Source organism: Apodemus sylvaticus, chromosome 10, assembly GCF_947179515.1.
Source record: "Apodemus sylvaticus chromosome 10, mApoSyl1.1, whole genome shotgun sequence".
NCBI classification, from domain to species: Eukaryota; Metazoa; Chordata; class Mammalia; order Rodentia; family Muridae; genus Apodemus; species Apodemus sylvaticus.
The window spans coordinates 94,782,286-94,921,117 of record NC_067481.1 but is presented as its reverse complement, the minus strand read 5'-3'; the positions used below and the strand labels follow the sequence as shown (position 1 = coordinate 94,921,117).

The 138,832-nt window shown below is 48.6% G+C and overlaps 7 protein-coding genes and 1 long non-coding RNA gene across 12 annotated transcripts; 5 read left to right on the top strand and 3 right to left on the bottom strand.

Moving 5' to 3' along the window:
* The first annotated feature begins 14,023 nt into the window (after positions 1-14,023).
* On the top strand, positions 14,024-22,858 carry Pgap6 (post-GPI attachment to proteins 6). Of its 2 annotated transcripts, none has more exons than XM_052195474.1 (13): positions 14,024-14,291; positions 17,132-17,306; positions 17,413-17,614; positions 17,810-17,937; positions 18,132-18,400; positions 18,502-18,821; positions 19,255-19,345; positions 19,426-19,549; positions 19,790-19,926; positions 20,628-20,806; positions 20,882-21,028; positions 22,030-22,146; positions 22,457-22,858. In XM_052195474.1, the coding sequence occupies exons 1-13, from the start codon at positions 14,174-14,176 to the stop codon at positions 22,751-22,753; spliced, it is 2,304 nt and encodes a 767-aa protein (XP_052051434.1). In that variant the 5' UTR covers positions 14,024-14,173; the 3' UTR covers positions 22,754-22,858. The 2 variants fall into 2 exon arrangements, with proteins under 2 accessions (XP_052051434.1, XP_052051433.1); XM_052195473.1 differs by having other exon boundaries at positions 17,413-17,620.
* Positions 22,859-23,995: 1,137 nt separating this feature from the next.
* On the top strand, positions 23,996-26,816 carry Mrpl28 (mitochondrial ribosomal protein L28). Its single transcript, XM_052196842.1, has 5 exons — positions 23,996-24,343; positions 25,051-25,203; positions 25,613-25,747; positions 25,838-25,924; positions 26,467-26,816. The coding sequence occupies exons 1-5, from the start codon at positions 24,056-24,058 to the stop codon at positions 26,575-26,577; spliced, it is 774 nt and encodes a 257-aa protein (XP_052052802.1). The 5' UTR covers positions 23,996-24,055; the 3' UTR covers positions 26,578-26,816.
* A 2,072-nt stretch (positions 26,817-28,888) lies between these two features.
* LOC127695284 (uncharacterized) lies at positions 28,889-35,469 on the top strand. Its single transcript, XR_007979934.1, has 3 exons — positions 28,889-31,470; positions 31,721-31,905; positions 32,076-35,469. It is a non-coding gene; the product is annotated as an uncharacterized LOC127695284 (long non-coding RNA).
* Positions 35,470-38,479: 3,010 nt separating this feature from the next.
* Positions 38,480-89,965, top strand: Axin1 (axin 1). 2 transcript variants are annotated; one of them, XM_052194832.1, is made up of 11 exons: positions 38,480-38,861; positions 42,377-43,335; positions 70,068-70,208; positions 79,687-79,783; positions 80,053-80,190; positions 82,785-83,302; positions 83,655-83,825; positions 84,856-85,101; positions 87,025-87,132; positions 88,336-88,503; positions 89,098-89,965. In XM_052194832.1, the coding sequence occupies exons 2-11, from the start codon at positions 42,443-42,445 to the stop codon at positions 89,222-89,224; spliced, it is 2,607 nt and encodes an 868-aa protein (XP_052050792.1). In that variant the 5' UTR covers positions 38,480-38,861; positions 42,377-42,442; the 3' UTR covers positions 89,225-89,965. The 2 variants fall into 2 exon arrangements, with proteins under 2 accessions (XP_052050792.1, XP_052050791.1); XM_052194831.1 differs by lacking the exon at positions 87,025-87,132 and having other exon boundaries at positions 38,783-38,861.
* A 183-nt stretch (positions 89,966-90,148) lies between these two features.
* On the bottom strand, positions 90,149-93,197 carry Pdia2 (protein disulfide isomerase family A member 2). The gene is made up of 11 exons (XM_052196868.1): positions 92,972-93,197; positions 92,204-92,410; positions 91,967-92,100; positions 91,753-91,890; positions 91,570-91,686; positions 91,307-91,432; positions 91,038-91,235; positions 90,828-90,948; positions 90,566-90,747; positions 90,371-90,478; positions 90,149-90,274 (listed from the first exon to the last, which is right to left on the bottom strand). Exons 1-11 carry the CDS (start codon positions 93,177-93,179, stop codon positions 90,230-90,232), a joined length of 1,584 nt encoding a protein of 527 aa, XP_052052828.1. The 5' UTR covers positions 93,180-93,197; the 3' UTR covers positions 90,149-90,229.
* A 133-nt stretch (positions 93,198-93,330) lies between these two features.
* On the bottom strand, positions 93,331-95,519 carry Arhgdig (Rho GDP dissociation inhibitor gamma). Of its 2 annotated transcripts, none has more exons than XM_052196870.1 (6): positions 95,209-95,519; positions 94,329-94,508; positions 94,153-94,236; positions 93,911-93,969; positions 93,754-93,817; positions 93,331-93,675 (listed from the first exon to the last, which is right to left on the bottom strand). In XM_052196870.1, exons 1-6 carry the CDS (start codon positions 95,279-95,281, stop codon positions 93,476-93,478), a joined length of 660 nt encoding a protein of 219 aa, XP_052052830.1. In that variant the 5' UTR covers positions 95,282-95,519; the 3' UTR covers positions 93,331-93,475. The 2 variants fall into 2 exon arrangements, with proteins under 2 accessions (XP_052052830.1, XP_052052829.1); XM_052196869.1 differs by having other exon boundaries at positions 93,893-93,969; positions 95,209-95,517.
* A 1,568-nt stretch (positions 95,520-97,087) lies between these two features.
* Positions 97,088-105,330, top strand: Rgs11 (regulator of G protein signaling 11). The gene is given in 18 exon segments (XM_052197066.1): positions 97,088-97,156; positions 97,393-97,489; positions 97,623-97,673; positions 97,741-97,847; positions 98,527-98,578; positions 98,681-98,739; positions 99,077-99,153; positions 99,332-99,413; positions 99,973-100,041; positions 101,602-101,631; positions 101,705-101,766; positions 101,861-101,974; positions 102,071-102,186; positions 102,314-102,401; positions 102,476-102,614; positions 104,308-104,390; positions 104,478-104,588; positions 104,981-105,330. Coding segments are annotated over 18 exon segments (1,428 nt in total). The 3' UTR covers positions 105,003-105,330.
* Positions 105,331-106,507: 1,177 nt separating this feature from the next.
* On the bottom strand, positions 106,508-136,862 carry Fam234a (family with sequence similarity 234 member A). Of its 2 annotated transcripts, none has more exons than XM_052196304.1 (13): positions 136,645-136,862; positions 119,660-119,768; positions 113,969-114,268; positions 112,470-112,586; positions 111,978-112,169; positions 111,168-111,298; positions 110,634-110,766; positions 110,270-110,399; positions 109,014-109,154; positions 108,516-108,591; positions 108,186-108,341; positions 107,621-107,723; positions 106,508-107,534 (listed from the first exon to the last, which is right to left on the bottom strand). In XM_052196304.1, the coding sequence occupies exons 3-13, from the start codon at positions 114,234-114,236 to the stop codon at positions 107,323-107,325; spliced, it is 1,659 nt and encodes a 552-aa protein (XP_052052264.1). In that variant the 5' UTR covers positions 114,237-114,268; positions 119,660-119,768; positions 136,645-136,862; the 3' UTR covers positions 106,508-107,322. The 2 variants fall into 2 exon arrangements, with proteins under 2 accessions (XP_052052264.1, XP_052052263.1); XM_052196303.1 differs by having other exon boundaries at positions 136,661-136,862.
* Between the last annotated feature and the right edge of the window lie 1,970 nt (positions 136,863-138,832).

Below are 138,832 nucleotides of genomic sequence, written 5' to 3'. Positions count from 1 at the left end.
AGAGAAAGGCAAAGAGAAGGAGAGAGTAGAGAAACAGAAGCAGCCAGCCATGACCACGTGGAGAGAGAGGGGAGGGGAAGGGGAAAGGGAGGGGAAGGGAAGGGGAAGGGAAGAGCCCAAGAGGGTAAGAGAGAAGCTAAGAGAGTGAGAGACTAAGAGAGGGAGGAGGCACCAAGCACTCCCTTTTATAGTGGGCCAGGCCTACCTGGCTATTGCCAGGTAACGGTGGGGGTGGGGTGGGGCGGAGCTTAGACAGAATCCTAACTGGAAGCATGCAGGAGGGAGGGCTGCTTCTCTGTAGAAGGTCCTGGGTAGTCAGTCACTCCCACGTGCCAGGCTGGGTAACCTGCAGAGAGGCACCAAAGGGAGCCTTCGAGCCACAGTACACGCATGACCTCCTCCCTGCAGCGCTTGGAATGGGGCAAAGACACTTGCACTGGTCTCCTGTTCCAGCACAGATGGACCTTACCCCAGGCTCACCACAGGCCACAATGTTTACTTGAGGTTGTTGGCCTGCATCTTTAATCTTCTGGTTCATTGGTACCCAACATGCAAGACAAGATGGGGTTTTTTTGTTCACTTCGTGGTTAATCTTGTTAGTCGGTGTAATAGGACCACAAGTGATCTAAGAGACAAGCCCACTGATCTGGTCTGTGAGATCACTGCTAGGAAGGATTAACAGACAGGGAAAACCCTCCCTCAGAGTGACAGCATCATAGTTGGGAGTGGGGGGTGGGGAGTGGGAGTGGAGGTGACTGGGGAGCAGCTTGTGGTGGGGGGCAAATATAAAGAGCTCAGAGGCAAGAGCAGGGCTGCTTGCTGGGCCTTTAATCCCAGCACTTGGAAGGCAGAGGCAGGTGGATCTTTGAGTTCAAGGCCAGCCTGGTCTACAGAGCAAGTTTCAAGACAGCCAGGGCTACACAGGGAAACCCTGTCTCAGAAATCCAAAAACAACAACAACAACAACAACAAAAAAAAACCCCAAAAAAATAAAAAACACAAAAAACAAAACAAAACAAAAACCGTCAAATCTAAATTGTTACAAATGGGAAGTGGTGATGCCAAAGTGATAGGGATTAGCTAGATGAACAAAGATGTGCAAATGAGAGCAGTGGTTAACCCAAAGAGAGTAGAAAATGGAGGTGGAGAGTGGGGTGGGATGGGGTGGGGGCTGGTGAGGCTCAGTGACTAAAGCCCTTGCTGCCTGAGGGTGCTCCCTAGGACCTGAGCTCAGTCCTCAGCATCCACATAAAGGTGGAAGGTGACAGCTGACAAGGTTGTCCAGTGGCCTCAAGTCTACTGTGCCATGCACCAAACATGTCCACATCATGTGTGTGCACACATGTGCACACACACCAATAATAATAATAATAATGAATTAACAGAAGGTTACTAGCCAGGCAGTGGTGGCACACGCCTTTAATCCCAGCACTTGGTCTACAGGTGTAGACCGCCAGCCTGGTCTACAGAGTGAGTTCTAGGACAGCCAGGGCTACACAGAGAAATCCTGTCTCAAAACAAAACAAACAAACAAACAAAACAAAAAAACAAAACAAAAACAGAAGGTTACATATGATGAGATACAATTTTAGTCTCAACACTCTGGAGAGACAGATGGATTTCTGCGAGTTTGTGGCCAGTATGGTCTACATAGTTAGTCCCACCCAGGGGCACATAGTGAGACTTTTTGAAAAGTAGGAGAGGGAGAGATGGATAGATAGATAGATAGATAATGGTGTTAATCCTTGCTTAGCATACCAGTCTTTAAGGTTGATTAGAATTTGGCTCAGTGTAGAGTAATCCTCCTGCCTCAGTCTTCTTCTTTTTTTAAAAAAATTTTTTTTATTTATTTAATGTATGCAAGTATACCTTGCTGCCTTCAGACATACCAGAAGAGGGCATCAAATCCCATTACAGATGGTTGTGAGTCACTATGTGGTTGCTGGGAATTGAACTCAGGACCTCTGGAAGCGCAGTCAGTGCTATTAACCACTGAGCCATCTCTCCAGCCCCTGTCTTCTAAGTATGGGGATTGCAGATTTGTTCCGTCATACCCTGAGCTACCCACCACTTAGATGAGTCTAGAGAATGACTGTGGAGGGAAAATCAAGGCAGCCCATCGCTTCATGTTAAAATCCTTTCCCTATGTGACCAGCATCATGGGAGCAGTGGCTTCTCTGGCTCCGGTGCTGAAGCAGAGGCAGAGGCAGACACATGCAGAGTGAGGACTCACTCACAGGCATGGAGGCAGGAGTCCCCGAGCACAGGGAAAACTGCTAACTGCAGTTGTGCTCAGATCACAAGCACTTTTAAATTTGGAATTTGCTGTTATTTCTGTTAGTAAGCAAAACCTGCATACCCAGAAGGATCTTCCCAGAAGTGGGTGCTTTAAAAAAAATTTTTTTTTTAATTTTTAGATTTATTTAATTGATCTAAGTGCTTTGCCTGGACATAGGTCTGTGTACCACATGTGTGACTGGTACCTGAGGAAGTGGTGAGCCTCCACATGCAGGCAAAATACCCATACACATAAAATAAAAACTAAAGAAACAAAGAAAGAAAAGAAAGGGAGCCAGGTAGCAGTGGGGGGCAGCAGCTTCAGTGCATTGAAGCATTCGTTCGAGGCCAGCCTGGTCTACAGAGTGAGTTCCAGGACAGCCAGGGCTACACAGAGAAACCCTGTCTCAAAATAATAAACAAACAAACAAACAAACAAATAAATAAAATGAAGAAATAAAACAACAAAAACAAAACAAGAACAAAATAATGAAGAAAGAACTGCAGTAGGTAGGTATGGTAACATAAGTGTATAGTGCCAACATTCTAAAACTGGAGACAGGAGGATCAGAAGTTCAGTCATCCTTGTCTGTACAGGGAGTTAGGAGGTGGGTGGGAGCTGGGTTAGACCTTGCCTTTTGTTTTCCTTTCCTTTCCCTTTCTCACTCTCTTTCTTTTCCTTCTCTCCCTCCCTCTCTGTCTCTCTGTTTCTCTGTCTCTCTCTGTCTCTGTCTCTCTCTTTCTGAGACAAGGTCTCACTTTGTAGCCCTGGCTGTCCTGGAACTCAACAGAGGGAGGTCTAGATTTGCCTGCCTCAGTCTCCCAAGTGCTGGGACTGAAAGCTCTCACCACCATGCATGGCTACATTTTTTAAAAAGAGTTAGCTGGGTGGTGGTGGTGCATGTCTGTAATCCCAGCACTCTGGGAAGCAGAGGCAGGCGGATTTCTGAGTTCAAGGCCAGCCTGGTCTACAGAGTGAGCTCCAGGACAGCCAGGGCTATACAGAGAAACCCTGCCTCGAAAAAACCAAATCCAAAAAAACAAAACAAAAAACAAACAAAAAAAGAGTTGCAGCAGAGTTAGGGCAGCTCTGTGGTGGTATCTTTGTGTTCAGAAGAAAAAAAAGGGTCTGGAGAGATGGCTCAGTGGCTAGGGTCTGGAGAGATGGCTCAGTGGCTAGGGTCTGGAGAGATAGCTCAGTGGCAAGGGTCTGGAGAGATGGCTCAGTGGCTAGGGTCTGGAGAGATGGCTCAGTGGCCAGGTGTTTGCTGTGCAACCTGGAGTGTAGCTTGTCTTTTGGCTTCTTTGTGGGTTCTTCTTTCTGCCACCCTTCCCCACCCTTTTTCTTCTACCAATCAACCCCCTAACACTAGATAAGAGAGACAAAGGGATAAAAGGGGAAAGGAAAGAGTTCCCTGAATAATGTACAGGGCCAGAACGCAGCTGTAATCTTATCGTTAGACTGCTTCCTGCAGGTTAGGGGCATTGACTTCCTTGGGGCAAGTTTGATCTTCACAGTAATGATATCTAATTTCTTCTTCTTGTGTCTTCTTTTTGCAGGACTACTTAACAAACCATGACCAGTAATAGCCCTCAAACAAACAAGAAAAAACCAACAACCCACATGAACTACCAACAACAACCAACCAACAACCCCTCCTCCCCAGAGCCCTAGCATTTATACATTCTCTGAAAAATCCCCAGAACTCCACATATCACACAATCACAGAAAAATATCTGCAGCTGGCAACAATTTTGCCTCTGCTAGAGCATGAGGCAAACCATTGCCTCTGTGGACAATGTGAGGCAGCCACATATCCCCTACCTGGGATTAAAATGAAAACATATTTTTATAATATTTGTCTTTTTTTTTTTTAAAAGAAACCAGGAGCTTGTCTAGCTCACTTGGTAGAGCATCAAACTTTTAATCTGAGGATCTAGGGTTCAAGTCCCTGTTCAGGTGGAAAAATGTTCCTTTTCCTGGGCAGTGGTGGCACATGTCTTTAGTCCCAGTACTTGGGAGGAAGAGGCAAGTGGATTTCTGCCAGCCTGGTCTACAAAGTGAGTTCCAGGACAGTCAGGGCTATGTAGAGAAACCCTGTCTCAAAAAACCAAAAAGAAAAAGAAAAAGAAAAAAAGAAGAAGCCACAATTCTCACACACAGGAGGACCTGATTTCAGATCCTACCACCCATACACCAGGCCAGTTATTATGTAATCCAATGCTAATGCTCTCCAAAGCCTGCTGGCTACCCACTAGTGGAGAAACAAAGCAGCGGGATCAGTGAGGGACACCCCCCCCAACACACACACACACACACACACACACACACACACACACACACAAGAATAAGACAGAGAGGAGCTAGAGACATGGCTCAGCGGTTAAGAGCACCAGCTGCTTTTCCAGAGTTCCTGAATTCGATTCCCAGCAACCACATGCTAATGATATTGAAGCATTTCTAAAAGGGAAAACCAATCCCCCCACATACACACACAAAATCAACACAAAAAACCCTGGAGCCCATGAGACGGCTCATCAGTTGAAGGGACTTGCCTTGCAAGTCTGACAACCTGGGTTTTGATCCTCTGAATGGAAAATGGAAGGAGAAAATCCACAACCCAGAGTAGTCGGTGCCCTCAAAGACACGCTCACCCCACCCACAGTGCATGTGCATGGACACAGTATGAAGATTTGTAAATTTGTAGCCTGACTTTGGCTACTTTGTGGACTTTTTCTTCTCTGCCCCTCAACCCCCTAATGCAGAGAGATCAGAGAGAAAAGGGATGGAGGAGAAAGGGGGCAACAGACATTATCAGTAGACTGCTTCCTGCTGATTATGGGCACTGAGTTCCTTGGGGCAAGTTTGATCTTCACCACCAAGATATCTAATTTCTTCTTCTTTGCATATGACTACCCTGAGCAACCAACCAACAACCTACCACCACACCCACCCCTCAGGTCCTAGCTTTTATATACCCTGTAAAAAGTCCCCGGAATTCCAAATGTTACACACTCACAGAAACTATCTGCAGCTGGCAGAATCACAGCCCTACCAGAGCACAAGGCAAGTCATGGTCAGCTGCTGTGGACAGTCTGAAACAGCCCCATATCCCACACCTGGGATTGAAACGAAAACATATTCTTTTATAATTCTGTGTTTTTCAAAGAAACCAAAATTCTCACTTCATAAATTGATTTTTTTATTTAGTATATATGTTTGTATCTATGTGTGTGGGTGTGTGTATGTCATTGTTGCATGTATATGTCTGTATCTGTGTGTGTGGGTGTGTGTATGCCATTGTTGCATGTATATGTCTGTATCTGTGTGTGTGGGTGTGTGTGTGTCATTGTTGCATGTATATGTCTGTATCTGTGTATGTGGGTGTGTGTATGCCATTGTTGCATGTATATGTCTGTATCTGTGTGTGTGGGTGTGTGTATGTCATTGTTGCATGTATATGTCTGTATCTGTGTGTGTGGGTGTGTGTGTGTCATTGTTGCATGTATATGTCTGTATCTGTGTATGTGGGTGTGTGTATGTCATTGCAGGTGCCCTGGAAGACCAGAGCAGCTTACTGTCTTTGGAATAGGAGTTACAGACAGCTGTGAACTGCCCAATGCTTTTTCCTTGAGAAAGGTTGTCACTCTGTAGTCCAGGCTGATCCCAAATTCACAGTGTGTGTGTGTGTGTGTGTGTGTACACATGGGAACCAGAGGCTGACATTGTTGACTGCAGTGATTCCTTTTTTTTTTTCAAGACAGGGTTTCTCTGTGTAGCCCTGGCTGTCCTGGAACTCACTCTGTAGACCAGGCTGGCCTCAAACTCAGAAATCCACCTGCCTCTGCCTCCCAAGTGCTGGGATTAAAGGCGTGTGCCACCATTGCCCGGCAAGATTCAGAAATCTTATGCTGGTGAAATAGAACAAGGTTAAAAAGGCCAGTTATTAGAGATTGATTTATTGACTTATTTAATGATTTACCCAAAGCATGCTTGCATGCCCACTTGCTTCTTCATTGCTATTTGAAGAATGCACCGGAGGAGGAGTGGCTGAAACTATGGGTCGCTGCGTTTAACCTGTTGAGTGCCATGTACGCTTCTGCGAGAGAGCTCTAGTTAGCCTGCCCCATCTATGCAATGAGAACGGAAACCGGACTTGGGATGGAGGCCTTTCAGGAGCAGTCCTGGCCTCCATCTGCTTGTGATGTCTGCACATCTGCTCTCTTCCACTCTCATTGGGGTTGGGGTGTTTATTGCAGAAAGATTCCCGCGACACTGACTGTGAACACTGTGTATGCCTAAACATCTGGGCGGCCCTGGTCTCATTCTAACTCATCCTAAAGAGTTGGGGTTCTGGGGAGGGAGAGGGGAGATAGAGAGAATATCTGTCTCCCCTCCTTCCTTCCAGGTCACACAGAATACACCTTGGTGGTCTTGAACATCCCCTGGTCCCTTTGTGGTGCAGGCAGGAGAAAACTGCCTTCACTTCCATCCTTAAAAACCAAAGCCCTATAGCATTTCCTCTTGTTATTTAGTTTAAGCTAAACTACAGAAGCCCTTCTATCCTCCCTCCCTACCTCCCTTCCTTCCTTTCTTTTGATACTGAGGGTTTTGTGCATACAAAGGAGGAACATTATAACTTAGCTCTAGATAGGAATCTTTTGTTGTTAAGCTTTTGAAATTTGTACCCTAAGTCTAAAACTGAAGAGCACATTGTCTGAGAAAACAGATACTGTGCTAGGGAGGGGGTCTGCGGGTTTCTAGTCAGCCTGGAAGTAGGGCAAATTCATGTTTTTCAGCAACTAGATCCTCCCAGTACAGCAATTATTCCTCCAGAAGATCCACAGATAGACCCAAGAGTGTCATAGAAATTCAGAACATGCCAGGTGTATATACCTATCACTGTGTAATGGGGGTGTGCGCCTGGGGTTGGGGGTTTGAGTTGGGAGTCAGTTGTCAGGGGTTCTTCCATGAGGGTCAACTACCCAGGGGTTCAGGCTCTTTACAAGAGGTGAATAAACAATTGGACACCTAAGATTAAAAGGAGCAGAGTTGGCCTGGAGAGATGGCTCAGCGGCTAAGAACACTGGTTGCTCTTCCAGAGGCCTTGAGTTTACTTCCTAACAACCACATGGTGGCTCACAACCATCTCTAATGGAAACCTATGCTCTCTTTTTATGTATCTGAAGAGAGCAATAGTGTACTCATATACGTAAATAAATATTAAAAGAAAAAAAAAGAAAGAAAAGGAGCAGAGACTCAGCAAAAGCAAAAGTAGGTGACTGAAGCAGGCAGCAAGCACTCTTCAGGAGGGGTGTGGTCTCTGGAGTCAAGGGGGTGGAGGTATCAAGGAGGATGACCAGTACCAAGTGCTCTATGGCATTAGCATGCTGTCTCTGCCTCCGACCTCTCCCCTAACTCCCTATTGCCAAGTGACCCTCTCTCACTCACATTAAAGCTAGACTTCTGTCTGAAGGTAAAGGGGCAGTGACTGAGCTGTGTACAGGAATTATGGGTCCTGAGAGGTTGGAGGATAGCAGATGAAAGTCCAGGCTCGTGGTCACAGTAGGTGTCCTGCAGATCCCCGCTTGGTGACTGGAGGGCTTCAGTGTGCTGCAGGATGAGTCAGGCAACACAGTGGGGAGACAAGGACAGAGACTGAGGGCCTCGAACAGTATAACCTGGAGTCCTAGAACAGAAGCCCGCCCACCGTGGTGGCACAGCCATTAATCCTAGCACTCAGAGGCAGAAGCAGGTGGATCTCTGTGAGTTCAAGACCAGCTTGGTCTACAGATTGAGTTCCAGGACAGCCACGGCTGTTACACAGAGGAATCCTGTAAAAAAAAAAAGTAAGTAAATGAACAAATAAGTATAGGGTCAAGTTATTTTTCCTAAACACGAGTTTTACAGTAATTTATAGAAAAGGCTCGTATTTGATATTTCTTAGGCTTCCCACCACGGTAAGGGTAAGGGGCCCCTTCTTTCACTCCTTGACTGTTGCTGAGTTTAGTGGTTAATCTCACTGAGATTCCCGTGTGGTATAATCAGACCCAAGTTGGATTAGACCCCATCAGCCAAACCGAAGGGGCCCAAACATTGTAACCCTAGCACTTAGGAACTGGAGGCAGGAAGATCAAGAATTTCAGGCCAGACGGTGCTACATAATGGGGTTTTTTGTTTGTTTTAGATTATGTATATAGTGTTCTGTGTTTTGCTTGTATGTATGCCTGCCTGCCAGAAGAGGACATCAGATCTTATCATAGGTAGTTATGAGCCACCATGTGGTTACTAGAAATTGAACTCAGGGCATCTGGAAGAGCAGCCAGGGCTCTTAACCACTGAGCGCCATCTCTCCAGCCCCAATCCTCTCTCTCTCTCTCTCTCTCTCTTTCTTTTGTTTGTTCATTTGTTCCTTCCTCCCTTTCTTTCTTGATTTATTTTATGTATGGCTGTTCTGCCTGAATGCAGGTTTGTATATTGTGTGTGTACAGTGCCAGATGAGACCAGAAGAGAGTCAGACCCCTTCGGAGTGGACAGGTTATGAACAGACATATGGTTGCTGAGAATCAAACCAGGACCTCTGAGAGAGCAGTCAGTGCTCTTAACTGCTGAACTGTCTCTCCAGCCCCCGAAATTGTCTTAAAAAGAAAAAGAAACATTTGGAATCCATCTCTTTAAAAAAAAAAAGATTTATTTTGTGTATATGAGTATATATGAGTACATTGTCTTATGAGCACTAGAAGAGGGCATTGGATCCCATTACAGATGCTTATGAGCCACCATGTGGTTGCTGGGAATTGAACTCAGGACCTTTGGAAGAGCAGCCAGTGCTCTTAACCGCTGAGCCATCTCTCACAGCCCTAAGATTTATTTATTTATTATATGTAAGTACACTGTAGCTGTCTTTAGACACCCCACCAAAGGGCATCAGATCTCATTACAGATGTGTGTGAGCCACCATGTGGTTGCTAGGATTTGAACTCAGGCTCTTCAGAAGAGCAGTCAGTGCTCTTGACCACTGAGGGAACCCATCTCTATTATGCATTCTGCTCTCCTGGCTCTTGGGCATTTGCACAGCAGGCAGTTCCAAGGGCTTCCCACCTCAGCTCCTGGAATTTCTACCACACCCAAGTATTAGCACGTTCATTTTCATTTTCAAGGGCTGTTTGAGGCACTTACAAGCTTTTCTTTTTTTTTTTTTTTTGCTTTAAAGTATTGATTCTTTACTTGGCCCCACAATGTAACTTTAAAAAAAAAAGATCTGATACTTTCTACCTTTGCTTTGCTTCATTGGCCTTGAGTTGCATTCTGGTTTGTCACAAAGGCAGGGTCATCACTAAAGAACTCTCTCCCCATTTCTTTCCCCTACATGGTTAAAAGCCAAAGAAATCATTGTCCTAAGCCTGTAGTCTCCTTGGATTTCAGAAACAGCAAGGCTTTGCAGGCAGGATCCACACACCCGTTTCTGGACCCTCTTCCAGGTTGTACAAATTGAGGGGAATTTCTATGTCCTTTCAGGGCCCCCTGCTGAGGATGGGCCTTGCCCCAAGCATGGACAGCTATTTATAATAATGGAAAAGCTGCATTCTGAGTAGATAGTTCTGTTGGAACCAGATCAGGTCCTTTAGGTGAAGATGGTGATTAACAGATCAGACAGCAATTAACGGCTTTTAAAAATGTTTTCATTTTTAATTACATGTGGCTCAAAAGTGCCAGTGGAGGGCAGAAGAAAGGGTCAGATGGAGCCTCCCAAAGTGCTGGGAACTGAAACTGTGTCCTTTCCGAGAGTGGTTCCTAGCCTTAAACACTGAGTCTCTTCCGCCCTGATTAACAACTCATCAGAAGGCATTTCCGGACTGACGCTGAGATAGTGGTGGACCCACCCGTGGAGTAAAACAGCTTTAATATGTGTAACTATTAGCTCCAGTTTGAATTCTTTATCCCTGAAGTTCACATCTGTACCCTGAAAATGATCCCCTCACCTGATCTGATTAAATTGTGTCTGCTTTTCCCTACTCTTCCCCTGCCCCCACTTCTTCTGAATACACAGCCCTGGCTCATCTGGGACCTGCTTTGTAAACCAGGTTGACTTGAACTCACAGAGAACTGCCTGCCTCTGCCTCTTGAGTGCTGGGATTAGGGGGGGGGGGCACCACCATGCCCAGTTTTCATCTTTTAATAAACATGTTATTTCATGTGTATGTGTATTCTGTCTGCGTGCATGTATGTGTTCCGCATGTATGCAGTGCCCAAGGAAGTGTCAAACCCCCTGACACTGGAGTGACAGATGCTGTGAGCTGTGGTGCTAAAAACTTAAGCCTCTGCGAAAGCATGAAGTCCTTTGATGAGTCAGCTCTACAGCCCGATTATCCATCTTTTTAAACTGCTGGAACCAGGGCTTTTGCCCTAAAATTCCGGTTACGAGATGGTTCACAGTCCTGTAGCAAACCATGCACTGTGTGCTGCCAGGCCAACACTATAAAGTACGGTTTTTTGCTTCTTCTGGGTTTTTTTTTTTTTTTTTAATTTTTTTTTTCTTGCATTTGCTGTTCCCTAACCGCAAGAGAAGTGCAATTTCCTGATAGAGTTCATTGCGCAGCTGTTACTCAGCAGAGCCCTTAGACTTTACTCCAGGGCTGGGCGTTTGCCCACAAGCTCTGCAGCCCTCACCTGGGCACCATGGGCAGTTCTGCTGCCTGTTTTCCACCTGTGAAGCATAGCAACGCCCCTTCACAGTGACACACTCAGGGAGGGCTTTGGGAGTGGGCAGAGGGAGGAGAGGGGGCTCTGAGCCCAGGCTGGGTCAGCCAATAGAGCTCACTTCAGCACTGAGTCAGTTGCCCATAATGACTGTGGGAAGCTTCAGCAGGCACGGGGCAGTACACTGAAACCACAACTCAGCAAAGTCCCAAATAACCCCTGTCCCTTTAAATTGAGTGGCTGGAGGCCCCGCAGCTGGGGTTCGGAGGGCTCAGCCCGGATTCCACTGCAACAAAGGGTCTCCTTTGGCTTGGCTGCAGTGCTTCCTTCCTCTGTGAGCAACACCCTTCCCCGCCTGTCGGCTCTGCTCTCCCTCCTACTTTGTAAAACATTCAGGAGACAAAAGCAGGTATGGCCCAGGCTTCTACTAGCCACCTGTCTCCCCTCCCCCAGGGCCCCGCAGGGTGGCCAGATGCCAACTTCTTTTACGGATATTTCGTATTTTTGATACATACACATGAAAATTAATTTTATCTTTCTACGGGGTGGCCAAAGGAGCTCCCCTGGGGCTGGAGTTAGTTGGTTACGAGCCACTTAACGTGGATTCTAGGAACTGTAGTCCCCCAGAAGAGCAGCAAGGGCTCCTAACCCTTAAACCAAACCCCCAGCTTTCCTAACTCGGTAGGCCATTCCCAGCCAGAGCACAGTGCTTGCCTTTTTTGGGGGGAGGGGAGGTGTTGAGAAAGGATTTCTCTGTGTATCCCTGACTGTCCTGGAACTCCCCTGTGTAAATGAGGCTGGCCTTGAACTTAAGAGAGCTGCTGGCTGGAGCCTTTCTTCCTTCCTAGCGCTGAGATAAAGAAGTGCTCTGGCCCACCAACCATTTCTCATGTGACCACAGCCCACCACAGTCACTTTCACCGGTATGATTGATTCTATATCCGTCCCCTAGTGACCTTACAGATCCATCTACTATTAGAACAGAGGGTACAGTCCCACCCTTCAGTGAACACTGGCAGGATAAACAGTGGAAATGCAGTTTGCCTGCAGGCCGGGGCTATTTTTGGAGAGTTCAGAGGCTCCTTGGGGACATTCCTAATCTGGGCCCCATCTCCCTGAAAGATCAAGTTTTTTGATCTTTGTTTGGCAAAATGATAAATATGACCTCACTATTTAACTTTCTCCAACACAGGAGGTGGTCCTGTTCTAATTTGCATAATGTTTTAGGAATCTTGTAGCGTGTAGCGCTTTGACCTTTAGTGTTTTCAGGGTTTTTTTTTTGTTTTTTTTTGGATTTGGTTTTTTGGAAGTAGGGTTTCTCTGTATAGCCCTGGCTGTCCTGGACCTCACTCTGTACACCAGGCTGTCCTCGAACTCAGAAATCCCTGCCTACCTCTGCCTCCCAGAGTGCTGGAGTTACAAGCGTGCACCACCACTGCTTGGTTATTTTTTTTTTTTTTAAGATTTATTTATTATATGTAAGTGCACTGTAGCTGTCTTCAGACACTCCAGAAGAGGGCATCAGATCTCGCTACGGATGGTTGTGGAGCCACCATGTAGTTGTTGGGATTAACTCAGGACCTTTGAAAGAGCAGTCGGTGCTCTTAACCACTGAGATGTCTCCAGCCCCCTTTCAGCTTTTCAAAACAGGATTTCTTCGAATATCTCTGGCTGTCCTAGAACTCAAGAAATGTGTCTATCTTTGCCTCCCAAGTGCTGGGATTAAAGGTGTGTGTGCCAGGACCACCCTGGTCTCTTATCACTTTCCTGAGAAGGCAGGTAATACTGATGTAGGGAGCACTTTACTATCTGTAGGCCAGGCTGGCCTCACTCACGGTAATTTTCTTGTTATAGCTTTGCCAGCACTGGGACTTCAACTGAGATCCACCACAGTCAGCTTTACATGACTGCTCTTTGAATAGGCTGCAACCTGTCCTGGTGTTATTTATAAATTGTTTTTCAAGACAGGGTTTCTCTGTGCAATAGCACTGGCTGTCTTGTACTTTCTTTGTAAACTAGGCTGGCCTGGAACTCACAGAGATCTGCCTGCCTTTGCCTCCCCAAGCGCCAGAATTATAGGCACGGGCCACTGATGCCCGGCTTATTTTGTACGTATATTTTTAATGCATTGTTTTACTTTTTGTTGTTGCATCGAATCCCTCTGAAAAAAGCCTCAAGTTCTCTTTTAGGGCTTTCAGTTTGCAACCATATCTTTAATATGTTTGGAATATATCCCTTTGGTACCAAGAGTAGTTTATCTAACTCTGACATGAAACTCGATTACTCAATTCTCAGAGGTGCAAAGCGCACCTTCCCGTTTCTATTTAGTCTTTTATACTTTAGCGGCAGTTTGTGGTTATGGTGTGAGGGGTTACGGTCTGAGGGAAGCTGGAGGAGGTTTGGTTCTTCAAGGCAAGGTCAGAGCGCACCTTCCGGTGTATATATTGCTGTGCTCTGTATGACGGCCCTCGGGCTCGGACATCCTATAAATCCAGTTCGCATCTACTCTGCACTTCGTTTTGCGTGGCCCCTCTGTTCGGTCCCCGTTTTTTGAGTTCTTTGGCTTCCTGTCTCCAAATGAGTCCCACGTAACGCTTCTATATGCTCCCATTGCCTTCCACATAACTATTTTATCTGTGTGGCCCATAGTGTGCCTCCTCTACGACCATTTGCCTAACTTCCAAAGCATCGCAACCCCAGTCCAGTGTCCTTTCGTGTTCTGTTTGGCCCCGAATTCGCCCAGGTCCCGAGTGATCCCTCTGCTCCGCATCCGGTCTGGTGGCCCCTTTACCCGGTATCCCACCTCGCCCCGAGTCTCCCACGTGACGTCTGTCGCCTGGTACCCCAAAGCGTTCTACAGGACCCTCATCTTTTGCCGCCCGTCCCCACAAGCTGAGCAATCGGCAGTGAATCCGCGTCCCCTTCAAATGCGACTTTCCCGGCCCTCTGCGGTTCGCCTCCACTCTGGCCAAGGTGACGCGGTCCAGCATCCTCAGGGACCTAGACCGCAGGCCGGCTCCCCGCGGGGCGGGGCCTCGGAGGCGGAAGTGCCCAGGGCGCTGGCGGCTGGTCTATCCGAGCCATGGGAGCTCCGGGCAGAGGCAGCGGTGGCGGCCGCAGAGGCGGCGGGGGCTGCCCAGGCGGGGGCGAGCGGCGCGGGACGCGGGCCGGGTAGCACGGGCCGAGCGCCGAGCCATGGGCCGGGTTGGAGCCGGGGGCACAGCGCGGGCGGCAGCGGCCGGGTCCCTGCTGCCGCTGCTGCTGCTCCTGGCTCGGCCTCCGCCTGCCGCCGCCGGCAACAGCAAGGAGAGCGGTGAGCCCGCGGGCCTATAGCGCCATCGGGGGCGCGGGCCGGGGGCAGAGGGCAGGGGGCGGTGGGGGGCGGGGCGGATTGTGACAAGGGGAGCACCGGTGCGCTCACCTGGCGGGCGTTGAAACGAGGTTCAGGTTCTCATCTTGGGTTGCGCCCCCTGCGGGGCATCCGGGTCAGAAACCCCCCCATGCCCGCTTTTCCGTTCCGGGCCCGCCGAGTTCGCTCACTTGGAGCGTACCCTACCGATCCGTCTCTCCTGTGCTGTAGAGGCGCGACTAAGAGTTGGGAGGTAGAGGAACCTATCTCCGAAGAGTAGCTGAACCGTGGGGACCGAAGTGCCATCATCTGGTAGAAGGGTAGAGCTAGAGAAAGTCGGGCAGACCCTGGACTAGGGGATCTAGCCAACATTGTGTTCATATTCCAATCCTAGGAAGGTCACACTTGATTGCTGATTTTGCTTCTCGCCGACTGTGCTGCCAGCTGGCCCTAAAGAAGCTGGCTGACCAGAATGGATGTAACGAAAGGGTACTCCCTTATGGGGAGCTTTCCAACTGCTTTTTGTATTTCTGCTCTCTAAGGGGGAACGGGTTGGACTACGGTTTAAGGAGGCAGTTAGATCTTTGACCCTCTGGGTTCTGCTTGAAGTAGGACAGGGTTAGATAGTTCTGCCTACCCCTAGACACTTAGAAATAGCAAAGATGAGTGTGCTCCCTTGTCCAGTGCCACCGGGAAATTCCCCGGGAGACCTTTGTACTACCTGGTGTTGCTTGGACTTGATGCTGACTCTACATCCTGTTTACACACACACACACACACACACACACCCATTTCTCTGAAATGTTGCTCCTTGGAGCTCTTGTTTCTTCTGGTTTCTGAGCTTGGCACAGCTTGAAATGAAAGACGGTGTTCCCTAAAGACCTGATAAATTGCTCCATACCACTTCCTATTTGCTCCTTTTTCCCTAGCCCTGGGATTAAACCCAAGTGATCACGGATGGCTGCCTAGGTGAGGGACTGGTGTTCTGTGGCCATGGCTGCTTCGACATGTTTTGACGTGTAGGTGGGCAGTATCTCTGACAGTTGCTGGGGTTTGGAAGGTGTGTGGGGCAGAGTACCTTCGCTTAAATTCCCAGTGAAAGTTCAGGACTTTCTTTTCCCCCTCCCTACTCAACCTTATGCCACTGGGGGGAGATGTCTGGGGCAGACAGGGGCTTGTTCAGCTGACCCTCCCCATCCTTTCTAATGTCGCATGGGGCTCACCCTACCATACCAATTGTCCAGGTCCTATATTCAACCAAGTCAGTGTGTTTCATCAAGGAAGTCTGGATGGGTTATTTAGACATGAGAGTTTGGTACTTGCTTTTAAGGCAAGCCTAGCAGGTCTCATCTACGTTTCCAAACATCACAGATGTTAGCACTATTCCAAGTGTCTCTCCCTTCACAAAGGCTCTGTGGGGCCCAAGGGCTTTTCCCTTAGCAGGTTAAGGATGCTGCACACTGTAGGGTGATCTCTCCTACTGGGCTTCCTCAGAGGTTTGGGTATCTGCCTATCCAAGACCCCGCAGTCCCAGGGGGTGGGGAACCTGTTCTACCTCAGCTGGGAGAGCAGTAGTCTGCCTCACAGTTTTTTTCCTGCTCCATGATCATATTACAATGTAGCAGCTCCTGGCATTCAGTCCTCTACCTGCTGAATGGGACCTACAGATACCAGAGAGCTTGGAACTCTCCGAGGGAGCTTCACTCTGCCCTGCCCCCACGCCAGGCTCCTTTGCAGCTCCCTTAGCTTTCTCCAGCAGGCTGCTATCTTTTCTCCAGGTGCCTCTATTTGGAGGAGTCACGTGTCTGGCAAGAAAGCCAGCTGCTCACCTGACTCCCTCTCCTCTCTCCTGGGGGGACCGGGCACCACTTTCACAGTGGGTCGGGTGCCAAATAGTACCGTGTTTCTCTTAGAACACTTTATTACTCATTAACCTCAAAGGGACAAGCAGTCTGCCTTAGCCTGCCCATAGGGATACAGAGATCTAGAGAGGTAAGGGACACCCAAGATCATACAGGCACAAGACCTGAGCTGGCACTGGGTATGGGGTAGGAGTCTGTAAGATGATGCAGGGCCCAAGGCCACTTGATGCTGCAGTCTGGGGGCTTTGGAGAGTTTATCTGCCTGGTCTTTTGTCTTTGTTTCATCATGCATGGGTGTGTGTCCTGAGGGCAGTTGGAGGTCTCACCCATTTGGAGTGGATAGTCCACGTGTCCCCTGGTTCCAGGCTTCTGGACTGTAGTCCCTCATTAGGGAGGGATCTGGCTGTCAGAACAAGTTGGAGAGACAGCCACCTTCTGAACCTAACTCCCTACCTGGGTGTTCTGGGAGGTTCAGAGGAGTTGAGGTGGGAGGAGCCTTTGCTGTGGCCCTGTGTTCTGGGTAGATATTAGCAGGGGTGGGGTCTCCTTCCAGGCTGCCAGCTGCTGCCTTTCAGTCTCTATCTCTTGGCCTGGAGGTACAGGATATAGTGCAAGACCCACCCTGGGAGGGCCCACCTGTAGGCGGTGGTGGCTCTGAGGGCGCTGGCTTCATTGTTGACAAGTTGCTGCAGTGTGAGAAGGCAGAGTGCCCTGCTGTCTAGAGAGAGGAGGCTGAGGCCTAACTAACTGCTCATTTTTAGGAGAAACTAATGCTCACTGCAGGCAACTGACAGGTGCCAGAAGGCATTTTCTACTTTGGCTAAGGTCAAAGTCTGAAGGACAAAGTTGAGGGTGGGTCTAGGACTTGACGGACAAGTACTTCATGGGGCGCCCGTGCTTCCTGTCTGCCCCACCCACCTGATGATTACCTTTTCACTGCAGAGGCTGGACTGGTATCTGAGCACTTCTCACAGGCCCCACAGAAGCTGTCCTTCTACAGCTGGTATGGCAGCACGCGGCTCTTCCACTTCCGCGTGCCCCCGGACACGGTGCTGCTGCGCTGGCTGCTGCACGTGTCCCAGGGAGGTCCCTCGTGCAGCGACGTAGAGATCACAGTGTGGGTATCCAGTGCTCTGTCCCCACATCCTCCCCCCCCCCTCCACCCCGCATCTATGCCTGGCCAGAACCGGGCTCTGACCCCTACTTGACCTGATCTCTTCCAGGCATTTCCGCTCTGGCGCCCCTCCCGTCATCAACCCGCTGGGCACCAGCTTCCCTGACAACACGTGGAGCCACGCCTCCTTCCACATCAGCACTCCGCTGAGCACCATGCTGCTGGGCAACACCTCAGTCAACGTCTCCCACCCAGCCCCCGGGGACTGGTTCCTGGCTGCTCACCTCCCTCCCTCTTCCCAGAAGATCCAGGTGAAGGTGAGGGGCTGACCTCCTGGGATGGAGGCCGAAGCCCTTGATGCGTGGAGGACCCAGCCTCTTGTCCATGTCTGGGCAGGCCTTACTCTCAGCTACCCGACCCTAGATGCACTCTGTTCCCCATCTTCTCCTTTGGCTCACACCCTGCATTCTCTGACCACTGTCACTTCCTGCCTCGTTCTCTCCCAGGGCTTTGTTCCCACCTGTGCCTACATCTTCCAGCCTGAAATGCTGGTAATGAGGGCGGTTGAAGTCTCCATCCTAGAGCCTGATGTTCCCCTCCCACAGACGCTGCTCTCCTACCCCAGCTACCTCAAGTGAGTGGCCAGCAGGGAGGTCAAGTTGGTCCTGTAGCGGCAACCTTTGGGTTTAGGGCGGGTGGGATCATCTCATCTTGCAGGTGAGAGAGCTTAGAGACACGCTGGGAAGAGAGGTTAGACATCTCCCCTAGGCATGGTAGAAGTAAGTACACAGCGTGAGCTAGCAAGTCTGAGTCACCACCTTGCCACAGGATCTTTGTCCCTGAATACACCCAGGAGCTTCGGTTGGAACTGCAGGGCTGTGTGTCCAGTATGAGCCCCGGCTGCCCAGTTCGTCTTACAGCCGGTGCAACCACCCTGCCGAGAAACTTCCAGAGGGTGCTGGCTTGCTCTGGCCTCGCTCCAGCCTGCCATTTGCTACTGTCCTCTCCGCCCTGGGGCCGCTGGTTACAAGTGACAGTTGAGAGCCTGGCTGACCCTCACGTGACAGTGGGCTTCACTGCTAAAGCTGCCTTTACAGGTGGGCTCCATGGGAGGGGAGGAGAGAGGGTGTGCTGGCTCTGTCTACCTCCCCTAAAACTCTGGGTTTTCATCCGGCTGAGCCCCATGTCTTTTTGACAGCATGTAGGCCGTGGAGTGTGACCTTCCATCAACTTATACAAAATGTCCCAAACCAGACTTTTGATACCTCTGTCGTCCAGCCGTCCCAAAGCGCTGCCCACCCGGACCCGGCCAGGAGTAGCAGGGTAGACAGTGGCCCCTTCTGTCTCCTGAACTATCCAGTCCTGAGGGAGGACACAGATGTGGTATCTGTACACTTCCAGCCCCTGAACGGGGCCTTCGTGCTGGTGCATTCGAGCATGCCTTCTGTACTTCAACTCCGCCTTGACACAGGCATGGACAGTGGAGGCTCCTTCATCGTCGTCCTGCGGACTAACAAGGTATCTGCAAGCCCACCGAAGCTGTCTGCAGCTGCTTGTAACCTGGGCCTGGCTCAGGGTAACTTCAGCTCTGAGACTGGGGTGAAGGGGCCTTTCAGGCCATCATGTGCTACCAATAGCATGGGCCAGAAGGGGATATGCCTCTGAGGAGAAAAGACTTTTCCCCTAGCTGAAGCCCTGTCCCTGTCAGAAAGTTAAATAATTATATCTGCAAATAGTCAGGGAAATGGCCGGAACAGGAGGTAGCTGAAGATAATTCAGCTGAAGAAAATTTGGACTATGATGAACTTCGGGCTAGCTGGAGGCTTCCCTCCCCTCAGAAAAGTACCGAGCTTGACCTGACCAGGCTAAAATACAAGGTGGGGAGGCAAGCTGCTCCTTAGATGCCTTTTGAGAGGTGATAATGGCTAACCTGCACTACTTCCCCTTCCAGACAGAGGTCACAAATGGCACCTTGGTGGCAGCTTGTGTGACCGCTGCCTCACCTTTCCTCAGCTTCAACACTTCCCTCAACTGCACCACAGGTATTCTGGGCAGGCAGTTTTGGTGGAGAGACTGACTGGCCCCTCTAGCCACCACTGACAGGCCCTCCCACCCCGTGCAGCCTTCTTCCAGGGCTATCCCATGTCTCTGAGTGCCTCATCTCACATGGCCAACCTCATCATCCCCTATCCGGAGACAGACAACTGGTACCTCTCCTTGCAGCTTGTGTGCCCTGAGAGTTCTGAGTATGTGAATCTGGGCCTGGGCACCATGACATGGGCTGGTAGCACTGAAGAGCGGGGAGCACCCACGAGATAGGAGGGGTTCTCCTTTTCCACCTGCCCCCATCCCCTAACAGCACAAGCAGGGCAAACGGGAATCCCAGCTGTGGAGCCTGGAGGGCGAGGCTCTAGCCTTGGGAGTCCCAGTGGTAGAGCCACCAGCAAGAGCGCTACAGCCAGCCTTCTTAGGCCGCTTCTTTGTAGGGACTGTGAACAGGCCGCGGTTCGCGTGGAGACCATCTTGTATCTGGTGCCCTGTTTGAATGATTGCGGGCCCTACGGCCAGTGTCTCCTGCTCCGCAGATACGGCTATCTGTACGCAGGCTGCAGCTGCAAGGCAGGTGAGGATGAGTTTGCAGAGCAAGGCAGGGCTAACGTTTCCTCCCACTCCACCTCACGCTCCCCGGCCCCCACCCAGTGCAGGCGTGAGGGACATTGATTGGCAGGGGAGGTGTTGCCTCCTGAACGTGCTTGCGCCCTGCCCGTCCTTATCCACCCAGCGCCTACAGTTGTTTGCCTTGCCCACTGCCTGTGCTGTGTCCCACACTTTTTTTGTGACTACATATCGATCCACACTTTTTCACAACAGTGTCTACATATTCACACTTGTTTCTGTCTGTTCCTACATGCCACACTGGCTCCTACGTGTCCACGTATCTCTACATCTGTCCCTACCAACTCATCATACCTGCCCTTACCTACACATACCTGTTGTCCACACAGCTTTCTCCATGCTCATGCCAGCTCACGGCAGGATGTACCTGACCACGCTTGTCTATGTCTACACACCTGACTATGTCTATATCTATACCTGTTTCCCTGTACCAAGTATGCCGTTCCCTCCTTCTCCACTCCTGACCACTCCTGCTGTGGATGCACATACTCGTCCAGACCCCCTATGTCTACTTGCATCTTCCACTTCTGTCCCCACTTGCCCACGCCTGCCCACCCATGTTCTTATACCCGTGGATTCCATTAGGCTTGTCTATACAGCATCCTTCTGGGTTCAGAAGCTCACACCTGGGTATTGTGTGCCGCCCAGGTTGGCGTGGGTGGAGCTGCACCGACAACAGCACAGCCCAGACCGTAGCCCAGCAGAGGGCAGCAGCGCTTCTGCTCACGCTCAGCAACCTCATGTTCCTGGCCCCCATTGCTATATCCCTGCACCGCTCCTTCCTGGTTGAGGCCTCTGTCTACTTTTACACCATGTTCTTCTCCACGGTAGGCTTGGCCCTGACCCTCCAGGGAGCTCGGGGTGGGGAGGTCAGGTCTGATTGCTCATTGTTCACCTCACAGTTCTACCATGCCTGTGACCAGCCTGGGGAGGCAGTGTTGTGCATCCTTAACTATGACACGCTACAGTACTGCGACTTTCTGGGCTCTGGGGCGTCCACCTGGGTGACCATTCTTTGCATGGCCCGTCTGAAGACAATCCTGAAGCAGGTGAGTGGTCTCTGATGCCAGCCTGGCTCCAGGGAAGCAGAGGCCCTCACATACAGTACGCGAAGTGGCAAAGAGGGACAAAACAGAGGGCTGGTCAAATCTCACATGAGAACTTGCCACTCTTGGAGGAAGTCTTAGGAAGCTATGAAAGGAAGGTGTAGCCATCAGAGGACTCCAGGAAAGAAAATGAGGAATCAAGACCCTAAACTCAAAGAGGAGCCAGGCCAGGCCTCCCTGAGAAACCTCAGCCATGCTCCTGGGTTCCTTGTCTGGGTCCAGCTGGACAGCAGAGTTGACTTCTCGGTGCTTTTGAACTATGCCCTCTGTCTACAGGCTGGGTACTACCCATGGGGCACTCTTTATCATCTCAAGAGCGAGCAGAGAAAGTTCTGAGGCATGAGGACCCATCAGGCTGAGTGTCGAGGACATGAACGGTCAGGCTGTGGGCAGATGGAAACTTAGGGTGGGGTCCCCTCCCAGGTTGCATCTAACGCCATCCTGATTAGAGAGCCTGGAAGGATCCTGTAGGCAGGATCGTGCAAGTGTGTACAAGACTGCCCATTAGGAGTGGGCATCACCACTTAGTCCTCAAAATGTCCTTTGGACACAGTAAAGGGACCAGAGGAAGGACACTTCCTTCCAGGGGCCAAGCAGGAATTGGGCAGAATCTGCCAGCAACACTTAAGAGGAGCTGACAGCTGGGCTGTGGTGGCACACGCCTGTAATCCAAGCACTCTGGGAGGCAGAGGCAGATGGATTTCTGAGTTCGAGGCCAGCCAGGGCTATACAGAGAAACCTTGTCTCGGAAAAAAAAACCAAAATCCAAAAAACCAAAAAAAAAAAAAAAAAAGAGGCGCTGACAGAGTCGAGGGCCCAGAATGATGGGAGACTAAGCTGGGTAATCAGCACGCCTGGCCACCAGCACCTGTGTGTCTTGTGCCATCACAGGTGATTCCAGCTACAGGCTCCTGTTACCCCACAAACCACTGTGTCTCTCCTAGGTACTGCTTGTCCTGGGCACGCTCGTCATCGCCATGTCCTTGCAGATGGATCGCAGGGGCATCTGGAACTTGATGGGACCTTGTGTCTTTGCTTTTGTGATCATGGCCTCCATGTGGGTAAGGAACAGGGCATATGTCTCCTGTCCAGACTCAGGGAGAGGAGAGCCAGGCCCTTAATTCCAGTTGTGCTGGGAGGGCTCCAAAACTCCACATCTGTTCAGAGCCAGTAGCAGCTGCCCATAGAGCCTCAGTCTGGCTGTGTGCCTTAGGTCTTGGGCTGACAGCCGCTAGGCATGAGTCCACATGCAGTTCTCTTGCCGATGGGTGGAGATCTAGATAGATCCCGTAGCTCCTGGCTCTGGGCCTCTGGGAACTGTAACTGCACTTGGCCTGCACTGACTGACTCTCATGTGGCTGTCCGCTCTAGATATACCGCTGTGGGCACCGGCGCCAGTGCTACCCTACCTCATGGCAGCGCTGGGTCTTCTACCTCCTGCCTGGCATCTCCATGGCTTCTGTAGGCATCGCCATGTACACTTCAATGATGACCAGTGACAACTACTACTACACTCACAGCATTTGGCATATCCTACTGGCTGGTAGTGCAGCGTTTCTTCTGCCACCACGAGAGGAAAAAGCTGGGTCCTGGGCCTGTTTGCAGAAGTTCCCCTGTCACTACCAGATCTGCAGGAATGATCGGGATGAGTTGTACGCAGTGACATGATAAGGCTGGCTCGTGGGCATCTGAAGACCTCTTCAGCTAGGACAGGAACGAGAGGTGCCCATCTAGCCCCAACCAGGTTTCCATCTGAATAAAATTGTCCTGACACCCTTGGCTTCTTTCTCCAGAGGAGAAGACCCCCTCCACCCCAAAAATCTTTATGGCTGCTGCCAATTCCTCTGTAGGTCACAGCTGTTTCTTCCTGGAGACCACAGGTACCATGTGTGGGCAATCACTGTGCTATGGCTGAAGATGCAGATAAGGGATCCCCGTGGTCCCTTTCCTTTGGGAAGCTGTGACGTGAGGCCCACAGGCAAGGAAGGCTGAGTGCACAGAGGTCACCGTCCCTGACATCGTATGCCCTTGAAGGCCACCCTGCCTTGGCATGGGGATGCCCTGCTGCTGCAGTTGCTATATGACAGAGTCCAAGGTCATCAGGGAGCTGATTAAGACCTGGGGTGCATGTGCTGTCCCTCCCTCATTGTCTGTTGGAGCGGGAGACCTTGGGAAGAGCCTGAGGTAGCAGGCTGCTCAGCTGTGTGAGGTGTGGCTCCAGAAGGCACACAAGGCTGGCCGCTGCTCCCTCCTCACCTAAGGGTCCTAGGCCCCAGGCTGGTGAGCATTCTCTTGGGCTGGTCCTAGGCACTTGGATGAGGCTGACGCCTACTGGATCAGCTGAGGACAGAGGAGTGGGTTCTGGTCTCCTGGGATCACTGAGCTGGCAGGGCCGTGTGCCCTGTCTGTATGGTTCCCACTGTGAGGCCCATCTGCTCTTGAGTACTGGGATTACAGGTGTAGGCTTCTGGGCTCCTTCCCAAGCTACTAACATCCTTTATTTGACCACCAAAGCACACTTTAGCCCCAGAAAGGGGAAACATGTATATACTGTTGGGAGTGGGGGAAGTGGTAAAAAAGTTGCTGTTCTAAGATATGAAGGCATATTTTTATGTAATTGGTGAATTTAATATTCTACAATGATTTTTCAAACCAAATGAGTGTCTTTTTTTTTTTTTTTTTCCTTGCGTCCCTGGAGGGAAAGGGAGGCTGAGCTCAGGGTAGCCTTTCCCAACAGGCCTGCCAAAGCTGCTGGGGAACTCCTGGGCTGCACTTGGCAGACGGTGCCTTGAACCACTGCATTTGCAGTAGATAATTTTTCATGGTCCCTAAAGGAGGCGGAGGGAAAGGGATTGGTTTAGATGGATGGGCGTTCCTGCCAATGGGCAGTGAGTAAAGGCGCACGTTCGTTGACGCTATTCCGGTTCCGGGAGGCGCGGGAGCGCTCTCCCAGAAGTAGAGGGTCGCGCGATGCCGTTGCACAGGTACCCCGTGCACCTGTGGCAGAAGCTGCGGCTGCGGCAGGGCGTCTGTGCGCGCTTGCCCGCCCACTTCTTGCGCTCACTGGAAGAAGAACGGACGCCGACCCCGGTACACTACAAACCTCACGGGGCCAAGTTCAAGATCAACCCCAAGAACGGGCAGCGCGAGCGCGTTGAGGACGTACCCATTCCAATTCACTACCCTCCAATGTCCCAGCAGGGACTGTGGGGTGGAGAGGGCATAATTTTGGGATACAGATACGCCAACAACGACAAGGTGGGTGCGGAGCATTTCGGCGGTTCTGCGTGCTTTGCAGAGCAGGCTCTGCTCTGGCCGCTACAGACTGTCAGCCTGACTGGCACAAGCGTTTTGTTTACAGAGCACGCTAACACGTGAGGCGGCGAGGATTTGGAAAACTCCGATAGAAAAGTCTGTTGCAGTCCTAAAGTGGGGTGGTCCTGGATCAGGTAGCCATCAAAAGTTAGGAGGGAGCGGGGTAGTGATGGAGACAAGAAAGGAAGGATATATTCGAAGCTTGTGCAGAAGGAGGAGGGAGAAATGAAATCTAGTCACCTGCTAGTTTCTATGCGCATTTCTCTAATTCTTGTGACATGACAGAATAGCGTTGCTTCCTTCTACATAAAAATTACAAAGACTGAGATGCTTACAAGAGCAGAGCCTGGGTCTGTCTCTTCTGGTGATGCTCTGCCAAAGTGCTGTGGGAGGAGAGAGTATGTTCCAGGGCGCCATTCACTTGCCAGTGGTTTCAGTTGTGTGAGAATCTGGAACATATACCATTAGAGCTAGTCTGAGAGAATCCAGGTGGGTGGGTCTCCAGAGCCAGCCCAGGAGCCATGACTAGCATCAGTGGTTCTGAGGAGCCTCTGAGGAAGGAAGAGGGCATGGCTCAGCCAGCTCTCAGAAGGGTGCTTTGGGGCCCACTCGGTCTGTAGGGAAACAGCAAGTTTCTCTCGCACACTTAGCTCTCCAAGAGGGTGAAGAAGGTGTGGAAGCCCCAGCTGTTCACTCGGGAGCTTTACAGTGAAATCCTGGACAAGAAATTCACAGTGACCGTGACCATGAGGACCTTGGATCTCATTGATGAGGCCTATGGATTCGACTTCTATATTCTCAAGGCAAGCAGTGGTTAGTGCACTACAAGGTCTTGTCAGATGCAAGGGAAGTGTGGAGTGTACTGCACAGGTGTGGGTAGGGAGTGTGGAGCACCCAGGGTAGCCATTAGGAGCCTTGGCAATACAGTGGGACTGAGTCCTCATTGGTGCAGCCCCCTGAAGCTTTCCGACTCGCCGTGGTCACTCTGGGAGCTGCTGGCCTGACCAGTGATCGTAGGTACCTCTTACCTTTCTCTTGGAATTGCCTTGGGCCCGGTCCGTGCAGGCGTAGATGCTGGCGCTGATCCCACTGCCTGTTCTGTCGTGGTCTAGCTTACGGCTGCCAGCAGCTGAAGAAGACCCCAGGGGGTCAGCTGCTGGGGTGGGGCGGGAGCCTGCTGTAGCACCTGGTCCTATGTACACCTTCTGCCAGACCCCGAAGGAGGACCTGTGCTCCAAGTTTGGCATGGACCTGAAGCGAGGGATGCTGCTGAGGCTGGCTCGCCAGGACCCCCAGCTCCACCCCGATGACCCCGAGCGGAGAGCAGCCATCTACGACAAGTACAGGGTGAGCTGAGCGTTTCCCCCCCACCCTGCTTGCTGCCCAAGGCTCCCGCCTGGCCCCCACACCTCACATAGTCCTCTCCTGCTTGTTCAGGACTTTGTCATCCCAGAGGCCGAGGCCGAGTGGGTTGGCCTGACCCTGGAGGAGGCCTTGGAGAAGCAGAGGCTTCTGGAGGAGAAGGTGAGCGAGCCAGTGCCTGTGTACTGGCCAACGTCAGGCCACTGAGGTTGAGTGCGGGGGAGGCGGGGAGGGGAAGACTAGCATTTAGGGACTGCCTCATTGAAATGCCGCCAACATTTGGTTTCTTCTATTTGGAAGACGTGTAGCGTGCTTCGTCTCCTGACGCCTACCTCTCTCTCCCTGAATGCTCTTGGATCTTTGGCAATAGGCGTTTTCTTAATCACTCAGCATCCCCTGGAACCGTCCAGTTGTGTCCATTTCCCAGAAGAGCCTGTGGTGGCCACCGTTTTCAGGGAAGACAGGGCATGTGAGCTTTGGTGTCCAAAAGAAAACATTTGTGTTCTGGAGGTCAGATTGCCCTCCAGGATGGCAAGCTGTATTTTACACACACACACACACACACACACCCACACACACACACACCCCTGGTCCTTCTGTACCCCGGTTCCTCACCATGTTCAGCCAGAAGCAGCTGGCTACCACCCTCCTTAGGGCGCCATCCCTGGGCTACATCGAGCCTCACCATGACCTCTCCCCTTCAGGACCCTGTACCCCTGTTCAAGGTCTACGTAGAGGAGCTGGTCCAGCGGCTTCAGGAGCAGGCTCTGTCCAGGCCCGCAGTGGTGCAGAAGAGAGCCGGTGACCACGCCTGAGCACTGGGCTCAGCCTCCCCTGTGGGCAGTGGGCGAACCCCACCTGGCATGTGCTGAGCACACAGGTCCTGTAGGGAACTTTTCAGAGAACCCTACTGTGCCAGGACTCGTGGAGGTCTGGAGCGGAGCAGATGCCTGTCCATGTTGGCCGAGTCCTTACGGCGTTAGAGTTCTTGGGCTGGAATGAGCAAAAGTCTGAGCAGTCTGAGCCACAGTAAAGTGTGTTGGTTTGCTTGGAAGTCTGGAGTCCTGTGTGTTCTTGTCCCAGTCATTTCTCTGCCCCAGAAACATAGGTGGACTGTTCGCACTGTCCAGCCATAGCTGCTGGCCCTTCTGAGCTGTGGGCACTGAGGTCCTCTTTGGTGTTTATAGGGCATCAGGACATAGCAAGTTGGATGATATCCAGTGTATACCCTTGCCTGCTCTGGAATGGTTTCCCCGGGCACAGGAACGGAGCCTGAGACGAGGGCCAGGCCTGGGAAGGGTCTCTGCGTATGCCATGAAGAGCTGAAAGGGGGAAGCTTTCTGGGTCCAGAGCTTCTGTCAGCATTCTCCCCTGCAATGATGCAGAAAGCGGGGCACAATGGATGGAAGAGGCCATGACTTCTGTGCCCCCATCTTTAACGGCCTCCATTGCTTGTGGCTGGGGCTACAGCTTGTGCTATGAAGCCAAGCCAATTAGTAACTTTGGGGCCTTTTTTTTGTCCCAAGATCTTGGGGCTCAGAGGCATTACCATTGAAATCCCTTCCTTTCTTTGGGAAGGACAAGGAGGGTCTCTCTAACGATGTGTGGAGGAAGATGAATTGGTAGTAGGAGCTAAGTTCCCAGAACCCCACAGCTGGCTGGTGTCAAAGGAACATTAGGTGTCTGCTTAACTAGGGCCTGGTCACTGACTGGGATCCCTGAAGGGAGACAGTAGGGATGCCTGTGCTCGGCTGTGTCCTGGATGCTAAATCTAAAGCTGGCATGCAGTCCTTCCAGTGTCAGAGGGCCCACCTAGACATATGCAAGGCTTAGGGCTTGTCTTGGGCTCAGAGCCCAAGGGGTGTATGCCAGGTCTTTGTTCTGGCCTCTCTGTCCCTGCATATCACATAATTCTTTTGCTCTGTGTATAATTATTAGGTTAAAATTTTAAGTCACATTTATTTAGTGTATATGTGTGCTTCCATGTGCCGTGGCGCATGTGGAGGTCAGGGGACAACTTGTGGGAGTTGATTCTTTCCTTCTACCATGTGGAAGAATCAAAGTTAGGCCTTGCTCAGCCATCTCACTGAGTGTAATTTAATGTTTTTTGTTTGTTTTTTTTTTTTAACCTAAAGTAAACACTACTTGGCCAGCTAGTGTGTTGGTAAACCCAAAAGGCTTTCCCTAACTTTTTAAATCATCGTCAGTATGGTTCCCACATCACTGGCTTTAAATTTGAGTCCAGATTTAAACCAGTGTCCTCCAGCCAGGGCTAGGTCCTTGTTGGGATGTGGAATAGAATGTCCCCGCTGTCTGGCTTGGTTCAGCTAGCGCCCTGCCTGATTATCCATTTCTTTTACTGCCAAGGCCTGGATCAAGTAGGACCTATGTAGAGTTTTTGTTATTGTTGCTTATTCTTTTTGTAGAGGAGATCTCCATTATGTAGCCCAGGCTGGCCTTGAACACCAGACCTTCATGTCCCATATACACACACACACACACACACACACACACACACACACACACACACACTGCCATCCCACTCCCAGGCTTGGCTAGGTCCTGTACAATATCTTGTGTCAGTTTTCTAGGGCCTCAAGAGACAGTGGCTATCTTGAGGGATATAACCAGAACAGGGCAAGGGCTACACTTAATTAAGATCTTAAATATTTTTTTTTTGATTTGTTTTTTTCGAGACAGGGTTTCTCTGTGTAGCCCTGGCTGTCCTAGATCTCACTCTGTAGACCAGGCTGGCCTCAAACTCAGAAATCAGAAATCTGCCTGTCTCTGCCTACCAGAGTGCTGGGATTACAGGCGTGCGCCACCACCACCCGGCTTAATTAAGATCTTTAAAGCTCTGATCTTGATCTCCAGTAACAGGTACTGAATGTGGCCTGAATAGGTCACTGCTAGTCACCTCTGCTGAGGTCTAAGGTTTTTTTTCCCTATAGAAGGCCAGGCAGACATCTGGCCCTAGCCTTGATTCCCAGAATAGCCCCACTCTAGTGGGATGTAACATTTTTTTCATTACATTCTCTCTCTCTTTTTTTTTTTTTTTTTTGGTTTTGGTTTTGGTTTTGGTTTTTGATTTTTTTTCAAGACTGGGTTTCTCTGTATAGCCCTGGCTGTCCTGGAACTCACTCTGTAGACCAGGTTGGCCTCGAACTCAGAAATCCACCTGCCTCTGACTCCCAGAGTGCTGGGATTACAGGTGTGTGCCACCACCGCCGGGCAATTTTTTTGTTTGTTTGTTTTTGTTTTTGTTTTTTGAGACAGGCCTCACTTTAGCCCAACTGAAGGCCTCAAGCCTTTTGAGTTCTGGAATTATAGGTGTGAGTCATGCCCAGCTTCACCAACATCCTTAGGTCAGAAAACTGTGATGCTCGATAGTAAATGTTTAGCTTATCTTTTTTTTTTTTTTTGGTTTTTGTTTTTTTGAGACAGGGTTTCTCTGTATAGCCCTGGCTGTCTTGGAACTCACTCTGTAGTTGGCCTCGAACTCAGAAATCCTCCTGTCTCTGCCTTCCAGAGTGCTGGGATTACAGGTGACATGCACTACCACCACCCAGCTGTTTAGCTTATCTCTTACCCTAGTAAAATGACTCAGGTCAGAGGCAGGTCCTAAACCATCTATACCCTGTGCTGTGCTGCTTTCTGGGGTGTGGTGAGGGAGAGTCCCGGCTCTCACCAGTGGAGTCACTGACGTAACACAGTGTCCCTGCTCACACATGCACACACATAGGTGCTGAGGCCAACCACACGCAGACTAGGGGCTGAGATGCCAGCTCTGGGAACCTGTCTGTTTTCCTGCCTGCCATGAGTTCTCCACTCCAGCGGCCTTAGCCACTCTCCCTGGTTCTTTGTGTGCCCAGGAACCAACCTGTCCATGTGCTCTGTTTCAGGGCCTGCACTGGAGGTACGTACTAAGACTAACCGTCAAAGTATGTTTTTGTGACAACAGTCTGAGGTCAGCCTTAATGTCAAAAGGACTGCGGCTGGTTGTGAGGAGGGCCAATAGGAGGCTGTGTCATTGCAGCTGTGATTCCTCACTGCTGCTATTCCTGTTCGCTGGGGGTGGGCAGTGTAGGCCCAAGAGACTGCAAATCCATCGTTCTAGTTAAAAATGAGACCAGGGCCAGAAAGAGCCTTCGCTGTTCAAAGGTGAGATGACTTAAGGTGGCCTGTGAGCCCAGCCTGGAGCTCTGTACCTGACTTGTTTTGAGAGAGTGACATTCATGTTGATCCCCATGGTGGCCTCTAGGGTGGCAGGGGAGTGCAGATGGGCCCTGGGGATTTGCTTGAGCACCTTTGACCTTGTTCTGTGTCCTGTCAGCACTCTGGGACCCAGGAAACCACTGGAGGCCCACTCACTTCACCCCTGCCTCTGCATGGCATCTACCTGCCTTGGTCTGTGCTACCACCAAGGTCTCCTGACAACTGGAACCCATCCTGCAAACACAGGTCCAGCTCTTTGGCACCCAGGCCTTCTCCTGTCTATTCTGAGCCATCCCAAGCTGGATCCCTGGGCCCGAAGAGCTCAGCCAGCAGGAGGAACTCCACATCACCCCATCTTACCCCAACCTACCTAAACTGACATTGCGCTGTAGAATGGACCCTTTCCCACAACCAACTGGCCCAGGCACCCATTCCTACCCATACCCTGCCGGTGGATGAGATTCATCTACTGGTGGCCTCCAGTATGGTAAGGAGACCCTTAAAATTCCAGATGCTGACCTGTCAGCTCAGGAGGCACCAGGCCTGACCAGTGTGAAGCAGTTGAGCTGTGAGCTAGGCCGGGGATGGTCCCTGAGTCACCCATCCAAGCTCGGCGCCCCTAAGACCAGCCCTGCTTGTTCTCACCCTGCTTCTTTGGATGTAAGAATCCTGGGACCAATCCTGGCCCTTTGGTCCCTTTCTCTTGGCAGGACCCTCTTTGTTGGCCACTTAAGTTTCTGGGGCCTGGCAGGCTCTGGCTTTCTCTAAGGAGCTCCTGGAAGACCCGGAGGAGACGCAGTTCAGCAGATGTGGTCTGGGCTTTTACCTAGGAGGTGGGATGCAGTCTGGCAGTTCCCAGAGGCCTTTGCAGGACTCTAGGCCAGGCAGTGCTGCTCTGAATGTCCTAGAACTGGGATGTTGGTTGCTTCAAGGTGCTCTGGGTCTGTAACCAGGATGGGCAGTCCATGGAGATATGCTGCATCATATTCTTGCCGAATAGCTCTGTTCTGGGGGTATCCTGGAATGTCTCATTAGGGACTAATATTAGTTGGCTCTGTGGGTACATGTTCTCAGGGCCCTGTACCCTGAGAAGGGTTCCAGAGTCTTTCCAGGTCCGGCACCCAGGTCCATAGAGAGCAGGGCCATACTTAGGGCCTTGGGAAGCTCTTGGTGGCGGGTGTGTGTGTTCAGCAGGCAATGCCATTATGATAAGAGTTTGGAGTGCTTTGTGAATAGAGACAACGTTGACAAACTTCCATCTGAGGTAGGTGGAAATCTTGGCTCTCCCCACCCGGGGCTGGGGTGGGGTTTCTCCCCCCTGTTGCCCTCCATTCCCATTTCTCACTGGTGTTTCACCAGCATGGGCCTGGCCTTGAGCCCCTGGGGCAAGCCTGACCTGAAGTCCTTTTCTCAGTAGGGGCTTCACAGAGCATTGTTTCTTCTTCAGCCAGGGAATCAAGCAGGACATGGAACAGCACAGGAGAGACCATAAGGTAGACAGAGACCCTTACACGTGGCACATGTATGAAACACATAACAAAAATGCTTAATAGCTAGTGTGGGGACAGTTACCATATAGTCAATCCCAGTCGTCCCTCTGAAGGGACACTGGCATGGGGCCACTGGCAGCACTGCCTGCTCCCTCCGCAAATAGGAGTGGCTTGGGGGGTGGCGGTGTCTAAAGGGGCTGGTTGCCATGGCTACCATAGGGTTCTGAGGCCCGTCATCTGGTCCCTGCCTCAGCCAATAGGCGGCAGGAGCCCGAGCTGCAGCCTAGAGTCACGCTTCTGCCTCCCAGCCACACAGTGGCCAAGAGCAGGGACCGGCTTCCTAGAGTGGCTGAAAGTGCTCGGACGGACAGCCAAGCCCATCATGGCGGACAGCGGGACAGTGGGTCGCGATCAGGCACTTGGAGCCAGGCAGGTGAGGTAAGCCAGGCGGGTGGACAGACGGATGGAAGAATGGGTGGACAGGTGTATGTAGGTGGTCCTTGTCGCCCATTGTTCTTGTGGTTGTAGCCCTGCCCTCAGCCCACCCCACCCTCAGCACACACACACACTCTCCCACCGAACCTTCACTTTGGATTCTCACCCCACAGGGTCCATGGAAGGGTCAAGGGAGGAGACAAAAGAAAGTCTATGAGCAGAATGGAGCCACACCACACCACCACGGGCCCGAAAACCGCCTTGGTTGGTCTCTCACATCAGGTTCCATACAGAGGCAGCTTCAAAGACCCCCGCCTAGCCCAGGCCCTTCGTGTCCTGACCACCGTGCCAGGGCTCCGCGGCAATCCGCCTTAAATCGGCATGGTTTAAGGAGCATGTGGGTTTTTTGTTTTTTTGTTTTCAATAAGGGGGAAAAAAGCAACAGAAAAAAAATGTCCACCTATAACAGGGGCGTGGGGGGGTGCAGCCAGCCCAGATAGATCAGAAGCGCCAAATCCCATTACTCGGGACTTCAGAGCACAGCCCTGCACAGGCAGCTGCGATTAAGAGCTTGTCAATGGAGTCCCCTTTGGAGATCAAAGGGGCATGCGAGAGAGAGAGAGAGAGAGAGAGAGAGAGAGAGAGAGAGAGAGAGAGAGAGAGAGAGCACACACGCGTGCACAGCGTACGTGCACATGTGTGTGTCTGTGTGTGTCAGAGCACATGCTGCGGGGTGACAGCGGAGGAACCATGTGCCATAGTACAGATGAGCCGTGTGTATCACCTGCCTCCTGTGGCCACCCTCCATGTTGCTTCTGTCCTTGCTGCCATGTATGACATGCGTGGATGCATCAGGCCAGGCTGGGCAAAAGAGAGGCCTGGTCCCTAATGCATCCTCTGGCTAGACCTAGTCCCCATTTCTGGGCCTCCACCTTTTACTTGGGTCCTGTCCCTTCCCCAAAGTCTACCTGAGGGAGTCTGTAGGAGCTGCTGGGAAGGCGTGCTGGGCCACGGCAGTGGTGACTGTGAGGATGTGCTGTATCTGGGGCTGGATACAGCCAGGTCCTGCTGCCCATGGGCCATGAGCTCTCAGCTGGCCTGGTAAATGCATCCTGGGGGTTGAAAGCTGCTGTCGATGTGATTGGTAGGTTGTTAGGTAAACTCTGAGAAGCAAATCTTTTAATCCACTGTGGCTAATCCAGTGCACTTTTGTTTGCCAAGACAGATTCTGCGGAAACAAAGGGGCCGGAGGGACCCCAGCATACATAATCACATACTTAGAACTTGGCCGCCGCTGCCCACAGGGTTCCTAGGCAGCAGAGAGAGACATCTCAGGACAGCGGTGGAGAGGGTGGGAGATAGAAGGAGGAGCATATGAGAGGGCTGAAGGTGTGCTGGCTACTACCCATCCTAGGTGATAGCTTTTCACCTGTCTGGATATCCCCTGGCCACCTGCCAGACAGGTGGCTGATGGGTACTTTGCAAGTTGGTGGGGGCCAACTCAGCAGAGCCAGATAGAAGGAAAACTAATACCCACTAACACGGGTGTGAGAGTGCCCGGAGCACGGGCTTACGAAGATGTAACGAGAAGCTGGGAAGGATGGCAAATGACATGGGAAGGGTGGGAACAGAAGGAGTGAGGTGGCAGTGGGCAGAAGGAGGGCTGGTGTACCCCGACAGGAAGAGGAAGTGGTCTGGGGTGGTGTAGCCAAGTATGAAAGAACACCTGCAGAGTCTCTTTCAGGCCTGGCACACTCACAAGGGAGAATATACTGCCGACCCCGGACAAATGGTGCTGAGGTTAGGGAGGCCAGTTGGCTCCTTCCTCTACCAGACATACACCAAGGCATGGCAGTAGAATTTATTCTGCTACTCAAGTCTCGTCCGTGCAAGTTGTGCATGGACCACTGAGTGATCCTCACTTTGCCAAAGAGGACACTCAAGACACAGCAAGTATTTGAGTCTCCAGAGTAGCTGGCGCCATTCCCTTGTGTTCCCGAGGTTTCCTAGTTGGGGTGGAGGTAGGGGTAATTGGGCTTGGTAGCAGGCTATCCTTCCCCGACAGCTTACTGGGCTGAGGGTATCAAAAAGAGCTAACTTGACCTCACATCCTCCATACCTACCTGCTGACGATGATCAACTTGCCTGTTACTTTGGTATCTTCATTCTCCTTCCTGCTCCAGACGGATGACTCCCCTTAAGACAGTAGGGAGTCGGACCTCAGTAGGAAGGTGTGAGGTGTACTCTGGGAAGGGTTTATTTCTTAGGGTCCACTCAAGGGGGAAGAGCTGGCCCAGCACTGCCTTCATGCCTGTTTGCACTGCTTTCCTGCCTTACTGGCTCTGGACTCCTTTAGGCTGGCAGGGAAATGGTGTGCTGGACAGAGGAGGACATGGCTGTGAGGACCTCTGGAGTCTAACCCAGGGGAGAAGCATGCTGCCACCTGATTGGGCCTGGAACACATAATAGTCCAAAGGGCACAAACGGTGGCCACAGTGTCCATCTCCGAAGTGACCGTGCTAGTAAGGCAGAATAACTCCTTCTCTACTCCACTGTGGATGGACACCTCTTACCTGGGAGGGAAAGGCAGACACTCGGCCATCACAGCATTTTGAAGCAGGAGCTATCGGAACAGTCCATTGTAATGCTGGCTGGCATATAACCTATTATTTAGAAATCTCAATAATGGTTAACACTGCAGCCACGTTGAACCATATCATTTAGGACAGTCATGCTCCTCCTGTTGGGCGAAATACAAACACCAAGGGTAATAATGCAAGGTGCCAGCTCAGAACACACATCACCAGGGGATACAAGGGGAGGAGAAACTTGGGGCCAGCAGCAAAATGGCTCAGCAGGTGAAAGAGCTTGCGGCTGACAGCCCCAGTTCAATCCCAAGGACACACGTGTAGAAGAAGAGAATCAACCTCCAGAAGTTGTGCTTTGACTTCTACATATAGACCCTGGCTAGCTTGTGCCCAAATACATTAAAAAATAAATAAATTCGGTCATGGGTCTTGCCTGTGCCAGGGTGGCTGCTGGCACAGAGTTAAGGCCTCCTGCCCTACCCTGGAGTGAGCACAGGAGCACCTTAGCTAACACCGCCCACGAGCAGTTAGCACACCTTGCTATTATGTCATTCCTATTCCTTATACACTGATGTCACTGGGAGGTGGCAGCTACTGCAGAATGGTTGAGGCTTCCACTTCGTGGTCATGCTAATATTACAGCAGCATGCTTCTTTTTTTTTTGTTTGATTTTTTTCAAGACAGTTTCTCTGTATAACAGCCCTGGCTCTCCTGGAACTCGCTTTGTAGACCAGGCTAACTTTGAACTCACAGAGATTCGCCTGTCTCTGCCTCCCAAGTGCCGGGGTTAAAGGCACATGTCACCACAACCAGCTCTGCCGCACTTTCATCAAGAATAAAATAGGCCGGGAGAGGTGGTTAACAGCACTGACTGCTCTTCCAGAGGACTCGGGTTCAAATCCCAGCACCCATAAGGCAGCTCACACCTGTCTATAACTCCAAAATTTGATACCTTTACACAGACATACTACATGCAGACAAGACACCAATGCACGTAAAAATAAATAAAAAGCAATAAAGTAAAATTTACGCCGGGCACATTTATTCCTGTATTCCTAGCACTTGGAAAGCTTGGGCCAGCCTGAGCTACACAGTGAGACTCTGTTTTGGAGGAGGTATGGTAACTGCTTCCTTCTAGGGACCTACATGAGCCCTCTTGGATAAGCCTTTACTCTTCCTGCCTTCATAGTCATTGCTTCTGTGATACAAAAATTAGCATCTGTTTTTGCGCCACTGTGCCTTTTCTCACTGCTGGTTCTCCAACTCCTCGTCCTCCTAGGCAGAGGTGCCCCGGCCACCCCACCCCCACTCCTCAACCCCTCAACTCCAATCTTAGGAATGATGGAGTGAGAAGATTCGTGGGGGTGACACATAAGCCAGAGATGGGTTACAGCAGGAAGGTAGCTGGCTGACAGGGCGAGGGAACTGGGCCACTCGAATCCTCTGAGCATTCTGGGTCACATTGGATCCAGGTGACTGCTGTATTCTAGAATGGCAAATAAGACACAAGACCACAGGTCTTCACTCTCTCTACCTGGGATTCAGTCGCATCCCACCACCTCTGCACCGGGTAGAGGGCACAAGGGACAGACAGCTAGAAACCAGCTGAGCTTGAAGCCCCTCTGCCCCTAGAATTGAGGATCAAATTGGTCCTTCTCTTCCTGGGCTGTGGCATGGTCAGTGGCCATTCGTGTCTGTAGCTGGCCTTCTGCCAGGCATTTTCTTGCAGCGTGTCACTGGGCCAGACCCTCTGTAGCATGCGTGCCAGGTGGTGCCAGGTGACTTTCTTTGTGTCACTTTTGAAAGACACTTTATTTAAAAGTATTCCTATGTCAAGCTGGAGAGATGGCTCAGCAGTTAAGAGCACTGACTGCTCTTCCAGAGGTCCTGAGTTCAAATCCCAGCAATTGCATGGTGGCTCACAGCCATCTGTAAAAGGATCTAATGCCCTCCTCTGAGGTGTCTGAAGAGAGAGTGTACTCACATAAAAAGTATTTCTATGTCTATATTGAAGAAAGTAATTTCTGCTCATGAGTTTGGGTTTTTAAAACTCATTGATTTGTGGCAAGAAACTTGAGCAAATGCCATGAAAATTAAGTTAAAGCTGCTAATGGCAATTCTGGGTGGGGCAAAGGGCACTGCATTTGAATTTCAAGGCTCCCGTCTCTTAGAAGCAAGGCTCCCACAAGCTGTCCTTTACCCTCTCCTCACTGCAGAAACTCCCTCAAGGTCTTCATAATTTAGCCCTTTCACCCCCTATTTATAATCCCCCCTACTACACCCCCACAGTCCTCCTTAGTGGGCTGTTGCATTTCCTCCAGGCTTCCTGATTCCCTTCCTGTCCCTGCAGGGCAGGGGTCCTGAGGAGCTGGAGGCCCGAGGGTCCTACTCTGGTCCCAGGGCTTGGGGACACCTACCACCGTGGGCTAGCAGGAGGATGGACGTGGACTTGATCCCGAGAGCCTGGCCTGGCCGCAGCAGCAGCTCTACAGAATCAAGGCAAGCGTCGGGGCCCGGGTTTGGGAGTGGGGAGGAAGCCCAAGGCCAAGGCTATCTCCTGCTCACTCAATGGCCGTGATTGTTTCTTCTACTGATAGGAGGCTGAATGGTCTGGGACAGGGGCTGCTGGGGAGCCTCCAGTGCCCGGAGGCCCCGGGACCTGAGGCTGCATTAGTCTGGACAGATGTGAACTTGAAACCTGTCCTGGGATTTGAGTGGGGCTGTGTTGGCTTAGCAGTGTCTATACCCCAGCCCCAGACCTGAGGCTCAGTGTTGGGGTCTAGGAGGGAATTCGTCAGGCTAGGTCACCCTAGCAGCTACAGTTCAAGTGGTTCCTTCTCTATACATCGCAATCCTGGGCCTCAGTGCTGTGCTAAGTCCTCTCAAGAGGCAGGTGGCAGGGTTAGAATCACTCCAGTTAGATGGCCTGTGACCTCAGTCTGAAGCCAATACTACTGCTTTTGCCTGGGAGCCATGAAGGATAAGGGACCAGGCAACGAGGGAGAACAGTGTCCAGAATAAAACAAGGTAGTGGAATTAGCAGCAGCAGTAAAAAAGCACGTAGGTGGGCAAGTGCAGATGCAGCCAGGATAGGGTGGTATGAAAGGAGGGGTTCTGAAAGAATGTGGGTATCAGGAGTCCTCTGGCCAAGGCGAGGCCTGGGTGGGTGTGTACTAAGCCTAGGTGGCAACCTCTTGTCTGCAAAATGGACTGAGGGGTGTCAGAGGCTGTGCTCTGGGGTCCGGACTTCCCTGGGAGATGACCTTTTTTTGGGGGGGGGGGGTTGTACAGAAACTCACTCTGTAGACCAGGCTGGCCTCGAACAGAAATCTGCCTGCCTCTGCCTCCCAAGTGCAGTAGATGACATTCTTAAGTGCAGTAATTCCTCGTGTTCACGTAATTTCTCCTTGGGATGTGGCTGACCCAGGGTGTGGGCCTGCCAAGTAGAGAGCTGGGCATCTGTGTTCCTGATGCTGTGGCCTCGTGTCCATAAGCCTGTGGTGGGGCAACCTGGAGTTGGCTCGTTATGCTAGCAGACTCAGCAAGAGATGCCTTGGAGACAGTCTATGTGTTATGTGTGTGTTTGTGTGGTGGGCCCTTTCAGTAGCATTTGTGACTAGACATGCGTGGTCTGCCTTCAGTGTACCGGCCTAGGGTTCGGTGATGGCCGTGGTTGTGGTTGAGCGCGCTCAGGGCTGTTTCCCATGCCACCTTTCGGGACGAGCAGTAGTCGCTGCCCCATTGGGCATCCTCCCAGCGGCGTCTTAGTTCACGCCCCGCCTCCAAAACCGCAAGACACTGTTTGGCTCTTGTTTCCTTCCAATCCTGAGTACGCCGCAGCCCTCCTCTCGCTCAAGACCCTGCCCCTTACTCTTCTGGTCCTCAGCCTCCCACCCCGCCCCTTGTTAGAAGCTCCGCCCCACATCGTGGTTCTGCCTCCACGCCAGGACCCAGCCTCCGCAGCAGTCCCGCCCCACACCGCGGCCCCGCCCCCGCACTTCCGGGCGGCGCCGGCGGGGGCGCTCGGGCCTGGGCTTCAGGGCTCTGGGCTCAGGCTCCCGGCTCAGGGAAGCGCTTGCGGCCGTTGCGGCCACTGCCGCCGCCGCCGCCGCAGGAGCCTGCTGGGGTCGGGCTGGAGCCTCCTTCCAGAGAGGGCTGGTGAGAGTGAACGGCCGGTCTTGGTGGCGCTCTGCGGCCTGCCTCGCGCAGCCTCCGGGCCACGGGTCGCCGAGCCGTCGCCGCCGACGCGATGGGGGCCCCCGAGGGCCGCGCCCCCGCCGTGGCCCGCCCGCTGAGCCGCCGCTGAGCGCATGGGCCTCGCCGGGCCGGGAGCCAGGCCCGGGGCCGCGCCTCCACAACCGCCGCGCGCTGGTGAGTAGTGGGAGCCGACGGGCGCGCTCCTGTGGCGCGGAGGCCTGCTGCCCGGGGCTGCGGGAGTAGGCCGCGCTAGGCCGGCGTACGCGGACCCGGAAGAGAGGGGCGCGCGGGTTGCGGGCGGGAGGCGTGTCGGAGCGCGGCCCGCGATGTGCGAGGTTGTGCCCGACTCAGGGAGACCAGGGCTCCAAGGGGACGCTGAGCAGAAGAGGTGGCAGGCTGCGTAGTATGAGTAGATGCGTGGGGACTGCATGGTGTGCTAGACATATGGGGAGAAGGGCTTTGGGGGGCCGATGTGCCAGGGACAGAATTATAGTAGGGCATGGGGAAAGCAAAGGCCAGTGTGAACAGGACAAGAGAGTAAAGAAAACCAAGGATTCTAAGAATGATCTACAGTTGGGTGTGTGCCTGCTAAGTGTGGTGTACTTGCTCTTGGGTCTGGGACGATGTGGGTGAGTTGGTGCTGAGGAACTACTGGTGCTAGACTATGTGTGTGTCCTCCCTTTGCGTCAGCCCCTAACCCCTATGAAAAAGTAAATAAAAGTAGGGACGAGTAAGAACAATCCAAGGAGGGCACTCTATGGTGTGGTTTGGCTTGCCAGATACCTACTTGTCTGGTGTTCATTGCCTTATTTTACGCTCCCCACAAATAAAACAAAATCACTCAAAACCAAAACACAGGAGACACGTTTTTAGTTGGTCTTAAAGAAAAAAGAAAAAAAACTAAGGATTTTTTTTTCAGCTCATCTTGAGGATAACTTGTAAAGAGTTCTCATTACATGTGTACTCCTTCCTTTTACTCTGCCATGTTCCTTTACTCATAACCTGTTTTGGAGAAGATGGAGTCTGACTTTACCTGAGAGACTGGTTTCAATTTTAGAGCTCACTTCAGGGTCGAGAAAGTATATGAAGCACAGGGATTTTGTTTGATTTTTTTCAACAGTATTGACTTGTCTTACATCTTTCAGAGAAATAAAGTGGGTTATATTGTCTGTTAAGACTTTATGTGATGGGGGACTGGACTAGATATGAAATGAGAGCCCTGACCTTTCAAGAGTTTAATCAATGGCTCATTAGTATGCTAGTCATATTATTACTTCCACATTCAACCTAAATCATAAGCTTGGAAGTTATACTTGAGTATAAGCAATATATACAAATACACCCAGGGCTGTGTGTTTTGACAGTGTCAAAGGAAATTTTATATATGATGTCAGATTTGTATATTACCTGTATGGAGTCACTTTATAGGTGTTTGTTGCAGATTTGAGGCTAGATTTGGTGCTATAGGCTTTGGACTTTTCTGAATTATCATAACTGCTTTATGTGTGGTATTTTTGCATGCCTTAAATGTTAAATGTTCTCTGTGGGAGCCCAGGGATTATTGGCAATTGGGCAGTTTCAGTGTTAGTAATCTGTGGGAACGTTCATGTTCAGGGACAGGTGGCCAGGAGTGCAGGCCCCTTTTTCCTGGGATGATATCCTAGATAAGAGCATAGTAGACATGATGGGCTGGTGTGGTGTTCAAATATCTAATGTGCTTACCACATGCAGATAGAACTCCCAGAAAGTGGGAGGTCTATGAGCAGCAGACCACAGTCATAAGCTGTGACCTTAAGAAACAGGCTGGTCCTGCTGAGGCTAAGATTATAGCTTGCCTAAGAAGTCATTAGCTGCAGAAATGTCATAATTGAGACCCATCTTTTATTTGTACATGCCTCTTCCTTGTAGCTATTAGTAATCTAGCCATCAGCATTGTTCGCAGGTGAAGTGTGTATTGTGTAAGAATGAGCAAAAGATGGATTTCGTGGAAGTCAGGGCTCAACACTATAGACTGGTGACCAAGGACAGCCACTCTCTTTTAGGTTGTATATGTGCATCTTGTTGTTTTTTGTTTTGTGTCAGGATCTCTTATACCCCAGACTGCCCTCTAACTCTCATGTAGCCAAGAATAATGAGTTTCTCATCCTTCTGCATCTACCTCCATACAGAGACGGGCAGCATCACTTTCAGTTTTCTGCAGTGCTGGAGATCTGGGGATGAAACCCAGGTCTCAAGCTTTCTAGGCAACACTCTACCATCTGAGCTGCATCCCCAACCCATGACCTTGAACTCTTTTATTTGTTTTATTTTTGAGACAAGGTTTCTCTCTATAGTCCTGCTGTTCTTGTACTCTGACTGCTCTATAGATCAGGTTGGCCTTGAACTCAGAGATCTGCTTCTCTTTACCTCCCAAGTGCTGGGACCATCTACGATCTGGCTGACCCTGAACTTTTGATCAGGTCTTGAATTCTCCCTCATTTTTCCAAGTGCTGAGATTATAGATTTGTGCCAATACACTGGCTTTATTTATTTATTTATTTATTTATTTATTTATTTAGACAGGTTCTCATTTTATAGCTCAGGCTAGCCTTGACTCAGGATGATCCTCTTATCGCCTCAGCCTCCTGAGTGCTGAGATTACAGGCATGAACCATGATGCCTGTCTTTGTTTTTAGGATTTGTTTTGTTCCAGTTATCTGACTCTAACATATGCCTCTCTCTAGCTCACTTTTAGCTGGGAACATTTGGGGCTGTGTTGCTGTCCCTTGGATATATTGAGAGTTGGATATATTCAGAGGCACTGCTGGAGATCTCTAAGAGTAGAGGTGGTACAGTTTTCATTTGTTAGAGCTAACCATATTTCCTGTATGCTTCTTTATTGAAAAAGCATACTTGTATTTGTAACTGATTTTTTTTTGTACCTTTTCTGTCTTTCCAAAGTCACCATATGCTAGCTATCAGAAGGGAATCTCCTTGTAAGAGAGAAATTAGCAGCCAAGTACAGCTTTCTGAATCTCTAAGGTTTTCTGTGTTGATGATGCATAGATGCCTCTGAATGTGCACTGTGTCTTTCCATCACTGGTCCTCAGTGTGGAAGGTAGCCAGCCTGTGATTGCTTGATCTCTTAGCTGTTGAGAGCTGGAAGGACATCTTGCTGTGTGGTTGTTCATGAGGCATGCCGAGTGTGAAAAGTAATAGAATAGACAGGAACTACAGAGACTGTTCAACTTGTCATGTGGCTGTCTACCTGAGGACCTGTAGTGTACTGTGCCTCTTTGTTTCTGAGTGTCACTAGAGCAGGTGAGGTGATTATCTTCATGAATGAGGGACCAGCTCACTGATGCTGCTGACTGAGGATAGAGGCGCATTTCCTCTTTTCTAGCTTTCCTGTCCTGACATTCATTTCTTTAGCCAGGATAGGTGATCTTCAGGCCTTACCATTGAAGGCATCCCTTGCAGGAGAGATGATCCAGGCTTTCACTTAGTGTGAGAGGGCATTCTTGTAAAAGTTTCAGAAATTGCCTTAATGATAGAGCAAAATTTGTGGCCAAATATGTCTCTGCTGGAAGTCTGCACTGAGTCTCTGCTCCAAGTGGGAATGGGAGGGCATCCCTGCGCATCTCAAGAGAACCTCTGGTGTTTCCATGGACCACCTTTCCTAATCCTTGTCCTCTTAATGGTTTTAACAGGAGAGATTGATTCCCTTGGGAGCTGTAAGTACTGAGGTATTAGGGTGCAGCGCTCATTGTTCACTGATGCAGAGTCCCAAAATGAATATCCAGGAGCAGGGTTTTCCCTTGGACCTCGGAGCAAGTTTCACCGAAGATGCCCCCCGGCCCCCAGTGCCTGGAGAAGAGGGAGAACTGGTATCTACTGATTCGAGGCCTGTCAACCACAATTTCTGCTCTGGGAAAGGTACCAGCGTTAAAAGTGAGACCTCAACAGCCACCCCAAGACGTTCAGATCTGGATCTGGGATATGAGCCTGAGGGTAGTGCCTCCCCCACCCCACCATACTTGAGGTGGGCTGAGTCACTGCATTCCTTACTGGATGACCAAGATGGGATCAGCCTGTTCAGGACTTTCCTGAAGCAGGAGGGCTGTGCTGACCTGCTGGACTTCTGGTTTGCCTGCAGTGGCTTCAGGAAACTTGAACCCTGTGACTCAAATGAGGAAAAGAGGCTGAAGCTGGCAAGAGCCATCTACCGAAAGTACATCCTGGATAGCAATGGCATTGTGTCCAGACAAACCAAGCCAGCCACTAAGAGCTTCATAAAGGACTGTGTCATGAAGCAGCAGATCGATCCTGCTATGTTTGACCAGGCACAGACAGAAATCCAGTCCACCATGGAGGAGAATACCTACCCTTCCTTCCTTAAGTCTGACATTTATTTGGAGTACACACGGACAGGCTCAGAGAGTCCGAAGGTCTGCAGTGACCAGAGCTCAGGGTCTGGGACAGGGAAGGGCATGTCTGGATACCTGCCAACTTTGAATGAAGATGAAGAGTGGAAATGTGACCAAGATGCAGATGAGGAGGATGGCCGAGACTCTGTCCCCCCCAGCAGGCTCACCCAGAAGCTGCTATTGGAGACTGCTGCCCCGAGGGCCCCCTCAAGTAGACGGTACAACGAAGGCAGAGAGCTCAGGTGAGTTCGGCACAGGGTGTCCATTTTCTATACACAGCTCGGAGACCTGGCAAAGGAGCAAGGAAAAGGTGTTGGTAACAGGTGGTCTTGTTTTTAACCCCTGCTGGAATCTCTGCTGCTGCTGCTGCTGCTGCTGAATTACAGTTTTATTTCCTACTTAGTTACTTAGGTGTCTTTAGATACCTTCTTATATTTTGTATTGAGAATGCAACAAACAAGACTTTGCCAGGTGTAATCTTGCCTACTTGGGAAACTGAGGCAGGAGAATGGAAAAATTGAGTGTCAGTTTGGGCAACTTGTAGAGATTCAAAATGAAAATGTGTAGAGGTTTGGTAGAGTTCCTGCATAGCATGCAGGAAACTCTGAGTTCTCTCTTTAGTAACACATGTACTGCTAAATATAGGGCTTTGTGAATTATAAGCATATGGCTTGTGAATTATTAGAAGCATGGGAATTCTTAGAAGTTATAATGTTTAAACTTTACCCTTGAGCACCAAATTCATGTCTTCTTGCATAGAAGGACCTTAACCCTTAATAATGAGCGGGAAATACGTTCAAATGCATAGAGAATTATAATTATTTTATTTTTATTTTAGACTCATTTAATTTTTTATGTGTATGAGTGTTTTGTGTGTGTGTATGTATGTATGTATGTATGTGCACCATGTATGTGCCTGCTGCCCACAGAAGTCAGAAGAGGGTGTTAGATCCCCTGAGACTGGAGTTAACAGATGGTTGTGAGCCACCATGTAGGTACTGGGAGTCAACCCAGGCCCTCTAGAAGAGCAACGAGTGCTTTTCTAAGCCATCCCTCCAACTTCCTCCCCCACCTTGCTAATTTTTTTAATCAGTATTTTGTGTTCTTTCTGGAGAATGAGTCAGTAGTGGGACCGTTTCTATGTAGTCAGTTGGAATGTTCAGAAACTCCTGATGGCTATGCTTGGAGTTCCAGAATTGGATCTTTTTCTCCATGGTGTGATCAGCAAAGGATGCTCTGATTGCGTGTTCTGGCATGTGCAGCTTGAAGAGCAGTGTAGCAGTACTCTCCAGAAGTGATCATGGCTTTGAAACTGTTCTCTTCAAGGGTTTCTCTTCACCTTTCTCTATAATGAAAAGTTTACACTGTGTGTGTGTGTGTGTCTCCATCCACCTTATATGGTGGGGTGGGGGAGGCACTGCCCTCAGGCTCATATGTGCTTTGTGTGTGCATGCGTGGTATGAGAACTACTTACAGGAGACAGGTTTTTTTTTTTTTTTTGGATTTGTTTTTTTTTTGAGACACGGTTTCTCTGTATAGCCCTGGCTGTCCTGGAACTCACTCTGTAGACCAGGCTGGCCTCAACTCAGAAATCCACCTGCCTTTGCCTCCCAAGTGCTGGGATTACAGGCATGCACCACCACCGCCTGGCCTATAGGAGACATTGGTTTTTTCGAGACAGGGTTTCTCTGTATAGTTCTGGCTGTCCTGGAACTCACTCTGTGGACCAGACTGGCATCGAACTCAGAAATCCGCCTGCCTCTGCCTCCCAGAGTTCTGGGATTACAGGCGTGCGCCACCACTGCTTGGCTATAGGAGACATTCTTATCCTATGAGTTCTAGGTTTGGTGTCAGAGCCCATCACCTGCTAGGCTGTCTTGTCAGATCAACTTTACTGTTTTTTAAATTCAGTATCGTTGTGGTTACAGGAATCTTGGTTGGCTGGGTTAGTGCTTATCGCACTTGTGAGCAGAGTTTGCATTTTTTGCCTATTACCCTAGAACTTATGATTAAAGACTTAACTTATCATTGTTTCCAAACTAAAAACCATTTCTAGATGTTGAGATAGTCAATGTTTTGAACTAGGATTGAGCTGAGTCTAATGTCTCAGGGATTAAATCAAGTGGGTTCTCAAGAAAGGAGGTTCATTGAACTATAAAGAAAAGCAGTAGTCAGATGTGTTGGAACATCCCTTTAATCCTATTACTCAGCGAAGCAGAGGCAGGCAGATCTCTGAGTTCAAGGCCAGCCTGGCTTACTGAGCTAGTTCCACACAGTGAAATTCTGGGGGATTAGGGGCGCTTTGTACATGGACACGGACGGACCGGGGCTGTTCTTACGTTTACTGTAACCACAAAGAAATAAAAATTGGTCACTTAACAAAGCTACAGAATTAACACATCTTTAATTTAAGAGGCATAATTCAGTATATACTATTTTTATTTATTGTCATTAGCCAAGTGCTGTTTACTTAGCAAGATTTTAAAGGACAATTTGTTTTGTTTTATTTTGGAGACAGGGTCTTATGCATCCCAGGTAGACCTCAAAAATTCCCTCCCACCCCCTTTTTGTCTTGTTTTGTGTTTTGATACAGGGTTTCTTTGTGTAGCCTTAGCTGTCCTAGAACTAAGTGTATAAACCAGGCGGGCCTTGAACTCACAGATATCTGTCTGACTTTGCCTCCAGAGTGCTGAGATCAAAGATGTAGGTAACCACTATCAGGCTGTTTTGATCATTTTGAAAGCAAAGTCTAGAACTTGCTGTGTAGCAAAGGCTGGTCTTGAACTTCTTTCTCTTTTGTTTCTACCTCCCAAACCTTGAGATTTTAGGTATATGCTACCACATCTGACCTCTTTTTTATTGTTTTGTTGCTTTTTGAAATTTTAAGATTTATTTAGCCAGGTTGTGGTAGCACTGGGCAGTGGAAACAGAGGCAGGTGGATATCTCTGAGTACAAGGCCAACCTGGTCTACAGAGTGGGTTCCAGGACAGTCAAGGCTACACAGAAACCCTGTCTTGAAAACTTGGGAAAAAAATTTTTTTTAAAGATTTATTTGTTCATTTGTGGGAGGGGATGGGAGGGACATTGCCTACAAAGCCAAAAGAGGGAATTGGAAACCTTTTTTTTTTTTTTTTGGATTTTTTGGAGCCACCACCGCCCTGCAGAATTGGAAACTTTAGAGATGGAGTTACAGGAAGTTCTATGAGCCACCTTACTTGGGTGCTGGGAACTGAACTTTAGTTATGGGCTCTTAACCCTGGAATCATCTTCCTAGACACTTTTTATTTTACGTCTTCTTTCCTTCCTTCCTCCCTCCCTTTCACAGGGACTCACCTTGTATGCCTGGCCAACCAGAAACTCACTAGGTAGACCAGGTTGGCCTTGAACTCACAAATACCTACTTGGTTCTTCTTCCCCAGTCCTGGGATTAAAGGTGTGTGTCATCACATCCGATCCCCTGTTTTATTCTTGAGATGGGGTCTTAACTCTTTGCTCTCTTTGGTCATGAGCTCAGCAGATCAAGTACTGGGTTATAAGAATGGCTCCATATTAGCTGGGCGGTGGTGGCGCACGCCTGTAATCCCAGCACTCTGGGAGGCAGAGGCAGGCGGATTTCTGAGTTCAAGGCCAGCCTGGTCTACAGAGTGAGTTCCAGGACAGCCAGGGCTACACAGAGAAACCCGTCTCGAAAAAACCAAAATCCAAAAAAAAAAAAAAAAAAGAATGGCTCCATACCCACAGTTGGTCTTTTTTTTTTTTACATTTTATTTATATGTCTCTGTGTTTGTATGTGTGTACATGTAGTACACAGCACATGCGATGGTCAGAGGACAACTTGCAAGTCTTCTCTTCTTCTACCATGTGAATCCTGGGGTTTGAACTCAGATTGTCAGGCTTGGCAGCTAAATTAGCTTTTTACCCATTGATCTATTTCTCCAAGGCCAGAATGTTATAGATGGTGAGTTTTGTTGTTGTTGTTGTTATTTTCATTTTTTAGACTTATCTTATTTTTTGTGTTTGTGTGTGGGCATAAGTGTGTGAATGTGTACTACATATAGAAGGTGTGCTTGGAGGCCAGAAGAGGGTGCTGGATTTCCTGGAACTAGAATACTAATAACTGGTTGTGAGCCTGACGTACCTGCTCTATAGCTCCACAGTTTTAAGAGGTATGAATTAGCCTGGCAATTTGCTGAATGGTTTGTACTGAGGCCCAGGGATGTGACACACTACCTGGCAGACGTGGGTTTTCTTGATAGGTGATCCTGGCCCACAAGTTTGATTTTGGTTGCGTTTCCTGACAAGTCTTAATGATCAGGTCTGAAGTAAGCACTTGGCTGTTGGTTTTAATCCTTAACTTCTGAAATGATCTCTTACATTTATGTTTGCCGCTCTTACCATTCTTGCTAGCTATGTTCTTCCCTGTACCTAGAGTCTTCTGGATCTTTTCCTAATGTCTTTCTGAGACCAACACAGGGGTATACTCCTGGGCAGGCTTGGTCCATTGATATGGAGTAGACTTCAGATGGTGTTGACAGCAAGAGCAGTATAGTGGCTTGGCTGGGTGCCTGCTGCACAGCCCTCACTACTCAGAAAACAGGATCTTGTAGACATGGTAACTAGCCCTTGCTCTCCAGCCTTCTTGCAAGAGGAACTGTTAGGCCTGTCTGTCAGTTTATTGAGTGTTTCTGGTGAGGGTTAAGTAAACAACAATAGTTTTTTTCAAGACAGTTTCTCTGTGTATCCTTGGCAGTTCAGAAACTTGCTCTGTACACTGTTGAAGGCCAGCTTTGACAACCAAAGGATTAAGCCAAGTGGGGTTGGTGCTAATAGCCATTGAGGGCGGGGAGGTGGGATGGGGGGTCAGCCCTGGTAGTGCTGCCATGACAGAAGAACCTAATTATCTGAGGCTGGTAATCTATGTGACTGGCAAGAAACTCTGAATTCTTTAAACTCTAGGGGAATGGCAAGACAGAGAAGAGAAAATACATATACTCATACATATAGACTTAGTGTCTGAAGCAAGCACGCTCCAGTAAGCAGGCTCCAACAGCTTTATGCATATACATTCATACAGACAGACACACATTCCCACCTTGGGTGAATTAGCAAAGCTCTAGCGAACAAGCTCTAACCATTTTACATAGATACATACATAGTAAATCAATAGAGCAAAAGTCTAGTGAACAAGCTCTAACTATTTACACACACACACACACATGTATACATACACACACGTATACACACATTTGATGGATAGAGCAAAATTCTAGTAAGTTCTAACCATTTTGCATATGTACACAGTTGGTCGATAGAGCAAAGCTCTAATGAGCAAGCTCTAACAACTTTTATTTTTTTCTCTTAGTTTTTTTATACCACCCCAGACAAAATTCATTATGTAAAATGAAGAATTACCTCATTAAAAAGCAGATAAAATAAACAGATAAAATGTTATACAAGAGGGAATTACAGCAGGATTGTTGAGAAGTACAAAGCAGTAGTTTTATCTATTTTTCATTCAGTAAGCTCATTATAAGTTCAAAGCAATAGTTTTTTTATGTTATTGATTAACAAAATTTTTACCAAGAAGCAGGTCATCTATCTTAGTCTTTTTTTTTTTTTTTTTTTTAGATTTGATTTTTCCGAGACAGGGTTTCTCTATATAGCCCTGGCTGTCCTGGAGCTCACTCTGTAGACCAGGCTGGCCTCGAACTCAGAAATCTACCTGCCTCTGCCTCTGCCTCTGCCTCCCAGAGTGCTGGGATTACAGGCGTGTGCTACCACCGCCCGGCTCTTAGTCTTATTTTTGAAGTCTAGCTAATCATCTGTTTTCTGATCTTATACTCATAATAGAGTTACCTATTCCTTGTCCATGACCTTATCCTGATGCACACCTGTGGCCTCATCTCAAGACCTAACCTACAATGAATGTTTTCCTTGATCATTAATTCGGTCCAAGCCTAATTTTCTTTCTAGTGCAGTGTATGTGCTTGTAACTCATGAAAATCACTGTACTACTTTTATAACCTAGCTGTAGTCTATGAGGAGGGGCACATTATATTCTTGATTCTAACTTTATTACATCTTTCTGGCAAAATGACTAATACCATCTCCTTAAATTTTCTATCAATTACACTTATCTTCCTAAAACTATTTAAATCAAATCAAGAATACTGTAATATCATTAATTAGTCTAAACAGTATTATAAGAGTTCATCTTGGGGCTGGAGAGATGGCTCAGAGGTTAAGAGTACTGACTGCTCTTCCAGAGGTCCTGAGTTCAATTCCCAGCAACCATATGGTGGCTCACAACCATCTATAATGGGATCTGATGCCCTCTTCTGGCATGCAGGCACATGTGCAGGCAGAACACTGTATATAATAAATAAGTCTTAAAAAAAAAAAAAAGAGTTCATCTTGATGTTGATCTGTAAGAAATTTGCTCAACAGAGTAGGCTAACACCCAGGAAGCAATCATAACTGAGTAGACAGAAAGGGTCTTTCTTCGTCCAGTCACACCGTGTCAGAACTGTGAGGAAGCAGTGGCCCTGGGACAAAGCCCCTGGGGCGGTGACTTTCCAGGGCTCACCCATTGCTCACTTGTCTACTGCTGTTCTTCCTGCCTGTTGTCTGCCAGGAGAGCAGACTGGCCTTGGACTCCTGGAGATCCACTTGCCTCTGCCTCCCAAGTGCTTGGAGGAGATAATGTCTCCATCAACCAGTAAAAAAAAAAAAAAAAGAAAGAAAGAAAGAAACTATAAGAGGAAGCACCCAGTAGGTGCATAGCTATGAAGGTTAACTTTGGGGCATGATTTGAGGGAGTGAGAGGCTCCAGTGAGAACATCTGGTTTCACTTGATATTAGCCAAAAGGCCAGGAAGCTGTGAGAGAACATCTATGTAGATTCAGATGAGGTTCTAATCTGTTGAGCCTGAGTTTGAAGACTCAGGCACAGGATGTCTTAGACTGACTTGATCTATTATGGTACTATCTCTTCATGGCCATGAATAAAATTCATCATTTAGTCTGACTTCCCTGTAGCCCTCTTGTGTACTCTTGCAGTTGCCTTTTGGGCATGGGGCTAAGTCAGAGAGCAAGTTCCTGTTGCTGTGCCTACCATTTTCCAGATGTCGGGCTGGTTCTGTGGAGGGAATTCTTACTACATGACCTCAGAATGAGAAAGCTAGATGTACCTATACTGTCTTGTTTGTTTGTTTATTTATATGAGTATACTGTAGCTGTTTTTCAGACATATCAGAAGAGGGCATCAGATCCCATTACAGATGGTTGTGAGCCATCATTGGTTGCTAGGAATTGAACTCAGGACCTCTGGAAGAGCAACCAAGGTCTTAACCGTTGAGCCATCTTTCCAGCCCCCTCCTAGTCAGTCTTAACATACAGATTTGGATTTTCGGGAAGAAAACTTGAGAGTTCTTGCCCTTGGTGTCTGGCTAGCTCCCTGGCCCTTTTGGAACTTACATTTCTCCCCCATTACCATTATGAAATGTCTGGACAGAAGCCAGTGAGTAGCCCCGGTGTTAAGTTCCCAGGGAACATATACTTTCCCTATGTGACCTACATCCAAAAGGCTTTTTTTTTTTCTAATAATTTATTTAATTTCATGTGCATTGGTGTGAGGTTGTCAGATTCCCTAGAACTAGAGACAGTTATGAACTGTCATGTGGTTGCTGGGAATTGAACCTGGGTCCTCTGGAAGAGCAGCCAGTGCTCATAACCACGAGCCTTCTCTTTAGCACCCAGATCCAAAAGTTGGGTTGTTTGTTTGTTTGTTTGTTTGTTTTTTGGATTTGTTTTTTTTCCGAGACAGGGTTTCTCTGTATAGCCCTGGCTGTCCTGGAACTCACTCTGTAGACCAGGCTGGCCTCTCAGAAATCCGCCTGCCTCTGCCTCCCAGAGTGCTGGGATTACAGGTGTGTGCCACCACCGCTGCCACCACCACCATCATCCAGCAACATTGTCTTATGTAGTCCAGATTGTCCTTAAACCTGTTCTATGGCTTGAGAAATGTAAAAGGTTATTTTTAAGTATATATATATATATATATGTATATATATATGTGTATATATATGTGCACACACACACACACACACAAGTACAGGAACCCACTGAGGCCATAGATATATATTCCTGAGAGAGATGGAATTACAAGCTGTTGAAGTGCCCAACATGGATGCTGAGAATCAAACTTTGGTCTTCTGCAAGAACAGTACATTCTATTAACTGCTAAGCTATCCTTTTCCTCCCTTTCTCCCAATTTTGTATATTATGTGTGCATGCACACATACCGTGGTGTATGTGTATGTCAGAGAACAACTTTGGGGAGTCCATTCTTTCAGCCTTGCATGGTGTCTTAGGGTTTCATTGCTGTGAACAGGTACCATGACCAAGGCAACTCTTTTTTTTTTTTCCCGTTCAAGAATTACTTATTTACTTTATATATGTGAGTATGCTGTCACTATCTTCAGACACATCAGAAGAGGGCATCAGATTCCATTGCAGATGGCTGTGAGCCACCATGTGGTTACTTGGGAATTGAACTCAGGACCTTTGGAAGAGCAGTCAGTACTCTCAACTTCTGAGCCATCTCCCCCACCCCACCCTTTTTTAAAAGATTTATTTATTTGTTTTATGTATATGTGAGTACACTATAGCTATTTTCAGTCACACCAGAAGAGGACATCGGATCCCATTACAGATGATTGTGAGCCACCATGTGGTTGCTGGGAATTGAACTCAGGACCTTGGAAGAGCAGTTGGTATTCTTAACTGCTGAGCCATCTCTCTAGACCTCCTAGGCAACTCTTATAAAGGAAAACATTTAATTGGGGCTGGCTTAAGGTTTCACAGGTTCAGTCCATTATCATGGTGGGAAGCATGGTGGTATACAGGCTGACGTGGTGCTAGAGAACAAGCTGAGAGTTCTCCATCTTAAACTGTAGGCAGGAAAAGGTGATTATCTTCCTGCTGACCGCCAGGAGGAAGGTCTGGTTCTACACTGGGCGGGAGCATAAAGCCTAGGAGACCTCAAAACTCACCCCACAATGACACGCCCTCTCCAACAAGGTTATACCTACTCCAGTAAGGCCATACCTCCTAGTAGTGCCATTCCAGGTGGGTCAAGCATTCAAACACATGAGGCTATGGTGCCAAGCCTATTCAAACCACCACATGTGGATCCCAGGGATTGAACTTAGATTGTCAAGCTTGTTCAACAAGCACTCTTTTTGTTTGTTTGTTTGTTTGTTTGTTTGTTTGTTTGTTTTTCGAGACAGGGTTTCTCTGTGTAGCCCTGGCTGTCCTGGAACTCACTCTGTACACCAGGCTGGCCTCAAACTCAGAAATCTGCCTGCCTCTGCCTCTGCCTCTGCCTCCCAAGTGCTGGGATTACAGGCGCGCACCACCACGCCTGGCTCTCAACAAGCACTCTTACTCACTGAGTCATCTCTGCAGCCCTCAAGAAATATTTTTTGTGACTATGCAGTGAAAAATGCAAAAATTATTTCTGAACTAAGTAAGTAGAACTACCTTTTTCCTTTAAGTTTTTTTGATGTGCTCACACCTTTAATCCCAGCAAAGGCAAAAGAATCTCTGAGTTCAAGGCCAGTCTGGCTTACATAGAGAGCTCCTGTCTGTCTTTTTGTTTCATTTTGTTTTTGGGACAGGGATTCTCTGTATAACGCAGCCCTGACTGTCCTGGAACCAGCTGGAGCTCTGTAGACCATGCTATCCTTGAAGTCTCAGAGATCAGCCTGTCTTGATCTGCCGGTCTAGGAATCCTGAGTGTTGGGATTAAAGGTATGGGTCATCATGCCCTGGATGAGAGAACCTGTTTTAAAAGTAAGAGAAGAAAGTTAGTTAGTTTTGTTTTGGGCTGGTGAGATGACTCAGTAGTTAAAAGAGCCTGCCTCTGAACCCGAGGATCTGAGATCTGAGTTTGATCCCTGGGAACTACTTAGTGAAACAAGGGAAATGACTTTCATAACTTCTTTGACATCTACAAACACGCCATGGCACGCCCCCCAATATACACAAATAAGTTAATAATATGGAAGAGTTAGGTTCATAGCGAATTTAGAAACCTCAGCTTAAGCCTGGTTTATTGGTCCATCCCAGCACTAAAGGGAGTCAGAGGCAGGCAGATCTGCATGAGTTTGAGGGCAGCATGGTCTACAAAGCAAGTTCCAAACCAGACAGGGCTACACAGAAGAATGCTGTATCATTACCAAAAAGAAAAAGAAAGAAAGAAACCCTAGCTTAATAAGTTCACAGGCTTATGTTTTATGAAAATGAATACCTTCCTACTGTGCTTTTTTATAAGTATTCTGCAGAATGAGGATGTTGTGGAGAAGATAATATGCGGGAGGTGCAGAGAGTCTCCCACCAGATGCCTGTGGTGTCAGCCCCTACTTGGGCATTTAGCCTCCTGAACAAAGCTTATGTTTAGATGCTGGTAAAATTCCCATCTGGGTTCTCTCATGATTGCAAAGGTGGGATGGTGGACAATATGTTGAGGGTTCTAACACTAGGTCTTCTTTCCTCTGCCTCAACTTGGTCTTTGCAGCATCCCAGGGGTACTCAGCCACCTACAATCTGTTTAACTGCAGCTCTGGTCCTACCATGTGAGCTAGCTACCATGTGAGTGCAGGGAACTGAACCCAAGTCCTCTGGAAGAATAGGCTGTGCTCTTAACCGCTGAGCCATCTCTCCAGCCCCATTAGAGCAGATCTTAAATATACCATCCCTTCTAGCAATGCTGCAGAGATTTCTTATGAACCCTGATGTACCCACCATAGTATCTGTACATGGTGTCAAACATGGCCTTTCCTGCCATAGTCATGCAAAACTCCACAGTCTGCCGGACTTCCATGGCATCCATGAAACACTGTGGGTAGTGGGTAGGACAGGGAATTGGATCCCAGTCCTGGGCTCCAGGCTGTGTGATGCTGATACCCGGTGCTGGTTTGGTGGGTTTATGAATGGGAAGCGGCTTACAGCCAACATAAGACTGAGTGCTTTATGGTTGTTGTCTCTGTGGACCATACTGCTTTGGCTCTTACAGTAGTGTTTGAAAAAAGCAGGGATTTATATATTTGGCACAGGTTGCTGGCATGTGTACATTTCATTGTGACCTCTTTTGAAATTAAGCTGTACCTGTAGGTCAGATGCCTGTTGACTCTACCTGTGTCCTTGTTTCAGTATGCCAATTGGCCATGAAAATTCAAGTCCGTGCCTTTTGGCTTTGACAATCTTTCTGCAATACAGATTTCATATATTTTCATATATTTATCCTTCAGCTCTTGCTTGTGGCACCATGGGAGTTGGTGAAAAGCAAGTTAGTCTGACACTGACAGTTCTTCCTTCAGCCTCGTCTAGCAAGGTCTGTGCCCGTATTCAGGAAGAAACTAGCTTTGCTTTCCCCACTATATCTCACCAGTGAGAACATACCACGTGAGTCGTATAACCTTAGAGTTATGAATTCCAAAAAGTATGATCTGCAGGAACATTCAGGATGTCTCTTCAATCACTACTGTAGGATGGGCAACCATCTTAACACTAAACATATATAGCCCCTTACCATTTAACCATCTTTCTGTGGAGCTAAACATTTAGTGCTTGAGTTAAAGTCCTAAGTCTTCCCCATCCCTATACTCCAGTCCCAGCCTTCTGTAAGTCATTGATAAGTCTAAAAAGTAAGCTGGGCGGTGGTGGCACATGCCTTTAATCCCAGCACTTAGGAGGCAGAGGTAGGTAGATTTCTGAGTTTGAAGCCAGTCTGGTCTACAGAGTAAGTTCTTAGGACAGCCAAGGCTATACAGAGAAACCCTGTCTCAAAAAAACAAAACAAAACAAAAAACAAAACAAAACAAAACAAAAAAATCTAAAAAGTAAGTGTAGCTCTTATTTGATTGGACAGTGGTCAGCCCTATGCTGTATGTCTCTAGCTGGGTGGTATATCCTCATTCACTGTCAGCCAGGGAAGTTCTGACTATTGTGGGTCTCTTCTGAACTCTATGCCCTTTTAAGTAATATAAATGTTTTCTTTCCTCCCCCTTTTTCCTGTACTTCTCCCCGGTGGTGGTGGTGGTGGTGGTGGTGGTGGTGGTGGTGGTGGTGGTGGTAGAGGTGGTGGAGGTGGTGGTGGTGGCGGTGGAAGGAGGAGGAGGCGGTGGCGGTGGTGGCAGCAGCAGCAGAAACAGCAGCAGCAGTAGTGGTGGTATTGATTTTTCTCCAAATTGTTACTGACTCTAGTCTGCTGGGCACATTTTCTCAGGCAGATGTTGATGGATCAATTCCTCTAGAGCGCTAAGTTCCCCTCTGCTCTCCTTCGTCAGGGCTAGTTCCCCAGGGATACTCTTCTGTACTGCTGGCTGCATGGGCTTTTTCTTTATTTCTCAGGCATACACATGGTGCTTAAACATACATGCAGGCAAAATACCCATATATATGAAATAAAGAATATTGACTTAGGCATGGTGGTTCATAACTTTAATGCTAGTACTTGGGAGGGTGAGGGCTTCCAATTTAAGACCAGTCTAGTTAAACAGCATAAGACCCTATCTCAAAAAGACAAAAATAGGGGGCTGGAGAGGTGGCTCAGCAATTAAGAGGTTCAATTCCTAATACCCACATGGAAGCTCACAATTATCTGTAACTCTTAAAATCTGACACTCTCATACAGACATACATACATGTAGGCAAAACAACAATGCACATAAAAAATAAAAAATAATTTTTGCAAAAGGCAAAAATAAGCAGTGCTTTATAAAAGCCTGTGCTTTATTTATGTATTTATTTGTTTATTTTGTTTGCACATGTATCAGTCCTCTACATTATTTTTGTTTTGTTTTTTGGATTTGGTTTTTTCGAGACAGGGTTTCTCTGTATAGCCCTGGCTATCCTGGAACTCACTCTTAGACCAGGCTGGCCTCGAACTCAGAAATCTGCCTGCCTCTGCCTCCCAGAGTGCTGGGATTACAGGCATGTGCCATCACTGCCCGGCTAGTCCTCCACATTTTATGTATATTCCCCCAGCACTCACCGAACTCTGTGTAGCACTGTTCAACTATTCTGAAACTCATTCTATAGACCAGGCTGACCTTGAACCCAGGTCAGTCTGCCTCTGCCTCCCAGGTTCTGGGTTTAAGAACATGTACCCATACCTCTGGGCTTTTTGAGACAGGTGCTGGGTCTTTATTTAGTCTTGGCTGTCCTGGAACTTGATAAGTAGATCAGACTGGATTTAAACTTACAGAGATCCTCCTACTTCTGCCTCCCAAGTGCTGTGATTAAAGGCATGTGTCAAGAAGCCTGGTCTCTTGAATTTGGCTTGGTACCATGGGCCTGTATGTATCACTTGAATGCAGGAATTCAAACAAAAAGCAGACAAACCTGGCGGTAATCCTAGTGCAGAGACTGAGGGAGAATCATAGGTTTGAGACTATTCTGTATAGTGAGTTCTAAGATTATCTGGGCTACATAGCAAGATGCAGTCTTAAAAAATGAAAACCTCCAAACCAAAAAATAATATAAACTTTAAATAAAAAGATGCATACAGAGCCAGTAAGATGTGTCAGTTGGTGAAGACACTGTCAATCTAAGTTTGATCCTCAGTACCCATATGACTTCTATAAGTTTTCCTCTGACCTCAACTCATTTGCTATGCATAACCTATGCGGCCTCCAAAATGAATGAATGAATGAATGAATGAGCGAATGAATGAAGGCTTGCCATAGTACTGTACACCTTTAATCCCAGAACTTGGGGCTGAGACAGGAGGATCTCTGAGTTTGCGGCTACCCTAACCTACATGGTGAGTTCCATGACGGCAAGGGCTATTAAGAGAGACTCTGTCAAAACAACAACAAAAACAACAACAAAATTCCAAACCCAAAACAACAGAGAAGATTGGGATAGCTTAACTTTTTTTTTTTTAAGATGCATTTGTTGTGTTGGGAGAGATGGCTCAGTGGTTAAGGGCATTGCCTGCTCTTTCAGAGGTCCTGAGTTCATTTCCCAGCAACCACATGGTAGCTCACAACCATCTGTAATGAGATCTGATACCTTCTTCTGGTGTGTCTGAAGACAGCTACAGTGTACTCATATAAATAAAATAAATTTTAGAAAAAGATGCTTATATTTTTTGTTTACAGTTCCAGGACATCTTACTCTCTTTTCTAGTCTTCATGGTCACCAGGCTCACAACTAGTACAAAGCATATATACAGGCAATACACCCATACACATAAAATAAAAACAACAAAACACATTAACATTATGTTGTTGGAAAAATACAAACAGGATATATTATAAATTTATGTAGTGATCACTAGTTCACACCATGCAAAAAGTGCATTAATCAAGTGCATTAATCAGGCTTTTGTAGGTTCTAAACTGAAGGATTTTTTTTTTTTTTTTATTTCTCTGCAGAATCCTTAAAGCCTGTGACACTTAAATTTGCTAGCCTTTCTCTTTGGAAGATAAACAATGATAACAAAGATTAACAGACCTGTTGTTCATTTTGAATCATTAAAACTTTGTTCAAGTCGGCGGTAGTGGCTCACGCCCAGCAGTTGGGAGGCAGAGGCAGGCGGATTTCTGAGTTTGAGCACAGCCAGGGCTACACAGAGAAACCCTGTCTCGAAAAACCAAAAAAAAAAAAAAAAAAAAAAATCCTTTGTTCGACCATGGCTAGACCTTCTTATGTTCTTGTTATGTTGATAAAGCTATGCTGCCAAGCTATTAGCTGGACTGTTTATATTTGGTTCATCTATCAAGAGACTGAATTGAGGTTAAGATAGAAGATATAGTTATGTTGAAGTCCATCAACTCTGAAGATTTCTAAGCATGCTATCATGGTTAGATAAAGCATTTTGGATAAAAGCCTAATAGTTGTTTATTTGAATAATCTTTAGAAAATTCTATTCTGCCAGGCAGTGGTAGCACACTCCTGTAATCCCAGCACTCTGGGAGTCAGAGACAGGCGGATTTCTGAGTTCGAGGTCAGCCTGGTCTACAGAGTGAGTTCCAGGACAGCCAGGGCTATACAGAGAAACCCTGTCTCGAAAAAACCAAAAATCCAAAAAACCAAAAAAAGAAAAAAGAAAAGAAAATTCTATTCTAAAATTCTATAAGAAGGTGCTGATTTTCTGTCCCAAGTATAATTGGGCTCCACTGAATGTTATTTTCAGTGGTACCATCCCACTGCTTCTCTCCCCCCTCCCCCAGTTCTCTTGAAATTGCTTGAAGTCTCTATTCAGACTGGGGTTGGCATGCTCTGTTTTTTCATGGACAGTCTGAAATAAGTCCTCTATGTTTGCATTCCTGTTCCCCAGTGGTCAAATCACTTTTTAAGATTTATTTATTTGGGACTGGAGAGATGGCTCAGCAGTTAAGAGCACTGACTGGTCTTCCAAAGGTCCTGAGTTCAAATCCCGGCAACCACATGGTGGCTTACAACCACCTGTAATGAGATCTGACACCCTTTTCTGGTGTGTGTGTGTTTTTTTAAAAGATTTATTTATTTTACCTATGTGAGTACACTGTCGCTGTCTTCAGACACACCAAAAAAGGGCATCGGATCCTATTACAAATGGCTTCGAGTCACCATTTGGTTGCTGGGAATTGAACTTAGGACCTCTTGAAAAGCAGTTATGCTCTTAACTGTTGAGTCATCTTTCCCACCCCTAGATTTTATTTTTTGATTAAAAAATATTTTATGTGTATGGGTGTTTTGCCTACATACATGCTTGTGCACCATATATATGCCTGGTACCTGCAGAGGCTAGAAGAGAGCATTAGATCCCCTAATTGGAGTTACAGGTGATTGTAGTGGCCGTCTTGATGCTTGAGAATCTAACCCTAGGTTCTCTGAAAAAGCAGCCAGTGCTCTTCATCCTGAGCCATCCCTCTGGCTTAAATTATTTATTTATTTATCTATCTATCTATCTATCTATTTATTTATTTATTTATTTAAAATTGTGTATATATTGGCATGAACACCTGGGGACTTAAGGTGTCAGATCTCTAGAACTGAAGTTACAGGTGGTTTTGAGTCACTTGACATGGGAGTTGGGACTGGACTTAGGACCCCCTGCCAGAGCATCTTTCCAGCCCCTCTTTTTAAAATATAACATAATATAACATATTGTGTGTGTGTGTGTGTGTGTGTATGTGTGTGTGTGTGTGAGACTTGTAGACATTTGGTCTACAAGTCTGTATGGATATTCAGGCTGTGGGTACTTTGTGCCTTTGGATGCCAGAGATCGTCAGATTCCTCTGAAACTGCATTTACAGAATTTAGTTGGAATGTGGATGCTGGGAATTGAAACTAGGTTCTTTGCAAGAACAAGTTCTCTTAACTACTGAGCCATTTTTCCATCCCTTTCATGAATCTTTACCAACTTGAAGTGTGTTATACATTGTGACACTTGAGTAATAGTTTATCCTGAACACATTTCCCAAAGCCTTCTGTGTCTCTAGCTGAAAGAGTTATTCCTTAGTCATCTTGTGAGTCCGAGTACTGTAGTACTAGGTACTGTTGTCTTGGTGCTTGATGGTGTGTATGATATTCAATCTTGTGGTCCTAGGTGCATGGAGTCAGCAGTATGGGTGGTCCTGGATGCTGTGGTCCTGAGATACTGTGTTATGGTGTGCTATGCTCAATGCTATGGTAATACATGGATGGTGTGGTTGAGTGCTATGGTACTACTGGGTGTTGGTATATATGTATATATGAGTAGTATATATGATTCTAATTGCTGTTCTTGTATACAGTTGTCAAATACTTTGTGGGTAGGGTTTAATTGGGTGGCATGTCTCTCAAGTTCATTATGCCTTTATGCTGAAGATAACTAAACTGGTGACCCTTTCTGTGGCTATGACTTCTTTCCCAGGATGGCTTTTATTTGAGACAAGATCTTGCTGTGTATCTCAGATTAGCCTAGGACTGAGGTATGGCCCAGGCTGGCCTCATACTTAACAGAGATCCTCCTGCTTCCACCTCCTGAGTGCTGATATTGGCAGTAACAAATGTCAGCTACCACACTTGGCTTTCCTATTTTAAGGTGTTGGGTATTGAATTTGGAGCCTTATTCATGGTAGGTAGACACTCTACCAGTGAGCTACATGCCTGTCTTACCCTGAGGATATCTTTAAATATGTTCATTGTTGTTAGTGTTCTTTCATGGTAGTGCAGGTTTTTCCCTTTGAGTTTTTTTCCGTGTTTCAATAAGACACTTGTATTTCAGTTATGGGTTCTTTTTGATAATTTCTTCTCTGATGTCATTTTTTGGATACTTTTGTTCCTTTACATCTCCCTGTTTTTTGTTTTTTCGTTGTTTTAGTTTTGAGAGCCTGTGCATTATAGATCCTGGATCTTATGAAATGATGCCTTCCCACTCCTTTTTTTGGGGATGGAGTCTTACTGTGTGGCCCTGCCTAGCTTGAAATTCACTATGTATCCCAGGCTGGCCTTGATCTTGCAGAAGTCTTGAATGTTGGGTTTACTGGCATATATCACCACTCATGGGTCTTAAAACATTTAACATAAGAATTAAGAGGAAAAAGACATGTGGACTAGCTAGTTAGAGAAGGTCAGGCGTGACACCCATGTAGCATGAAGATGATGGTGAAAGGTCATTTGTCATACAAATTCATTATGAGTGAAAATTGCATCCTTCTCAGGAACACAGTGTTCTGTGTAGCAAATTTTCCTACATGAGACATAACTAAATCTTGGCTTGTATGTGGGTGCTTCCCATTCTTGTATAGCTCAGGGTTTCATACCTGACCCTCTTGAGGACCTTTACTCATCATAAGAAAATTGGACCTGACCATGGTGTTACACGCAAGTAATCCCAGCCGTTTGGAGGCAGAAGCAGCCAATCTCTGAGTTTGAGGCCAGTCTTATATATATCAAGTTAAATAAAGTTGATAAATATATCAAGTTTCACGCCAGCCAAGGCTATGAGATCATTTCAATAAACTCAGAAAGGAAGAAAGAAAATTGGTTTCTTAACTCAGATAAATCTATTTCTGCTTCCTGAGTGCTAGAATTAAAGGTATATGTCACCACTGCCTGGCTCTGGCTATCTGTTTTTAAAATGTTTCTTTATTGTGTATATGTACATACACACACTGTATGTATGCTTTCAGTTTTTGGTGTATGTGCAGGTGTACCTGTGGAGACCAGAGCTTGTCAGATCTTTTCTCTCAGATATATTGAGGCAGATCTCTTTCTTGAACCCACTGTTTGCTGATTCTGTTAATGCTCCACTTCCCATGCACTAGGAGTATGGGGACCAGGGTCGGGGCAGGGGTAGATCCCATCCACCTGACATTTACATGCCCTATTAGGTGTGAGGAACAAAGACCCTTTAGTGAAAGCAAGGCAGTTTTAAAGCTTTGCAAAGTTAGATGTCAGTGTCAGCTCAGAGTGGGATTTTTACACCCCTAAACAGAGGTCCCTTCCTCTTTTTTCCTCATTGGCTGAATAGGCAGGAGAGTACATCTATTTTGTTGTTGTTGTTTGCTTTTTTTTGTTTTTTGAAACAGGGTTTCTCTGTGTAGCCCTGCCTGTCCTGGAACTCACTCTGTAGACTAGGCTGGCCTCGAACTCAGAAATCTGCTTCCCACTATTTAAATTTTACTTCATCAGAGAGAGTGTTTATCAGATTTGTGACTTACAGAAGTATTCTGAAACCATTTATAGGAGTCCAGGCTCTCGGGTAAGGACCTTGAAGAAAGTGATAGAAGCTGTGCAGTCACTCAGGTGCAAGCAGAAAAGAAAGGGGTCTCTAGTTTAGGACCACACTTCTTTCATGCTCTGACTAGCGAGTCCCGTGTGTAGTATTGCAGAGTTTTCTCATTTCAAATTCCTCTTTGCATCCATTAGTCCCTAGCTTTCACTTTGATGTTAAGAGACACATGGAAGGACTAGAGAGATGGCTCAGCAGTTAAGAGCACTGACTGCTCTTTTGAAAGTCATGACTTCAAATCCCAGCAACCATATGGTGGCTCACAACCATTTGTAATGAGATCTGACTCCCTTTCCTGGAGTGTCTGAAGACAGCTACGGTGTACTTAACATATAATAAATAAATAAATCTTTTTAAAAAAGAGAGAGAGATATGCAATAGATAGATTTGGTGCAAAAAAGAAAAGGCAAGATAAACAGAGGTGTCTATCTTTCTGCCACCCAGAGACTACATTATATAGTCTGGATTCCTCTAGATTTTTCTTAATACATAGTCTAGTTTTTAGTTCAACAGTGGGATTAAAATCTGTATCATCAGCTAGGCAGTGATGGCGCATGCCTGTAATCCCAGCACTGGGAGGCAGAGGCAGGCGGATCTCTGAGTTCGAGGCCAGCCTGGTGTACAGAATGAATTCCAGGACAGCCAGGGCTACACAGGGAAACCCTGTCTCGAAAAAAAAAACCAAAAAAAAAAAAAAAGGGAAAAAAATTCTGTATCATCAAAAAAAAATCTGTATCATCCACTACTCATATTTTTTGTAGTGTGTGTGTGTGTGCGCGCGCACACACACATATGAATGCGTACATTATATGTATGGCATAAAAGGACAATTTTCAGTAGTTCTCTCCCACCATGTGTGTCCAGTGATCAAACTCGGGTGTTTGGAGTTGGTATTAGGCACTTTTACCATCTAAGCTACCTTGCTTATCCTTTAGCAGTTACTTTAAACATTTGCTGATTGGAATAACACTGGAATGTGTAGAAAGTGGGCTGGAAAGGACATGATGTCAGATATGGCCCTCACTTGTAAACTTTCTATTCTGTAGAGCCATGGTAGAATCACCAGTGCTTGGATCCTGTGGGTCTGTTGTTCTGACTTCAGGATCTTGAATTGGTTGCACATTTATGTTATTTAGCTGTGGCCTATAGCCAACATCACCTTTTTCTCCTTTCAACTCGTGAGGGATGCAAGGCCAAAGGCAGTGTAGTTAGTCTACATTGAGGTTCTTCTGCACTGTATGCTGAACCGTTTCCAAGCATTGAGTACTGTTCACTAAGAGCTCAGACATCCTGCAAAGAATCTATTGTCCTTCCCTTCCTTCCTTTCTTTTTAAATTTTAGATAGGGTCTTTTCATGTAACTCTAGCTGGCTTTGAAGTCACTGTGTAGATCATGCTGGCCTTGGGCTCACAGAGATCATCCTGCCTCTGCCTCTTAAGTGCTAGAATGCCTGGCTGACCATTATCATCTCTGCTTTACAACTAGGAAATAGTGACTTAGTGGTAACAAGAAATTCAGTCAGAATTCAAGGTCACCTCTGGAGGGCAAGTGTGATAACATCATCCTATCTACTACATTTGCAGGGTGGGGGCCATGCACCCCTACCCCTACTCAGTTAGGTGGTTCCTAGCTCAATCAGAAGCTGCAAAGTGGGTCTTCAGTGAATGACAGGCTGCTTCAGATTCCAAGGTCACCTGTACCCGTTCCCAAGGGATCTAACATCTGATTGACTGATGTACTATTGGAGGGTGCTGGTGACTGTGATCCTCACAAGGGAGGAAGAAGCCAGATTCCTGATTTTACATGGAGGAGATGAGGGGATTTTGCTGCCTGCTGATGGGTGTTGTGGATTGCATCTCATAGGATATTTTTACCTTTAGGTGCAGAGGTGAGGTGCTTGTTCTGTAAGTAGCTATAATTACACAGTAGAGGTATGCCCAGAATGATCTTGTTTGTGAGCCAGTGTTTCACATTTTATACAGATGGTAATTTAGAGTGAGATGTTCCCTCTCACCCTTCTAGTATCATCTTCAATGGTTCTTCTGTAGTTCTGAAGCCTTGTGTGAGAAGATAAACTCTTAGAAGAGGAGTTATCTTGAGAAACTAGTCTCTTGTCTCCAAAGGGTATAGCATAGGGACTGTGGAGTGAAAGATACACTGGTGTTACTGTCATAGTGATCTAATGAGATGGATACAGTCAGAACTCAGACATCACCACCTTCCATGGCATTATGACATGGGTAAATAACAGTTGTCATCTATGGGTAGACGGCATGATGGGGTTTCTTTGTAGGTCTGACTGCCCCAGAACTCAATCTGTAGACAGCTTCTGCCTGCCACGTACTGAGATTAAAAACTAAGGCATGTACCAGCACGCCTGGCAACAGCATGCTCTTTTCTGTGAGTGGATATGCATCTGAGCATTGGTGGCATGCTGTCATTCACAAGTGGGCAGTGTTAGGACATTAATGTCTTCTGCTCTTTGATGTCAATTGCCTTCATCTATTTGGGACCATAGATATAGTACCAGAGACTAAGTATTATTTCCTTGTTGTTCTGGGACTACAATTTGTCTGAGTCATTACATGGATGTTAGCAGGTTGGACTCCTGTCACTGCATTTGGGAGGGGACTGAGACTCCATGGGATTAATGGTTCTGAGTCTAGAAGATGAGTGTTCATTACTCTTGTATGTGTGCCTTATATTTGCTGTTTGCTGTTCTCAGGGCAAGATGCAGGCTGGTGTTGAGGGTAGGAATGTAGCTGAGGGTAGTCACTTACCAAAGTCCAGTGTAGATCTAGGTTCAGATAGGAATGATGAGCTTCAGGGACAGGTCTGGAAACAGTGGCCTGCAGGTAGCAGGGCATGGTCAAGTCTACTTGCCTATTCCCTGTTTGGCTTCAAGGCTGGCTTCTGTACTCTAAGACACTGTCCTTACCACTGCTGTCTGAGCTCCAGAGAACATCAAGAGCCAACAACTATTGGATGAATTCATCCAATTTGAGTTGCATCTTTGGGACTTAGGTGGCCAAAGATACTGGACTGGGGTGGTCCTAAGAGTTTGACAGATTTTCTCCTCTAGCCCACAGCCATCTGTTCAGTCCAGGATGTCCCACCTGGCTTAAGTCAGATTTGTCCTGGGGCTGGAGAGATGGCTCAGCGGTTAAGAGCACCGACTACTCTTCCAGAGGTTCTGAGTTCAATTCCCATCAACCACATAATGGCTCACAATCATCTCTAATGGGGTCTGGTTCCTTCTTTTGATATATTTGAAGTGAGCAATGGTGGTATATTCATATGCATAAAATAAATAAATCTTTAAAAAAGTTTTTTTTGTCTCTAGGTACCAGGGCAGGGAGCTGGGACAGTAGGAACAGTAGCCTTAGGAGAGGATACATTTGTTGATTCTTAGCTTATGCCCATTTTGGGTAACAAAGCAGGTAGAGTTTAGGTCAAGGCTACCAGCATAGGGGCTCAAGGCTTCTGAGTCTCAGAAGTAGTTCATCATCTGCTATACCAGATTAAATAAAGTCAGTAGAGCCCCGCCCCTACCTCTGGGTATTAGGTTGCTTTCTCAGGAAACTGAGGCAATCAAGTGATCACTTAGCACTCAAGAAAGAACAAAACCAAAACAAACATCAGCAACAAAACCAGTGCTTCAAGCTGGGCCTGAGTCGTACATACCTCTTAGGAGGCTGAGGCAGAAGAATAAATGTGAGTTTAGAGCTAATTTAGGCTGAATATTGAAGCCTTATCTCAAAACAAAACAGCAAAGCAAGGAGCTGGAGAGATGGCTCAGCTATTAAAAAGAGTATTGGTTACTTTCCTGGAAGACTCTGGTTCAACTCCCTGCATCTACAAGGTAAAATTATGTACACCTCTTCAGTGTCTAAGTCCCTTGGCACCCAGCCACATCCTAGTCCTGCTTGCCTTCAAGGGCTGTGCTGAAAAGGTTGGTTGTATGCTCTGCTTTTTCCTTCTCTTCTCTTCTCTTCTCTTCTCTTCTCTTCTCTTCTCTTCTCTTCTCTTCTCTTCTCTTCTCTCTTAATCTCAATCTCTCTCTCTCTCTCTCTCTCTCTCTGATCTGGGTGGTAATGGTATATACCTTTAATCTTAGCGCTTGGGAGGCAGGGACAAGTTTGAGGACAACCAGGGGCTATATAGAGAAATCCTGCCTCAAAAAAACAAGACAAAAACGTGACAGACAGACAGAGACTGACTGACTCTCTTAGAGTTTTATTGATGTGAAGAGACACCATGACCATGGCAACTCTTAATTGGGGCTGGCTTGCAGTTTCAGAGGTTTAAGTCTGTTATCATGGTGAGAAGCATGGCATTATGTAGGCAGACATGGTGCTAGAGCAGGAACTGAAAATTCTACATCTTGATCCTTAGGCAGCAAGGAGACTTTGTGGGTTTCATACTGAGCTTAGCTTGAGTCTTTAAGACCTCAAAACCCTGCCTTCACAGTGGCACACTTCCTCTAACAAGGTCACATCTCCTAATAATGCCATTCCATATAGCTAAGCATTCAAACACAAAACTATGGAAGCCATTCCTATTCAAGCTAATACACCACCACCACTACCACCACCACCACTACCATCACCACCCCCATAACCCCCTACATACATGGAGGGGCGGGTAGAGACTGAGACTGACTCTTTGTAGTTCTTTAACTCACTATGTAGACTAGGCTGGCCTTGAACTCACCAAGATCCTCCTGTCTCTCTCCTAAGTGCTGTGACTAAAGCATGTGCTTCAGTGCCCAGTTCACCCTGGCTTTTCATGTATGTTGAACTTAGGTGCTCATGCTTGCACAGCAGGTTTTTATAATAGAACTAGCTCCCTAACCCTAGGAACAGTATGTTCATTGACCCAAGATATCCTTGGAAGGATATCCTAGGAAGCCTGAAGAACATTTAGTCACCAAGTAACTTCTAGCTGGAAGAGACAAATGAGCCAGGTATTGAGATGCCATAGCTGTGCCAAATGTGGGTTCGGTTCCCAGCACTCACATCAGTCAGTTCATAATGGCCTGTACCTTCAGTTTCAGGAGATACAGTATCTTTTTCTTGCCTCAGTAGGCACTAAGCATACACATGGTAAAACTGCATGTATGTGTCCACTCTGGGTTGGCCGTAGGTGACCAGAGTACCTCTCACTATAGCCTGAATGCCAGGTGATATTTGATGTTACAAGGGCTGGAAAGAAACATTTGAGTGCTCAGGATACTGTGTCAAGGTATGTTGCTGAGCCAAGGTGGGCAGAGGCTAAGTGCTGGAGCATCACTGTAGCTCAGGCTAAAAACATCCAAGAGCTAGAGTTTGACTTGGTATGAAGTGAGAGATGTAGATCAAAGTTCATTCTTTGGGTCTGTGCATGTCTAGGTGTCATTGGACCATTTATTGAAAAGACTGCCATTTCTCCTTCAGTTTGCTTTTATACTTTTGTCAAGAGTAAGTTGGGCATGTTTATGTGGCTTCTATTAAGTTTTTATTTTGAGCACTTGGAAAAGTGCAGAGAGCTGACTATAGTGATAAACACCTATAACACCCTTGTGACCGCTGCACACTTGTAGGTGGGTCAGGGTACATGGATGGTCAAAAGGAGGCCTATTCCCTTCTAAACAATCTGGGTATCTCTCTTACACAGAGTGCCTGGCAGTCAAGTGCAGTCTATGGCTTACTGCTTAGTGGGAAGGGCTCTAATCCTAGGACCTAAGATCCAAATAAACGAACCTCTCAGCTAGCTCCATTTTTGTTATTTCCTAATTTACTGACTTCAGGTGCAGTGAGTAGTGCTATTGAAGGCCATCAGTGTGTAGCCCTGGCTGGCCTGTAACTCTTACATCAGCAGTTTTCAAGCTCAGTCATAATCCTTCTGGCAAATCTCTGTCTCAAGAAATATTTACATTACAATTCATATAAAAGTAGCAAAATTATAGTTTTGAAGTAGCAGTGGAAATAATTTTATGGCTGAGGGTCATCACAACATGAGGAACTGTATTAAAGAGTCACAGCATTAAGGTTATGAACCATTGCTCTATACAGACCCAGAATTCACCTGTCTTTGCCTCCCAAGTCCTGAGGTTAAAGGGGAATGCACCACCATGCTCAGCTGTCTTTAGAGAAGAGAATCGTCAGGAGGCCCTATGTAGATCAGTGGTTTTCAGCCTTCCTGATACTGTGACCCTTTTAAAAAAAAAAAAAGATTTATTTATTTAAGGTATGTGAGTTCTGTAGCTGCCTTCAGACACCACAGAAAAGGGCATCAGATCCCATTACAGATGGTTGTGAACCACCATGTGGTTGCTGGGAATTGAACTCAGGACCTCTGAAAGCAGTCAGTGCTCTTAACCACTGAACCATCTCTCTCCAGTCCCCCTGTGACAATATGTTCCCTATGTTAAAGTGACTATAACCATAAATTATTTTTGTTGCAACTTAACTGTAATTTCACTACTGTTATGAATCATATCTGATATGCAAGATACCGGATATGTGATCTCTGTGAAAGGGATATTTGACACCCTCCCCCCAAGGGAGGGTCTGGGGTCTGGACCCACAAGTTGAGAACCACTGCTATAGATGTGCAATGCTACAAGGTTGTTCCTCAGCACAGCTTCATAGAATCCAATTCCTGTGTTAAAAGTTAGGTTAGAATGTGGCTAAAAGTAGCATTTAAATTATTAATCATGTAGTAGTTAGTGCTATGACTTGGCCATCCATTGTGGAGTCAGAGGATCAACTAATTTAGTCAATAAAAGGCTTGCCTCACAAGTGTGAGGACCTGAGTTTGACTCCCAGCACCCATGTTAAAAGCCAGATGTAATAACACTGGGGAGATGAAGACAGGATTCTTGGGATTTACTGGGTAGCTATCCTAGCCTTATTGTCAAGTCCTAGGTCCCAATAAGAGACCCTCTCTCAAAATAAGGTGGATAGTCTCCTGAAGAACACTCTCGGGGTTGACGATGGAAGCCTGGGGTAACATATGGATGTAGTCCCAGTATTTGGAGCCAAGGCAGAGGGTTTGTGAGTTGAACCAGCCTGGACTACATAGTGAGACTCTTCTTAGAACACAGCAGAAAATTAATGGAAGCTGGGCACGATAGGTCATGTACTTGGGAAAGCAGAGAGAAGGTCACTGCAAGTCTGTCAACCAGAGCTAAATCTCTGCCTCAGGAATATCTTTTAATTGTTTTCAAGATTAATAGAATATGTTTATGACCTAAATTGAAAAGGCCTGTGTGTGCATAATACAAAAAGTTATAAGGGACCTGGTATGGTGATACAGTCCTGTAATCCCAGTTACTTGGGAAAACTAAGGCAGGATCAACCCTCTCTACCTCCATAGTATTGAGATTAAAGGCAATTTTTTGTTTTTGAGACCAAGTTTCTCTGTGTAGCCCTGGCAAGGAACTCACTATGTAAACTAGGCTGCGCTTAAACTCACAAGAGCCACCTGCCTCTGCCTCCTGAGTTATGGGATTAAAGGCACATGCCACAATGCCCAGCTAATTTTTAGTTTTAATTTGGAAACTGGTAAAGTATTAAAACAACAACAACCATAAAATAAAAGCCCCAAAACACAACAAATCACCTAGGCAAGGGCCAAATGTTATAAAGAAAATGAAGAGAAAAACAAGTATACAAAAGTGCCTGTTATGTTTCCTGTTTTTGGCCAATCTCATGGCAACAACTGGACTCTGCTACTTCTAGTAGTGGGACTTGGACCTTCCTCCCCACGCCAACCCAGCAGCAGGTTTTATTTGTGTATAATGTCCATGGAACATCATGAGGCCTAACACCCTAGGGCCTGAATTAGAGTCCTGGTGTCTCTGGCTGGCTGGTCCAGGAAAACCTATTGAGTTGGGCCAGAAGTAGGTTACTTTGTAGTTGTAACAAGGATAATGGTTTCTTTCTTCTTGTGCTCTTTAGTAGAGAGATGGAGCATTGTGTGCTACCCAAATTATACTCTATGTATACTCTATATGTACCTAAATGCTTTCTAAAAAATAGGAAACATCTAGAAAGAAACATTCCTTTCATCCGTTCCCTTGGAATTGGGAAGGGTGGAATGAGGAGAGGAGGAATGGGATGCAATCTTTCTGCTCTGTCTTTAGATAACTCTAACAGTGTATATTAAAACAGGGGAATACTTACTCTGCTGCTACTCACATGCCTTTCTTATTCACAGGTATGGATCTTGGAGGGAGCCCGTCAACCCCTACTACGTCAACTCTGGTTATGCCCTGGCCCCAGCCACCAGTGCCAATGACAGTGAGCAGCAGAGCCTGTCCAGTGATGCCGACACCCTATCCCTTACGGACAGTAGCGTGTAAGTCCAATGACTGCTTTGTGCTGCATGCAGTATTCTTTGCTTATCTAACAGGCTGGTCCTACTGATTGATTCTCTTAGAGCTTGACTGAGTTGTTCCTAAGGAACAGACATGGAGCTGGCCATGGTAGAATATATTTGTAATCCCAGCACTTGGAAGCTGAAGCCGAATTGCCATGAGTGCCAGGCTAACCTGAGCTATAGAATGAGACTATGTCAAAACAAAAACCCTAAAAAAGATGACAGACTGCCCAGTGGCCGAGGTGTAATTTAGAAGAGGCCTTAGTTCAGTTCCTACCACAACAAAAATTATTTAAAAGTCCTGGTACAGAATTCAACCTAGAGATGAAGTTTGTATTAGCTGACTGTCTTGTAGGCCAAGGCTTCCTGCTGCTTTTAAGAGCAATTGAGTTAGAGTTAGAACTGCATGTAAGAAACTTGAGATTTGTTTTCTCCTAGCTACAGAATGTAGGTTTCAGTGTGAAGACAGAAACAGGGCACAATCAGACTGGCAGTCTTCTCTCCAGGTGGCATGCAAGAGACAGTCCAAGGGGCCTTCAGTCTGCATAAATGGGTTTCTTGCCCATGTTGTTCGGCCCTGGACCCTTTTATGATATGGACTCTTGATATATCTTGAATAGTCTGGAGGCCCTGGGAGCCTGCGTTCTGTGCTCCCTGAGGCCTAAGAACCAAACTATGGAAGCAGGTCTTTGCCTCCACATCCCTGATATTATGGTCACAATTAGGAGCTTGTTTTGTCTAGTGTGGTCACATTCCCAAAAGCCCTTGTGGGGTGGACCTGTCCTATGAACCGCCTCATGCATGAAGGTGACTTTTTGGAATCCTGGTACATATTAAATAAGCTAAATATTGAATGGCATAAAACATTTTGTTGAGTTGACCATCCAGCCTGGAGTTTCCTGAGGTTCTGACTTAAGTCATGTTTGGGCTGAGTTTACCCCCATGCCTGGGGTTTCCTCTAATAAGCAAGCTTTTGCTCATTACCTATGATCAGAGCTAAGTCTTCCGATTACCACTAGATGGCTCTTAATTCATGACTGCATATGGTCCCCAAAAGGATTCTTGGCATAGCTCAGTAGTCCTGCCCTGATTAAAATTTAATTTTTTTAAAAAAATTATTTTGGCCAGGCATAGTAACCCACACCTTTCATCCCAGCACTTGGGAGACTGAGGGAGGTGGATCTCTTCAGTTCAAGGCCAGCTTAGTCTACACAATGAATTCCAGAACAGCTAGAGCGACATAGTAAGATTCTGTCTCAAAATACATACGGACATACATACATACATACATACATACATACATACATACATTTTGTTGTTGTTCTACGTGTATGTATTTGTACTATGTGTGTCTGGTACCCAGAGTGCAGATCAGAATGTCATATCTCCTGGACTTTGTGCTGGGTCCCCTGGAAGAGCTCTTAAACCACAGGGATGACTCCACAGCCCCCTAAATTTTTAAAAAATGTGAGTGTAAAAAAAGAGTACATAGGTGCATGTGTGTGTTATAGCACATGTGAAGGTCAGAGGGCAACTATAGGGAGTTGGTTCTCTGCTATCCCTTGTGGTTTCCAGGGATTGAATTTAGGTCATCAAGCCTATTGTGCTCCAAAGGGCCTCTACCCACTTGCTGACACTAAATCTGGAGGTCCTGATTCAGTAAAACTAGCTGACCCATGAGCACCAGAGACTTTTCAACACTAGGATTATAGGCATATACTACCATACCCAGTTTTGTTTTGTTTTGTTTTGTTTTGTTTTGTTTTGTTTTGTTTTGTTTAAGTAGATCCTGGGATATAAGTACTTCACATCTAAGTCATCTTATCTCCCCAGATAAGTAGATCTAAACCACTGTTAAGTGTATGTGTAGTTATTGGTTTTTGTTTTCATTGATGCAAGTAAACATTTCTTAGAGGAATTAGTAAGTAGCAGAACAGCAGGTCACATAGTCTGGTTATAGGGTCATTTTAGTCCTACATTTTAATCTAGATGCTTCAGTCATTTTTCACAAAAAATTGTGTGGGTCCAGGGGACCCTGCAAAAAGTCCAGGAGATAGGACATTCTGATCTGCACTCCAGGTACCAGACACACATAGTACCAATACATACATGTAGAAAACAACAAAATGTATGTATGTATGTATGTATGTATGTATGTATGTATGTATGTTCGTACATATTTTGAGACAGAATTGCTTACTGTTTAAGCAAATGCAGCAGTATCATGAAGACAAAACTATTAGCAGTTTGCCAAATATAATGTCTTAATTATAAAGAAGGAGAATATCCCCTAAATATTTTAGACAGATCTCATATATTGAATAACATTGATACCAATAGGAGCCAGTTTCTAATTACCCATTATATAAAGTCTTAGGACTAGAAGAAATAGTTTTCAAAGTAGTTACTATAGCTCTGTGTCTTAGTTACGGTTTTACTGCTGTGAACAGACACCATGACCAAGGCAAGTCTTTTTTTTTTTTTTAAAGATTTATTTATTATTATATGCAAGTACACTGTAGCTGTCTTCAGACACTCCAGAAGAGGGTGTCGTTACGGGTGGTTGTGAGCCACCATGTTGTTGCTGGGATTTGAACTCAGCACCTTAACCGCTGAGCCATCTCTCCAGCCCCCAAGGCAAGTCTTATAAAGGACATTTAATTGGGGCTGGCTTCAGGTTCAGAGGTTCAGTCCATTATCAAGGTTGGGAGCATGGCAGCAACTAGGCAGGAGTAGTGCAGGCAGAGCTCTCAGAAGAGTTCTACATCTTCATCTCAAGGCTGCTAGTAGAAGACTGACTTCCAGGTATCTAGGGTGAAGATCATAAGCCCATGCCCACATTGACACACCTATTCCAACAGGGCCACACCTTCTAAGGTGCTACTCCCTGGGCTGAGCATATACAAACCATCACATTCCACTCCTTAGCCCCCATAGGCTTGTTCAGACACATGAGACTGTGGGGGCCATACCTAGACATACCATAATGCAAACAACATACATTTAGTCCAACTTCTAAAGTTCAAAGTCCCTTCTGCGATTCATCCAATTACTTAACTATAATCCCCAAAGCAAGACAAGAAACTAGCTGGGCAAACTTTCAAACTCTGCATCTCCATATCTGATGTCAAAGTGGTCTTTAGATCTCCAATTCCTTTTTCATCTTTGTTGACTGCAACAAACTTCTTTCTCCTAGGCTGGGATCTACTTCCTGTTAGCAGCATTCCTCAATAGATAGCCACACAGCATCTTGAATATCTTGGGGTCTCCAAGGCAACTTAGATGTTACAGCTTCTTGTTTCAATGTCTGGGATCCACACATGATCTTCTGGTCTCCTCCAAAAGGCTGGTGTCACTTCTCCATCTCTGCACTCTGTAGAACTCTTAAGTTCAGGTTGATCCACTCCACTTCTGCTGCTGCTGTTCTTGGTGATCATCCCATAGTACTGGCATCTCAAATATACTGGGGTCTTCCACTGTAACTAGGCTTCACCAATAGCCTCTCATATGCTCTCTTCATGGTGCCTAGCCTCAGATCCTTTGCATGATCCCTTCAGTCCTGGGGCCATCAAGTGCAACTGAGGCTGCACTTTCACCAGTGGCCTTCCATGGCCTCTCACAGTGCCAAGCCTCAGATGCTCTTCATGATCCCTTCATGCCTTTAAAACCAGTACCACCTGGGTGACTCTTACACATTACCAAGCACAGCTGTAGTACGAGGTACAACCTTGGCTACAACATAGCTTCTTTGTGCTCTCAGGAAACACTTCCCAGTGATGCTGGTCTCTTCTTAATCACCACTAATTTCTTAGCTCCAGCTAGCCAGCATCAATTATTCCATTAATGCCTTCTATTCTAGACTCTAAATAAAACCAGAGCCATGTGGTCAAAGCTGCCGAGTTCTGCTGCTTGCCAGGGCTGGAACATGGCCCCCTTGTTGTACATTATCACCAGCTTTCTGTTTTCCAACTGTTTCACTGCCTAAGCTTGGCTGTCCGGGATCTTGCTCTGTAGACTGACTTTGAACTTAAAGATCTGCATGCCTGTCTCCTCTGTACCAGGCTGGCCTTGAGCTCAGAGATCCGCTTGGTTATGTCTCCTGGGATTAAAGGTGTGTACCATCATGCCTACATCTAAACTTAGCTGGGTAGGATCTCACCCCAAAGTCCCACTCCCTTAATCTGCTATTTCTTAGAACATAGGAGTTGACTCCATTTCACTTCCTGGTGCCCCTTTAATACTCAAACCATATAGTTTACATTTTTTCCTTTCTAAGCTTGCTATGCTTGTTCAAAATGCTCTTCATGAGACTTAACCAGAGAACAAAGTCTCTGTTGGGCTTTTTTGAGACTTCCTTTGTCAGTCCAATTAATATTAATTTCTTTGCCTTAGCCTCAGGAAGACTTCAGACAAGGGTAAAAAGTAGCCACATTCTTTACCGAAATACCACAAAAACAGTCTCTATGCCACATACTGAAATACTCCTCTGAAACCTCTTGGGCCAGGTCTGCACAGTTCAAATCATACTTAACAACCAAGTCATTCATATTTCTACTAGGATGGCTCATTAAGATCCACATAAAACATTCCATTGATTTCCAAATCATAACAATACCCCAGTCCCTGGTACCAACTTCTGTCTTAGTTAGGGTTTTACTGCTGTGAACAAACACTATGACCAAGGCAACTCTTATGAGGACATTTAATTGGGGCTGGCTTACAGGTTCAGAGGTTCAGTCCATTATCATCAAGGTGGGAGCATGGCAGCATCCAGGCAGGTGTGGTGCAGGCAGAGCTGAGAGTTCTACATCTTTATCTGAAGGCTGCCTAGTGGAAGACTGACATCCAAGTAGCTAGGATAAGGGTCTTAAGCTCATGTCTACAATGACACTCCTACTCCAAAAGGTTACACCTCATAATATGGGCCAAGCATATACAAACCATCATACTGTATTCTGATTAAATGCTAACTATCCAACCCTAGATGTCAATTCTTTTTAAGTAACATATTTTTAAAGCAACAATAATCATGAAAGTAAGCCTATTACAGAATGATTTTTGCTTTTGATCATTCCTGGGTCTAAAATTTTGCCTGGTTAATAATGAGAGGCCTAATACCTGTTAAATGAGTAAATTCCACACTGGTTTTAATAAGGTATTTGGTACAGGCATTATCTTTAAAAAAAAAAAAAATACAAGCCAGGTGGTGGTGGCACAGGCCTGTAATCCCAGCACTCTGGGAAGCGGAGGCAGGCGGATTTCTGAGTTCAAGGCCAGCCTGGTCTACAGAGTGAGTTCCAGGATAGCCATAGACTATAGAGAGAAACCCTTTCTCGAAAAAACCAAATCCAAAAAACAACAACAACAACAAAATACAGTTTGGCTATAGTCGTATTGATTCATAATTAAGTCATTATTAAAAAGTTTGAGCTGGGTGGTGGTGGTGCACACCTTTAATCCCAGCACTCAGGAATCAGAGGCAAGCAGACCTCTGAGTTTGAAGCCAGCCTAGTCTACCAAATGAGTTCCAGGACAGCCAGGGCTACAGAGAAACCCTGTACGGAAAAAGGAAAACAAAACAAGCAAAATTTTTGAAATATTTGATACTATTTTAGTATGGTATAGTATTTACAAGAAAATAAGGCTAGAGGTTTGAAATTTTGCTGCTGGAACTTCTGTCTTTATTCAAGAACTCTGTAGTAGTTTTCAGGACTCACTCCAGAAGTCAAATTAACATTTCAGCAAACAAGTCACATTGAGAGGTACAGCAGCACCAGGTCTAAAGAGCAGAGCTGAGTGAAGACTCAACCAGCAGAAGGACTTTGGAAGCTCACTTATCCATGACTTGAGGTAGTTCCCCTTGATTCTGTTCCCTCCTATGTCCATATCATCTCCTCTGTCCCATCACAACTGGACCCTTGCCAGGCACTCACCTTCATTTTGCTGTCAGCACATTTGGTAGTTTGAATAGGTATGGCCCACTTTGAGTCCTGTGTTTGAGCGCTTGAATTGGCATTGTTAAGAGGTGCAGCCTTGTTGGAGTAGATGTAGCTTTATTGGAGGAAGTGTGTCATGAAAGCAAGCTTTGAGGTCTCCTATGGTCAAGCTACACCCAGTGTGGCACACAGTCTCCTGCTGCCTATGTAGCAAGGTTTAGAACTCTCAGCTCCTCCAGCAGCATGTCTGCCTGCACACTGCCATCTTCCCGCCATGAGGACAATGGACTGAACCTCTGAACTGTAAGCCAGTGAAATGGTTTTTCTTTATAAGAGTTGCCTTTGTTGTGGTGTCTCTTCACAGTAATGGAAGTCTAAGACACCACACTTACTGAATGTGGATTTCGTAGAGGATGGCCCCCCTTATTTATGTTCCTTTTTTTTTTTTTTTTTTTTTTTTTTGAGATAAGGTCTCTCTTTGTGTGGCCCTGGCTATCCTGGAACTCACTGAGGATGTTCCTGGCTCTGCCTCCTGAGTGCTGGATTACAGACATGTGCCATCATGCCCACTATGTGTCCTTTTTGTGGCTGGTTCTTTTCATCTCCTTGCCCTTTCACATTCTTCCAACACTTTTAAAAATAGATTGTGCCCAACCAGGTTGCCACACAGAGAAACCGTGTCTTAAAACAAAACAAAACAAATAACATTCTATCTTCTGCTGTTCCGAAGCCAGTTTGGCCAGTACCATGTGGCATATAATTGGGGTGTTTCATTTTTCTACTACAATAACCATGTGGTAATAACACAAATATAGCATCTGTCTCTTTGGGTTTTATTATATCTGAGGAATGTCTCACTTTATGTGCCGTCGTGCCCACTGTGTGTCATTTTAGCTTTGTTTCAGTTTTGAACCTTTATACGTTGGCATTTCCAACAACACATCTTTGAAGTTTCTGGAGTTCTCTGTGGCTTCTCACTTAAAAAGTGTTTGTCGCTGGGCGGTGGTGGCGCACGCCTGTAATCCCAGCACTCTGGGAAGAAAAGGCAGGCAGATTTCTGAGTTCAAGGCCAGCCTGGTGTGCCAAGTGACTTCCAGGACAGCCAGAGCTATATAGAGAAACCCTGTCTCGGAAAAAAAGAAAAACAAACAAATCCAAAAAACAAAAAAAATTTTTTTTTTTACCAATCACAGCCTCATCACCCCTTAGAAGAAGACAAGAAGCTGTGTCTGTAACACCTGATTTTCCTCATCCCTGGAACTGATGAAACTTAACCTCCAACATCCTTAAGAAAACATGTTACCCAAATGGAGAAAGTTAAAATTCATGTAAATGTTTTTTGTTTTAGGGTAAGATAGTTTCATGCCAACAAGGCTGGCTTCTGCCTCCCAGGGCCGAGGCTCCAGGTATCTGCAGCTCTACCCAGTTAGTGCAGTGCTGGACTCAGACCCACACCTTCACATGTCCTAGGCAAACATGTGTCAACTGAGCTGTGGCCACACACCCATGCCATTGCTTCATCTTGGATTTTATTGGGAGAATTTGGGATACAAAATTACCACCTGTGTTTGAACAACATCTGAGGAACAAAATGGAAATGCATCTGACCATATCTGCTGGGTAGTTCACAGGTGTCCACATCGGAAGTCACAGTGGGATTACACAACTGCTCAGCAAGGTGGTTCCTAGTATGTCACCCATCCTTAGATGTAGACTTTGAAGACAAGCCTAAGCCCCAAGTGCTGGGGATTTTAAAGTGTTGTTCTAAGTATAGAAGGAACGGGTTTCGGCTGTTGGCTTTAGGCCATCAGCCATCCTGAGTGCCTGGGAAGCCAAGTCAAATGTATTTTAAACTCCCATTCCTCTATCCTCTGTCCCCTTTTTGTTTATAAAAGGAAAAACACTGGAATTTTACTACCCTCTTGCCTGGGCACAACAACTGCCTGGGCATGTTGCTGGGGCAACCCTCCCTTGATTGGGGCTATGTCTTTTACTGCTGCCAAGAGTCATATTGTTGGGGTTCCACTGTCCTTGATGGCTTCCCAGGGCAGGCTACAGACCACATCCCTTGAGTGCCCTACAGAGTCTTTCATTAGTAAGGTAATTTAAAAACACATCCCATGGGGCTGGTGAGATGGCTCAGCAGTTAAGAGCACTGACTGCTCTTCCGAAGGTCAGGAGTTCAAATCCCAGCAACCACATGGTGGCTTACAACCATCTTAATGAGATCTGATGCCCTCTTCGGGTGTGTCTGAAGACAGCTACAGTGTACTTACATATGATAATAAATACATCTTAAAAAAAAAAACAAAAAAAAAAAACAAAACAAAACAAAAAAACACATCCCATTCGGCATGGATTATAATTCCCCTACCTGCTTGTTCTCATGTCACTAAAAGTGTAGAGAGCACCCAACACTTTCTCTCTCTCTCTCTCTCTTTTTTTTTTTGTTAAAGATTTATTTATTATTATATGTAAGTGCACTGTAGCTATCTTTAGACACACAGGAAGAGGACATCAGATCTCATTACTGATGGTTGTGAGCCACTATGTGGGTGCTGGGATTTGAATCAGGACGTTCGGAAGAGCAGTCAGTGCTCTTACTTACTGAGCCATCTCTCCAACCCCGGCCAGCACTTTCATTAGTCAGCCTATCTTTATTATTTCTAGAGCAGCTTCTTTTTTGTTTTTTGTTTTTTGTTTTGTTTTATCGAGACAGGGTTTCTCTGTGTAGCCCTGGCTGTCCTGGAACTCACTCTGTAGACCAGGCTGGCCTCGAACTCAGAAATCTGCCTGCCTCTGCCTCCCAGAGTGCTGGGATTACAGGTGCGCCACCACCGCCCGACTCTAGAGCAGCTTCTAACACCATAGGATGGAGGCTAGGCAGTTTCAAGTTAGATATAGCATTTGTCTTGAAGGAGCGGAAAAACAACTTGACCTTTTAGTGACCTTAGTCCTTGAATTTATAGCTCCCAAAGATTGTTTCTAGTTTGCCTTACGTGTTTGTTTCACTGTTCTAAAAGGCTCACAGTGACCTAGATTCAGGCCCTAGAATCCACGTGATCGAAGTTGTCCCCTGACCTCCACATGTGCTGTGGCACATGTACTTGCTCATATACGTGCTCAAACTATTTGATATGTGTGTGTGTGTGTGTGTGTGTGTAATAAAAATTCTTTTAGTGTAAAAATCATTCTTAGCTACAACGTTTGAGACTTTGTACACTCAGAGATCCATAACAAAAGGACAGCTGATCTTTGTTGAAATGCTCAGTAATAGTAGGTAGAAGAACTTTCCATGGTTGAGTTCTTGGGCTTTGTTATCATATATGTATGTGTGTCATGTAATACATGTAAGTATATCTGTCTCTGTGTATATGTATTTCTGTGTCTACATGTACATGGGATGATACAGTGTGGATATCATTGCTATCAGTAATGACCATGGAATAGTAACTATATGATGTTCTGCTGTATACCTTGTTTTCTGCTTGAGCCAATGGCTATATCTTTTGTCTCTGCAGGGATGGAATCCCCCCATATAGGATCCGTAAGCAGCACCGAAGGGAGATGCAGGAGAGTGTCCAAGTCAATGGGCGGGTACCTCTACCTCACATTCCTGTAAGTAGGAGATACTCAACAGCACCTTATCTTTTTTCCTGGTGCCCAGCTGGTTTCCCCCATGGCACCAATCAGTCAGAGAGGTACCTAGTAGGCATCCTAGCTTTAAAAGCTTTAATAAAAAGCTATAACTGGGGCTGGAAAGATGGCTCAGAGATCTTATTTAAAAAAAAAAAATACGTTCAAGTTTCCCTATCACTTACTAGAAAGCTGCTACTGTGCTGCTCAGTAAAGATGCTGTATCTATTGACTGCCGTATTTGTCCACAGCGCACTTACCGAATGCCAAAGGAGATCCGGGTAGAGCCACAGAAGTTTGCTGAAGAGCTTATTCACCGCCTAGAGGCTGTCCAGCGTACTCGAGAGGCTGAAGAAAAGTTGGAGGAACGGCTGAAGCGTGTACGCATGGTGAGTGGACTGGGTGCTAGGACCATGCTCAAGCCACTGTTTCCTGTGGCTTACAAGTCCTACATTTAGGGAAGCTTCCGTTCTGAGGTATTGTGTTCAGCCTGCTTGTTACTGTGTTCCTCTGGCTGGCCTGCCTGCCTGCCATGTGGAACCTAGCCCTATTCAAACTTGAAACCTACTCCAGGCCCACTCTTTCCCTCTCAGGCTCCCTAGAGGCGGGGTTCGTGGTGGCATGCCAACTATAATCTTCACAGACCAGAAGCTGAGATTAAAAACAGGCAGGGGGCCGGGCGGTGGTGGCGCACGCCTGTAATCCCAGCACTTTGGGAGGCAGAGGCAGGCAGATTTCTGAGTTCGAGGACAGCCAGGGCTATACAGAGAAACCCTGTCTCCAAAAAACAAAAACAAACAAACAAACAAAAAACAGGCAGGGGCTAGAGAGATGGCTTAGCAGTTCAGAGTATTCTCTTGCAGAGAACTAGATTTGGTTCTCAGAACACACATGATGGCTCACAAATATTTGGCACTGTTTTCTGATCTCTGCAGGATCCGGGTACATGCATGGTATACATATATACATGAAGCCACTACATATAAAATAAACCAAAATTTATTGTTAGAAAAATCTCAAATTTTATTTAAAAAATAAAAAACTTTCCAAGGAGTTTATGTGAAAATACTGTAAGATGAATGGTCTCTTCTTTTACATTGCTTTGTCACTGAGACCAGCGGCATTTTCTTGTGTCCCTTTTGGTAACAGGAGAGATGTTTATTAGACTGTTGGGCAGCCTTGCCTGTGTTGGAATGGCTGCCCGCCCCTTAGCCATTGTGTGATGGCTGTTATTGCAGCATCATCCAACCACGCAATGTTGGAGGCTCCAGGGAGACATCATGGTATGGGCCTAATGGAACCTTGAGTGGCACCTTACTGCATAGGGCAGGCACCCATGGTGTGCAGTCAGGCATCTGCTGGGCAGTGAAATTATGCAGACAAAGCCAACTGAAGCCACATGGTTTTAGCATTCGGACAGTGTTTATTCATAAATAAATAAATAATTAATTAAATAAATAAATAAATGGAGAGCTGTATTGATGTGAAACACTGAACCTTTTTCAAGTTCTAAGTCCTAGCTTATTTGCCTATTGTGACCCAAATGACCATCTTCATATATGTAGCAGAGGGTTTCTTCTCTTCTGTGAGGGTGGGCTATGGATGTCCCAGATGACTTCAAAAACAGCCTCCTTAAGGAACCCTGCTTATTCTAGGGCTAGCATACACTTCCTGTTGAGTTCGCCTGGATGGCAAACTCCTAGTCACTTCCCAAAGGGGCTGATGCAGGTTCAAGGCAGAGGTGAACAGATGTTAGTGAGCTCCTGATGTCTGAGCCTTACAACTCCCTCAGCTCCGTGGAGTGCCAGATAGAATGACCCAGTCCCTAGGAGCAAGGGTGGCAGCAGGTCTAGGGTAGTGTCCTAAGAGCTGACAACACAGATGAGAATGGTACTATTAGTGTTTTTGATATAGCAGAGAACAAAATGAAAAGTTCTGAGGGATTCTTTTGTTTTGTTTTTTGTTTTTTTCGAGACAGGATTTCTCTGTGTAGTCCTGGCTGTCCTGGAACTCACTCTGTAGACCAGGCTAGCCTCAAACTCAGAAATCTGCTGGCCTCTGACTCCCAAGTGCTGGAATTAAAGGCATGTGCCACCACTGCCTTGCTATAATTACCCATTTTTATTTTTATTGAAAACCTGAGAAAATAAGACTTGTGAACAGGTCTGCAGACATGGCATGCTCATCAGGCCTAGAGTTCAGATCTGTGTACCCTTGGAGCAGGCTGGGGGTTCCTATAGGCCTATCGCCCAGCTGGGAGGAGTGAGGGATGGAAAGAGGATTACTGGGCTTTTCTGGGTTCCAACCTGAGGAAACACAAGTCCCAGGTCAGCAAGAGACCTGCTTCCAAGGAATGAGCAGAAGGCACAGAGGAGGGCACTTGAGAGTGTCTGCTCTTCCCATGTGCTAGGTGGGGGAGACGCCTCACACATTCCAGGTCAGAGCCGAGCAGTGCTGACACAGGTCTTTAATTTCAGCACTCAGCCTGGTCTACAGAGCAAGTTCCAGACTAGCCTGGGCTACACAGAGAAACCTTGTCTCAAAAAACAAAAACAAAATAAAAATTCCAGATTAAGCCTAGGGTAGCATGATGCACTCCCACCTATCACTGCCTGGATGCATACGTGTAAATATGCATATGCACACACCTGTACACACAGAGGAGTGAGGGGGCAGAGAGGGAGGGAGAGATAGAGATCATCTTTAGGAAAAAAATAAATAAAATAAATCCAGGCAAGGGTTAGCTAGTTCCAGGATAGCTACATAAAGAAACCCTGTCTAGAAAAACACAAAAACAAAAGAGAGAGGAAAAAAGAAAGGGAAAAAATAAAAGAGAACAGAGAACATAGGGTATCCAGGAGCCAACGCCTCTCCTTGACCTGGCCTCACTGCAGACTGCAGTCTTCGGCTTGACTCTCAGCCTGTGGCTCACTGCCCGGTCTGTCCTCATTCTCGTTCTGACAGTACTGCTGTTTCTCCTCAGGAGGAAGAAGGGGAGGATGGTGAAATGCCTTCTGGCCCCATGGCAAGTCACAAGCTGCCTGCTGTCCCAGCTTGGCACCATTTCCCACCCCGCTATGTGGATATGGGCTGCTCTGGACTGCGGGATGCCCATGAGGAGAACCCTGAGAGCATCCTGGATGAGCATGTGCAAAGGGTCATGAGGACACCCGGCTGCCAGTCACCTGGCCCAGGCCACCGCTCTCCTGACAGTGGGCATGTGGCCAAGACTGCAGTGCTAGGGGGTACAGCCTCCGGGCATGGGAAGCATGTTCCTAAGTTAGGGCTGAAGCTGGATACAGCTGGCCTGCACCATCATAGGCATGTCCACCACCATGTTCACCATAATTCAGCTAGACCTAAAGAGCAAATGGAGGCTGAAGCTGCCCGCAGGGTCCAGAGCAGCTTCTCATGGGGCCCTGAAACACATGGTCATGCCAAGCCCCGGAACTATTCAGAGAACACAGGCCCCACCCCCGGTGCTGGAGACGTGACTTTTGGGTGAGTCCTGATTCAGCTTTCTTAATGTTTCCAGTGTGTCCTTGTATCTCATGGTTCAGAGGGTCCTTGGCCATGTGGTGACTGGATCCTCCCCAGTAAAAGTCATGCAATAGTGGGGTCAGGGGCCAGTCAGGCTCGAGGCCTTGCTATGACTGGATGAGGAGGGGCGGGCTTGGGGTTTGTTTTGGGCTGTGGTCAGCATGGCTCTCCTACCATAGTAAAACAACCTGCAGACAGCTGACCTTCACAGAGGCCACTGCCTTCACAGTGGGTTACAGGACTTCTTGTTGAGCTTCAGGTTTAGGAAGTAGCAAGAAAGACCAGAGTGACCTCATATGTCTTGTTCTCCCAGTGGTAAAAGTAGTGCACCCTCTAAAAGAAACAACAAGAAGGCTGAATCCGGGAAGAGTGCCAGTGCTGAGGTGCCCAGTACCACAGAGGACGCAGAGAAGAACCAGAAGATCATGCAGTGGATCATTGAGGGCGAGAAGGAGATCAGTCGACACCGGAAGGCAGGCCATGGGTAAGGACACGGCGGGGCCTGTCCTGTAGCGGCTGGCCACCTGTCCTCTTGTTGCCAGCACCCTTGCTTTTAGGAGTTTATTTCTGGCTTCAAGGTTAGATGACTTCACCTAATTCCTTGTCACCTATGAACTTACATAAGTGGCAGCTGTGGAAGAACCTTCTGTCTTTTATACCTACTTCCCTTTACTCCTGGAGATTTGAGGCTGCTCAGCTTTAATGTGACCTCTCCAGATAGCTCTCCTCTGCCTTGTCTCTTATTGCCTGTGTGTTTGCACAGATTCCTGACTCCACAGGGAGAGGTACCATCCTTGTGATCCTCTGTATGGCCCATTTCTGAGCATATTAGGGGAATCTAGGACTCCCTACTGAGGCAGGTTCCTTTCCTCAGTCCCAGATTACTCTAATGTGCTGCCTGCTCCCTACCTGCCCTCAACATACTTGGGAGCAGTGGCTAGGTGGCTACCTTCCTCTGTAACTGGAGAATTTGAGTTAGGCAGGAGGCATCCTGGTACCTGAACCTGTCTTTGGAATCATAGCTCCCTGTTGGCCTATTGGCTGTGCAGATGAGCCTAACCTTGAACTTCTCTTTTTTTCTTCCTCTACCTCCCAAGTACTGGAATTGTAATCATGTGCTACCACACCCAGCTTAGCCTGGAAGTTTAGAAAGATGACCTTTCTCAAAAATAAAGGATAGCAAGATGGCGCAGTAGGTAAAGCAAGCCTAAGGATCACAGTTTAGTCTCTGATGCACACATGATACAAGTGTCCTTACATTGTCCTCTGACATCCTTACATAGGCTGCGGTACATGTATTCACACACAAAACATAATTCATAAAGTTTTTAAAAAGGAAGAAAATTCAGTTTAGTGACAGTCTATCATGAGCAATCTCAAACCGTAAACGAGAAGAAAAGTCTTCAGGAGGGGAAGCAGTATGTCTTTGTGTCCCTGTGGCTCCGTTAGTAGAGTGTGGACATGCTTGGTTGCTCCTACACTGCTCATACAGTCACTTGTCCTTGTTCCCTAAGGTCTTCTGGCATGAGGAAGCAGCAAGCCCATGAGAGCTCCAGACCCTTGTCCATCGAGCGTCCTGGGGCCGTGCACCCCTGGGTCAGCGCTCAGCTTCGGAACTCTGTCCAGCCTTCTCATCTTTTCATCCAAGACCCCACAATGCCACCCAATCCAGCCCCTAATCCCCTGACCCAGCTGGAAGAGGCGCGCCGGCGTTTGGAGGAAGAAGAAAAGCGAGCGAGCAAACTGCCCTCCAAGCAGAGGTAGGTCCATGTGGTACAGGGCGACCTGGCCATGGCCCGAGGGCCTGAAGAGGGTCCTTCTGGGATGGGACCTGCTGGACTGCTTCTCCACTGAGAATCACAGAGGGAGCCTCGCTGCAGGGCAGAGGGCTGTGAAGTGAATGTTCTTACCAGGCACATGGTCAGATGGCCAGCAACTTCTGGACATGTCTGGCTTAGTGGTAGATATCTCTGATGACAGCCCACAGAGATGATGAACAGTCCTGAAGTACAGGCAATTGTAGGACTTGTTTGGAGAGACCACAGCTCCTATTCCTTTGTCTCTGTCTTCCTCAATGTCTCTGTCTTCCTCAACCTGAAGTGATCATCAGAATCAGCCCCATCACCACCACAGTTCAGCAAACCTGTTCTGTCTCTTGGGGAGTATGTTCTGCCCAAACTCAAGATTTCTTTTTGATTAGCAGCATTCTTGGAGCCAGAACATGACACCACCACCACCATCACCACTGACCCTTTTATCTTGGCTTTGAATCCGTTGCCTGGACATTGTGCCTGATTGCAATTCCCAAATAGGCAATACTCTCCATGAGGGATTAGGATCTGTTTCTTACCCACCCAGTCCCTGGAACCATGGTCACACAAAAGGGCACTATTGCCTTTTAAAACTCTCAGCTCCTTTGTTGAGCTTGGACTGTCTGGATTCTGGAGTCAGGGTCCTCAGTCCTGAGATGTTGTGGCTCTGCACTTCTGGTCTCTAGCAGGGTCAAGCTGGAGTTGCCCTGGAAGCTTTAACACCTCCTTACTTGCTCACTAGAGGGCTCCAAAGGCTTACACCCCGCAGGCTCTGAGCCTACACTAGCTTTGTTCAAAAGAAGTTGCAGTTGCCTTGAACACAAGAGACCACTTTGCCATCCACTGTAAGCAGCATTATGCTCTTGTGCTGCCTGTTTTGTGCAGGAAGCGTCCCTACTGGTGCTGAAATACTGTATCTGGCAAGGGTCAGAGGCAGTTGGAGCAGGGTGTTGTGGATCTGTTACGACTGATGCCCTTGGTGGTCTGGGCTCCTAGAGCAGCAAAGTATTCCCAGGAGGCGGGCGGGACTTTCTCATGGAGCAGGGTATTCTGTGAGTTAGGATTCTCTTGATGCAGAGGTTACATTTGTTCATCTGGTCACCAGCACCTGGGAAGCCCCACATGATGGCAATGGCTGTGGTTTTCTCGTCATAGCATTAGCTAAGTCGTTCTGGTCTATGATTTGGATTATGACAATACCACCATCACCAGTACATGTGCACGCACATGCACACACATGGGATCTTAGCTGGTTCCTCCAAAATCTTCATGAGTAAGAAAACTGATCATGTTAAATCTATCGGTCTGGAACTATGTAAGCAAGTGTAGATTTATGGAGTGAAAGCCCTAGGCGTTGGCAGGCCCTTTTAAGATAGATCAAAGTAAAGCCACTATTAGAACCCAGAGTGGCATACTCCTGGGTGAGTGTTCACTTAGAAAGGCTCTGCTTTGCAGAGACTCTGGGACATGCCTCAGCCATAGCGATTAGAATTCTCCAAGATACTGTCCAGCAGAGCCACCCATGCTGCTGCCCATGGCTGACAGCCTCATCATCTTCAGGAACTTGTGATGAAACTAAGAAAGAGCAACATTTCTGTCCTGGCAGATCCTCTTTAAGAACCTTTAGCCTGGAGAAGACATCTGAGCAAGGGGTGAAGTGACAGCCTATAGCACCTAGATCACCAGTTCTCCATAGTGTATTCCAAGGAACAGACTGACACTGACCCTGTGTCTAGATATACCTATGGCAGGGCCTCTGATAACGTGAGAGTAGGAGTTCTGGACAGCTAGGTCCTGCTGCTCATCCTTTCTGTGCCCACTGTCCACAACACTGGCTGAGCCCCATCCTCTTTGATGCGGGTTGTTCCCTAGGTATGTGCAGGCAGTCATGCAGCGGGGACGCACCTGTGTCAGGCCAGCATGTGCACCGGTGCTGAGTGTGGTACCAGCCGTGTCGGACTTGGAACTCTCCGAGACAGAGTATGTGCGCCCTGTGGGTCCTCCTGGTTTTGCCCAGCCCAGCCAAGGCCAGGCCAAATTCCAAAGTGGACCACCTATTTTGATAGGTTTTGTCACTGAGCCAGGAAGCACCAGGGCTGGGGAAAGGCCTGCTGGGGCTTCTCCCTCCTGTCTCCCAATAGAGGAGATCATGCCTCTCGTTGTGGTGACATGATCACTGGGTCCTGCAGGTACCATGGCTGCCTTTCATCTTGTCTTTGCTCTCCTGAGCATCTCAACCAGGTTAAGGGATTGGCAGGTCCACAGTTCTGATCCCCTTGAAATAGCACCAGTAGTTTGAGCCACCTTTATAGTAGGATCTGAACAGTGTGACTGCAGCCAGGACTTAGGCTCTGCACCTCCTCTGCCATGGTCACATGTAGGTTAGGGACATTTCTGACTGTCCTTCCTGTACTTTTACTCAAGTTAGGAAGATGAGCCTTGCTGCTGACGCAGCCCAAGCTCTGTCACAGTCACTTCATAAGAGAGGGTATCATCAGAGTCTGTAGTTGAAGCCTCTGCGGGTGGCCTCCAGTTGTTCTAGAGAATCCCCAGAGAACTCCAGAAGCCCATTGCAGAAAAAAAGTCCAAGAACCCAGACAACAGTCTCAGCCAAAATGGCCCACTTGTGGCTATAGGCGAAGCCAGCTGTGGAAGCTTCTGGGTAATCAAAGGATACAAGAACACAGGAGAATTGCCTGTCATTCAGACCTAGAACAGTCTCACAGCACTCTGAGGACCTGAGCAGGAAATAGCTCAAGCCTCTAGTCTATTTTGGAGATCCTGGCCATCCTAGTCCTAGGAAGACTTCCCTTGCAGATGTGTGCAGTACTGATTGGTCTATCCTTGAAATTTAGGGAAGTTTGAAGAGGTTGGGACTTGACAGGGTCTAGGAACTGACTCCTTTTACAACCTTGGAGATGGGACTTAGTATGCCTGGCCTGGCCATGGTCTGGTGGGTAGTGTGTTTTCAGAGCTAGACCTGTACTTCATTTCCCAGTGAAGTGGTTCACACAGGACAGGCACCCAGATTTTGGGTAGGTGGGTGGCAGGGCCTGTGAATACCACATTGGTGAATGAGGTACTATCCCTGGGGTGACTTGTCCTCCGCTAGTAGATGGTACCTTTGAGGTGCTCTCTGACCTGGCCCTGAGCCCACTACTTACCACTTTATTTCTGCCCCAGGACAAAATCACAAAGAAAGGCAGGTGGCGGGAGTGCACCACCATGTGACAGCATCGTTGTGGCCTACTATTTCTGTGGGGAACCCATCCCCTACCGGACCCTGGTGAGGGGACGTGCTGTCACCCTGGGCCAGTTCAAGGAGCTGCTAACCAAGAAGGGGAGCTACAGGTGAGCGAAGCTGCAGCCAGAGCACGCCTGCTCAGGATGCTTCTGGTCTAGTGTAAGGGAGACGCTCTCTGTCCAGTTTGTCTTTAATATATCCCTTCGCCCTGCCTCTCTCAGCTGTGGATGCTGCTCACTGCTGTGTGGTGGCATCAGGACCCTGCCTCAGAGCCAGACTGGTCCTTTGTTCTAGCCTTAGACCTCTCCCTCCTTGTTAGCCAACTTGGAAACTCCAATAGACAGATCACTGCTACCTGAGTGACATGAGACCCTGTCACCTCTACTGGGGTCAGTCCACATAGGTGGCAGAACTGGGGACCCAAGACCTCCGCTCTCTTTGCATAAGAAACCTATCAGGATTGGGGCTCCAGGTTTGGTTTTGGTTTTGGCAATTCCCAACGTGCTATTAACTCAGCCCATCAGTGGTCCCAGCTCTTCCCCAAGTGTTGCCACTGCCCAGGAGGCACCAACCAGGAGCCCAGCTCGATTTCTGAGAGAAGACTGCACTCAAGGGAGGTCAGATTTCTAGGGGGTCGAGGACAGGCAAGCCCTCTCTTGGGGCAGGTTTTTCTCATCGTCTCCTCAATTTTCTGTCCCTAGATACTACTTTAAGAAAGTGAGTGACGAGTTTGACTGTGGTGTGGTATTTGAGGAAGTACGGGAGGATGAGGCTGTCTTGCCTGTCTTTGAAGAAAAGATCATCGGCAAGGTGGAAAAGGTGGACTGAGCCCAGCGGCACACCTAAAGCACACCATCACTACTGTGCATTGTCGTCAGCCAGGTGGACAGCCGTGTCCTCAGGAGCCTGGGGTGGGGAACAACATAAGTTGTGCCACGAGCTCTTCCAGGGGGTAAGGCTGGGGGCCTCAGGTGTCTGCCAACCTCCTTCCTCTGGCTCTGGGAAAGTGGGGGTGGGGGGATCGTCCTACTGAGTGGTTCCATGGGTTTCTCTGTTTTGCTGTTCAAGAGGAAAGCCCCACCTATCCCTATATTACCCCCTGAAGCAATACCAGGAGCCATCTCATGACTCTCAGCAGCTCTTGCTTCTGAATACAGTCTGACCTAGGGATACCCTGCCCTGGCCTTGTATGCCAGTGTCCTCTTCTCTCTCTGGGACCTAGCCACTGCACCTGGTTAAACGGGCTCAGGTCCAGGAGCAGGGGATCCTATGGGGGCCTCTGTATATTGTACATGTCACTGAGTGCCTTCAACATAGCTGTCTCTTGCCTGCCACTGTGTGAATCTGGCGGCTGAGTATCTCAGGCCCCTTTGCCTGTCTCCAGCCACCAGCTTGGTTCAGCAGAGGGGGGGGTGTCTGGTCCCTTCCAAATGTCCATGTAAATATGTACATTTCTCAGGCCAGGGCCAGCAGGGGATACCCTGAGCCCATTTTTCATGCGATGACTTGTACAATTATCTTTTCAAAGGTACTTGGATAATAATGAAATAAAAACGTTTTTGAACCTCCCTTGGATTTGATATACTATCTGCTGCTGTAGGGCAGGGCCCATGGCTGTGCGGCCCTCAAACCAAGAGGTGAAGGAGGCAAAATGGCCTCTGAACATGCTAGCCATTCCTGCCCGGGTAAGCCCTAAAGGCCAGGGCCAGATTAGGCAGACTAGCAGCCAGCCTGCTTATGAACCACACGAAATCGGGGACAACATGTTTATTTGTAGTACACTCCCTCCAGCACCTGAGGACACCACACCACTCGGGAATAGTGTCTCAATGGCTACAGCTCCTCCTTGGGACTCAAGGTGGAATTGGCTTGTACTTCCTAGAAAGAATCACAAAAGCCCGACTCAGACCTGCCTCTACCCACTTTGTTTAGGAGAATGTGTTGAGGGGCTGCCATCCTCAATGGAGTACCCACTGGGGCGGGGACTGCAGGCTCCTTGGGCTCCTCACTAGGCAGGGCACCTCCACTGTCCAGGAACTTGGAAAATGTCTCTAGGTCCCTGGTGCTTTTGTATTCTATAACCTGAAAAGAAAGGAAGACCCGAGGGCACGCTCCCAGCTGGGCCCAGCTGTGGAGTAGTCCACTTCCTGCCCACCTTCATGCCTTCACCTTTCGGTCAGGCCCTGCAGGGAAGAACTTGAGGGTGGGATAGCCATGCACAGAGAAGGCCTCCAGCTCGTTAGCCGTAGCATCCAACTCAGCAATGACAATGTCCTCACGGTCCCTGTACTTCTCTGCCAGTGCCTCCCAGGCGGGAGCCATCTCCTTGCAGTGGCTGCACCATGGGGCATCTGGAGGAGGAGTCAATGTGTCTAGCTGGATCTGCCTCCGCCCCTGCCAGCCTGCCACCCTCTCCCCTGCCAGCACTCACAGAACTTGACAAACACATTCTTGGTTTCATCAAAGGCAACCTGCTCAAAATTCTTGCCCACGAGAGTCTTGACTGGCCGCTGGTCCCAGTCAGGGGGTATCTCCTGACTCAGGAGATAGTGCTGGGGGAGCAAACAGGCCTTCAGTGGGGTCATGTGCAGAGCGAGAGACCTAGGACTGCTGTTCTTCCTCCCCTCTAAGAGCTACAGACCTTGACTTCCCCGTGGAGGACTGCCTGGCAGAAGGCAGCCACAGAAGCTGCAGTGATGGGTATCACCCCTGTAGGTGCATACTTCTTGGTGGTCTCAACATTGATCAGACGCAGGGTGGGCGCTTCCTCAGCCTTGAGGCCAAAATAGTTCAGCACATGGCTGTTGTCTGTGGCCACATCCACCGTCACGAACAACACCTACCAAAAGTAATACCAAGTTGAGGTCTCACTCAGCCCGACCATCCCCCCTCCTCCCGAGACCCCAGTACCTGCCCCCTGAATGGAGGAGCTGCCTCTCTGAAGTCTGTAAGCAGCTCCCTGTGCTGAGCTAGTGTCTGGTTCACAAACAGCAGCAGGTGGTTGAGGATCCTGGCTGCGAAGATCTTAGGTGATGTCTGCAGGGGTAGGGATTTCATGACTTCTACCTGGGCCTCTGAGGGCCCCCATCCCAAGGTTCCTCCACCCCAACCAAGCCTCCCACCTCCTGAGGGTCCCTCTCCTCTGCCTCACTGTGACCTGCAGTTTTACTTGCCTGGCTGTTGAATTCTGTGACCAGGTGCATGCTATGTGTGACAAGGAAGCGAGACAGGTCCCCCAGGTCCAGGCCAGTCTCCTTGTCTACTGGGAAGTCGGCCCGACCCTCATCAAACTGAACACAGACAGGTTAGCAGGAGCTGTGACTCTGACCCCAGCCCTGTTCTTAACCCCAACTCACCTTCTTGAAAAGGACCACAGTATCTTTGGTGAGGCCAAACTTCTCAAAAAGTTGTGGCTGGTCAGTGAGGCCAAAAGTCATGTCCAGGGCATCCCTGGCCAAGGCCAGGAAGGTCACCACATCCTCTTCCTGTAGATCCTACAGGCCCAGCCCCGTGAGAAACATGGATGCCACCAGCACTGTTCCCACAGCCTGTCTACCCCTGCCATTGTACCTGAAAGAAGCCAATGACCACCACATCCCATTTGGCCATCAGTGCCTGGACACCTTCCTCATCCTCCAGACGTGTGGCACTGGGCCCCACTCGCCGCCTCAGCCACTCAGCAATGCCCTCAGCTTTCTTGGGCCCTGCAGAGGATCTCTGTTCCAGACTGGACTTCTGCCCCGTGCCTAGACCACACCCACCCCACACCTGTGTACTTGCCCACCCGAAGCCATACCCACCTCATACCTACGTATTCTTCTGGGTTTGTGCGGTTTCCGTTCTGGAAGAACTTGAGTGTAGGGTACCCTACCACTCCAAACTCCTTGGTCAGCTCTGGTTCCGCAGGCCCGTCCACCTTAGCCAGGGTGACTGCAGCTGACTCAGCTGCCAGCAGGGCAGCCGCCTTGCTGTACTCAGGAGCTAGTGCCTGGCAGTGACCACACCATGGGGCATCTGCGGGACGGGGCTGTGAGCACCAGTCCTCTGCAACCCCAGCTGCAGCCCAGCTGCAATAGGGAGCATGCTCTCTTCATATCCTCCCTCAGGCCCACCCTAGACATCATGGTTACACTTGGGTACCAGATCCCAGATGAGAAGAATCCTGTCTCCTCTCTCCCAGGGTCACATGGTCCCAGGCTACTTTCTGAAGCCTACCAGCTAAGAATGCTTTGACATTTTTAAAAGATTTTAAGAAACCACAGAAAGACCAGTGACCAGCTGTTTGGAATAGAGGCCCCAAAGATAGTGACATCAGCATGTGGCCGTGGCTGACAGAGCATGGGGGGTTTTGGTGTCCATGTGTCCTCAGAGTACCCACTATACTAATGCCCCTCCTTCCCACTCAGACTGGACTACCACCAAGCCCATCTCAACATCACAACCTGCAGTCTAGGCATCCTCTCAGGGATCCTGGGACTCAGGAGGATGCCCACAAGAAAGGCCAAGTCAAGGAAGTAGAGGCCTGAATCCCTAAGCTACCGCCATGGCTTCCAGCCCACTGGCCCAAGCACTTACAAAACTCCACCATCAGGGCTGAATGGTCCTTTAGTGCCAGGCTCAGGGTTCGGTTGTTCAAGACCAAGATCCCATCCTCCTTGGGGACTTCTTCCCCAATGGGCTCCTCAGGGAGCACCTCGGAGGGACCCCCAGGCTCCTCTCCCTGTCCCCATGAGCCTGAGACACCCAGCAGGAGCAGCAACACTGGCAGAAGCCGGCGACCCATGGTGTGCTGGGCCCTGAAGGCTGGAGCAGATAAAGGGACCGGAGACCAAGCAGCAAGAGCCACGTGGCACCTGGCTGGGTCTCAGGGAAGATAAAGTCTGAAAGGCCCCTCAGGGGCGGAGACAGGCAGAAAAAGGCAGCACACAGCAGGCAGCAAGACAAGGTAACATTTAATAGGCACCAGGAAGGGGGGACACAGCAGAGAGTGGGGGGCATCTGGTCACCAACTGGGAGGTCTAGGGAATGCTTGCAGGTCTCTGCAACTGACAGATTGGGAACACAGACCCCGAGTGGGGTTCAGTCCTTCCAGTCCTGGCAGATGTGGAGGCGCCACTCCCAGGACAGGTGGTTCAGCCTGTCATCATCGGTGAAGAGGGACCTGACCACGTAGAGGCCACGTGCCAATGCTCCTCTTGGTGCTTCCTCTACTGAAGTCACAAATTCATACTCCTGGGCCCTGGGGCCATAGCTTCCCACCATGAAGATGGCCTTGTCCACTGTGGAAAGGAAGGTCATGAAGAAACCACCCTCTGCCCACCTCCCCCAGACTCTGGGCACCCTCCACACTGCCTCACCACGCAGTCCCCGACGATAGGTGTGATGCAGACATTTGAGGCCACTGACAATCTCCTTGTTGACCTAGGGAAAGGAGAGGGTTAAGGGCCTTTTCTGGCAGGCTGGGACATGGCTGGCCCCTACTGAAGCTACCCTCACCTTGAAGGTGATCTTCACCTTGTACTCAATGCCCTCCTTCAGGACAAACACCTGGCTTTTCAGTGCATCTAGGTCTCCTGTTAGGAAATTGACAGGTACATTTAAAATCTCCAGGATGTCCAGGACCCTGCCCCAGCAACATCTATGTGGGTACTGGTGGTGCCCATGAAGTCTTTGGCAGTGCACCCAAGTAACTAGGATTTGGCATGGGGTCCAAGGATTGTCTTCATCCAAAGATTGTGGTCTGCAGAGGGTGTTACCTGTAAGGTCCATGATGATAGGCGCTGGAGCCTGCTCCGTCAGCAATGTCAGCCTAGTCACCTGCACGTTGGGCAGGCTGGGGTCTGAGGAGAAACAGCATCCACGGGCTGCTCTGCTGTCCCTACTGTCCCCTCCCCCTGCCTGCAGCCCTCCATATCCAGGCCCCAGGCTATACCCATAATGGGTGGCAAGGGTCCCAGCAGCGCCTGTTTGTACTTGACCAAGCTCACGTCCCCGGGGTCCAGCTGCCAGATGGCCAGCATGCTCTTCTGCCCAGGGGCCTGGTACTCTGGTACAACTTCATCCAGTGCCTCATCTGATGGAGTTGGCTCCCCATCCTTGTCAGCCAAGAGGACTGAGAGTAGGGGAAAGTATGTAAGCACCTGCCACCTGCTGACCCCAACATTCAAGGGCTGAGCTGGGACCCACACTCTCCACCAGCTGTTCCCCACACTACCCAGTGGAGCTAAAGAAGCCATAGGAGCTGTCATGGACACACCACACATAACCACCCCCCCAAGTCCCTAGAAATCCCTAGGCTTGGTCTCTTCAGAAGGGGCTCTTGTGACTGGAGGGGGTTCCTAAGAGACCCTGCAGAGACCAATTTGTTTCTGGTTAGCTTGCAGGCTACTACTGAAAGTAGTGGCCCTGGGGTACTCCAGGGGCTCCCCGGCTCTGTACTCTTCCCATAATGTCCTAGATCCCTCTGATAGTGCCCCAAACTAGGGATCTCCATAGTCCCTTTGGGTGTCTAGGGACAGGGGTCTCACCGAGATGCTGCCCACTGCCCTCCAACCTTAGGATTGCCTCTCACCGGAAGAAGCCCCAGCCCCACCTACGGGAGAGGCCGCAGCCTCCCGGCTGGACACACTCCTTTCCTCCTGGCTCCCTTCCCCAGAAGGGTCTGCGTGGACTAAAGTCCCACGCCCGGCCAGAATACGTACACGCCACGAGGTCCCCACGCGCCCTAAAGTTGCCGCGGGGACTGACCCCCAACCGTGCCGCTCCCTTGCTGCCCCCGGCGCACGTGGCCGCCGCCCGGCTCGGGCGCTCACCTCGGGCGCACAGCGCCAGCCGGAGCAGCTCCAACAGCTGCGCCCCCAGCTCGCACGCATCCAGGCCCAGCATGGTAGCCGCGGCCCGCCGCGGAGCCGCCGCCCGCTCGGCTCAGCCCCGGCGCGACTGCGGTGAGCTCATCCCGGCCGGGAGCGCCCCCCGCGCCCAGCGCCGCGCCCGCGCCGCGCGCCCCCAGCCGCTCCGCGGACCCCGCGCAGCCCGCAGAGACGCGCGTGTCGTCCGCACCGCGCCGGAACCCGGTCGTCCCTGCCGCGCCCGGCGCCTGGACGCGTCGCCAGGGACCCAGGGCTGCCCCACCCCCACGTGGAGTCGGGTCCCCCGGGATCCCCTGGGCGGGGCGTGCTGGCCAGGGACGCCAAGTGGAACAGGTGCGACGCCCCCACGTCCCTGGACTCCCATTATCAGCAAGCGGTGCAGGGCACACCTGGACCCCCCCCCCAACCCTACACCTGCTCCCTCCCTCTTGTCTGGGCAAAGGGGACTCCTGGGGCCTATCAGCCTCTAGCTGGGCCACACCCTGTTGGTTCTTGGTACCCACACACTGAAGTGCAGTCTGGGCCACACAGACTCAAGATCTCTTAAAGCTTATTGGTACAGACTGTGAATGTGGGGGCGAGGAGGGGGGAGATGTCTGTGGGGACCTAGGACGCAGACAATTCTGCAGGTTCTTAGACAGGGAAAAGATGGGAATACTGAAAGAAACAGAAAGTAGGTGCTGAGGAATTTTTTAATCTTGACATCCAGAGGAGACCTAGGGATGGAAGGGAACGCTGGTTAGCAGGACGACGACGGGAGAGGCCTGGATCAGATCAGCATAAGGAAATAGTGCAAAGTAGAGTCTTGCATTTCTGGGCATACTCAGGCATCAGGCCCACCTTTGCTTTGCTGTGCCAACCATTAATGCTGAGGTATTGGGCTAGTGGCCACACTGTCACTACCTTTCCAAAGCAAGATCCTAATAGGAAGCCCAAGAGGCTGGGGAGACCCACCGGAGCCCTTCGGTGAGTGTGTAATTTTAGACACTGGGGATAGCTTCAGCTGCCAGCAGCCTGCAACCCCCAGAGATGCCTGCTCATCCAGGGGGGTCAGCTGGCCTGGCGCCAGCCTGACCTTGTATTTAAGTGTAGTAGGACTGGGAGAAGGCCAGGACCTTTGGGCGATGTACCGTATCTGGGTAGGATCCCCCTCCAGCCCCTCTGATTCATTGGATAACCTCAAATGCCATGCTGAAGGTTCCTGGTCTCCGTAAGGCCAACGACCCCGCCTATGGCCCCTGGCATTCCTTGGGTAGGGACGAGAAAGAGGGCATCCTGTCTTCGGAAAAGAGGAAACGATCCATTTGTGACTTTTTATAAATGGATCTGTGACCTGCCAGGTGAGGCTTACATCATACAAACTCTATGGCTCCACACAGGCTGGCCATACATGTCATATCTGTGAAAGGATACTCTTGGGCCAAGTCAAGGTATACCCTTGAGCCCACAGCTCTGACTCTGCTGACCCCTGCACTCCTTACTGGCCCACAAATGGAGTTGTGGCTACCAAGACCCTAAACTAATGCTTCCAATCTGATCTATCTGGCTACACTCTGTCCTATTCCAGAGCTTCAGTGACAAGTCCCATCTCTAAGACCAAACCCTGCGGCAAGTAAGCCACCAGATTAAGACCGGCTCCTCTGTCTTGCAGGCATCTGAGGTTTCTGGCTGCCCACACTGCAGGCTATCCCAAGTTACAGCTTGAGAGGGTTCAGGCAGCTCTGCGGTGCGGGAACCGGGAACCGTGTCCCGAGGCTCACACGGTTAACCTTAGCGGGCGGGGCCTGCATGGGGCGGGGCGTTTCCTCTCCGGAGGTCCGCCATGGCCACGGTTACCGGCTGCACACCCCACGGCGGGTGCTCCCGAATGCAAAGACCGCATCTCAGCAAGGTGGGCCCTCGGCCTGTGGGCAGAGAGTTTGGACAGGAGAGGGGGCGTGGAACGCGGCAGATGTGGGGGGTGAACAGACCCAGGAAACCACTGGGATTTCATAATGACAGCACTAGGTAGCTGGGGTCCCGGCCTTTACTGCCCTAGTCTGTTGTCCCTGCGCGGTGACTTGGGGAACCTGGGGGCAAGTGTGCGCGATCTGAGTTACTCCCCTCACACCTCCACCCCCCTCTCAGATGGAGCGGGTGATCGTGAGTATGCAGGACCCTGACCAGGGCGTGAAGATGCGGAGCCAGCGCCTTCTGATCACCGTCATTCCCCACGCGGTAGCGGGTGAGGCTCGTGGACACCCTGGGGGAGCAGGGAGTCGCGGTCTCCGCCCCCCACGCGGTAGCCGGTGAGGCTCGTGGACATCCTGGGGGAGCAGGGAGTTGCGGTCTCCGCCCACTTCGCTTCTCTTGTGCAGGCAGAGACATCCTGGAATGGCTGGTTCAGAAGTTCTGCATCTCGGAGGAGGGTGAGAGTCGGAGCACCGCGCGGCTTGGGGCAGGGGCTGGCAGAGCGCTCACTTTCCTTCTCCTCAGAAGCCCTGCACCTGGGCACACTCCTGGCGCAGCACGGCTACATCTACCCACTGCGTGAGTCCCGAGACCTGACGCTCAGGCCGGACGAGACCCCCTACAGGTTCCAGGTTAGGCCCAGGGTTGCAGGGTGCACCCCTACTTACAGAGGGTGGAGATTACTGGGGTTGGAGCGGGGACGTTGTGACGTCACTAGACTGGGCCCGCTCCCCCTCCCCACAAAAATCTGGACTGAGGCAAATCCAGGGAGCTTCAACTTTTTGGTGCCGCAGCAGCCACGCAAAGGTCCGTGTCTGAGGGGCATTCAGCTGGGATCCCAGCAGGTCTTATCCTTGAAAAATTATCTGCTGGGTGTAGTGTCCCTTAGTGTGTGAGTGCAGGCCAGCCCAAGCTCAGACTACGATCATGATCACATCCTTGGATTATCTGGCTCCACTGGCATCCCCGAGTGAGGGAGGTGGTCCTTTTACAGGACCCCAAGTTCCGGGTAGAAAGAATGGGTAGTGGTGGTTGGTACACGCCTTCCCAGCACTCAGGAGGCAGAGGCAGGCTGATCTCTGTGGCTTTGAGGCCAGCCTGGTCTACAGAGGGAGTTCCAGGACAGCCAGGGCTACACAGAGAAACCCTATCTTAACCCCTGACCACCCCCAAAATGGGCAGTGGTCAGCTGGAGCGTCACATAAGGATGCATCCTCTAACCAGCCATAGCTGGGAGTTATGAGGTGGTGGTGGGTACTTGGGAGAGAAATGGGAAGGTCTTTGGACGTCATTTTCCCTGCACAACACAAGACACCCTACTTTTGGACAAGCACTCTGTGGCCAGCTGCTGAGCTGGACTATGGTAAGTGGGATGGATGTAAATCCAGGCTGGGGACGGGTGGTTCCGGGGCAAGGCCGTGGGGTTACAGTGATGGCCCTCTACACTATGTTCCTGTCCTTCCAGCCATCTACCTGGCTAAGAAGAACATCCAAAAACAAGGCGCCTTAGTGGACTATGAGAAGGTGAGCCCTCCAGCAGGCTGGGTCCAGCACACACTCACCTCTTGAGCCAGAGCAAGCAGCCTAGGCCTCTAGATAATACACACACACCCCTATCCACCCCCTGCAGCCTCACTGGGAGGCCCCCATAAGGGAGAGGCTTAGGGTTCCGAACAGGGGAGGCAGCCCGGGTTTAACCTCAATGGGTTAGGCTGGTTTCTGTACCCAGTAGGGACACACACGCACACACACACACCATTAACTCCCTGCAATGTCCCTGGGAGCTGAGCCCATATTCTAGAGGTAGGCCTATGTGGGGATTAGCAACTTCATCCACTGGATATATCCTGCTGCCCTCCAGGAACATTATGCCCTGCTGCACAAGAAGATTAACCATGCGTGGGATCTAGTATTGATGCAGGCTCGAGAGCAGCTGCGGTGAGGCACCACACCACAGTTGGTGGGACACTGAGCTCAGAATGTTCAGGATGTCGCTTGCCGAGCTGGTCACCAGCAGCCTCGGGGCCAAGAACGTGACATCACTGGTTCCACTGCCCATGGCCGAGCGTGGGGAGTGCAGGATCTGCTTCCTCTCACCTCTGCCTCCTCTTCCCAGGGCTGCTAAGCAGCGCCGGAAGGGAGACAGGCTGGTCATTTCGTGTCAGGAGCAGACATACTGGCTGGTGAACAAGCCCCCTGTGAGTCCTCATGTGATGGGAGTGGAGGGGTTTCCCTGGGAGTCTAACGGGGACTGTGTGCTTTACTAAAAGACCCTCTCAAAACTGCTTTCTTAAACTGTGGGAAGGTGGATTTCAGGGTTTGGGTGGGTCGCAGGGGACTTGTCTTTGTTTCTTGGTTGACAATGTAGAAGTGACATGGTCAGGTCTGAGGCTGCCTCTAGTCCCAGACCACAGAACAAGCCAGGTTCACTCTGTCTAAGGAGGGACACACAAGAGCCAGTGCAGGACTGAGAGTCCCAGGACACAAGGTGAAGGCTGATCTCAATTGCGGCAAAAGGACTGAGGGTGGGGGATGGGGGCAGTGCCGGGGAAACAGGTCCTAGCACATGACTTGAGGTCTGCTTACTATCCAAGCAGGTCACCCTGAGTCAGGGTGGGCAGAGAGATGGGGTTCAAGGCCAGCTCGGGGCTCAGTTCCCAAGTTCCTTGGAATGTCAGTTCCCACACCAGACGGTTATGGGCATTGAAGTCTGTGGGGGTGGGGGGCTCAGCACCCCATCTCATCATCCTTCTGCAGCCTGGGGCACCTAACGTTTTGGAGCAGGGTCCTGCGAGGGGCTCTTACAACTCCAGCCACATGCCGATGGTAAGCACTTCATACTCAGCCCCCTCACTCTAACTGCTGCCCGCTTTAACCCTCTCTCTAACACACACCCTTCTACTCGGCATGCTTCTGGGTTCTTTGAACCGGTCACCTGCCCATTCATCTATTATTTGATCCACCTAAATGTACCCAATGCAGCCACTCCAAGGTCCCTATTTTATGATGTGCCTGGTCTCAGCTTCTCTTGGACCCCACCCTCAGGCTCCCTTAGTAACTCTTGTCCTCTTTTCTCTCACCTGCTTCCTTGGTGCAAGTAAGTGGTGGTCCCAGTCCCAGGGGAGGGCGGGACCCTCTTCCGCCAGGCTGAAACAGCAGCAGAGTTCCCAGGGAGGTGAAGTGATGACTGCAAGGCTTTGGCCTGAGGGCTCTGGGTCCATAGGCCCCTCCCTCCAAAGCCTTAGGTAACCTCCAAACTAGAGAAGGCGGGAGCCAGTACAGACAGGCCTCAACTAACGCATCCGTAGGCAGCAATGCCCCTGCTCACAGCACACTCCACCCCAACTCAATTTTTAGAAAAGATCCTGTCATCTCATAGCATCTTGTTAACTTCACCCCCTAACATTTTTGTATATAAAAGCAGAGAGAGCTAGGATGGATATTGGAAGTCAGAGGCGTCATCCACCTGCCTCAGAATCATGCTCAGGGGAATAGTTGTCCAGTCTACTAGTCTACTAGGTGGCTTCTCCAGTCCAGTCATACAAACCGGCCAGAGGGACTGTGACTCAGCTAAACCAGGTTTCCCAGAGAAAGATTTCTCAATATACACGTCTTTTAAAAGACTTTAAAGGCCAGGCATGCTGGCATCGAGAAGCAGGGACAGGTGGGGTTTGGGGCCAGCCTGGTCTATATAGCAAGTTCCAAGACAGCCAGAGCTACATAAAAAGATTCTGTCTCAAAATAAACATTCAGGCTTAGTGGCATACATCTTTAGTCCCAGTACTAGGGGGGCAGAGGCACATGGATCTCTGTGAGTTTGAGGCTAGCCCAAGCTCCAGGACATCCAAGGCTATGGCACAGAGAAACCCTGTCTCAAAAAAATAAAATAAAATAAAATAAAATAAAACAATCAACTCCCTGTTCTTCCCCACAAAAAAAACCCCAAACCAACCAAACAAAAATATTTTAAGTGCCAAGGATGGTGGTAGACACCTCTAATCATAGTACTTGGGAGGTGAAGGCAGAAGGATCATAAATACAAGTGTGTCCTCAGCTCCATAGTGCATTCAAGGCCAGCACGCACCAAAGAAATGTCTCAACAACAACAAAAACTCTTGAAGTCATCAGAAAATATGACAGATTAATAACAAGTGAGCAATTTCTAGACAGCCTTGGGGTTTTGCAGAACATCTTCAGAGTCCCTGGATAAAGTCCGTGAGAGTTCTCCCCCAGGGCTAGTAGGAGAGGGCTCTAAAAATCGGGATGCAGGTCTGAGGCTTTCTTTGCTACCTCCTGCTGGGGCAAGATCTCAACCATGGGTGGGAACAGTGGTGTTTCTGACTCCCAGAAGGTTACTTTGTAACCCAAGCCAACTGTGTCTTTCAGACTTAGAGCCCGGATTTCTATAAGTGTGAGGTAGGTCCAGGGACTTGACGGGTAGGGAAGCCATCGCCCAGCACGGGGACCTGACTCAGCTCTGGTGTTCCAGATCGAGTGCTTCAGGAAGGCATTGTGCAGGAACCGGGTGAAGTCCTCCGTCTGCCTCGAGGCGTGAGTGAGAGGCAGCCAGGGTCCCTTCTCAGCCCAGACCCTTTATACAGCTTTGTCCCCAAGGCCACCCTGCGTTGCCCTCTGGAACCCCCAGGTACCTGAAGTTCAGCAGCCAGCATGGGCCCCACGATCCCATCATGTCAGGGTGCCTGCCCAGCAACCCCTGGATCACAGATGACGTCACCTACTGGGCCATGAATGCGCCCAAGTAAGCCCCCAGCCTCTGAGTGCCTTTCTAAATGCCCCTGGACTGGTAGCAGGATGAACTGCCCACTCTCTCTTGCTCCCTATCTCTCCCTCCCAGTGTGGCTGCCCCCACAAAGCTCCGCGTTGAGCGATGGGGCTTCAGCTTCCGGGAGCTCCTGGATGACCCCGTGGGGCGCAACCACTTCATGGACTTTCTCCAGAAGGAATTCAGTGGTAAGAAGCCTTCTTTCCTGCTGTAGGCAGCCCCAAGGGAGGGAGGCTCCTCCCTGGGATCCTGCCCCAGGTTTTCTCTAGCCAGCTCAGTGAGAGCCCTTAACCCAGACTGCTGCCCTGTCCTTAGCGGAAAACCTCAGCTTCTGGGAGGCGTGCGAGGAGCTGCGCTTTGGCAGTCAGGCCCAGGTCCCCGCCTTGGTGGACTCTGTGTATCAGTAAGTGTGTGGAAGTGGAAGCTGGCCAGCCCTTAGGCCCAGCGTGGGGCACTCTGTAGCATCGGTTATCTCAGGCAGTTCCTGGCCCCTGGAGCTGCCCGCTGGATCAACATTGACAGCAGGACGATGGAGCGGACCCTGGAGGGGCTGCGCCAGCCTCACCGCTATGTCCTGGACGCAGCTCAGCTGCACATCTACATGCTCATGAAGAAGGTGGGCACATCCTGGTGTCCCGGCCACCACGGTCCTTCCCACATCCCGGTGTCCCAGTCATCACAGACCCCCTACTCTTTCTCTAGTTCTGTTTTTTGGTGTTTTGTTTTTGTCTGTCTGGCTTCATCAGGAGTGGGCACAGCCTCCGTCACATGCTGCTCTGGTACCAGTAAACCAGTGTGGTGGTGATATTCAGACTCCACCATTGCCTACTCTCTCGACTGGGCTGTCCCTTCTCCACCCCACCCTTTGTGTACCCTCTGGTCATACGGTAGGACAGATGGAGTCAAAGCTCTACTCTAATGATCAGTTTTAAAACAATTAGCTGGATCTTTGGTAGTGGTTAATGGGGTTTTCAGTTTGTCTGAGTCAGAATCTCATTCTGAAATCTCAGACTATGTATAAATGTTCAGACTGGCCTTTGACATGTGGGTAATCCTCCTGCCTCAGCCTCCTGATGTTGCTTAATATCATAATAAGTTTATAGAATTCTTAGGACATGGGGGGCATATTCCTGCTGTTAGGAGTCAGAGGCAGGTGGATCTGTGTGAGTTCAAGATTAGCCTGGATTACAGAATGAGACCCTGTCTCAAAAAAATCATAGATTTCAACATATTTAATAAGTTTCAACCCACAGCAATTAACTGCCACAGCGTCATTAGAGACAGCCTCCTATAGTTCAGACCTATTTTGCTGAATTTGCTACAAGTGACTTTGACTCTCAATCCTGTTTCTACCCCTAAGTGCCAGGATTTCAGACATGCACCATCACACCATTAAAAAAACGTTTTCGGGGAAAAAAAAAAAACCAACCAACCCTAAACTAATAAAAGCCAGGCATGGTAGTGCGCACCTTTAATCCCAGCACTTGAGGCAGGCAGGTCTCTGTGAGTTCTAGGCCAGCCTGCTCTACAGAGAGAGTTTCAGGGCAGCCAGGGCTACACAGAGAAACCATGCCTCAAAAAATAAAAAACAGCATCAACAAAGAAAAGTGGGTTTCTGTATGTCCCTCAGCCCTGACTTGTGAGTCCTCCCTCCTCTTGACTCAGTCATCTTGATGGTCACATCCCATGTCTCCCCAGACCTTGGTGGCCTTCTTCTCTCGGTGTGGTTTTTGTCTTATTTTGTTTGAGCAGGGTCTCTCCACATAGTTCTGGCTGTCCTGGAACTCACTATGTAGACTAGGCTGGCTTTGAACTCACAATGCCTGCCTATCTCCTGAGTGCTGGGATTAACAGTATGCACCACTATACCTGGACTCTAGTGAGGGTTTTCGAGATTTTTCTATGAAGTGCTCTTCCCTTTAGAGCATGGCGACTTATTGTCTATGTGGCCCAGGCTATCCATGAGTTTATGCCCCTCCCCTGGGCATTGCAGGTGTGAACCATCAGCCTTGCTTAGCTGTAGTTGCGCAGCTAGAATCCCACATCCTCGTCCTCCTTCTGTAGAAGGAGCACTCAGGCTCCTCCTCCCTGGCTGGAGGTGCTAGATTCACCTTCTGTGTGAATGTGGTGTCTCTTGCCCACATTTTGCAATCTGGTGACTCCACCAGATGGGTGTGAGGTCTCTCTAGGTCCTGGTTTGGGCTAGTGTTGGAGAGCTGGCCCCTAGCACCATGTCCTACAGGGCCTATGAGCAGAAGGTTGTCCTAGCAATGCTGAGTCAGAGACTGGACAGTCACTGTTCCTTGCAGGACTCCTATCCGAGGTTCCTGAAGTCTGACATGTACAAGGGCCTCCTGGAGGAAGCTGTGAGCCCTCTGGAGACAAAGCGCTGGTGAGCCTAGCTGCTTCCCTGTGCCCACTGTGCAGGGAGGAGCCTGCAGGGAGGAGCCCTGTGCCCTCAGCGCTTCCCTGTCCTCAGGCCTTTTGCATTCCTGCGGAAGCCTCTGCACTCAAGCCCCAGCCCTGCTCTCCAGTCTGCCCCTGGGGAGCCTGCAGCAGCCAGCTTCCCTGCCAGTGGCGATGGGGACAAGTAGGTGGCTCTTGCTGTGCACCTTACCTTACGATCACCTGCCTGACAGACACCCTGTGGGGTAGTGATCTCCTGACAGAGACACCCCTATCACTGGTATCTCCTTAGAGGGCCCAGCCTTGCTATGAGGCCCTTTAGCCTCCAAGTAAGCCCCCCACCCCCACCCCCTAGAAGAGATTGTTCCAGCTGATTCCTAGGGGAAGATTTCATTGGCTGATCCTTGCCAGGACAGAACTTGTCCTAGAAGAAAAGTAAAATCAAAGTCCTCAGAGTTCCTGGTATTCTGTAGTCTTCAGGACTAGGAGACCATCTCAACTCTAGAACGAGGAGGTTCAGTCTCTTGGCATGCCACCCCATTCAGGAAGGCCCCTCCACTGTGTAATTCTCCTCAGGCTATACCCAGTGGCTCCTTAGGAGACTGTCTGCAGCAGGTGCCGGTTTACTGCCATGCACGGCATCTCTTCCACCTGTCTTCTGATCAGATCCACAGAAAGGCAACTCCACGTTGTTGTCCTGACTGTGGGGCTCCCAGAGCTCTCAGGGCAAGTCTTTGTCCAGCTGACAGCCCTGGCATCCCGCCTTTCTGTCCAGGTTGTCCTGTGTCACCAGCATTGCCACCCCCCAGCCCCAGTGGTAGAAATAAAGATGGTACCTCCTTCTGCCATGTAGCTCCCAACAGGGCTGTTTTCTAGTCTTCCCCCTCACAACCCATTTCTACAGAAATAAAAGTTTCAGGCCCTTGCATAGTCCATCCTTCTGTGGGCCCAGCTTGCCCAGGCTTGACTGTATGCGGCTCAGTGCATGGTGGGTGCTATGTGGTAGGAGTGGCAGGTGTGCAGGTTGCTTGTGGCATGTGGCATCTGTGGTGTGAACATGTCGTATATTGGTGTGTATGTGTGTGAAGAGGGTTTGGGGGAGATCAAGGGTGTGGTTCTGGTATAAAAAGTGGCCACCATGGGGGTGGTGAGATGATTCAGTGGGTAAAGGTGATTGCTGTTAAGCCTGGTGACCTGAGTTCAGTTCCCTATATGGTACCTTCATGGTAGAGAGAAGTGATTCCCACAGATTGCCTTCGGATTTCCATATATACCCCTATTCACATATAAAGCAATGTTTTTTTTTTTAAGTGGTTACTGTGGGTGGCGCCTGTCTAGTTCGGGCTGATGAGTGACCCAGCCCGCCTCAGGCTTCAGTGGAGGAGAAAGGGCACCAAGGATGGGTGTGTGAGTGCAGCAGAGCGCCAGAAACCTGGGGAAAGCTGTGGGTAGACAGGATGCTGCCACCTGCCAGTGTCCCCTGCAGGTGTGCCCAGCCGCAGAGCAAGCCCGGGGAACCTAAGAAAACATGGCTGGCTAGAGGGTCATTCAGCCCCTTAATGGCCATCAACAGGTCACTGTTCTTGGCAGCCACTATGTGGGCTGTGGGGAAGAGCGAGGTGTGGGGCACAATTCACTGGCGCGGAGAGACGTGGGTGCCCTTGGACCCGGCACCTCATCCTGTGTAGTGGAGAGCCAGGCTCCAGAAATCTGGAGGTACACCCCCCTTCCCTATCTCCCTTCCGTCAGGGCTACGGTATGCTGGGTTATCTTTACTTTACAGGGCTGAGGGACCAACTTCCTGCTTGAAAACATCACCAACCTCAGCCATCACGTTGACACCACAGGCACACCTGTGCACACTCTGGGCTTCTGTACATGTGCAGTTATGAGAACAAGTCTATGTTTAGCACACTCGGAAGGGTTCTCAGAAGGACTGACACTTAGGCCAGGCCCTGAAGCCCTCCGGGCACTCCTCTGCTGTGACAGCCAATGCTCACCTGACTTTCATTTCATAGCATCCCATAACAGAACCCAGAGCATATGACTTAGAAGAACCCCCCCCCCCTTGTTGGGGACAGAGAGATATGCAGACAGACCGGCTCACGCTGGACTACCAGGGCTTTCCCCATCAGTGCAAATTGTTTATTGTGTTGGCTTCCATGGTGGCTGGGGTCATGGGACCGCTTTGGCTACAGAGCTAGGGATCTGGTCTGGGCAAAGCTGCTCTGTGGCCCTTGGGCTTCAAGGAGCAACAAGGCACAAGGTGAGACCGTCATCAGGTAAGCACCAGAGTAGGGAAAGGGATTGTGCCCGCCGCAGTGCGAGGGTGCAGGGACTTGTGCAGTCAGCAGGTCCAGTGTACTGGGAGGGGGAGGGGCTGACTCAGCACGCAGTCCATACATCCCTCGAGTGCACCCAGACGCTCCAGGATGGCTCCTTTCTGCCTGGTCAGACTCAGTGTTATGCACTTTCTGGAGACACGCTCCCTTCTGCTTTGGGGAAGCAGCCTCAGGTTCCAGCTACAGCCCTGAGCTTCATGACCCAAGGGACAGTGTAGACACGGGAGAAACCAGGCTGGACTGGACGGGCTAGGAAGCAGCACACCACACAGTGGTAGCTTCCTGTGAGAGGGTTCGGAGGCAGTACATGATGAAGGAGCCTCCTGAGGGACTGACTTGCCCGAGCTGGTCTAGGGAGTCTTACTTGACCAGATCAGATGAAGCACACAGTGAGAGGCAGGAGGCTGGAAGGTGCCCCCAACATGCTTGGGTAGAACCGGTAAGGCCATAGCTCCCAGAGGGCCAGAGTCACCAGGGCGAGCAGTGAGGTCAGCATGAAGGCCGAGGGCAGGCCAACTTTCCAAGAGGCTTCGTTTTCACAGTTGGAGTCTCTTCGTGTGCTCCAGCTGACACCACCTACAACTCACTCCGGTACCGTAGTCGGGAGAATCGGTCGCGGATAGCCTGGTCACTGTCTGAGCTGCCTTCGCCCAAGTGAATCACTCTACTGCCTGGGACAAGGTCTCGCACTTTGTGTTTGGTCACAGAGACCAGGCCAGGCACGTCTGAGCTTGCTGGGCCGGTCAGGAGCACATAGGCAGCGTGGCGGCTTGGCTCAAACAGGACCGCTGTGGGGGACAGTCAGCACTGCTCAGGACCAGCCAGAGCAAGCCAGGAAGGGAAGCCCTGGCCCCGCGCCTGGGCCCATGCTTACCATCAAAGGCCACAATGTTGGCGGACACGTTGGCTAGCTCCAGCAGGATGCCAGGCAGGGTCGGGTGGAACATATACAGGCTGTGCTGCATGTCTTGGGGATCCTGAGGTGAGAGCAGCAAGGGTTCCCACTCGCCTGTTGTTATCTGGGCCATAGCCACAGCTCAGCAGGCCTTTGAACTCTGGAACCTTCCCGGGCAGCTCTCGGGGTACCCTCAGAAACTGCTATCCAAGTAACCTTGTTCACAGCTATGTCTACCATGTCCCCCAGAAGGCTAACGCCCATTCCGAGAACACCTGCTAGCCCCTGCCTCCCCGCTCCTGGCCCTGGCTCTGTGAGCGTTCACCAGCACCTGCCCTCCCTATTACAGGTCTGCTTCTACCTCCGAGCTCCTCCAAGAGCCCCAAGGCCCTTCGGGACATTCCCCCTTGGCCCGCAGCCCACCAACAGGTCTGCACTCAGCTGTCTTCTGCAGGCCCAGCCCTGGCAGCTTCCAGGGGGATCTGGGTCCTGCCCCTCTGATCTCCCATCCAACATGGGGTATCCCAACTGTGCGACCCCGTACCATCTCATTAGTGCTCACGAGGTCACGGACGCCCCAGAAGAAGAAGGCTGAGCGGTGGTCTGCAGTCATCAGGCTTGTAGAGGGCGGCCCCCCGGGCAGGCTGGGGAGGGGCTGGCTCCACAGCATAGACCCAGTACTGAGGTCCAGAAGCAGGATCTGGGGAGGGTGGGGACATTATTGACAGACAGCCGCAGCTTACATAGGAATGTGTAGCCCAGCCATGCTAGCCACAAACCACCTCACCATCTGAGGGCAGAATCTCAGGCTCAGCACTGTGTGCTCATGAGCCACACGAGGGAGACTCTCGGTTCACAGTGAAGTCCAGCCTACCTGTCTATCAATGCTCGTTCCATTTTCAATTACCACAGCCAAGGTGTCTGGTTTGTAGTGGCCGAGTATAGGTTTTCTGAAAGGATTAAGGAAGAAGACCTCATAGAAGGTCTTGGTAGAGGGATATGAGATGAAGTTTTCATGGCTGCATGCTCCTGGATTAAAATGGAGCTACCTACACCAGGACCCAGGATGAGGGGCAGGGACCCAGGATGAGGGGCGGGGACCCAGGATGAGGGGTGGGGACCCAGGATGAGGGGCAGGGACCCAGGATGAGGGGCCTGGGACCCAGATGAGGGGGACAGGACCCAGAATAAGGGGCTGGAGACCATGACCAGCAGTTTCAGCAGCCCCTCTGAGGATCCCAGGACAGATCCCAGGACAGGCAGGAGAACACCGGACTTCCAGCCCACTGCCCATCATCCCTGCCAGTCAGCAGCACAGGCTGAGGCCCTGAGCAGGGGGTACCTGATCAAGCTCAGCAGTTACTACACATACCTCAGAACCTGAGTTACACCAAGAGTCCACCTGGGCATGAGATCTTGTCCATCCAGCAACATACAGGCCTCAGAGCTCACAAGAAGCAAGTCCTGGCCAGCTTTCCCGGGGACATTCATCAGGTAGCGAACTGTTCCAGAGCTAAACAAAGAGGTGGGGGTGGGGAGATAGACATAAGTGGTCTTTGGGATGGGCCCTTTAAGACAGGCCTGCTGGGGGTGACTTTCCTCAGGCCCCCAGAATATACCCCCATGTTTCTCAGTTCCCTGACTTGAAAGAACGAGCTTCTGTGTGTGGAGCAGGGATGAGCCTCCCATACCAGATTCTTCTCCAGACTGGGGGATGAAAGCCAGCGACTCAGATGTGCTGGGCAAACACTCTTATCACAGAGCCACCCCAGCCGTCTCGACTCGACTCTTTCTCTGCCTTTGTTTGCCAGTTTCTCATTTCCGAGTAAAGTACTCAGATGAGGGCCTCACAGTACTGCAAGGCCCTGGCCTGGCCGGCCTGTGCCCCCACATAAGGTTGTCCCTAACTAAGGCCTGTGTGTCAGACAAAGCTGTGCAGTGAAAGTTTTGGTTTCTTTAAAAACCCAGTTAGTTATGTTATGTGAATATTTTTTGTTTTAATCTCAGGAGTGGGATAGAGGCTACTTCAAAGCAGCTGATTATGATTTGCCTCAAATACCAGCAGGGATGTGATTTTTGCTAGCTGCAGATAGTTTAATTCTGGGGACTCTGGAGAAGGTTTAAATGGGAGAGCATCAAGGGGCCTGTGGAGACTGCTGCTGCCCCTGTTGCTGCTGATCCCGCTGTTGTGTTTCCTGGATTGCTGGTTTGCTATTGTTGGATTAAAGGATATTCTGATGATGAAGACTGGACTTGCCCCTAGGAACCCTATGTCCCTGATCATCAGGAAGTGGCCTACAGAGTTATACACTCCCTTTCCCCTCTAACCTTTCTCTCCTACCTAGTGTTGGGGAGTTGGAAGGGATTAGGATGGAATAAGGGTTGGAAGAGAAGTAGATATAAGAACCCAATAAAATAGCTAAACAAGTAGCTGGGCGGTGATGGTACACGCCTGTAATCCCAGCACTTGGGAGGCAGAGGCAGGCAGATTTCTGAGTTCGAGGCCAGTCTGGTCTACAGAGTGAGTTCCAGGACAGCCAGGGCTACACAGAGAAACCCTGTTTTGAACCAAAAAACAAAACAAAACAACAATAAAAAAGAAATAGCTAAACAAATATGTCAACAAACCTGTGCAGAAGCCTCCTGTGGGCAGAGCGATTGAGTATTTTCTCCCAGGAGGGGTCTTCCTTAAAATGGCCATCTCTCCCAGTAATTCTCTCATAGAGGCCCTTCACAGAGAAGCCACAGAGGGCACTTGCTATTCAAAACACAGAAGGGCAGTCACCATGGGGACCAGGTGCATCCATCAGTCCCACTTCTGGAACCACATGTGCCACACCTGATTTATCCCTTGGGCTTCCTGACAATTAAGCATTAGCTCACAAACAGGAATGGCTGCAAGGGCCAGTCACCAACTGCTCTGTATGCTTCTTTCTCTAGCCCCAAACCCAGTGTTCAGCCCAGGATCCCAAGAATGCAGCATCCAGCATACCACAGGGCAGGAGAATGTACTGAGCACCAGTTCTGGTCGCATGAAGGAGGGCGACACCATCTCCATCCACACCAAGGCTGCCTCTGTGGCCAATCTGGTACCCAGTGCTACCTGAATAGATAGCTCCACTGACCTGCATAGCAAAGGGCGGTAGGGGAGAGACAGAAGCAGCTCCATGGGTGGGCCAGGGGAACTTTAGGGTTTAGAGGAGAAGGCAGTCAACATTCACTGGGTCTGGGGACAAAGTACTTTGGAAAGAGTGACCGACACAGAACGTGTGTGGCTGTGCTGCACAGCCTGCCTGGGAGGCATGGCAGCTGTGGGATCGAAGCTCACCAAGCCACACATAGGCCCCTGTGCATTCTGCTACTCATGGGTGGTGTATGCTGCATGTGTGGACCTCAGGACACAGGGCCTCAGGAGGACCCACTGCTGGGTGGTCACACAGATTCTCTTTAGGGAGAGGTGGATGAGGAAGTAGAGAAGGGGCTTGGAGGCACGTGGGCCTGGGGTCCTTGAAACTAAGCTGATCACCTCCTGTCCCTCCTGGGTGAGGAGCAGTAGATCTGGAGCACCGTCGCCGTCGATGTCAGGCACCTGCAGCAGAGGGCTCAGGATGGAAGCGTTCCCACTAAAGCTGCTGGGATGGCTCCACAGGGTTTCTCCTAAAACCAAACACACAGTGGCTCCAAATCCCATGACAAAGGAATGGCAGACTCACAGGAGAACATCCATCCCTGGGAGCCTGAGGCCACTTCAGACACAGGAGTGTGCACAAGCAGCCCAAGGTGCTTCCTGAGGAAGAACAGGGACAACTAGGCCGCCACTTGAAAAAGCAGCTCATGCCTGCAATCTCAGCATTTGGAAGGCTTGTTGCAAGGAGAAGGCCTGCCTGGGCTACATAGTGAGACCTTGCAAAAACCTAAAAAGGCAGCAAAGCAGGGAGATGGCTCAGTGGTTAAAGCACTCGCCAGGCAAGTGTGAGGACCAGACTTCGGATCCCCAGGAACCCACAGAAAAGTTGGGTGGGTATGCCTTTCTCGCTCGGGCTCAGAACTTGCTCTAGGAGCAGAGGGGCTCAGGTCAGCCCTCCCCAGCCCAAGCAGGTATCTGTTACCTCACAGCAGGCAACAGTAGTTGTCTCTGCCAGCATCCTTAACAAGATGCAAACTGTGGTTGCAAAGACCCAGCTACAATATGGCAAAGCAGCTGAAAGAGGTGACATCATTGACTTCCAAATGGTCACACCCTCACTTGGTTCCTACCAAGTCACCAAGCCCTGGGCGAGAGCCAGGGCCGACCCCTCCAATGAGACCCATCAGGAACCGTCCCCAGGTGGCTGACCTGTGAAGAAACTGAGTGCGATGAGCGAACCAAGTCTCCCCACGAGGATACAGGCAGAAGACGCCTCGCTGTCCGGTGTCTGTGGCATGCCACACTTTACAAGGGCGACATCTTGGGCCACGGGCCTCTCCCAGAGCACGCTGCCATTGGCCCCTGACACTGCGGCCACAAAGGCACAGGGAGTGGAAAGACCTGGAGGGCAGAGGTGGCAGCCACTCTGTCAGTCTCAGACCGTGGTATGCCACCTCCTGTCTTCCCTCTTCTGTGCCTCAGCCACGTGACAGCCCATTTCCCTCAGTCACCCCACATCCCTGGGCCTCACAGGGCACTGTGGTGGCCCCAGGTGGAGTAAGGGAGCTGACAGTATGACCTCATCGATTCTATCAGGAAGAAAATATGATGAAGGGGTTCCAAGGCCCCAGACGAAAAGGTGAGCCAGGATAAAGAGCCCTCTTCCCGTGCGGCCACCACAGTAGACAGAACAGGAATTACCTTCATCAGCACAGGATCTGGTGAGATTGTTACTGCTGTTGGTATTTTTATAAAGAAAAAGAACATCCTGAATCTTGTCTCTGTTTATGTCTCCCAAAGCCAGAAAGTCATACGTGACTGAAAAAGAAAGGCCCAAGTTATGCCCCACGCAGCGCCATGCCTGTCCCTGGGAAGATGGAGTTGAATGCTCTGACTGGTTTGGTGTTCCCACTGTGCAGTCCCCTGCCACCAATAAGAGCAGGATCTTCCTTACTAGTCCAAGCAGTTTCTTCAGAGACAGGCAGATCTCTGAGTTTGAGGCTAGCCTGATCTATACAGAAAGTTCCAGGTCAGCCAGGGCAACAAAGAAAGATCTTGTCTCAAAAAGTAAGTAAAAAAAAAAAAAAAAAAAAACACACACACACAAAAAAACAACAAAACACAACAAAACATGAAAGAAATCTGAACATCTGTTCAGACGACGGCCCTCCAGGGCCAGCATGGGATGCTGACATCCGTGCCCCGCATCCTAGGACTCAGCTGTGAGCTTTTAGTAAAACCAAACATTGAGAAGGTGAAGTTGGACATTTATCATACTCAAAACTTCAAAATGGATCAGATCCTAATAGTTAAAATTCTATAATACAGGAGGCAGTGGTGGCGCACGCCTGTAATCCCAGAACTCTGGGAGGCAGAGGCAGGTGGATTTCTGAGTTCGAGGCCAGCCTGGTCTACAGAGTGAGTTCCAGGACAGCCAGGGCTATACAGAGAAACCCTGTCTTGAAAAAACCAAATCCAAAAAAAAAAAAAAAAAAAAAAAAGTCCCTTTATAACTAATACTAAAGTATTCAAAGTGAATACTTTAAAATATTAAATTTCAAATGAATGAATAAATGAAATAATACATTAATTTGTTAAAAGAGCAGGAGTTGGGGGCTAGGGTTGCAGCTCAGGTGGTGGAGTGAGTTCCTGCCATTCCGGGCGCCCTGGGTTCAGTCCCCTGCACCACATGAGGCCAAGTGTGGCTCACACACATTCCTACAATCCTAGCAGTTGGTTGGGGTGGGAGGCAGGAATTCAAGACCAGCCCGGATCTACAGTGTATCCAAAGCCACCTGAGGCTGAGAACTCGCCTCTAAATAAAAATTAAAAAGATAAAATAAAATAAAAAATTGAAAGTGTTCCAGTTGTTTTTCACAGGTTAATCTCACGGGCAGGAAACTGTGATATCTGCTTCAGCACTCGTGTCTGGTGCACTCGAGCGACTGGCACAGTTCTCCACGGCTGACGGCGCCTTCTCTAAGCCCTCAGCCAGGCCGTGTCCATTGAACTGCTTCTATTAAAGCCTGCCTTACCTGACCACGAGAGTGCTTCCAGTTCCCCTAAAGGATCCTAAAGTCTCCAGGATCAGAGGTAAACCCAGAAGCCACTCAGGGCTGACTGTCAAAGACCCCCGGACCAGGCCATGGCGAGGGACGGGTCCGGAACCCAGTGTGGAGGGCTCCTCCCCGCAGGCTCACCTGAATCGTTGTAGTCGAGCCTCCATGTGCCCTGAGAGGAAGGACGGTCTGGACACGGGATGATGAACGAGAGCACAAACACCACACAGAGGCAGATGAACAGGGAGAGGAAAAAGGCCACCGTGCGGCACCGTGACAGGCGGGAAGGCACGGGCTTGCTCTTCAAGGCACCCTCATTTTTCGGTAGGTTTCCTAGGTTTTCCTGTGATTTCTTGTCCTCACTCTTCAGGGGGTGTATTTCAGCTTCTAAATCCTTGTTATCCATCATTCTGAGCACATTCCAGAGCTTAACTGTGGTCACTGTGTAAGAAATGAAATGGGTAAGGCTGGCAGTGAGCTGCCGCACAGGGCAAATTACAGTTTTATCCCCTCCCCCCTTTTTCTAAGAGGAAACAGATTATTAATTAGCATTATTGTACGTCCCTGCCACAGCACGGAGCTCCCAGAACAACTCGGAGGAGACAGGTCTTCTCCTGCAGCTTCTGTGGGTTCTGTGGGTTCAGGGGCTCTAACTCCCAGGCCATCTCTGCTATCCTGTCTGTGTCTTGAGATGATGTCTCTGTCTTAGTCAATGTTACCATTGCTGTGATGAAACACCACAGCCAAAAGCAAGATGGGGAGGCAAGGGCTTCGTTAGCTCCCACTTTCCCCTCATCGTGGCGTCACTGAAGGGCGTCAGGGGCTGATGACACAGAGGCCGTGGAGGAGAGTGGCTGCACACTGGCTTGCTCCTCATGGCTTGCTCAGCTGGCTTCTTTCTTTCTTTTTTTTTTCCTTCCTTCCTTTTTTTTTTTTTGCTTTTGTTTATTTTTTTTTTTGTTTTATTTTGTTTGTTTTTGAGACAAGCTATCTCTGCGTAGCCTTGACTGTCCTGGAACTCACTTGGTTGACCAGGCTGGCCTTGAACTCAGAGATCCACCTGACTTTGCCTCCTGAGTGCTGGGATTAAAGCATTCATCTTGCTTTCTTTCTTTTCTTTCTTTCTTTTTTTTTTTTTTGATTTTTGAGACAGGGTTTCTCTGTGTAGCCCTGGCTGTCCTGGAACTCACTCGGTAGACCAGGCTGACCTCGAACTCAGAAATCCGCCTGCCTCTGCCTCCCAAGTGCTGGGATTACAGGCGTGCACCACCACCGCCTGGCTTCATCTTGCTTTCTTATAAATTCCAGGACCACCAGCCCAGGGATGGCCCCACCCACAATGGAAGGCCCCCATCAATCACTAGGAAAATGTGCCAGGGGCTTGCCCAGTCTTTTTTTTTGGATTTTTTTTTTTTTTAATTTGGTTTTGTCGAGACAGGGTTTCTCTGTGTAGCCCTGCCTGTCCTGGAACTCACTCTGTAGACCAGGCTGGCCTCGAACTCAGAAATCTGCCTGCCTCTGCCTCCCAGAGTGCTGGGATTACAGGTATGTGCTACCACCGACCGGCGGGGCTTGCCCAGTCTTAAGGAGGCATCTTCTTAATTAAGGTTCCTCTTCTTCAATGACTCTAGCTTTTGTCACCTTGGCATAAAACTATCCAGGACAACTGAGCCCTTGTCAACTTGATACACAAACACATCACTATTAAGTCACAACCTTTCCTTTCTTGTTCATCCGCTACAAATAATACACATTAATAAAAAACTCACACTATAAAACACCTCGCAAACGTTAAATGTCCCACAGTTTTTTTTTTTTTTACAAATTCAAACACTTTAAATGCTGTCTCTTCTAAAATAACCAGTCTCTTTTAAAATCCAAATTCTCTGTAAAACATTAAAATCCCATAAAAAAGAAAGGGTAAAAATCTCTCAATTGTGGGCTCCTGTAAAATCAAAAACAAATTAAGTACTTTATTACTTTATGAGGGAAGAATGTTTAATCCCAGCACTTGGGAGGCAGAGGCAGGCAGATTTCTGAGTTCGAGGCCAGCCTGGTCTACAGAGTGAATTCCAGGACAGCCAGGGCTACACAGAGAAACCCTGTCTCGAAAAAGAAAAAAAAAAAAAAAACAGGAAGAAAATGAGTGTGCCTTGTGTGGGGTGGGGTGGGGGCAGCACTCACTTCTCAATCCAGCAGAATCAGTTTGGTCTACAGAGTTCCAGGACAGCCAAGGCTACAGAGAAACCCTGTCTCAAAATGAAATAAAACAAACAAGCAAACAAAACAAAACAGGGAAGCAGCAGGGCACAGCCATGATCTGAACAAAGTAAAGCCAAGCTAACTGTAAACGTCTGCAATCCTTCCTCGGCCCCCTGGGCTCCTCCAAGGGGCTCGGGCCACCTCTCCAGCTCAGTCCTCTGCAGCACAGGCTGGTCTCCTAAGCTCGGGCAGGCTCTGCCCCATCTGGCTTCTCCAAAATGCCGGGGACTTCTGTGGCCACTGGGCTGCACTTTCACTAACAACCTCTGGGGCTTACTTCATGGTGGCAAGTCTCAACTTCTCTGCATGATCCCTTCCGTCCGGGGCCTACAACTGCTACTGAGGCTGCACCTTTCATCAACTGCCTCTCTTGGCCTCTTTTTTTTTTTTTTTTTTTGGATTTGGTTTTTTCGAGACAGGGTTTCTCTGTATAGCCCTGGCTGTCCTGGAACTCACTCTGTAGACCAGGCTGGCTTCGAACTCAGAAATCCACCTGCTTCTGCCTCCCAGAGTGCTGGGATCACAGGCGTGCTCCACCACCGCCCGGCTTCTCTTGGCCTCTTACAGTGCCAAGCCTCAGATGTTCTCCATGACGTCTTCATGCCTTCAAAACTTGGTTCCATCTTAAAGACTCTTACACTACTCAGCTCCATAGTGCCAGCCTGAGGTACAACCTTCCTTGGGCTGCCTCTGGAACACAGCTCCTGATTGCTGACCCCAAGGTAACACTTCCCAAAAGACTTTACCTCAGTGGGGCTGGTCTCCATCCCCTCCAATTGCTCAGCTCCAGCTGACCAGCATCAACTGTCCCCACAAACAAAGGTTTGACTTTAGTGGTTTTGGTCTCTTGTTAATCACAGGTGATCCTTCAGCTCCAGCTGACTGGACACTACAGCTCAGCTTCCTCATGCAAAAAGGTCCACTAGAGTCCTTCCTTAGCCACGCCCCACCTATTCCTTTTTTTTTTTTTTTTTTTGGTTTTTTGAGACAGGGTTTCTCTGTATAGCCCTGGCTGTCCTGGAACTCACTCTGTAGACCAGGCTGGCCTCGAACTCAGAAATCCACCTGCCTCTGCTTCCCAAGTGCTGGGATTACAGGCATGCGCCACCACTGCCCGGCACCCCACCTATTCCTAAGTCAGGCATGCAGATAGGAAAGGATGTGCACCAGTCTGATGAAGCCAATACCCTCACAAATGGGCAACCAAGAGATCTGTCAGAAAGCAGATTGCTCTGATGAAAACATTATCTTCAGTGGGGATGGGAAGGCAAAGTGGAAGATTCTAGAAGGACTCTTCCAAGCTTTACAGAAAGAGGAAACAGCTCCCAGGGGAGGAGACTATGACCAGCCGAGTGCTCAGGAGAATCTCAGACCTGCCGCCTGCAAGCTGTGCAGAGAGAGCCCTCTAGAGCCGGGAGGGGGTGGGGGTGGGGGGTGGGGGGGACTTCAGCTGTTCAGCTGCTTTTCAGCCTTCTCTGCTTCTGTGACCTTCACCCACATTCTTCTTAGAAACTAAGAAAAACTTATTCACCCCCTTCTGGGGTGAATAGATGTTTCCCCAGAAAAAGTCTGTGGCAAAATGTAGGTTCTGATACTAAGGTCCTGTTCACCAACTAGTTCTTGATCTGTCAGTAAAGAAACCATGGGCCAATTGCTGGGCAGAGGGAATGAGAGGGACTTCTGGGCCCTGGAGACAAGCAAAGAGATGCAAGGAAGGAGAGACAAGGTTCGCCATGCTTCTGATGGGGAAAAGTTGATCAGCATGTGAGATCTCGACACAGGCCGCTCCTACGGGCGAGCAGTCCGGGGCGTTCAGCAGGGACTAGATGTAACTGAGCAACTAAAGTTTAGGGCAGGCGGGAGGTACAGAGCTAAGAGTATTGATAAGGGTATGATGGCCTCGGGAGTTTAATAATGCCCAGCAATTGTGCCAAGAAGGCAAGGTGAAAATGAACAATGTGTGTGTCTGTGTCTTTTTTCTGTGGATTCAAGGGAAGCTGTGTGGGGGTTGGCAGTGTGGCCTGTTCCCGGTTTAGGTGGAGTAGCACAAGCTACACACAACAACTTAAGATCTAGACTCCCGTTTTAATGGAACTTTTTCATGAGATACGGTCTCACTATTTAGTCTTGGCTGGCTGGGAACTCACTATGGAAGACTAGGTTTGCCTTGAACTCAGAGATCCACCTGCCCGTGCCTCCTCAGTGCTAAGTTAAAATAACATTAAAATACTATTAGTTATTTTAATACTGGGCTGGGCAGTGGTGGCACACATCTTTGATACCAGCACTCACAAGGCAGAGGAAGGCTGATCTGAGAGTTCAAGGCCAGCCTGGTCTACAGAGTGAGTTCTGGAACAGCCAGGGCTACAGAGAGAAACCCTATCTTGAAAAACAAACAAAAACACAAATGAGATCTAGAGTGAAGGTAGGTTCTGGGGTAAAGCCTTGCTCCTAAGTATGTGACCTGAGACAATGATCTGATTTGACTGTACCTCAGTTTCCTCACTAGTAAAAGAGGCACATCTACTTTAGAAGACAATAAAAATGTTTATTTGTTCTGAAACAGGGTCTTGCATAGTCCAGGCTGCTCTCAAACTTGTTGTCAAGGCTGGCCTCACCTCTTATCCTGTTTCACTCTAGTGCTAGAATAATAGAGTTACGGAAGGCGGAAAGCTGACGTGTGGGTCTGGGAATTGAAACTTGGTCTTCTGGAAGAACAACAACTACTTAACAGCTGCCCAACTTCTCCACCCCCATGGTTTTTGTTTTGTTTTTGAGATAGGGTCTTACTATGCGACTCAGGCTGAGCCCACGCTCACAATCTGCACTGTTCAGGAGTTACAATCATGTCTTATCATGTAATATTTTTTACCACAACAAAATCTGTGTACATTCTCCGGAGTACTAAATGCTCAGTTCTTGAAGGTCAGAAGAGGCATTCCTATCAGAGGCAATGAGCTGGACACAAGGAAAATCAAACACTGAGTCACGCCTGGCACCTCATTAACCCCGGGCACCCGAGCCGTGCGGGGTTGGGCAGCTGGCCACAAGGAAAGATAACCGGGGAAAGTCAGCAACTGCACCTGGCAGGGTCAACAGCAGGGCCCCCAGGTGAGGAGAGAGCTGGGAGAAAAGCAGAGCTTCGGCAAACAGCGCCACGGACACAGGGAAGGAACATTTGAAATGTGTCTTTGGCAGAGCAGAGAGGACCAAATGAGAAGCCACATGCTAACATCTTGGATTCTGCCTCTAAAGCTCGGGAAGCTTCACACTCTAGGCAGGAAACTCTAGCCCGAGCCTGGCTGCCGGCATCACCTGTCTGAAGCCAGAGCATCTTGGTGCTGCAGAGACAGGCTCCATACCGAGCCCTGCATGGTGGCTCAGACCCGCAATACTGGCATTTGGGAGGCTGAAGCAGGGGACTGTCCTTGTAGAAGGCCAGACTAGCTATGGAATCAGACCCCATCTCAAAAACAACAAAAAACCTCCACACATTGGGTGTCAGCCAGGGTTCTAAGAGTCTGGATACACGGCCCATCTGTCCTCAAGGTCCACGTTTCCCAGACCTACCTGGTGGGTGGGGCAGCCGAGGGCGTGTTCAACAGACGATCCTGGCCAACTGCTGGGGCATCTGCTCATTGGTCTTGGGGGGTCTTTGTCTTCATAGGCCCAGGCAGACCTAAGGGGTTGGAAAGCCCTCAGTAAATGCATTTCAGGTCACCGATGACTGCAGCAGGTCCTGCCACAGCGATCCACACTACAGCTACTTGATGCAATGCCCCATATTATCTAAGAGCCCTCCAGGGTGGGGTCAGAGTTTTCCTAGGGTCTCCCGAGCAGCCAGGTGGAGAAGGACTATTGGGCGCCTGCCTTCTGTCCATCCCCTTTAGGCACTACAGATTTAGCCATTATCGTTCATGCAATCAGAGAAAGGCTGCATTTCTCCTCACTCCACAGTGGAGCCTCCTCTCCTTATTGCCAACCAGGAGAGGTGCACAGAGGGACAGGAGAAGCCTCCCTGGAATCGGCTCACCCAACATGGGTCTGGAGTCCTTCTTTTTTGGCAATTCTCAGGAAATTTGTTGCTCCTAAGTACAGACCTCAAGATACTAAACTATTGTGTGTATGTGTGTGTGTGTGTGTGTGTGTGTACACGTGCGCGCACGCGTAGGCACACACACACAGTTCTGGGGACTGAACCCCAAGACTTTGCATACCCTAGCCACAGCATGCAAACTCTGAGCCGCAGCACCAACCCTCTTTTCCTTTTGTTTTTCTTTTGTTTTCTTTTTGGAGTGGGTGGTAGTTTTGAGTCAGGACCTCACTATAAAATACTGACTAGCCTGGTATCATTTATAGACCAGGCTAGCCTCAAACTCACAGAGAATCATCTGCTACTGGGCTAAAGTTGGGGGCCGGGTAGATCTACAAAGGGATTTCCAGGATAGCCAGGGCTGTTACACAGAGAAACCCTGTCTTAAAAACAAACAAACAAATAAAACAAGAAAACTAGCTTAAAAATTCTCAGTAAAGGGCTGGAGAGATGGCTCAGCAGGTAAAGAGCACTAACTGCTCTTCCAAAGGTCCCGAGTTCAAATCCCAGCACCCACATGGTGGCTCACAACCATCTGTAATGAGATCTGGTGCCCTCTTCTGGTGTGTCCAAAGACAGTTACAGTGTACTTACATGTGTTAATAAATCTTTGAAAAAAATTAAATTAAATAAATCTTTAAAAAATTCTCTGTAAAGTCAGTGGTGATAGTGCACACGTGTAATCCCGCACCGGGGAGGAGGAGATGGAGGGTAAAGGGTTTAAGTCATCCTCACTACAATGAGTTTAAGGCTAGCCCAGGCTATCTATGTATGATCTTGACAGAAATCAAATAAAAATCCTCAATAAAGTAAAATCTCAACCAATCACCATAAACTCCAAAGAGATAAAATATGAACATATTATGTATATTTGTGATTTTTGTTCTTTTTGAGCTGGTTCTCACTGTGGACCCAGGCTGGCATGGCCCCAGAGATCTGCTAGCTCTGCTTCTTGTGCGCTGGGTGGGGCTAAAGGCCCTTGGGAAAATAAGTTCTCGCTGGGTGGTGGTGGTACATGTCTTTAATCCCAGCACTTCGGAGGCAGAGCAGGCGGATTTCTGAGTTCAAGACCAGCCTGGTCTACAGAGTGAGTTCCAGGACAGCCAGAGCTACACAGAGAAACCCTGACTGGAAAAAAAAAAGAAAAAAACACGTTCTCACTACTGTGCCTAGGTGATTAACATTTTAGTTTAGTTTCCTTTTTCCCTTTTAACACTGTCGATGCCTTTTTATTCAGAATAAGCAGCTTAACAAAAAGAGGACAGTTAAAGTAGAAAATTATAAAATATTTTATTTTGGCAGGTTCCAAAGCACCCAGCAACAGTCCCGACTACTGGAGAAGTTTGGAGCCAGCCTGCTCAACAGAGTGAGACCCTGACTCGGAAATTCACTCCGTGTTAAAGTCTGGGGGAGGGGCTGCAGGTGCCATTTCCTGCCTTGAAGAAGACTAAGTTTTCAAGTAGAAACAGCAGGAGGAGTCAACAGAGGAGGAAGCCGGGCAGAAAGGCCTCCTGGCCACAAGTAGAATTAAAATTGGCAAACCGGCAGGGACTCCCTGTGCCTGGGATGACGGTGACCCTTCTGTGTGGCTAACCACCCGGCTTTCCCGCCTTAGCAGCTGCCACCCATACCAAGAATGAAGTCCTGTCTCAGAACCTGTTGCACACTGTAATGACCTCTGGCAATCACAGGCCGAGTGCGTAACTGACCTGGAAGGGTATTTGCCTGGATGCTCGAATCCCTGAGTTTGAGCCCCAGCACAGCACCCCCCCCCCCCCACGCGGGGCATGGTAGCTTATACCTGTGATCCAGGGGAGGCAGAAGAAAAAGCATCGCAAGTTCTAAGTCATGCTCACCTCTTCAGAGCTATAAACTGGCTGCACAAGACACCCCCTCCCCCCTCATAGGGCAGACCCCGCCCGTGGCCAAGCTTTACAGTCTGAGTGTGATCCCCGGGCTACACACAGTAGGGCGAGGAATCAGCTCTTGCAGACTTGTCCTCTGACCTCCGCACATGCGCTGTGGCACATGCACACAATACAGTCACCCACTCATATGTAAGTAAAAAAAAATCAGCAGGGCGGTGGTGGCGGACGCCTGTAATCCCAGCACTTGGGAGGCAGAGGCAGGTAGATGTCTGAGTTTGAGGCCAGCCTGGTCTACAGAGTGAGTTCCAGGACAGCCAGGGCTACACAGAGAAACCCTGTCTCAAAAAAACCAAATCCAAAAAACCAAAAAAAAAAAAAATAATAATAATAATAATCAACCACGATCAGGCATGGTAGCATGTAGCACGTGATAGGCCTGGTTTCTTGCTATTCTTTGATTCTTGCTCCCTCCCCGCCCCCACTCCCTTCTGAGAAAGAGCCTTTCTATGTAGCCCTGCCTCTCTGGCAAATTCCTATATAGACCAGGCTGGCCTCAACTCAGAGATCCGCCTGCCTCTGCCACCTGAGTGCGGAGATTAAGTGTGAGTGCCACGCCTCTTATGCTGGTAACCGTTAAAAGGACATTCCTGGCTTTGGCAGTAATCAGATATTCACAATTAAAATCTGTAGACACTGGCTAGAGAGGTGGCTTACCCAGATTTCATTTTGACTCCCGGCCCCACACAGTGGCCCACAACTGTCTACAACCCCAACCCCAGAGGATCCAGCAGGCACACACTTTTTTTTTTCAGACAAAACACTGACAGGCACAAAGTAAAGATTTTTAAATCTTTAAAGATTTGTAGATGCGGGTGTGGTGGCTCACCCTCCAATCCCAGCACTTGGGAGGCAGACGCACAGGGCTCTAGAGTTCAGCCGGGTCCACTGAGTGAGTTCCAGGACAGCCTTCCCCCATAAAAAGAAAGAAGGAAAATGTGAGGGGTTTGTGGCTGTGGCTCAATGGCAGAATATCTATCTGCCTAATATTTAAGAGGCCAGGGGTTCAATGCCCATCACTTAAAAAAAAGTTAAATCATAAACATGGTTGTTGAAATGGCTCAGTGGTAAAGGTGCTTGTACAAGCCTGAGGAACTGAACTCAATCCTGTCCTGACTGTCAACGCATGCTCTGTGGCCACGACGATGATGACGACGACGATGACATATAATGATCTAACGATGATGATACAGTGAGAAAAACTAAGACAGCACACGTCTACTTGCCTGCAGGGTTTATTTTTGTAAGAAAATCAGTTTTGACAGGAGGCACGGGAGCAGCGTTTGTGGCAGAGGGGAAGTAAGGCCTTATTCCGCTTGGGCGTTGAAGAAGTCCTCAGAGTCCCTGATGCAGGCTAACTGCCTGCTTTGTCCTGCCCTCGGGTGATGGGAAGCAGACAGGAAATAACGGAGGCCTAGAAAGTGGGACTCACTCACTTGTTGCTGACGGCCATTGTCCTGTGAGCAGCCAGGCTGCACGAGTCCTCTCCAAAGCGGGACCTTCTCACTAGACTCGTGGGCTAAATGAGGGTGGCCTGAAAACCCACCAGAGGCCACGAGGCAAACTTGTGACGCGGGCTGCAGGGCTGGAGAGTAAAGGGCGCCCTGCGTGATCCTAGAGACTGAAGCGAGGGTTTCCTGTACAGGAGCCCAGTGTCTCCTCTGAGCCACAGCCACAGTCCTGGCCTCCACAGGCACTGCATGCACGTGCTACACACACACACACACACACACACACACACACACACACACACACACACTCGCGCGCGCAGTCAAAACACCCATACACAGTAAAATAAAACAAAACATACACTCAAAAGATATAAAATATAAAATATAAATATAAATGAATAACTCAATGATGGCCCAGACAAGACAGGGCATGTGTGTAATCCTAGCAGGTGAAGGTGGACTTGAAGTCACCGGAGCCCAGCATCAGCACTGGCTTCCTTTACGGGTTAGTACATGATGCTGTCAGTCAAAAGAAACAAGGAGGCAGTGGGGGGGGAGGGGAAGAGAGAGAAAGAGAGGGAGGGGGAGGCACACTGGAGGTGCAGCTTACAGACACTGAGCGTGTTTAGCATGCAAGCCGTAGTTTTAATCCTGTTGTGACCTCCAAAAGAGAAAGAGTCATGAGTCCATGTTACTCAGCCTCCATCTGGGGGCTGAGCTGAGTGTGAGCGCGGCCACAGAGTGCTGTGCTGGGGGTGGGGTGGGGGTGGGGAGGAGGAGGGATGACAAGACTTGGGAATACTGGCTCAGACGTGCAAACAATTGTGGATTGCCTCGTAAACAAAACAACAAATTTAGGTAGACACTTCCCCACCGGTGACTAAGGCACTCTGCGGCATCTGGCATGGAAACATTAGGAAGGCCGTAAGCAGCTCTGTCAATAAATCCTGGTGAGACAGAGGAGAGAGGATTAAATATTCACTACAGTATGGATTATGGAGCCAAATGACTTCTCCTAGGGGAGAAGTCGGGCGTGGCCGACCTCGTGATCCCAGCACTTGGCAGGCTTGGCGGGAGCACCACAGGTTCAAGGCGGCCCTTGCCAACATAATGAGTTTAAAGCTAACTAAATACATCAAACCCTGTCTGAAAAATACACGAAAAGGCTGGGCAGTGGTGGCGCATGTCTTTAATCCCAGCACTTGGAAGGCAGAGGCAGGTGGATTTCTGAGTTCTAGGCCAGCCTGGTCTACAGAGTGAGTTCCAGGAAAGGAACCAGAGGCAGGTGGATCTCTGTGAGTTCAAGGACAGATTTCTCTTTATAGTGAATGCCTATGAACTACATACAGAGCTTCATAAGAGACTGTCTAAACGTCGGAAAACAAAGGAAAGAAAGGAGGGAGGGGAGGCAGCCAGGTGGGAGGCCGGTCAGTGCTACCGATCACGTGTGAGGCCCAAGCTTGCCTCCAGATCTAGGTAACAAGCCAAGCAAGCTCTGGAACCCCAGCCTCGATGGGTGGAGTCAGGCAGACGCCGAGGGTTCACTAGCTAGGCAACCCTGACAAAATGGAGAGCAGCGGGTCCCAGTCAAGGCCTTCAAAAAGAGGGACAGCTCCCAGTGAACACTAGAGGCTGACCTCTGGTCTCCATGCACACACACATGAACACACATGAGCACACACACAGAATGGTAAAACTGTGAGGTGGTCATGTGGGAGAACAAAGCCAGAGGCAGAGACATCAGCGGCCTGAGGCAGATGGGAAAATGTTAAGCCATAGTTTATTTCCTTATATTTCCTTATTTGTGTCTAAATTATTTCCTAATTTGTATCTACAAGTTTGATTTTATCTTTATTTTAGTTCTAATTTTCTCAACAGTCTGTCAAATACACACCTGCCCAGTGACATTTCCATTTTAAGTATTAATTTAAAATTATTTATGCATTCAATTATATATATATATATATATATATATATATATATATATATATATATATATATATATATATATATATTCCTATCCACAATTGTTGAATTTTGATTTAGATTTCCATACATCAGAACTGTTTTCTTAAAGTTGTGGTGTCTGAATGCAGCCACATGCAGCAGAGCATGTGGAGGTCAGAAGACAACATTTAAACTTTTTTTTTTGGGGGGGGGTTTCGGTTTTTTTTTTTCGAGACAGGGTTTTTCTGTATAGCCCTGGCTGTCCTGGAACTCACTCTGTAGACCAGGCTGGCCTCGAACTCAGAAATCTGCACCACTGCCCGGCAGAAGACAACATTTAAAAGTTGCTTCTTAGCCTGGAAAGATGGCTTAGCAGTTAAGGATACTTGATTCTCCTGTAGAGACCCCCAGTTCAGTTCCCAGCATCTGCACTGCCACTCACAACTAAACCTCCAGTTCCAGGGAATCCAGTGCCCCCTTCTGGCCTCCTTGGGTACTGCATGTGTGTGGTTCACAGATACACATGCAGACAAAACACCCATACACACCGGTTTAAAAAAAAAAAGGAAATAAAGAGGAAAGGAAAGGTATCAACCACTCCTAGGCATGATGCAGGAGAGAGTTTATTACAGATAGGTGAGAGAGTATAGCCAGAGGCAGGGACATCGGAGAGTTCAGAGGGGTCATGACCCTGAACCCTGTGGGAGAGGGGGAGGGGGAAGGACAGAGGGGAACCAAGAACAACGCAGGAGGCCAAAGGTATTAGGAGAGGCGGGTAACTGAAATGGCTGATTCTATAGGGAAGAGCCTCTTGGGGAAAGGGTTGGAGAGCCTGGTAGAAGTTGGTACTCCAGCCATACCCTGCAACAGCTAGGGACTGAGGATGCTGGGAGAACCTGGAGGCCAGGTCAGCTTTAATATGTTAGACACCTCAGCCATGAATCCCAGATCTGAAACTTAACACACATCATTTTTTAAAAGTTTAAAACTTTGTTCTACATGGATGAATATTTGCCTGTTTGTAGTGTGCATGGCATGTGCAGAAGACAGTGTTGGGTCCCTTGGACAAGCTGAAGTTACCGGGAGTTGTGAGCTGCAATGTGGGTGCTAGAAACAACACCTGTGTCTTCTGGAAGGGCAGCTGGCACATTGAACCACTAAGCCATTTCTCCAGTCCCATAAAATTTAATTAAAAACAACAACAAAAAGCTGGAAAAACAAAAATAAAACAAAAACAAAACAGGAGCCAGGTGGTGATGGCAAAAGCCTTCAATGCCAGACTGGCACTCAGGACACAGGCAGGTGGCTCTGAGCTCGAGGCCTATCATGAAAAACAAAAACAAGAAAAGAAAAAAAAAAGGGTTCTCTCCTCTTATGGCTTGCACAGGTTAGACCCAAGTCACCAGGTTTGGGTGACAGGTACTTTTACTTGCTCAACTATCTTTCTCTTCTTTCTTCTTTCTTTTCTTCCTTTCTTCCTTTCTTCCTTTCTTCCTTTCTTCCTTTCTTCCTTTCTTCCTTTCTTCCTTTCTTTCTTTCTTTCTTTCTTTCTTTCTTTCTTTCTTTCTTTCTTTCTTTCTTTCTTTCTTAAATAAAGGTACTCAAGTTAGACTAGTCAGGAACTGCCTGTATAGTCAAGGGTGACCTTGAGTTCCTGATCCTCCCAAGTGCTACCATTAAAGGCAGGCACGCCTACCATGCCTGGCTGAACTCTCCATTTCTAAATATTGTCTTCAGAGAACACGGCGTAAGTGGATCACAGTGTGTGAACTTTGAAGCTGTTTTTTTCTGTTCAGTATAATGGGGCCCACCCAAGTAGTCACAAGTATTGGCAGTCTTTCCTTTCAGGGCTGAGCAGTCCATGCTGTGAAGGCTGAAGTGTGCCCAGACCGGCACTAAAGGATATTTGAGTCGCTATTACAAATAAGTCACAGTATATAAGAACATATCAGCCCCGGAGTTCTAAGTTCTGCTGGACTAGGCCTGTGGTCACAGCCCTCCACGGCTCATGGCTGGGCATGTCCAAAGACCGCAGTCCTCATACTAGACAAAGGCTGGCTTCACGAGACTGTTTTTATATTGGAGTCTATAACAAAGGACTCACGGAAGAGAGAGATTAAATTCTACCTGGGATGTCCTCGCAAATTTTAAGGCTTCCCATGGAAAGGAACCAGGAGACAGAAACCTTGGGAGATGCCCAACAATAAAGTAATAGAACTTCAAGGGTGGGTGGGAGGGCCCAGTGGGTCAGGGCACTTCCTTGAGTGTCCCCGGAGAACTGAGCTGGAGCCCGGGAAGTGGAAGGAAAGCACAGACTTCACAAACCTTGCTTTCCTGGCCTCCACATGTGCACCATGGTACATATGCTCCCTCTACACAAATACATACACCAAAGAACATGAGCTTAATTTAGCTTGCCTACTAATTACTTTTAAAGATTTATTTATTTATTATTATGTAAGTACACTGTCACCCACCCTCAGACACACCAGAAGCGGGCATCAGATCCCATTACAGATAGTTGTGAGCCACCATGTAGTTGCTGGGAATTGAACTCAGGACCTGTGGAAGAGCAGTCAGAGCTCTTAACCACTGAGCCATCTCTCCAGTCTGCCTACTAATTATTAATAGATTTCTACAGCTTAAAAGTTTTAAAAAAGATTTTATGTGGATGAGTGTCATCTGTCTGAATGGATGGATGTTCTGAGCATGGAGATCAGAAAAGGGTGCCCAAGTCTTTGGAACTAGAGTTACAGATAGTTGTGACTATCTGCTGTGTGGACGCTGGGAACTGAACCTGGGATCTCTGCAAAAGCAACAATTGCTTTGTTTGTTTGTTTGTTTGTTTGTTTTTAGAGACAGGGTCTTACTATGTAGCTCTGGCTGGCCCAGAACTCACACTGTGGACCAGCCTGGTCTCGCACTCACAGAGATCCACCTGCCTCTGCCTAGAAAGGGATTATAAAAAGGTAAAAAGATAAATACTTCGTGAAAGATGTGATCTTTTTAAAATTTTTTAAAAAATTTACATATACAAGTATTTTGGCTATATGAATGATATACGTGACTGTATACCACGTTTGTTTGATGCTCACAACAGCTAGAAGGCGGCATTGGATGCCCTGGAACGGGAGTTACAATGGAGGTGAGCTGCCATGTGGTGCTGGGAACTGAACCCAGGTCCTCTGCAAGAGCACAAGTGCTCTTCACCACAGAGCCATCGCTCCAGTCCCACTGCGATCTCTCTTTTATAAGTTTCTGTTCTGAGAAAAAACTAAAGAACCAAGCACTGGGCAAGTCTCTAGGCCTAAATCAAGTAAAATAATGTTATTTATCCCTTAATGCACCTAAGCCAGACGGACGGAGAAAGGGGAGAAAGGAGACCTTTTTTCTCCCTCAGTAAAAGATAATGAACGATGGCCAAGCTTTGTTTCTCACAGAACCACTGCCTGGGCTGAGTTTCTAAGAGCAAACTACACGGTGCCACTGTTCGCTGCAGCAGAGTAATGGCCAGTGACAATTCTTCCATTTTTTGCCCAGTGTAAGGGGTGGGCGAAATAGCCAGGGAATGTCTCTGTCCCGAGGGACAGACCGGCATCCTGATGTGGAGGCTGGGCACATCAGTACCACCTGCAGCGATGCTTTACACAGTCAGGCATGCACACAGACCAGGGCGTGAAGGCTGGCAGGCTGATGAAATAAGTCGTCAGACACTGTACAACAAACGACTTCCTGTAGAAGGCATTACCATCCAGGTACAGGGGAGTCAAGACAACACTACACTATTTTTACAATATCTTTTGATTGTGTAATTAGTTCCAAATAGAACATAATTTTAAAAAGTAAAGGAAACCCTTCACAAGAGAAGGTGGAGTCAGAGGTTCACACAAGTTCAGGAGGAAGCAGCAGCTGTCTGGGCGCCTTAGTCAGTGCCTCCAAGGCCTCATCCTAGGAGGCTGTTTTGCTCCAAAGACAGGAACCTTTTGTTTTGCTTTGCTTGTGGATGGAAGGATATCATTACTGGAGGGTTTTCTGTAACTGAGGACATAGCCCGAGAGCTGCCAAGCCACTGGTCTGCTGCGACTCTTTATGCCCGAATAATTACTGGTGAAAGACACCCTCTGCAGTCACTTCCCTTCTCAGAGTGGAGAAAAACAATACAGCCTAACTCAGCAGCAGCGGGACCCCCAAATAGTCCCGCCTCAGTGCTGAGCGCGAAGACCACAGTTCACCAAGGCTCCCTCAGGGGGGACCCTGGTGATGGCTTTAACGGGGAAGGGCAGTTGGTGCGTTCACTGCCAAGCACCCTCCACACGGGATATAATTCCCTGCTGCAGAGAGGGTGAGTGCATGCTTAGCGTAGAAGGAAAGTCTTTGAGAGATGAAAGACTGCTGAGAAAGTCCTTTATGGCACCCATAAAATAAATCCCTAAGGACTTTCTTGGTGGGACTCTACCCAGACATCAACAAATAAATAGTTATTAAAGGTCTCAAGAGCAGCAAAGCCAAAGCCAACCGGTTCATCTTTCACTTTGTAAATGGCCACCATGCGCCTGGTGCAAAGATGTGTTCATCATCGCCAGGAAGGTATTAATGTTTCCCTTTGCCGTGGTCATTAAAAATACCTGGAGGACCAGACAAAGCATCCCAAGGCCTGGCTGCCAAGAAAACCTGGTATGGATTCCAGCTCAGGGAAACTGAGCCAGGTACTGTCCCTAAGCCACTGCAGAGTCAACACTAACAGCTAGAGCCTGGACAGTTGGTTAATATAAAAATAAGACCAGGCACAGTGGTAAACACGGATAACCCCAGCACTTGGGAGGGGACAGGGCGGAAAGCATAAGGACTGGGATCAGCCTTGGCTACATAGCAAGTTCAGGGCTAACCAGAGCTATATGAGATCCTACATTGAAAACAAACAATCCCAAAAAGAATCCCCGTTTCACATTAGGACTAAATTTCTATAATTTCTTAGATGGCTTGAAACATACTTCTAGCATTTTTATTATGCATTTATGCAAATATAAACACAGCATTTACAAAATCAAAATATCACATAACTTATCAAGTTCTGAAGATGCACTGTTTTGGAGTATTGAATATTCAAACTACCTTATTGAGACAGTATTCTAATAACCCTGACCTGTAATTCACTGTAGACCAGGCTGGCCTCAAACTTACAGGGATCTGCCTGCCTCTGCTTCCTGAGTGCTGGGATTAAAGGTGTGCAATGCTACACCTCAATCTTTATTTTTAATTTTTTTTTATATATTTCTTTTTGAGACAGGCTCTCACTGTGCATTCCTGTCTGGCCTCCAACTCACTAAGTAGATCAAGTTGGCCTTGAGGTCACAGAAAGGCACCTGCCTCCACCTCCCAAGCACTGAGATCATGACCTCAGCTTAACTTTGATTTCATATTTTTAATTTCTTAAAAATAAAGAAGCACATCAGTCTCACTAGGATGCAAATCTGCCTTCATTTTAATAAGTGCTACAATTACATGCAAACAAAAAATTGTTTTAAAATACATTTTTTAGCGATTTATTGTCAGGGCTGGTGAGACGGCTCAGTGGCTGGACAGGGGATAACAAGCATCTGCTGCTGCTCTTCTTGTGGGCTCAGCTTCTATTCCCAGCACGTGCACGACAGCTCACGACCAGCTGTCAGTCCAGTCCCAGGGCATCCACCACTCTTCTGACCTCCAAGGGCACCAGGAACTCATGTAGTGCCCAAACATATGCACAGAAAGAGCACTCATGCACATAAAACAAGAAAATCTAAAAACATGTGGTAGAGAAGAACTGAGAAAGATACCCGATGTCCATTCAGTCTGCCAATGCACACTCAAGCACATGTACAAATACACGCATGCGCGCAGACGACTTAGATGTGCACACATACATACTGAAGTAAGTACCGGGGACTCGGGATGGAAACCAGCGCTCTGTGCATGCCTGACAAGCGACATCCCAGCACTATGCCACACATCACGTAAGCCAGCAGACAAGGCAAGGTCGTTCCTAGGATGGCCTCTGCAGCTGATAACCTGGCACCAAGGACTAAGAGGAAACGAGACCGTGTTCATTCTTCCAGTCAAGTCCCCGGGCTGCCACGCCTGTCCATGCACACAGGCTATCGTGACCTGAGTAAAAAGGTTGACTGTGGGGCTGAACAATAAAATTGTGCAACAGTTCCTTCAGCTCATAAACATGGGAGGTGCAGAAAAGAAATAAGATATGGTTCCCCTTGTCCCAGTGCTCTAGTCGGTTTCTAAGTCAGTGACAACTGAAGATAAAAGGACAAATCTGGCTCTGTTTGCTTCATACTTAGGGAAGGTTTGAGATGTCAGGCCAGAGGGAGCGAATGGCAGTGGCGATTCTACTGATAGCTGAAAGTAAAGGGACACACAGACACATGCTCACACACACACACACACACACACACACACACACACACACACACACGTACACACACGCTCTCTCTCTCTCTCTCACACACACACACACACACACACACACACACACGCTCTCACACACACATGTACACACACGCTCTCACATGCACACACACACACATGCTCTCTCATACACACACATGCTCTCACACACATGTACACACATGCTCTCACACGCACACACATGCTCTCACACACATGTACACACACGCTCTCACACATATACACACACACACTCGCTCTCACACATACACACATGCTCTCATGCACACATTCTCACGAGCACATTATGCACGCACGCACACACTCATCTTCTGCCAGATCAATAGCTGTTTTATGGCAGAAAGACTTCTACGGTGTCCCATAAGCCACACACACATTGGACACTCAAATATCATTGAAATCATAATGGGCAGAAGATTATAAGGAGCAAGTCTCTGGACAAAAAGATGAGCAAGATAATTTAGTCTCCTTGTTCTAGAGCCTAACAGTATACACAAAAATAATTTAAAAACGTATTTACCATCTAGGCAAGATGGTAACCACAAAACCCCCATACTCCCCCCATCCTCCACCCCCACAACATGATCATAGCGAGTTGAAATTCACCCTGGGCTATATATAGCAAGATCTTGTCTTAAAAAACAAGAATGAGGCTAAAGGCTAGAGGCAGAGAGGCAGAGAGGCAGAGAGGGAGAGAGGCAGAGAGGCAGAGGCAGTGGCAGGCTGATCTCTGTGTTCAGGGCCAGACTGGCAGACTGGTCTACAAAGCAAGTTCCAAGGTAGCCAGGACTGTTAAAAAGAGAAACCCTATCTGGAAAAACAAACAAAAAACATAGCTAAAAAACCAAGAACAAGCCGGGTATGGCTGTATGCACCTGTTATCCCAGCAGTCGGGAGGCAGGTGGATCTCTGAATCCAAGGCTGGCCTCAAACTCAGAGTTCCAGGATAGCCAAGGTTACAGAAACCCTGTCTTGAAACCAAAGACCAGCAAAGGAAAGAACAAAGGATGTCTTTTACCCCGTGTGGCCTGTGCCACCTCCAGGACTGCTCCCTGTCTAACTCTAACTGCATTCCATAGGAGATACTTGAGAGAGACACCCACAAAAACCAGCCAGGCAGCACCCGGTTTTCTAGCTGAGCCAAGCAGCTATGAGACAAAGATGGTTAGTGTTCAGTTGTTTACAGGGACCCACCCTTGACTCTCTCCACAAAGTACAACCTCAAAACAAAGGACAGGGCCTCAGCCAGTTCTCAAAGGGGAACAAATTTTCAGGTCATAGCTCCCTGACTGAGACACAAAGCTTCCCAGCACATACACACCTGACGCTAGAAGAAAACCGGCCTCAGATAAGTCTTATAGATTGGCCCAAGGAATAAACTTTGCCCTGAAGTCTAGAATAGACTCATTTCCTACAACTCCCCCATAAATCAGTATTACTCCTTTTCATTCCTGTTTTTTAGTAGGGGAACTATTAAGATAAGTTATAACTAATTTTGCATTAATTTGCTTAAAGCTTTGTCTCAATTTACTTATCATTTTTGTAGTTTCCCGGATTTTTTTTTTTTTTTTTAGTTTTTTTGAGACAGGGTTTCTCTGTGTAGTCCTGGTTGTCCTGGAACTCACTTTGTAGACCAGGCTGTCCTCGAACTCAGAAATCCGTTTTGTTTCTTTTTTTTACACAGGGTCTCATAACCTAGGCTAGCCCTCAACTTGAAACTTAGCTGAGACTGACCTCAAACTCATACTCATACCTCTCCAATACTAAGATTATAGGCCAGTGTCACTGTGCCTGACTGTTGTATCATTTAAAAAAAATTAAAATGTACATATCTATACATTCACAGGAGTAGAGAACACCAGCTCTGTGAATTAATGCCAAGACTGAGGTCAACAGATAACCTATGAGCTAGCACACTTCTCCCACATGTTCAACCTGTGAACATTCTAAAATATACTCCGCTTCACAGATGAGTCACGCCAACTGTGAGCATTGATTTTTCTGGTTATTTAACCAGAAGTCAGCATTTTCTGTGTGTGTTATATCATGACAACTTAAGTTCCAAGGAGGAGTTTACAAATGAGATTGGGAACGTACCACACCCAGCATGTGGGGTTGAAGATCAATTTTGAGTGAAATCCATGGTAAATTTTGGAACACTTAATAAGCCTTGTAGATTCTATTTAACCTGTCAATCTGGCTCCTCCTCTCTTTATTTCATTTTACTTAATGTGTGTGAATAGAGTATGGGTACACACGTGCCACAGACAAATCACATGTGGACATCCGAGGACAACTTGCAAGGGTTGGTTCTCTCCTCATGCCAAGTGGGATCTAGGGATCGAAGCCACTCAGCAGGCTTGGTAGCAGCTGCATTTACCTGCTGAGACAGCTCGGCAGCCCCAGGTCCGCCTCCCAGGGACCACATAGGTTATTATTTTAAAATCTCTCACGACAAATCCTGGAGCTTTCTCAAATGTTCCCAAAATATCTGCTGGTCATGTTACTCCTCTTACAATTACAGAATGACTCATCGCCACTTCAGAACAAAGTCAACACCTTGGCTAACACAGGTCTTTCCACCCCTGGTTCCTGTCTGTCTATCCAGTGTCATCCTCCCTGTGTCCCATCACCCTGCGGCTCTGCACCTGTCCCCTCATCTGCCCCTTCCCCCTCTACATGCTCCACTGTATCTGCAAAGCCGAGTTGGGCCCAGAATCTACTGGGACACTTCCCATGATGCTCTTCAGCAGTGTGGCTTAGGGCAACTCTCACACTGCTCTGGGTCCTCTCCACAGAGAGTTCCAGAAATTTAAGAGCACACACTTGTCCTTGCTTTCCCATTCCCCATCCTGGCCCCACACAAGGACAAAGCAGAGTGGTAGCTGGCAGAAAAATAGACTTAAGTACGCGCTGAATAAATGTCCTTAATATGATCATCAGCCTCTCTAGGGAGAGTTGTCGCACATGTGCTCATAAACACACGTGAGTTATTTACTAACATGTATGTTCATTAAAGAAATCTGACAGGATCTGGTGACTTTAAATGCCAACTGTAAGCACAGGATGTCAATTAGATGTGGCAATACCTATGCCTTTTCTACCACTATGACCATGCTGTTCTCTCTAAGACTCCCTCCATTTTCTACAGGGAAGTTTATGTGCTGAATGCTTCCTTTCCCCGGGCAAAGCCCCAAACCAAGACCAACTGACTAAAGCTCATGTGAATGTTAGGCGGAAAACTTCAGCTGTAATTAGAGGGAGTAAGGCACCCCTTTCACACAGGCATGGTCAGTAGGATTTTAAAATATAATCCCAAGGGGCTGGAGAGTTGGTTCACAGGTTTGATCCCCAGCATGCACATGGTGGTTCACAACCATCTGGAACTTTAGTTCTGGAGGATCCAACTCCCTTTTCTAACCACCATGGGCACCAAGCACTCCCATGGTACACTCGTGCACACGCATGTGTGCACGCACACACATACACACACTTCCAGATAAAACAATCATACACATAAATTCTAAAAAAAAATGTAACATTCACAAGCTGGATTTGGTGGCATATTTCTGAGACCCCAATACTTGAAAGAGCAAAGAGGCTCACCTCTGGTTTGAGGCCAACCTGGAAAATATCATGAGTTCCAGGCCAGTCAGGGATAAAAGCAAACCTTGTCTCAAAAAACTCCATTCCCGCCGGCGCGGATGGCGGCGCATGCCTGTAATCCCAGCACTCTGGGAGGCAGAGGCAGGCAGATTTCTGAGTTCGAGGCCAACCTGGTCTACAGAGTGAGTTCCAGAACAGCCAGGACTATACAGAGAAACCCTGTCTCAAAAACAAACAAACAAACAAACAAAAACAAACAAAAAACTAAAACAAAACAAAACAACAAAAAAACTCCATTCCCAAAAGAGAGTTGGAAAGCTGGGGTACTAGGTCAGTTAGTAGGGTTCTGGAATGGTGACACACAATTCCAGCACTGGAGGACTTGTGACAAGAGGATTCTGTGGAACCCATATAGAGGAAGGAGAGCCCCTACAAGTCATCTTCCCCGACACACACTTACACCTGCACTCACACTCGTTTGCACACACACACACATTTCATAAGCTCTGCTGTACCTACTTCCTTTGTACCTAGTAATACAAAAAGAATGTGGAGGGGGGTGTTAGACTTCCCAAACTGGGTCATTAGAACAGTGGTTTCTATCACCCCCTATCAGCCCACTTCCCTTACAGAACTGTGAGGGTGGAAAACGAAGACATCCCATCTCCAACCACTCCTGACCTTACCCACCTCACTGCCTTAGCCCTGAACTTGAAGAACATGAACTGATTCTCACTGATACAAAACACGCGGGGCCCAAAGAGGATTTAAGGAACTGCACGAGATTAACATGTCCACCGGAGCACAGGTTCCCTCTCTGGTAGGTCAACCCGTTGCTCCGGGTCAGCACAGCGCCCTCCAGGGAACAGACACGACGCAGCACAGATTTGTTTGGCCGAGTTCCGCACGCTTGAGGGTGCTAGGGCCCTGTGCTCAGGGTGCCTGGGAGCTCAGGCGGGGCCGACTTTAGCTGGGCGCCGCATGTGGAAGCGGGACCCGCTCCAGGCCCCCACTAGCTCACGGCGATCGAACGCAGACGGCTTTGCCCGAACCAGCTCGCGCGTTGAGAGTTACCTAGTCCGATCCTGACCTGCTGTCGGACGCGTCCGGGAGATCCTGCTCCTCAGCAAGTGGTACAGGACTGCCGAGGCTGGCTCAACTGCGGTCCCTGGAGTCCGGGATCCACATTCCCAAGGTTCCCGGGAGTACAGCAGCTGAACAGGAGCATAGACTACGCCGGACAGCAGCGCCCCTCCCTGGCGCGCCCCGGCCCGCCCCGGCCCCGAGGACAGTGTGCCACGCCCCCACTGGGCCCACCCAGGAGGCCCGCCCCGCAGCAGGCCCCGCCCCAGAGAGGATGTGCCCCCCTTAGTTCTGCCCACCTGGACTGTGCGTCACTTCCTGTCAGCGGAAGGGGCGTACCAGAGAGATCCAGTTCTAATGCGGGAGTTGGTTGCTTAGTAACGCGGCGGCTGAGTCCTGTGTTGCTGCTTTCCAGCAGAGAGCCTATTTGTGCTATGGCCTAGGCTTCTTATTGCAGTACTAACCCCAGGAATCCATGAAGGGAGGCAGGCGTTGGTCACCTGGCCTGCAGGGGAACCTCGCTAAGGCTTCTTTTTTCTAGGCTTACGAGCACTTACTGGCCACGGTATTTTCTTTCCTCTAAGCACACGCAGTCACACACTACGACATAGTGAAGATAAGAGGACAATTTTGTACAGTTGGTTCTCTTAAACCTTTATGTGTTGCGGGATCGAACTTAGGTTACAGGCTTGCACAATTGCTTGGCAAGGACTTTTACTCCCTGAGTCACCTCATGGGAACTTGACTGTTCTTGAGACAAGGCTTAATGTAGTTTAGGCTGGTCTTGAACTTGAAATCTTCACTTTCTAAACTATATCTCCCGAGTACTGTGATTACAGGCATGTGCCTGTAAGCATACATTTTTTGCAACTTTTTTTTAAGATTTATTTTATTGCGGGGCGGTGGTGGGGCACGCCTTTAATCCCAGCACTTGGGAGGCAGAGGCAGGCAGATCTCTGAGTTCCAGGCCAGTCTGGTCTACAGAGTGAGCTCCAGGACAGCCAGGTCTACACAGAGAAACCCTGTCTCGAAAAAAGAAAACAAAAAAAGAAAACAAAAATATTTTAGTTTCATGAGTACACTGTAGCTGCCTTCAGAAGCAGCTCACTCCAGAAGAGAGCATTGGATTTCATTACAGATGGTTATGAGGATCTGGGAATTGAACTCAGGACCTCTGGAAGAGTAGTCAGTGCTCTTAACCACTGAGTCATCTCTCTAGCCCCTGCAACCTACTCTTATTATGGGATCAACTTCTCCATTAGCCTACCACCCAGCCGAGGTAGTGGAAGAGAAAGGTTATTAGGATATGGGGGAAATGGACCAGTTCAGCAATAGTTCTTTGGGGGGCAAGCTCAGTCCTCTTGGGGAACAGTTCAGTCCCATAGCAAACAACAAGTACAATTCAGCAGCTGCAGACCAGTCCTTTAGGGAAGCAGCCACCAGGCACCAAACAGCAGCTGCAGTTCACTCCTCAAGAAACCGCCAAGCTCGCCACAGGGCCTGACGTGAGGCCGCAGAAGCTGCAGGCTGCTGCCATAGGAACCTCACAAGTAGTTCTTTGGGGAATTTCACTCAATGGCAATGTTACCACAAGGAGAGCTCGACAACGCTATGTGAGGTGAACAAATGCGCGTCTTTAGCAAAGAATAGTGAGGTGGAGCAAACCAAACCAATGCGCAGTGCTCCTCTCCCGCTGTCTGTGGGGTCATACTTGTATTCCTTCATCAAGAGTCCTTACATGCCGGGCAGTGGTGGCGTACACTCGGGAGGCAGAGGCAGGCAGATTTCTGAGTTCCAGACCAGCCTGGTCTACAGAGTGAGTTCCTGGACAGCCAGGGTTATACAGAGAAACCCTGTCTAAAAAAAAAAAAAAAAAAAAAAAAATCCTTACACATGCCTGCTATATCCAAACATCCTCTCACGTGTCTGCTTCAGGAAAACAGTCTTTCATGTGTTAGCAAGAACATCTTTTCACCCGTGTGCCTCAGCAAACCATCATTTGGCATAACTAACTTTCCAAAGAACTAGAAGTTTCCACTTTGTGTGCCATTACACTGATTTTATACAATACTAGTAATCTAGCTCAGAGTTGTTGTGTTTGGTGGGTAAGTACCCTACCAGTTCAGGTACAACCCTACCTTCTTCTTTCTTCTTTTTCTTTTTCTTTTTTTAAATATGG

Excerpts from the sequence above, each read along its gene's own strand:
- Pgap6 (XM_052195473.1), top strand. The coding sequence starts at position 14,174 with ATGGGCCGGGTTGGAGCCGGGGGCACAGCGCGGGCGGCAGCGGCCGGG. Across the intron at positions 17,621-17,809 it reads CCCAGAAGATCCAGGTGAAG|GGCTTTGTTCCCACCTGTGC; the intron begins GTGAGGGGCTGA and ends GTTCTCTCCCAG. Across the intron at positions 17,938-18,131 it reads TCCTACCCCAGCTACCTCAA|GATCTTTGTCCCTGAATACA; the intron begins GTGAGTGGCCAG and ends ACCTTGCCACAG.
- Mrpl28 (XM_052196842.1), top strand. The coding sequence starts at position 24,056 with ATGCCGTTGCACAGGTACCCCGTGCACCTGTGGCAGAAGCTGCGGCTG. Across the intron at positions 25,204-25,612 it reads TCGACTTCTATATTCTCAAG|ACCCCGAAGGAGGACCTGTG; the intron begins GCAAGCAGTGGT and ends ACCTTCTGCCAG. Across the intron at positions 25,925-26,466 it reads AGAGGCTTCTGGAGGAGAAG|GACCCTGTACCCCTGTTCAA; the intron begins GTGAGCGAGCCA and ends TCTCCCCTTCAG.
- Axin1 (XM_052194832.1), top strand. The coding sequence starts at position 42,443 with ATGCAGAGTCCCAAAATGAATATCCAGGAGCAGGGTTTTCCCTTGGAC. Across the intron at positions 79,784-80,052 it reads TACCTCTACCTCACATTCCT|CGCACTTACCGAATGCCAAA; the intron begins GTAAGTAGGAGA and ends ATTTGTCCACAG. Across the intron at positions 83,826-84,855 it reads CACCGGAAGGCAGGCCATGG|GTCTTCTGGCATGAGGAAGC; the intron begins GTAAGGACACGG and ends TTGTTCCCTAAG.
- Pdia2 (XM_052196868.1), bottom strand. The coding sequence starts at position 93,179 with ATGGGTCGCCGGCTTCTGCCAGTGTTGCTGCTCCTGCTGGGTGTCTCA. Across the intron at positions 92,411-92,971 it reads AGCCCTGATGGTGGAGTTTT|ATGCCCCATGGTGTGGTCAC; the intron begins GTAAGTGCTTGG and ends CCCGTCCCGCAG. Across the intron at positions 90,275-90,370 it reads AGCCTGCAGTCCCCGCCCCA|GAAGTACAAGCCAATTCCAC; the intron begins GTGGGTACTCCA and ends GATTCTTTCTAG.
- Arhgdig (XM_052196869.1), bottom strand. The coding sequence starts at position 95,281 with ATGCTGGGCCTGGATGCGTGCGAGCTGGGGGCGCAGCTGTTGGAGCTG. Across the intron at positions 94,509-95,208 it reads GCTGGCGCTGTGCGCCCGAG|TCCTCTTGGCTGACAAGGAT; the intron begins GTGAGCGCCCGA and ends CCCTACTCTCAG. Across the intron at positions 93,676-93,753 it reads CTATCGTCGGGGACTGCGTG|TGGACAAGGCCATCTTCATG; the intron begins GTGAGGCAGTGT and ends TCCTTTCCACAG.
- Fam234a (XM_052196304.1), bottom strand. The coding sequence starts at position 114,236 with ATGATGGATAACAAGGATTTAGAAGCTGAAATACACCCCCTGAAGAGT. Across the intron at positions 112,170-112,469 it reads CAGATCCTGTGCTGATGAAG|GTCTTTCCACTCCCTGTGCC; the intron begins GTAATTCCTGTT and ends TCTGCCCTCCAG. Across the intron at positions 109,155-110,269 it reads CACAGGAGGCTTCTGCACAG|CTCTGGAACAGTTCGCTACC; the intron begins GTTTGTTGACAT and ends CTCTTTGTTTAG.